We start from the raw sequence: 144,179 nt of genomic DNA, 5'->3' as shown, positions 1-144,179 counted from the left end.
ATGGATTATAAAGGGTGCTTTGAGGTGCACGCTGAAGAGAGATAGGGCATGGAACTTATCTTTAGAGGAAGTGACACACCTGGAGTGTTATCTCCAAAAATGCATGATTCGGTCTTCAAACAAGGAGCTCAACACCTGAAATAAATTTCAGCCTCTAAAAAGAAATGTCGAGGCCCCTTGATGGAGTTAACATGGATTCTACAAATTTGCATTCACCTCCTCATTGTTACCTAATCGTTTAACATTCGATCCCTTGATTTTTTTTTTTCATATATACAGTGCATTTTTTTTATGTTGCAGGTTTGTTTCAGGCCAAAGCTTGATCAGGGAGGCAGATTTTTTTTTTTTTTTTTTTGAAGCCACAATGGAAGCTAGGATTGAAGATAGCCATAGATTGTTTTTCTTTTTCTTTTTTATTCTCTAAAATTGTAAAATTTTATAAAAAGGATTAATGATTTTCAATTTCAGGCAACAAATACTTCAAGAAAAACATGCTAAAAACAGGACTTTGACTGAGGTCCTAGGCTGGTTTTTCATCGATCTGAGCTGGGTGACTAGGATAGGATCCATGTCGGGACAATTCTGGAGATGCCCATGTGGTCGGTTTTTTCATTGGACGCTTGTAACCTGCTAAACCTTGAAACAGCTGCAGAATTCTCAACTGGCTACGGAATCAGGGCACTTTCCGCAGCTAAGTTGCAAAACCTTATTAAAACAGGATACAGTGTTTTGAGGACCACTACAAACCACAACCAGTCAATTTTGGACAATTTGAACCTATCAAAGCAGTTGAGTTTCATTTTTATTTTTTATTTTTTTGAATCAATTGAAATGATGAAGTTTATTTTGTCTCCTCTTTATTTATTTATTTATTTTTTATAACAATTATTTTTCTGATCCTCTAGATCACACAAAGTGCAAGAGGAGAGCATACTCAAGAATTATTAGTTTTTTTTTTTTTACATAACAATCCTTTTTCTGATCCTCCAGATCACACAAAGTGAAGGAGGAGAGCATACTCAAGAATTATTATTTTTTTTTAGATGTAAGAAATAAGGTTTCCTAATTACACTTCCCCGGCAACGGCGCCAAAATGTCTAGTCAATTTAGCGTCTTAAATTGCTCTACATAAATTATCAATCCGGGTACCGTAAACTGATGAAGTGTGGTGCACCATATGTGCTTAGTTAATATTTTTCTTACTTCGTCGTTTTATAGATTTTATTTTGTTTTGGGGTTTTGTTTTTGTTGGTTTCCTAAAGTGTCTAATGCAAATGGAAATCCTATTCTAAGGTCTTAAGAATACTTTTAAAGGACAAGTATGGATAGAGATTTCAAGACAAGGCCTAAGTCCTATGTCCCTAATGGTAACTTTCAAAACTTTAGCACTTCAAAAGATCTCAAAACATGTTATTGATGGAATTAGTACTTGAACAAAAGTGTAAATATGCAGCTATTTCAATTAAAATGGAATGCAACAACCAATCAATGAGCTAGTGACTATGAAATTCAGTATCCTTGCTGTTGTATGAAAAAAGAAAGTAAAAACTGAACTTAAAGCAACTCAAAGACTAAAAGCAAAGCAACTAAATCACACTACTTCAACCCCTGTTCTGATCCTTTACCCTTCAACTCAATCTGCCTATGGGGAATAATCATAAACAAGCTGAGTAATATGATATCTAAATTGCAGGAAATTAAATTGCATAAAAGGAAACTAAGATTTAACTAGTCACACTACTTCAACCCCTGTTCTGATCCTTTACCCTTCAACTCAATCTGCCTATGGGGAATAATCATAAACAAGCTGAGTAATATGATATCTAAACTGCAGGAAATTAAATTACATAAAAGGAAACTAAGATTTAACTAATCACACTACTTCAACCCCTGTTCGATCCTTTACCCTTCAACTCAATCTGCCTATGGGGAGCAATCATAAATAAGCTGAGTAATATGATATCTATGAAAGTAAATGAGCAAAACAAAGCTGAAAGAAAAAACAATGCTGGAATTAGAACTCAGAAAATAAATCAGCAGAAGGACAAGATGATTCTGTCATGTCATTAATCATTAAAAAGCTATGTGCATTACTAATCTACAATCAACCGGTTGAACACACTTGCATGAAATAAAATTGCATGAATGAAAAATCTAATCTATCAAACTTGAAAGCAATCAAATGACATAATGAAATCAAAGCAAAATGAAATCTACTCTACCTTACATTCTTATATACTCCATGACATCTACTTCACATTTCCTTCCATGTTGAGAACATCAAAGCTTTATTCAAATTCTTCAAAATTACAAAGTACAACAAGGTTTTCCAAAGCTTTCAAAAGCCATCAAGGAAGAACTACAAACTCCAAGCTAAGAACTCACAAGCTAAAAGACTAACAAGCTAACAAATGAAGGAGAGAGATCTCCTATTTATACAAAAAGATGAGAAGCCATCTCTTTAATGAGAGTCCATGAATCTCTCCCTCTACCTCTAGAGTCCTAATCAAAATAGGAACTGATAAGACACATGTCTTCTTAGAGTTACAATACAATTAGGAGATGTGACACATATCCTCATGATCCCATGATTCTTTCCACTCAAATTCGAATTTGGCCTTGGGGTGCCACATAAGGGTCTTCTAGAAGCCTCCTTTCAACCTACACATGTCAACAATCTCAACCCATTTGTTAGGTATAAGCATATGCACATTACTTTCTAATTTTTAACCACAAATTCATTTAAAAGGCTTAGAATTAATAAAGATTGGAAAAACATAAATGTGACCCAATGATAATGAAAGTGGGATGAATGTGGTGACATAGTAGTGAAATGGAGGTGATATAATGGACATAATAGTGAAAGTGTAATGGAAATGAATGAAATTTTCAAGACTCAACATACCCCCCAACTGAAACTATTGCATGTCCTCATGCAATATATATTACATTAGCTCTTTTAATCCTTGAGCTTTGGCTTAACTTTGCATGATATCATTTGATAACTTCATATTTCTGCAAAGTGTTTCACTTGAATTGCAACATGGTTGGTTCTTGTGTTACAACCATTTTTTTGTTGTTGCCTTCTATTTTGATCTTTGAACTTTGCATAATGATATTTTGATTATTGTTGCAAAGTAAATCTTTATTGGATTGCATGATGGTTGGTTCTTATGTGACAACCATGATTTTGTTTGTATCCAATTTATCTTTTAAGCACTTTTTTCAAAAGCCATTGTATGCTCATAATAGCAATGTAATAATAAATATATGTTGGAAGTATGTGGGCTCCTGAATATGATATGGACATGGCAAGATATGAATATGAATGTATTCCCCCCCAACTGATGGTATTGGCAATTTTATGAAATGAGGAAGAGAAATGTTTTTCCAACAATTATCATTCTAGCTTTTTATGGAATTCTATGGTCAAAAGTTAGAAAATGACGTACCTTCACTTACCCTTTGGAATGGATGACTTGTATGTGTGGTGGCTGAAAAATTCTGATCATATTTTTCTTCAAGTGGCTGAACAAGAGGAGTCATGGATAGAGAGATAAGATGACTTTTTATTGCTTCTACTAAAACTTGCTGAATCTGCTCCAAAATGCTGAAAATAATAGTCTTCATGTCTTCAAAACTCATTGGCACAATTCCTACTATGTGAAAAGATGTTCTGATGTCGAACATAGTAGGAAATTGTTGGCTTAGTGGCCATTAATGGATGCCACTAATCAACACGAAAACTCTCACCATTGATGACAATGAGAGTCAAGATGCCCAAACACATCTTGCTAGGTACGAATGAATTTTCTGATGTCGAGTCACCTAGAAGATCTAACGAACAAGGGACATTAATGTATTCCCATTGTTTTTCAGCATGAGGACTTGCCATTAAGGCATGCAAGCCTCAATGTGTTTTTACAAAGAACTTAGACTCAAAGGACTATGGACTCAATAATTTGCATTGAAGCAGGGCTTATTTGCGGAATGAAAATGACAGAAAATGGAAGATAAAAATGGAAGATGGCAATGGAGAGTAGAAATGGCAATGGGCAATAAGCATATGAATGAGCCTCTTGCTTTTATTTGTGGGTTATGAATGGACAAAAAGAGATGGAAAGTGTATGTGAATGTAAGTGGAAAGTATGGAGTGGAATGAGGTGAATGGTTTATTATGAAGTATGGATGTGATGGAGACAATAGTATCTGAAAGTTTTTTTTTTTCAAGTGTTTGGATCTGATTTTGCATCAGCATATTTCCTCTTTGTTGTTGATCATCCTCTTATGAAACAAATTGGTCTCTTAGAGAGACACCATTCTCTTGTAGTCATTTGTCCTTCCTCCTGGAACTTGCAAAAAGAACTAATACTTTTTCTGCAATGGAATGTAAGATTATCAAAGGAGAGACATGGCCAATCTCTCTAGTTATGATATTTACACACAAAACTAAGAATTTGTATTAGTGAAACAAGTTCTCAAAGGAAAAATCAAAAGAATTTATACCTGATTTGGAATTAGTGCCTCAAGTTAATGTTGCTTCTTTTTAGCAATTTATTTCATTATTTGCCATTTCAAACTTAAATGATGGATTTCTCATTGTGTAGATATTGTTGAGATCTTTCCAATGGTACTTAAATCATCAAAATCTGATTTTGTATGAAAAAGTTAGGTTGATTTGAACAATGAGGTTTTTCTGGCTGCGGAATTGGAGAACAGTTGCGGAAGTGGACTTTAGCTGCGGAATGTGCACAGTTTCTGTAGCTAAAAATCTTGAATAAAAAGTTAGCCATTCATCTTTCATCATCAATCCAAAATTAATCAATACCTTCAGAAAAGTGAGCAAATAACTTATTCATTTCATTGATTCAAAAATATTTATTTTTTTCTTAACATGCAGCGACTTAGTGTGGCGACTCAGTGTGGCGACTTAGTGATAACACTCAACTTGACTTCCCTTTGACCGGGGTCTTTTTCATCAAATTTGACCGAATGAATAGGACACCATCCATGTACTGACATTCCCCCAGCTACCCATGTGGCTTGTTTTGCTTGATGACACCTGCAACCTAGAGTTTAACAAAACAGCTACGGAAAGTGGCTGAAACAGTGAATCATCAATTTTGAATTATTTTTTTTCATTGTCTACATGTAGGAACTCTGTGAATGGTAGTGGAATATGGTGCAAAATAGTTTTAGTGATGGACTTATAGTTTGATAAACAACCTATAACCATGACCATAACCATTTGGCCTTTACATAAACTTAGGCTCTTTCGGTTCTGCCCTTAATAATCAACCCATCATTTCCTCTGTTTAAAATTCAATCTGGAATTCAACTACGTGTGAGGGTTTAACAGAGGTAAGACGGCTATGTTGCAAGGTTTATGGAAGAACAATGGGTAAAAATAGAAGATGGATACGGGTAACGGGAGTGTTCAGGAACTGTAAGCGGAAACAGAGGATGAACAGTCGAGATGGGTTCATAAAATGAAATGGAGACGTATGCGAACAAGGTGCAGCTTTAACACAATGGTAGGGTAGTGAAGTGGAGTCGAAATTTTTGAACCGAACAACTGCATGAGAGACATTACACGTTGATGAAATGGTTGCGCAAAGTACAGTGGAGAGGAGCCGTATGATTTTTGAACACGTCTTTGTTGTTGAAGCACAGTCACACGTTGCATAGGACTGTTAGTCATTAAAGACATGTAATTAAGCTTGAATACCAGCACATAGTTGATTCCCAATTACAATCCCTTTCCTCAGGCACGCCGAATTGAATCACACATCAAACTATCAGTTAATTAACTCAAATTCCATTTTTCTTCACGCGGTAGCAAAAAAAAGGGGTTCCAAAGAACTGAGGATTTCTCCTAGACCGCCACAAATTTCTTCAAACGGTTTTTGAGTTATCTAATTAACCCAACTGGCAAAAAAACCCATGTTTTATTTTTTCTAAATTCACCTCCATTTGGGAAAATAGCACGTTTGAAATTTGACATTTTTCAGTGTTTTGCGTTTTTCCTGAGTTGACATTTTTTTACTGTTCTGCATTATTACAAATTGTTGCATTCGGCCTTCTGGTTTGATTTGCTGCGTAATTGCCTTAGTTGTGCTTGTCACTAATGGTGGTCCACCTTCACGGAGCGGGAGTGAACAGTCCACAAGTTGATTATGCTGTCAGTCCAAAAAAAAAATGAATGCACAGAACAGTACACACATCTTGTTACGTATCTATAAATGGCATGGCATGGGCAAAAAGGACAAACAGGAGTGATTGGCTTAATTGATAGGATTACAGGGCCAGCGGAAGCAGACACGATAGTCTCCCATCTAACAAGCTACCCCTCCCTCGAAGAGTTTTTTTTTTCTATTTCTCTCTCAGATGGATTACTTTGGATGTTGATGTACCTCGCCTGCAGATTTGATTATGGATTAGAAAGGGTGCTTTGAGGTGCACGCTGAAGAGAGACAGGGCATGGAACTTAGCTTTAGAGGAAGTGACACACCTGGAGTGTTATCTCCAAAAATGCATGATTCGGTCTTCAAACAAGGAGCTCAACACCTGAAATAAATTTCAGCCTCTAAAAAGAAATGTCGAGGCCCCTTGATGGAGTTAACATGGATTCTACAAATTTGCATTCACCTCCTCATTGTTACCTAATCGTTTAACATTCGATCCCTTGGTTTTTTTTTCATATATACAGTGCATTTTTTTTATGTTGCAGGTTTGTTTCAGGCCAAAGCTTGATCAGGGAGGCAGATTTTTTTTTTTTTTTTTTTTGAAGCCACAATGGAAGCTAGGATTGAAGATAGTCATAGATTGTTTTTCTTTTTCTTTTTTCTTCTCTGAAATTGTAAAATTTTATAAAAGGATTAATGATTTTCAATTTCAGGCAATAAATACTTCAAGAAAAACATGTTAAAAACAGGACTTTGACTGAGGTCCTAGGCTGGTTTTTCATCAATCTGAGCTGGGTGACTAGGATAGGATCCATGTCGGGACAATTCTGGAGATGCCCATGTGGTCGGTTTTTTCATTGGACGCTTGTAACCTGCTAAACCTTGAAACAGCTGCGGAATTCTCAACTGGCTACAGAATCAGGGCACTTTCCACAGCTAAGTTGCAAAACCTTATTAAAACAGGATACAGTGTTTTGAGGACCACTACAAACCACAACCAGTCAATTTTGGACAATTTGAACCTATCAAAGCAGTTGAGTTTCATTTTTATTTTTTATTTTTTTGAATCAATTGAAATGATGAAGTTTATTTTGTCTCCTCTTTATTTATTTTTTTTTTTTTTATAACAATTATTTTTCTGATCCTCCAGATCACACAAAGTGCAAGAGGAGAGCATACTCAAGAATTATTAATTTTTTTTTTACATAACAATCCTTTTTCTGATCCTCCAGATCACACAAAGTGCAGGAGGAGAGCATACTCAAGAATTATTATTTTTTTTTAGATGTAAGAAATAAGGTTTCCTAATTACACTTCCCCGGCAACGGCGCCAAAATGTCTAGTCAATTTAGCGTCTTAAATTGCTCTACATAAATTATCAATCTAGGTACCGTAAACTGATGAAGTGTGGTGCACCATATGTGCTTAGTTAACCTTTTTCTTACTTCGTTGTTTTATAGATTTTATTTTGTTTTGAAGTTTTGTTTTTGTTGGTTTCCTAAAGTGTCTAATGCAAATGGAAATCCTATTCTAAGGTCTTAAGAATACTTTTAAAGGACAAGTATGGATAGAGATTTCAAGACAAGGCCTAAGTCCTATGTCCCTAATGGTAACTTCCAAAACTTTAGCACTTCAAAAGATCTCAAAACATGTTATTGATGGAATTAGTACTTGAACAAAAGTGTAAATATGCAGCTATTTCAATCAAAATGGAATGCAACAACCAATCAATGAGCTAGTGACTATGAAATTCAGTATCCTTGCTGCTGTATGAAAAAAGAAAGTAAAAACTGAACTTAAAGCAACTCAAAGACTTAAAGCAAAGCAACGAAATCACACTACTTCAACCCCTGTTCTGATCCTTTACCCTTCAACTCAATCTGCCTATGGGGAGTAATCATAAACAAGCTGAGTAATATGATATCTAAATTGCAGGAAATTAAATTGCATAAAAGGAAACTAAGATTTAACTAATCACACTACTTCAACCCCTGTTCTGATCCTTTACCCTTCAACTCAATCTGCCTATGGGGAGTAATCATAAACAAGCTGAGTAATATGATATCTAAATTGCAGGAAATTAAATTACATAAAAGGAAACTAAGATTTAACTAATCACACTACTTCAACCCCTGTTCTGATCCTTTACCCTTCAACTCAATCTGCCTTATGGGGAGTAATCATAAACAAGCTGAGTAATATGATATCTAAATTTGCATGAAAGTAAATGAGCAAAACAATGCTGAAAGAAATAACAATGTTGGAATTAGAACTCAGAAAATAAATCAGCAGAAGGACAAGATGATTCTGTCATGTCATTAGTCATTAAAAAGCTATGTGCATTACTAATCTACAATCAACCGGTTGAACACACTTGCATGAATTAAAATTGCATGAATGAAAAATCTAATCTATCAAACTTGAAAGCAATCAAATGACATAATGAAATCAAAGCAAAATTTACAAAATGAAATCTACTCTACCTTACATTCTTATATGCTCCATGACATCTACTTCACATCTTCTTCCATGTTGAGAACATCAAAGCTTTATTCAAATTCTTCAAAATTACAAAGTACAACAAGGTTCTCCAAAGCTTTCAAAAGCCATCAAGGAAGAACTACAAACTCCAAGCTAAGAACTCATAAGCTAAAAGACTAACAAGCTAACAAATGAAGGAGAGTGATCTCCTATTTATACAAAAATATGAGAAGCCATCTCATTAATGAGAGTCCATGAATCTCTCCCTCTACCTCTAGAGTCTTAATCAAAATAGGAACTGATAAGACACATGTCTTCTTAGAGTTACAATACAATTAGGGGATGTGACACATATCCTCATGATCCCATGATTCTTACCACTCAAATTCGAATTTGGCCTTAGGGTGCCACATAAGGGTCTTCTAGAAGCCACCTTTCAACCTACACATGTCAACAATCTCAACCCATTTGTTAGGTATAAGCATATGCACATTATTTTCTAATTTTTAACCAAAATTCATTTAAAAGGCTTAGAATTAATAAAGATTGGAAAAACATAAATGTGGCCCAATGATAATGAAAGTGGGATGAATGTGGTGACAGAGTAGTGAAATGGAGGTGAAATGGAGGTGATATAATGGACATAATAGTGAAAGTGTAATGGAAATGAATGACATTTTCAAGACTCAACACCTCCCTCATTTCTCCGATGCGATATCGCTATCGGCAATCAGCAGTAGCAACCCAACGCATGTTTAATGGCACATTCAAATCCTCTGATGCAATAAGGCATATCGCAATCGGCGATCGGCGAAGTTACAATAGCATAAGTAATAAGACCCGAATCCATCTCCGATTGCGATGCGTTAAATCAAGGCGCGTGTTTCGAAAACGTAATTAAAAGGCTTGCATGCGTTGTATCACCTTTCGGCGATCGAAAGATATTTTGGACAAATATTGAAGCCTTTCTATTCACATTACCAATCGCCGATTGCGATTTACTTCTGATTATCCGCCAAAGAATCTAAGCCATGCTTGAATGGATCATTCATCATATAAACGATATAATGGGTATTTAAAAACTCCTTTACCATGATTGACAGGTTAAACGGCTAATTAATGAAGCAGTTATGGTGAGATTTTCCTTTAGATTGTATCTGCGGCAGTTTCACTATAATCCTTTATTATCCGCTAATCAACATAATTCTTTCATATTGGTTCATACTAGCTATTCTCTATTTCACATTCGTTTCATTCCTTGTGCAGAACTCCACCGAAATAACGAATTTGAAAAAAATGGGAAAGAAATCCAAGAAATCCGTAGTAGCAGCGACTCCTACAGCAACAGTACAGCCAACCAATGATCCAGGACCAAGTAAAAAAGGTTTAATCTTAGACACTACGTGTCTCGGCCTTGGAAATACTAGTTGGCAAAGCATCTACAATTTAATTGAAGCAGAGGAGCTTGAGGAAGTATCGGAAGAAGCTACTGCAGACTCAACTAATAAATCGGAAGCTTCCCTTAAAGATTTAGCCGATTCATATTTACACAGGATAGCAGCACGTGAAAAAATTCTTCCATACACTGATGTAGTGAGATGGGTGGTAGAAGAAATTTCAATTTCAAATAGAACATTTTGCACAGTTGACGGAAGGATTTTTGGCTCATTTCAGCCTAATGACTTAAGGAAGATGTATCACTTTCCCAAACCTGAAAAGAAATACAACAAAGCCTTCCTTGAAAATTTCGCAGAGGAGAACGAGACTGAATCGACCCAAATTAAGCAGTGGAGACAGAATCCCGCAAAGCACAAACATAAATCATCAGGTAAGTACTTTGTGGAATCATTGTCATCTCCTTACTGTTAAGCTAGGGCAATGATGTGTAGAATGTGGGGAATGCATGACTCTGCAAAGTTCACTATTGAAATGGTTCATTTAATGGAAGCGGTGGTTAATAGTTATGTGATGGATTGGGCAAACATATTGTCTGATAAATTAGCCACTGCAATTCTTGAATTTAGATCAAATTCACGCAAAACCACCAAGACCATTCCCCCTTTTTATTACAGTGCTTATATTATGGATATTCTTTGCTTTAATTCTGAATACCCGGTACTCGGGTGGAGATGGACTTCCCAAGACCCTAAGCCAATCCACATTTATCATCAGATGTTATGGAAGGCTCACTATAAAGACCACTTGTACCAAATCTATAATGGTTTCATGTTGCCTATCTATTATGCTATTTTTGATAAGCCTACCCCAAGGATTTTCGAGGAAGCAGGGATTGACTTGTCTGTTGTAGGGAATTGGTTCGGGGAAGACAATTTTACATATATAAGGTTTTATGGTAGCCTTGCAAGACCCCATGTCCTTCCTCTGTATGTACCTGATAATTTGTTACCTCGATAATTGGCTTACCAGATAACAACAGCAGGAATATCCAAAACTCTTAAAAATTCTAAAAAGCAGGTGTGGCCTACATTTCCTTTGAAATGTGGTGTTTACACTCTACATGATTACAAACATGCAGAAAAGGAGGCAGGAAAAATAAACATGCTCAATCTTGCAACCATTCCTAACAGGCAATACGATCCAAGGAAAGTTGCCTATAATGTTCTTGAACAAGCCAAACTCACAAAGTTTGATCATGAAAAAGATGAATTTGATGACCTGTTTTCTTCAGCAGAATCATTATTTCAGGTAAAAACATTGGCCAAAATGAAATATAAAGATGAAGGGCTGGTAGAATTCAATAGGCTCAGAGAACAGAGGTTGCAAACTCTGCCTCTAGACTTATTAGCTACTACCCCAACAACCCAGTCAAGCGAGCCTGAACAGCAAATTGTTGACAAACCTCCTGCTATGGAGAAGATTCCCGAGAAAGGAAAAGAGCCAGAACAGGAGAAAGAACAGGAAAAAGAAAAGGAACAGGACAGTGAACATATCGATATAGATACTCAGATTGATCCCAAACTCCTTAAATAATGGCAACAATTTGATTCCATTATAAGCAATCCTGAAAGTTCACAAGGTTTCAGCACACTTCAAGTAACAGTTGGTCAGGAGAGCAACAACTACGGTTCCAATTGAAGGGACCAGTGGCCTACCCACCAACAAAGATGTAGAAATAATTCCTAAGGATCCATCCAATCAATTTGTTTTGCAGATAGAAGACATACCACCATTAGATGTCTTTTACAGTCCCAAACATAGGGTTGTAGTGAAAAGACAAAGGAAAAGGAGAAGACTTGATCAATCTTCCCTTTTACCAGCACAAACAGAGATGGCTAATGTGGTATGAAAAGAAGAATTTAATCCTTCCAATGACCTCACAAAACTTTCTCAGTATGCCAGAGCCTATTCGGCAGCTACTATGGATAAAGCATTGGAAATAAGCAATCTACTAAAGGAAAAAGACCAAACAATTGTTTCATTACAGTCACAGGTATTCGAAAGACACCAAAAAATAGAACAATTAGAACAACAACTATCAACACAGTAGCAAATAAACAACCAATTAAATGAGCAATTGCTCAAGGAGAAGCAGAGGATAGACCAAAACACAGTACAGAAACAAAAAGAATTATCCGAAGCATTGGCCAAGCTGAAGACAATGAATGAACAAATGAGTAAGACAAAAGATGAGAAAATCGCTCAACTGTCACACCAAGTAGAAAAGTTCAAGAGTCTTCCTCAACCAGCAGACTTCAGGTCCGAAGCTCTCCAGATCAATAAAGCATTGATTAAACAGCTAAAATTGCTATGTCATAATATTTCCCTGGTTGAGCCCCTCTATGAGATTACTTCATCAATAATTGACAAATCAGTCGATGCCAGGCAGGATTTGGAACAGGCCGATGAGACTTTAACCAACTTTCTTGCTTGGCAAGAAACCAGTGAAGGGCAAGCCGCAAATCTGCCTAAAATTCTAGAGTCACACAAAGAAATCATTTTCCTAGAATGGCAGTCACAATTGATGAAAGCAGAAAGAGAAACCTCAAGATGCAGATTATCAACCAGTAATTTAATTGAGTTAATCAATGATACTCTTTATCTGTCTAACTTGATTTCACAGTGCACTCCAGGTAAATTGCCATCAACCAAAGTATTGGAACAAACATGCAATCAATAATTGGAGAAGAGCGGAAGATTAATCGCCGGCATCAAAAGTTTAACCTGGGATACCTTTTGGTTTTTCCTAGTTAAACCTTACAGTCAAAGGGCAGCACTCAAATGTTTAACCAATGCAATCAGTTACATGATTCCTGAAATCCATGATGCCACATACTCAGCCCAACTGCATTCTCGTCCGAGTCACCCTCCAAAATTGCAACCAATGCTTGCTATCTGCCCGCTCAAGCCAAAGGAAGATCATCCGAAACAGTGAATCATGCTGCCGATTGCAAACAGGCCTATTTCGAGGAGATTCTCATGATTTAGTTATACCACCTAATAGCATTTTTATTTCATAATTAGTTAGCTTAGATAGTATTTATAGACCCTTTCATTGTCTTTAGAAAGGGTCCTCAGTTTTTGTATAAACTCAAATCAGTAAGTCACACTATTGTGCTTCTGATATATTTTTTATGAAGACTAGGCCAATATTCTGAATTTTAACAAAGAAAGCTTTGATGAGATATGCACTATTGCTTTGTTATGGAAATGTTTCTAAGTTAGAAGAAGGAATCTGAATGCGATTGATATCGGGAGTGATCCAAATAACATGTGGTACTATTATCTATGCTCTTGCTTCATTCTCTCATGTGAATCAGCATTTATTTAATCTGGCTATCATTGGATATATGTATGTGTTTTAACAGTAGTCCTTATACTTATCACTATTGAATGTCTAAGGAGTGTTATTCTTTCAATCATATTTATGTCAATGATATATGAAAAATAGTGTAATAATGTTTTCATGATTACTTTTTTCAACTACTTGAACGAAGTAATTATCATATGAATAAATGTCTTTGTTTACCAATAGAGTCATCTATATACCTATTTGTATATAAAGATCGTCAAATGTTGCACTAAAGCAGAAATTTCCCGGGATAGGATAGTTGTTTATAATTTTACTTTTTTAGATTAAATCATTCATCCATTATCATTATATATTAGAGAATCAACCACTTATCCATCCTATTTATCAATTATTGGGAAACTGGTCCCATTATTTCCAGTCGGAGCCACCACACCAAACGGAAAAGGAGCTGCCTTTAAGGTCCGGACCCGGTGGTTTTCCCCAATGTTGTTGCAGCGATTTTCGAGGCATCAACAGAACCCCGTCAAGAGTAGATTGGTGGCCAGAGGCAACTTCAGCTCCAGCACGTCTGATAGCTTTTGATAGGTCGGATTTTATCCCTCGAGAAGACATGGGAGCTGAACCGGGTATGGCAAGACCCAATCCGACAAAATGCATCGAGCACCCTCGAGTTAGAATACGAGGATGAAGATTGTAGTGATGAGATTTTGACCCCCGAGATGAAGATGGAGAAGAGTAGGGCGAGGATAATGAATGCAAAGAGGGAGCAGATGGTGCAATGACTAGTGAGGTGGGCAAAGTGCAATGTGCAACAGAGATGGACGGTACATGCAAGGAGGAACAGAGAGAAATACAAGAGGAGGGAGGAGAGAGAGATGTACCCGAAGCTATGGCAGCTTCTGTAGCTGCCCGAGATCTGGTGACCAGCGGCAAGAGATTCCTGCGAGCCTCATCCGCTACCTTTTGAGAAATGTTGGCCAAGTGAGTAGGTCCCGACGTAGGAGCACGCTGGATAGCCGGCAAGACAGTCCTGGAGGGTGCAGTGGATGATATAGGAGTATCCTCAGGTTTCTTGTTGAGGGGGCAGTCCTTGAATATGTGCCCCACCTTGTGGCATCGTCGACATCAAAATGGAACTCCTTCGTAATCCGAAATCTATATCCTAGTGTATTTCCCCCAATGCAAGGTAATCTTCTCCTCCAAACCCTCGCGGGTGTCTAAGTGTACCAGAATACGAGCAAGGGTTCTGTTCCTTGATTCCACGAATGTGCGATCATGGTCAAGATAAGTCCCCAGGGCATTCCCTATGCGAATGAATACCTCTTCACACCAGGACTATAGAGGGAGCCCTGGCAAGCATACCCATAATGGACCGGCCCCAATTTGTTCTCTCTCAGATCAAAGAGAGGACTCCATCTCTTTAATAGGACCGACGCCATCTCAATGTGCCAGTATCTGGAAAGCACCAAGTCTGTGTAGTTCCCTTTTGCAAAATGGAGAGCGAACCAACCCCTAGGTAATACTTGAACCTCAGGTAATTCTTTAAGAACGCCCCCCAGATTTCCTTGACCCATTGAGTGAGACGAGTGGCCGAATATGCCCTTCCACGAACATGTCCGACAAGTATAGTGCTGGCCATGATAGCTGCTTCCCCGATTGCAGAGGTCTCACCAAAACGGATCGAGATATCCTTTGAGATCGATTTCACGCACTTAGTTTTTCTCTTCCCCGAACGAGGTGCAGATGGGTGATCCGCCAATGGGTCTGGGGAGCCATCGAGAGGGATGGATTTAGTAGACCTAACCTTGACTGCCGGAGTCTTGAAACAACCTGAAGGTGAATGGAGAGGAACAGTAGGGTTTGGGGCCACCGAAGGATGAGGACCCGCAGACGTCGCGGCGAAGAAAGATGTAATGGGCGGATTCGGGTCGAATGTAGGCGACGGAGGCGAGATTGCAGACAGTATATGAAGGGTCCCCGGGGACAGAGGGGGAATGTCCAGAGTAGGGGAACCCAGGGAGGTATTCCCGGCGGAAAGAGGAGTTGAACAATGCTCCGGCAAGGCAATCACCGGTGATGTATTTGGCGGAAAAGGATCCAACGGGAGACTAGGGCCGGCTTCTAAAGATGAGAAAACAAGGCACCCAAAAAGGACACAATCAGGATGTGGGTCCTCGGTATAATCCACCTCCTCTGTTTCCATTGAATCTCTTAATATACCAACTGAAGAAGACATCCTAAAAATGACGGATGGGCCGGGAACGGGAAAGGTGGCTGCTAACTGTCGGCTACGGGTATGCAAAGCTGTAATGGTAACAGGCTACAGTAAAAAACCTAGGGTTAACCGATACCCTTACGGAATCCTACAGTACTCATCCCGAGTCCGTGATTTGGATTGATATACCAACAAGGTAAAAATATCGTGAATGTTTGAACCTCATACACTTTTTCATGCATCTCAATGTGAATCTAGAATCACAAGTGTTGTATTTACACTCATTTAAATATAAAAATAGAATTTGTTGCTTCTTGATCTCATTTGGGTCATACTTTGCCTCAAAATTCTAATATACTATTGGTTGTCTTGGCATTCCTATAATACTAGCACATGGATCATCTAACTATCCCACATGAACAAGCAGACCAACCATGCCAATATAATGATCCACCATGGGCATTCTGCATTTATCTTCTCATGTATTTGAAATACAACCAACACTCATTCAAAAGACCTACACTACTGCAAACAAACATGACACCAATGATAGAGATTTAATTTGGATTCACACTTTCCCATTCCATTGTGTAGAAAAGTGTGAGATTCCATTCCACCCCCATGCATTTAATATCTTGCAATAATGGTACTCCATAATAGAAAATCTTGTATAGAAAATCTATCAATGAAATGGTCTACAACCTCTAAACTACTACACTTGACAATTGATAGATGCATATGAGGGCATCACCTACACAAACCTGACTCAAAATCCATTTATGATGATGTAATTGTGGATCCCCTTGTATTACAGTAGATATCTTAAATGACTACATATTTGAAGAATATTTATCACAATGACTGAATTAGGTAAAGCATCTGAACTATCCATTTAACAATAGCAGTTCTAAGCTTTGTCAAAATACTAATTATAATAATAGCCTACAATGGCATCATTCTAGGAGGCCACGTCTTTGTAAGAAAATGTAGCAAATACTTGGTCTCCAATCTTACTCTGCCTCAAGATTCTAATATGTTAATAGCCTACATAGGCATCATTCTAGGAGGCCACGTCTTTGTAAGACAATGTAGCAAAGTCATTCTAGGAGGCCACGTCTTTGTAAGACAATGTAGCAAAGACTTGGTCTCCAATGTAGCACATGGATCATCTAACTATCCAGCATGCCCAAGCAGACCAACCATGCATGTATAATGATCCACCATGGGCATTCTGCATTTATCTTCTCTTGTATTTGAAATGCAGCCAACCCTCATTCAAAAGACCTACACGACTGCAAGCAAACATGACACCAGTGATAGTGATTTAATTTGGATTCACACTTTCCTGTTCCATTCTATAGAAAAGTGTGAGAGATTCCATTCCACCCCCATGCATTTAATATCATGCAATAATGGAACTCCATAATAGCAATATTTTGTATAGAAAATCTATCAAAGAAATAGTGTGCAACCTCTAAACTACCACACTTGACAATTGATAGATGCATATGAGCATGTCACCTACACAAACTTGACTCAAAATCCATTTATAATGATGTAATTGTGGATCCCCTTGTATTACAGTAGATATATTAAATGACTACAGATTCGAAGAATATTTATCACAATGACTGAATTAGGTAAAGCATCTAAACTATCCATTTAACAATAGTGGTTCTAAGCTTTGTCAAAATACTAATTATAATAATAGCCTACAATGGCATCATTCTAGGAGGCCACATCTTTGTAAGACAATGTAGCAAATACTTGGTCTCCAATCTTACTCCTAGATGTTGAATGCATGTCTACAAGTGCATTACCCAATACTCCAATCCATTGTGAACTACAAAGTCATGAATTATCTTTTCATGTTGAAGATCCTCTGAGCTGGGACATATAGGAAGAATGCTCACAAGGGTGCAAAGTCGAGTTTCACACCTGCAAGTTCCATATGATGAAAGGCATTCAAAGTTTCATGGTGATTCCCATTCTGAGAACATCTTGATGTTGAGTCTTCAAATGTCTTGAGGAAGGTTTCATATGATGAAAGGAATTCAAAGTTTCATGGTGATTTCCATTTTGAGAACATCTTGATGTTGAGTCTTCAAATGTCTTAAGGAAGCTCTGCCATGGGTTGAAAATAAAACTCTTTAATCACTTTTAAGCTAAAATTGAAAATTATGTAAATGAATATGCAACCAAAGAGTTACCGATAATTTGATAAAATCCACTTAATTAGGGCATCATATGGGTAAGGGTTTGTGGAAGGTTGCATGTCTATTGCTTTTGATTAATGCAGTGAAATATGTAAAGTGTTTCGCTCGTGGACCATGTGAATATCCTTGGTGAGTACAACCTTCACAGGGTTAATGTTTGGCCTGGTGATAAGAGCTCAAGTGGGAGTAACAGTTATGGGTCCATCATCCACAAGACTACAGAGGGGGTCTAGTGGAAGCAACTTTGTAGACAATCTCTATTCTTGGGATTTTCCCCTTACTAACAACTCTCCCAAATTTTCTTTGAATGTCACTGATTTTAGCTTATTCAACGTATTTTATGAAGAAGAATGGAAATATGATGATATCAGGCAGAGTGTTGAGGCTAAGAAGAAATGGGCACAAAAAACTTATGAGAGTTACAATTTGCAGACTAATCTCTCTCTCTTCAGCTTACTACAGAAGCATCATTAGTAAAGTACCTTCATTTCCTTAGTAGACACGTTCAAAGAATGCCTAATATCTCATGTATAGGTGCTACGAAAAAGTGAGTTGTGGATTTATCTCATCGTTTTTGGGGATGTTTTTAGGATCTTTCACTGTCTCATTGAGACTAGGAATGTATTTTACTATTTTATACTTTTTCCTTGTATATTTCTTATGTGTTGTGTTTTTCTGAAATATATCTTATGGGAGAAATATGCGCAAATAAAAGTTTTCAAGTAACTATATTCTTGGGATTTTCCCCTTACTAACAACTCTCCCAACTTTTCTTTGAATGTCACTGATTTTGACTTATTCAATGTATTTTATGAAGAAGAATGGAAATATGATGATACCAGGCAAAGTGTTGAGGCTGAGAAGAAATGGGCACAATAGACTGAAGAGAGTTACAATTTGCAGCTTAATCTCGCTCTTCAGCTTACTGCAGAAGCATCACTAGTAAAGGACCTTCATTTCCTTGGCAGACATGTTCAAAGAATGCCTAATATCTCATGTATAGGTTCTACGAAAAAGTGATTTGTGGATTTATCTCATCGTTTTTGGGTATGTTTTTAGGATCTTTCACTGTCTCATTGAGTCTCAGAATGTATTTTACTATTTTATAATTTTTCCTCATATATTTCTTATGTGTTGTGTTTTTCTGAAATATATTTCATGGGAGAAATCTGCGCAAATAAAAGTTTTCAAGTGATAAACATGATTTTTGGTTATGTAGCCTTCATGGTCTGAGTGGAAATTCAATTGTTGTCTTGTGCATGTTTCACTCGGGCTCTAAGTTCTTTGTATATTGGTTTAATTATTTCTTCAAGCAACTCTTAGTTCAAATAACTTGTCAATAGTTACAAATAATAGACAAGAAACACATTTTCTTGGGGCTTACCGATTTTTTTTATGAACATGCAAAACAATTTCCATAGCTTCAAACCCATGCAAGCCATCAATATTTTCTATCTATGTTGTAAAAAATAAGTCATCACATATTGTTTTTTTCACTTCATTTAATCATTTTGTACTTCCACTTATGATGCAATCTATGCTTTCCTTGAAAATATATTTTGTTTTTGTTCTAAGTTTTTTATAATGAAATATGATATTTTTGCCATGGAGTAGTGGTTAGAGTAAAGTAACGCAACACCATAAAAATGGCCCTGCCCTCATCATGAGGAGGGAGGAGGAAGGGAGTGAAATCACCACTTGGTTTACGAAGGCAATTGGGACCAAAGTGGGGAATGGAGTAAAGACAAAGGGAAGCTAATAGGTTAATTATTAATCTTGGGTTAGTGTTCGTCTAGGGTGGGGTTGCAACAGAGATTTTATTTGTATACCAACAAGGTAAAAATATTGTGATTGTTTGAGCCTCATAGACTTTTCCATGTATCTGAATGTGAATGTAGAATCACAAGTGTTGTCTCTACACTTATTTATATGAAAGTATACAAGTGCATTACCCAATACTCCAATCCATTGCGAACTACAAAATCATGAATTCTCTCGTTGTATTGAAGATCCTCTGAGCTAGGACATACATGAATAATGCTCACAAGGGTGCAAAGTCCAGTTTCACACCTGCAAGTTTCATCTGATAAAAGGCATTCAAAGTTTCATGGTGATTCCCATTCTGAGAATACCATGATGTTGAGTCTTCAAATGTCTTAAGGAAGCCCTATCATGGGTTGAAAATACAACTCTTTAATCACTTTTCATCTAAAATTGAAAATTATGTAAATGAATATGCAACCAAAGAGTTATTGATAATTTGATATAATCCACTTAATTAGGGCATCAGATGGGTAAGGGTTTGTAGAAGGTTGTGTGTCTATTGCTTTTAATTAATGATTTGCAAAAGAGTGACTCTTGTTAATCTGTCATTTTTAGCCCTTCCAAAATAATCAATTGAGGTCTTGTTGAGGCCTCAAAAATTGCTGCAACAACATTGGGAGATAACCACCCAGTCCGGACCTTAAAGCATCTCCTTTTCCGTTTGAATTAGTGGCTCCAACTGTTTTAACTAAGTCCAATTACCTTTTCCCTATCGCTATTGGTTTATGATGTATCTTTGACTACCAATAGACAGGAATATCATATCACTTCTTCTTGTTGATCAGGCAAGAGAATGACCCTTAAGCTAATTTGGGTTCAACCAAGCCACAACTAAAGTTTTGCCTCTTTGAAAAGAGGACTTAAAAGAATGTAGAAATTAATCTAAATGCAAGCTTATTCTATAATGCAAGCAAAAGAAACTAACTTAATCCTATCTTAACTAGGCAGATATAGATCTATCCCAACCAAGAGCAAGATATTTAAAGTATTAGGATTTAAACATGTCTTGCTTATAATGAATATCAAGTTAAAGAAGTAGTTCAATTAACTGATATTATGGATACCAAAACACACCCTATTGGGACCTCTTAACTGAAATAATCAATCAACAACATTCAGGAAGAAATTCACAAAAATAATATTGATTGTCAAATCAATAAATCCAATAATTAAACAATAATGTGCAGAAATAGTTCATAGCACATCACTACTTAATAAATCAGTTTTATAAGACTTATTTCTGAGTAAATAGTTACTTAGAAATCAAAATTTAATCCATAAGAACAGAGATATATATAATAACAACATTCAGACAAATTACCCATATTAACAAAAGTGCACAAACATGAATAAAATGACACATTCCTGTTACTATAAAAATGATTGATATTTGAAACAGTAGTATTAGAAATACCAATTTATTGCATCCATTTCTCTGACCTTGGTCTCCAACAGTCCTTTACATTGCTTGAACTTCTGCTTTCAAAGTTAAAGCCACAATAGTGCAAACTCTGCCCCTCATACATAATTCAAGATATAAAGGAAAAATCCTCAATAATCCCCAAATCTGAGATTTTCTCTCCTCCCTCTTACAACTCTAAATTCCTATTATAGAAGTGCTTTTAGAAGTCTAAAATTGCGGAGGAGAGCAGCCTCGTATTACATTCTGTAATCTATTATTTATAATATTTCCAAAAGTATTTTGAGATGAGAGTTTGTTGAAGAAAAAAATCTGCCCAATCCAATTTTATTTGCTCAAAGATTCCAATATTTAATTGCTGGAGCATTCTCATTGATTGAGATTCTTTTCTCCATATCTCTTCTACTGTTTTCCTGTAAAACGAAATCAAAAAATGAATTAAGATGCAACAATAAAATCAAAATATGATTAAAACAAATCCAATCAAATGCAATTAATTAAATAATTGAAAATAAAATATAAGTTTTCTATTGATGCATGGGATGATTTAATTGGCCAATGATATTATTGACGAATGGATCTACATTGAGAAAAAGCTTGGACAAATGAAAATGCAGAAAATAAAACTCAGAAAATTGATTTTGTTTTATAAATTCATAACTTGATCTTCTCCCTGATTTTTGATTCAATAAATGACCAAATCTGTTAGTGAAACCTCCTCAAAAATGTTCTCCTTGATTTTATCTTTCCAATGAGCCGTCCTGGGCCTCATTTGGCCAAGTAAAACTCAATCTATGAGCTCCCAAAATTGATGAGTCAAATCTGGCATAAATTTGGAAATTCTGTTGCTGGGCTAAAAATCAAAATTTTAATTAAAAATCTAATCTTAAATTAATCTCTAATTAATTCTATTTTAATTGTTAATTATAAACTAAACTAATTATTATAATTAACTATTTATAACTAATTAATATTAATCTAAATAATATTTAAATTTTAATTTAATTTAATTAATGATATTATATATTAATTAATTAAAATTAAATATTAAATATTTAAAACTTATTTTAATATTAAAATACAACTACTACTCCACCTATTACCAATTCACTCATTCGTATGAGTGAGTTTGGAAACTCAAAAAACAAATGAATTATTAAACTTTAGTTAATGCCCCGTTGCCTTTAATGATCGGAGATCGGGAGGTCTCGAGGGTTTTAAAAATTTGTTGCGATTGAAAAACTTCTATCCGATCTTCCGTTCTGATCATGTTATAATTTTTTATTTTATTTATATATTTTTTAATTTTTATATTGTTTTATTTCAATGAGGTTTATTTTATTAACTATAACTATTTTAATAAAAATGAAAATTAAACTACATCGATTTCAAAATTCTGGGTTTTCGAGATTAGTAATCAATTTGGAAATTGGAGTAAATTACTAAAATTTTGATGCTTCATGATTTGGCTGAAAAATGAAAAAAATGTTAGTGATAACTAATTAGAGGTTAATATTTAAGATAAATGCATTATTGAACTAATTTATTTACAAAATGCAATATTGTACATTTTATGCATTTTTAACCCAGGCTAGATAAATGATGAGACTCCAAAGGAATACCATATTCAAACCAGTTGACCAAATAAGGCGAAACAAATGTCAATGAGAAGATTATAAAAAATTGATTCTAACAAAGCAATCAAAACAAAAATCCTAAGAAAATGAAAAATTAACAAAAGCATAGGATAATCAACTAAATAAAAATCCCAAAAAGTGTTTAGCCAAAATTTTTATAGAAAGGGTCCCCATTATTTGAAGTTAACAAACGAATAATGGAGGGGGGGTGAGGGTTGTGTTTTTACCACAACAATGGCGACACACGGGAGAAGAACCATTTATCTTTATTTAATATAGATGAGGTTTCCCCAAAATTTAAGTAAAAATAACTAAACAATAGAGAATTGTGTTTGAAATGTTTGACTAGGTTCATTAATCTGAATAAAAGCAAGAATTATCTAACTGTAATTTTTCTCAAAATTTCTCATAAATTAAAATATTTCAAAAGTCTATATCAGTCCTTAATTAGTTGTAGAGATAAAGCAGGGGTCACTTTACAGCTTAGCTTTTAAAATATACTCATTTGTCACAGGTAGAGCCACTGCTGCCAGCAAACATCTATAGTCCCGACAGGGTTACCTTTTAATCATCAATGATTCAGAATCCCATTTTTTTAAGAATTATTGACTTAAAGATAAATATATATATATATATTTCCCTAAAAACCATTGTCATGGTTTGGTAGCTAGATAGATGACAATGTCATTCACTGGTTATAATTGGACTGAACAAGCTGGCTCGTGATGAGACCCCTTGTCTTATAATTGTTTGCAATCATAAGCCATTACCCTGGTTTGTTTAGCAGTGTTGGTAATGTCAGCCTATTTTTCCCCTATGATAATGGTAAGCAAGCTCATGATGAGACCTCTTATCTTTTAAATTTAAATATATTTTTGAATTACATTCTAGAAAAATAAAACTTTTTGGGACAGGGAGAATCATTGATTCATTAAGAGTTAAGAATGATAATTTTAGAGTTAAAGGTGCTTTGTATAAAGCGCCTTTACTTGGTTATAAATAGTTTTTCTTGACTGATAATAGAACTTTGAAAAATCTTAATAAAGTATTGAAATCTCAAAATGATTACAATTTTGATGAAAAAGAAATTTCTCCATATTTTATGATACTTTGCCAACTTTTTTTTTTTATAATCTCTTTCTTAAGTATGTTTATCTTTATAATAAAAAAATAAAAAAAAATAAAACAAATTTTATTAAGAAATTTAAGAAAAAGCTAATAGGTGATTATTAACAATTTTTCCCTACGTATGCCGACTATTGTTAGGTAACAAAAAAACCTTCTATATAAATCATGACAAAGTCATCAAAATTAAAACTGAAAATCAAAGGAAAAGAATTCTTATGCTAAAATGAGAAAGAAATCAGCAAACAAAAATAAAAATGAAGAAATTCTAAAAGTGGAAAGGAAAATCCAAGTTTCGAAATATAAACTCAAACAAGAATGTTTATACCAATGTCTCAACGATATGAAGAAAAAAGAAAATAATCGTGTAATCATTCCTTCTTATGTCGAGATTTAGAAAAATCATATCTTGCATAGTTGTAAGTGTTTTAGGCATTTTGGATAGCAGTGACGATAAAATTCAGCTACAATGAAAACTTCATGTCTGATATCAATCTTCGTGTTTCAAAGCATCATCTTAATCATTTTCTAATAAAAGGAATGCTTAAAGAAACAAACTAAAGGTTCAGAAACTTCCTAGTGTAGCTGCTTCGATGAAGATTATTGTTGCTTATTGAAATAAAGCGAGGAGAAGAGTATAAGACTTCGAAAATATGATCCGGCAGAGGATTGAAACTTCAAATGGAAAACTGCAAAATAGATTTTTTATATCAGCGTACTTTAAAAACAAAACTAAAGTAATGAAATGGAAATTAATGAAAGTGGGTACACGGATCTTACCATTGGATAATTGCATTTGATCTTACCTGAAAGGTATCAGCTTTTCCAATACTAACTGACTTCTTCTTTTAATTAACATTAAAACATGAAGAAGGCAAACTAACCAAAATCCTATAACCCAAAATCATTATTTATTTTATTTAAACTAAAGCAGGCAGTAAAATGTAAAATGGAATGCTTAGTATTCAAAGAAAAACAAATGCATCAGAAATGAGAATGAAAATTTACAATAATGACTATTTCTCAAAATATTATAAGTTTCATATAAACTCCATGATTTTATAAATTGTCCAGAATCAAGACCAAATCCAAGATAATAAAATTTAAATATGAAGATAGAGAGGTCTTGAATTCCATATTTAATTATGGAATTGTATATTAAAACTTAAATATATGAGAAATCGAAATGATTTAAATATGTTGTAAATTAATCATTAACTGCTTTCTTACCATAGTGGTTACCCAAGATCACTTTTTAAAATAACACATTGTCGTATCGGATGATTCGCATCACATGTTTCTTCACCATGCTTCAAATTTAATTTGCAAGACTTCACCTTTGTTGCTATTCCATATATCCATTAAATGCTAATGGCTTAGAGGCATGCGTTGGAAGCTATCGCATCGGAGGTTGCAATAGTAAATTGTTGATGAAAACATGCGATGAGAACATGTGCGATGAAATGAAGCGATCGCATCATTAAAGAAATATTATATTAGGGATCGGGGAATATTTACATTGTGCTTCCCACATCTCACATCGCAGATTCAGAGATGTGATGTGAGCATAAATAAAAATGCAATGAAGTAATTGCGATATCGGCGATTGCTAATCGGTGATGCTAATCAGCGATTGGCGAACTTTTGGTACCCGATGTAACACAATATGATTCTTGCGATGCCGATATGCGATGAATGACGTGGCTAATCAGCAATCGCGATCGGAAATCTTAAGCACGTGATGTAATAATTCTTGATACGTTAATATGCGATGAAGAGTGGACCCGATAACTTTATGATGAAAATTTAATAACATATCGGATCCGAAACATCGACCCTTTAAAATTATGCCCCTACCATTATTGCGATTGAGCGGACGCGATATTTTTTATGAATTTGATTTGAATTTCATATCGAGTCCGGAATTATGTGGTTGTCGCAATATTGGTAAAGTTGGTTATCGGAGATCGGCGATGGAAGTATACTTCGACTGCAAACCTCCGATATGCGAAATGCGATATGGCATATGAGTAAGATAATACATCAGACATATTTTATGAACAATTTGTTATCAAAAATGCTAAAAGCTACTTCTGATGAAATATTTCGCTACAAATGGTTGTGAAGTGGATGATGTGTTATCGAAATGGAATGATTGACGAAGATGAGCGGGATAGTAGTATTGCGAATAAGTATTCACCGTAATATCAGTAATAGGAAAATGAAATTGAAATGATGAATGAAAGCAAAATTAAAAAATGCTCAAATTCTAATGAATCGCAAATAAAATTTCCCTGAACCTATTGCAAATTTGAAATGGGTTTGCTGCTTACTTCAAGTTTTGAAAACAAATGAAAACCTGCAAAATAAAACAGAACAAAAATCAAAAACAAACTAAGGAAAAGATAAACTAATAATAGATGAGAACGAGCTTGTAAATGCATACCTGAAAGGAAATTGTCTGTAGATTTTACCTCATGAATCTTCAAATTCTTCTTTCGATTTATCAAAATTTTCCCTTCGTTCAAAATCATCTCATTATATATTCTAAATCGGAGTGAGCAATCAGCCTAAATAAAATCTGCTTATTCATGTTCAGGAAATATAAAATTTACCATAAATAAATATGAAAATAATCTTCCCTTTTGAATTGAAACAACAATTTATTACCTCTGCTTATTCCGAATAAGTTGAAAAGAATTTGTATTGTTATAGTGACTGTTCAATAATGCATTTAGTAAATGAATATGATGTGTATTGCAGCATCAGATAATAAACTAAAGATCCGAATGGAATAAAGCCACTAATTGTGGAAAAATGTCAACACATATTTAAATGTGTGACAGGTGCATACTCAATTAAATTATGTCAATACATTATTCGAAATAGGTAGAGATGTATTCATGGGTAGAGGTATTGCTACAATAAATTGTGATTTAAAAATGGGGAGCAAGAATTAAAATGTTTCTGATGAGGAGAAAATGTTTCACTGAACATGCATGAGAAGAGCTGATTGCTTTGCTTTATTTATATGTGCAGAACTGTAGAAAATAACTTAACTATATTAATTCTACTCTTATTCTAACCATATACATGAAAATGACTAAGTATAGTCATATTCCCAGTGTATCCATTTTCTCATTTTAATTGTTGTATATATATACAGTTCAAATGTTAGTAATAAAAATACAAATCTAATTGAACTAAGAAAATTAAATCTGTAAGTAGAATACACAGTTATTGTTAGCAACTTAATTAAAATCTCATTCTCTTGAAATTTTCTTTCCAATTGAACACCAATTGGATCATAGAAATTTGGGTGGATTTCTATTAAGGATTGGGAAATGTTCAAAAGAGGAGATGAAAATCAAGATTGTGGATATGAACTTTTACATTCAAAGGCCTGAAAAAAAATTGTTAATGTTATGTACAAATGTTAAACTATTAACAATGTTCCTTTAAAGAAAAATTTCCAAACAGTTTTCAAATAAGCTAATGAAAAATGGATGGAAATTTTTCAAATAAAATGGAAAATTATTGATTGAATTGGATTGTTGGCCAGATTGTAAAAATACATTCTCTTTTTAACATTGTCTTCGAGAAGATAAAAGTTTTTGATGAAACATTAGCATTGATTGAAGTTGAAATATTAATAGTTTTTGATGCTCATGATTATAATATGAAACTTCAATTTTCCAACAATGCAATTCATCAATTAAATGTTTGATAGTAAAGTGCTCAATATGTGAGCATAAAGTATCAAAAATCTGAAAAATAAAATTAGAAATAAAATCTAATTTTAAACAAAAGAAGTGAAGAAACAAAAATAAAATGAAATCACTATTATTACAACTAATGTTACAGCACAATTGGGATCATTTTGAAATAATTTCCTTTTTACAAGGATTGGCTAGAATTACGAAATTTGAGTAATTGCTAATTCCAACTTGTGAATTAGAAAACGAATTATGATTATGAGTAGGAATGAGAGTTTGATAATGATATGAATCATAAATTGGAATGTTTTTTTGAATAGTGAAATCATGAAGATAATTTGTTTCTCTAGAATGAGGATTGGTTGGAATAATTTTTAAATTGAAATCTTCCTCATTTTCAGATGTTATTTGAATCTTCTCATGAAGATTCTCTAGAGAAAAATAGAAATAAACATCCTCAATGTCAGAGTAATTATCATAAATGACTTCACAAGATTCTCTAGAATTCCCTTCAATCTCATCCAATATATCAAAACAAGGAGGAACAATAATTTCATGTTCATTAATGGCAAAAGAATAATCAATAATTATTTCTCTATCTTGATAAAAATTAATTGGTATTTCATTTAAATCACCTCTTTAATTTCTGAAATATCATTAATACCAAGAGGGGAAAATTACCATCATTAAAAATATCATGATAAAGTGAAAAATGTAAATCTGAAACAATGCAATTAAAAATGTCTCTGTTTGAGAACTCTTGTGCATTATAGTCATTGTAAATTTCAGATTACAAATCATTCCTTTGCGTAATCATGCTTTTTTGAATAAAATTGTTTTGCTGCTTTGATTTCGGCATTTGCTTGTCATAAAAAAAATTAGAAATTTGTACAGCAGTTTGTGTTTTATTATTTACTTTGATTGATGCTAATACTTGTTGAGTTGTGTTCTAATTTTCTGAATTTACCTCAAAGTAGCTTTCAGATTTCAAGGCGGCTCTTTCTTCGAAATTGTTGTTGTTGTCTTCTTACATTTGATAAGAAATATTTTCTGAGCTTTGTGAAACCACTTCATCACAATTTATTTGCACATCCAAAGTGGAATTCTCATTTATGTTGGAAGGGGATGGAACAAAGATTGAACTAATTTCAGAAGGATTGGGAATGGGAGGAAGAGAACAAATATATTCAAACCAATCTAGTGATTCTTCTTCTGTAAGTTTATCTTCGATTTTAAATCTTAAACAATTCAAACGAAATCGAATATTAAAATCAATAACAGACTCATTTTCAAATCTTCATAGATATTCAATTTCATCACATACCTGTTCATAATCATAGTCGTCAAATTTACAAATGAAAATTGTAACAAATTGATCCAAGCTGTGAATTGAGGCAACTAGAAGAGTTCTACACTAGTTTCTCGCTTTTACCGCAAATGTGAGAGTAAAAATTCTGCATAAAATGCCTTCATCAATTCCTTGAAAATCATAATTTGAAACATTTTGAATAAATTGAAGGACATGATTAAAAGAAGAAGAATTTCTCTTACCATTAAACTTTACCTGAGACAAGAGTCTTACCATTTCGGGTAGAGTATTGGAAGATACACGTCCATGGATACAACTCCAAATTGGAAGTTTAAGAAGAGCCATCGTGATTAAAATAAAATGTTAAAATTGAAAAGACTCCAATTAGACAACAAGTTTCAGACCCTCCTTATAGCGCCAAAAATGTTGAGGCCTCGAAAATCACTGCAACAACATTGGGGGATAACCACCCGGTCCGGACCTTAAAGCAGCTCTTTTTCCGTTTGAATTAGTGGCTCCAACTGATTTAACTAGGTCTAGTTACCTTTTTCCTATCTCTATTGGTTTATGATGTATCTTTGACTACGAATAGACAGGGATATGATCACTTTTTCTTGCTGATCAGGCAAGAGAATGACCCTTAAGTTGATTTGGGTTCAACCAAGTCACAACTAAAGTTTTGCATCTTTGAAAAGAGGACTTAAAAGAATGTAGAAATTAATCTAAATGCAAACTTATTCTATAATGCAAGCAAAAGAAACTAACTTAATCCTATCTTAATTAGGCAGATATAGATCTATCCCAACCAAGAGCAAGATATTTAAAGTATTAGGATTTAAACATGTCTTGCTTATAATTAATATCAAGTTAATAAAGTAGTTCAATTAACTGATATTATGGATACCAAAACACACCCTATTGAGACTTCTTAACTAAAATAATCAATCAACAACACTCAGGAAGAAATTCACAAAATGATATTGATTGTCAAATCAATAAATCCAATAATTAAACAATAATGTGTAGAAATAGTTCATAGCACATCACTACTTAATAAATCAGTTTTATAAGACAGATTTCTGAGTAAATAGTTACTCAGAAATCAAAATTTAATCCATAAGAACAGAGATATATAATAACAACATTGAGACAAATTACCCATATTGACAAAAGTGCACAAACATTAATAAAATGACATATTCTTGTTACTATAAAAATGAAATTGATATTTGAAACATTACTATTAGAAATATCAATTTATTGCATCCATTTCTCTGACCCTGATCTCCAACAGTCCTTTACATTACTTGAACTTCTGCTTTCAAAGCTAAAGCCACAATAGTGCAAACTCTGCCCCTCATACATAATTCAAAATACAAAGGAAAAATCTCAAATAATCCCCAGATCTAAGTTTTTCTCTCCTCCCTCGTACAACTCTAAATTCCTATTACATAAGTGCTTTTAGAAGTCTAAAATTGCAGAGAAGAGCAGCCCCATATTACATTCTGCAATCTATTATTTATAATATTTTCAAAAGTATTTTGAGAGGAGAGTTTGTTGAAGGAAAAATCTGCCCAATCCAATTTTATTTGCTCAAAAATTTTAATCTTTAATTGCTAAAACATTCTCATTGATTGAGATCATTTTCTCCATATCTTTTATGTTGTTTTCCTGTAAAAAGAAATCAAAAAAAGAATTAAGATGCAACAATAAAATTAAAATATGATTAAAACAAATGAAATTAATTAAATAATTGAAAATAAAATATAAGTTTTCTATTGATGCTTGAGATGATTTAATTGGCCAAGGATATTATTGACGAATGGATCTGCATTGAGAAGAGGCTTGGACAAATGAAAATGCAGAAAATAAAACTCAGAAAATTGATTTTGTTTTAGAAATTCGTAGCTTGATCTTTTGCCTGATTTTTGACCCAATAAATGACCAAATCTATTAGTGAAACCTCCTCAAAAATGTTCTCCTTGATTTTATCTTTCCAATAAGCCGCCCTAGGCCTCCTTTGACCAAGTAAAATTCAATCTATGAGCTTCCAAAGTTGATGAGTCAAATATGGCATAACTATGGAAATTCTGTTGCTGGGCTAAAAATCAAAATTTTAATTAAAAATCTAATCTTAAATTAGTCTCTAATTAATTCTAAATTAATTGTTAATCATAAACTAAACTAATTATTATAATTAACTATTTATAAGTAATTAATATTAATCTAAATAATATTTTAATTTTAATTTAATTAAATTAATTATATTATATATTAATTAATTAAAATTAAATATTAAATATTTAAAACTTATTTTAATATTAAAATATAACTATTACTCCACCTATTACCATTTCACTCATTCATATGAGTGAGTTTGGAAACTCAAAAAACAAATGAATTATTAAACTTTAGTTAATGCCCCGTTGCCCTTTAATGATTGAGAGATTTGAGATCGGGAGGTCGCGAGGGTTTTAAAAATTGTTGCAATTGAAAAACTCTGATCTGATCGTGTTATAATTTTTTATTTTATTTATATATATTTTAATTTTTATATTGTTTTATTTCAATGAGGTTCATTTTATAAATTATAGCCATTTTAATAAAAATAAAAATTAAATTATAGCTATTTCGAAATTCTGGGTTTTCGAGATTAGTGATCAATTTAGAAATTGGAGTAAATTACTAAAATCTCGATGCTTCATGATTTGGCTAAAAAATAAGAAAAAAAAATGTTAGTAATAACTAACTAGAGGTTAATATTTAAGATAAATGCATTATTGAACTAATTTATTTACAAAATGCAATATTGTACATTTTTAACCTAGGCTAGATAAATGATGAGATTTCAAAGGAATACCATATTCAAACCAGTTGACCAAATAAGGCGAAACAAATGTCAATGGGAAGCTTATAAAAAATCGATTCTAACAAAGCAATCAAAACAAGAATCCAAAGAAAATGAAAAATTAACAAAAGCATAGGATAATCAACTAAATAAAAATCCCAAGAAAAATGGGAAGTGGAGAATCTATGTGGACTACAGAGAACTGAACAAAGCCACCAAGAAAGACCACTTCCCTTTGCCTTTCATAGATCAAGTGTTGGATGGACTGGCAGGAAAGAAGTTTTTCTCTTTCCTAGATGGGTTCAACGGGTACAATCAAATCCAAATCAGCCCGGAGGACCAAGATAAGACCACCTTCACTTGTCCCCATTATTTGAAGTGAACAAACCAACAATGGGGGGGGGGTTGTGTTTTTACCACAACAGGGCTCCAGGCATCTTGATGAAGATCCTACAAGATTTGATGAGTTAAACAATGTAATGACGACATCAAACACTTTTCTTTTGAAATCACAAATTAATGAAATGAACAAGCAACCTACATAGAAAAATATTTTGAATATAAGGTCAACATGATTTATTCACAAACTCATAACAAGCTTGAACAAGAGTATATTTTATATATGTTGAGAGTGCCTTGCTTTAATATCTTTCATCCAGTCACCTAAAATCATTAATTTTCTTTTCAGCAACAAAAGAAACTTCGTAAAGTGTTTGGCACAAATATGAATACCTTATTGCCTTGTGACCACAAATATGTATACTTTATCTACTTCCGTGAACATAATGAAGCACAAAACTTGTATTGGGGAAATAACCAAATTTCTTCATCTCCTTAACCAACCTTTCTAGCATTGCATAGATTTTTGTTGCATGCAAATGTGATTTGTCTCCTGCACAGAATTCATGGAATCTATTTTTCACCTCTATCCAACTGTTTCTTGCCCAATTTTTTAGTCCCCTGACTTCGAGTTGTAATCTTTGTTACCCCATCTCATCTGCCAACATCTGCATATAAATTTGATAGTAGTACATAATATCCTACATTTTCAGGTTCTAAATCAAAAAGTTGATTTGTGGCCCATTCTCCTATCTCTACATTATAGTGAATTATGCATGCACCAAGCAAAGCCCTAAATACACCAGTCTTTAGCTTTAATGGAATTGTTTCAATCAGATTGAATGCCTCATTAAGTTGCCCAACATGCCCAAGCAGATCAATAATGCATGCATAATGACCCACCATGGGTGCTACGCAATAATGCCTTCTCATTCGATTAAAATGCAACTAGTCCTCATCCACCAGGCCTGCATGGCTACATGCACAAATGACGTCAATGAAGGTAACGTGATCTGGCTTCATGCCTGCTCATTCAATTTCATAGAAAAGTGTGAGAGCTTCCATTCCATCCCCATGCATTCCATATCTTGCAATCGTATTTTTGTGTATTAATGGATTTTTAGGAATCACATTCATGAGTACTGATTGATCATTTCAACTACATATGGAAGTAACCAAGGTAGGTTTTCTCTCTATGTTTTCTCCATATTTCAATGTTGCATCAAATTAATGTTGAAAAACTCATCAAGGCAAATGACTTGTAAGAGGCGGGAATGTAAGAGTTTGATTTGCATTAGGAAAAGGCACAACAAACACTTAGTCATAGGAAATTTTCAAATTGAGAGTTTTCCTTTTATTTATTGACACATAATTTTTCATCTACCTATAAATTGAACTTTGATATCTTGCAGGTCAAAGACTGACCAGCGAGTACCTAGCAAGTCTTACTCTGCTAGGGACTTTAAAAAAAATTGAGAATTTAGTTCAAAAAAGTTATGCTTCATATTGTTATAAAACATTCAATTAACATTTTTCTTATTTATTCATCAGAATATCTGATGTAGTTGTTGGATTTTCTATGTTATTGTTTCCTATGCTATTTTCTATGATATTGTTTCCTATGCTACCGTCTTACGGTGTTCCTTTGCAACATATGGTGCAAATTCTAGTTAAGATTATTTTCAATCTCAAAATAATTTAAATATTCCTTTGTGCCAACATACAGGAAAATAAATGAACATAAGTGACTTTTCGCTCTGGTTCAATTCCTTTTGTCAAATTTCATTTTTACTGAGCCTCCTTTTACTTTCACCTGTAGCCTCATTTCACACATGTACGTCTCGTTTTTACCTTAGTCTTGTTTACCTCGGTCTCATTCTTAATTAGCCTCCCATCTGTACAAATCTCATCTATCTCAGTCGCATTTTACTTAGCCTCTCATTCATAAAATTTCTTTTCATAAACATATGAAATCTCCTTCCCGCCACATTCTATAAAAGCAGGGGGGGTCCGAAATGAAAGAGGGAATGACAGCTGTAAAAAGCTGAAAATGTGAAACTGCTTTTCGAAGCCCCCCCCATTGGTTAAATGTCGGAGGGGCTAGGCGGGTCTGAAATATATCAAAAACCATCGATTTATTTTGCACATATCTCGAGGCATGAAAGATTAGGGTGATTTAATATTTAAGTGCGGGGTGGGGACACAATTTACTTTGACTTTATGGATTTGACTTGTGACTTGATGTATATAATACGATAAATAAATGAGGTTTCTATATTTTAGATATTGGGTTTTGTTATTTTTAATCTAAGTTTTAATATTTTAAATAAATAATTTTATAAATATATAAATATATATATTTTAGAAAATTGAATTTTATTTAAAATAAAAACCTTCTAAAAATAACTCGGAGATATTTACAAAAACCTCACAAACTTCATGGTTTAGCATACCAAACTAAGCATGTCGGGGCATAAATTTGGGCAAAATTTATCATGTGCTAACATGGGCGAGTGCCCATCTCCTCTTGGTGAATTTATCCAGAATTCACAAGAGAGCTCAACAGTGACATTTCATATCAGTTTGGAGGTTCGACACAACATTGGAGCAGATTCTTGAGACTAGTTTTCCATCTCAATTGTTTTTATTGTATTAGCATGTAAACCCCAGTTTCTATCATAGCAAAAGTTGAGATTATTTTTTTCATCGTGTTATGGAATTGTATGCATTCTTTTGTTATATTTTACATGGCAATCTTATATTAACTAATGGTGATTTTATGGAGAAAATTTAGTTGAGTTAGATTTATGCAGAATTAGCCAAAATATCTCGTTTGGGATATTACAGAAATTTGATCTCATAGATGTCAGATCAAAGTGTTGGGTTTGATTACAAGGATTAAAAAAAATGAAAGAAAACATTGTCATTGACATTGTCCAGGAATGTCATCGCGCTCTGTCATTAAATTATTTTGAACATTAATCCTTAATCAAACCTCCTCAAAATATAAATTTATCATTGAATCTTAGTGTGGTGGATTTGAGCTCATCACAAAAAGTTCAAACACATTGGTAGACCTATACAGATCGTGTTCAATTAAAACACTACAAGCCATCTTCAAGTTAAGATTGGAAGGTCAGCTCCATAAAAGATTACAAGTTAGCTCTCAATAATTATATTCCTGTATGTGTATAAATACGAGCAGGGACTCACCATTTCAGCTGGATCAAGACAGCAAAGACAAAATTCAGGTTCAAGGAAGGGAGAAAACATGTTCATATCTCATGAATCTAGAAGACAATTGAAGGAACACTTCTGAAGAATATTTTTGTTTTTTATTAAGGCTTTTTGGAAGGTTGTCTGATCATATTTTGCAATATCTTTGGAATTTGTCTATTGTTGATAAATTGGCCTCTTAATAACACATATTTCAACGCTCTTGTAAAGTAAAAACTTGGCCGTTCTATAGAAACAGACCTTGGCCCTATGGAGTAGACCTTGTCCCTTTTAAGGAGCAGATATTAGCCCTATTGAAGAGACTCAAACCTATGGAACTCAGGCTTTTGGGAAGTGCAGAACTCGACCCCCTATAACAAACTTTCATCTTGTAACAAGGAGTAACCCCCCCTTCTTGTGGAGTATTATAGAGCCTTGAATTTGGATCAGACCTCAGACTTGTATTAAATTTATTTTCAGCCGTCTACGACATTGATCAGGTGCTCAAGTTTATGATCAAAAATCAAAGTGTCAGAATCTTGTTAAACCCATCTTCAGATCGAAAATTTCATCATTCTAAATCCAACGGTGTGAACAACACTTAAATCTGAGCTCGTATGCAAAAGTTAGAGCAAGTCTAAGTTCAAGTTTGACTTGTCTACATGGCAGGATTGGATGACATGGCAAAGCTCTTGAGCGAATGAGGAGGTGCCAAGTGGCAGGCTGCCATTGGCCCCCGCATATCGCAAATCACAGTCGCAGGCATAAAGGTGTTTGAAATCGACCCTGGCACAGATAGGTTATGATGCAATCTAATCGCAATCACATATCGTAGGTGGATAAGAATCGGCCCATGGCGAAGCCCAGTTGCGATGCAATTTATCGCATATCGCAAATGCAGAAAAGGGTTGTGTTTGTGATGGTTCTGGAAGTAATCGTCGAATTGCAATTTACGATTGACTACCTGGACGCGATATTTTATATGTTATAGTTTAATGTCATGTCAGGTCTGCGATATCGCTATCGCAACATTGTCGTCGTGTTAACAAGACCTTCAGCTCGCCAAACTCTGCCGATTGCGAAATGCAATAGTTCCTGGATACGATGCCACTATAGGTTGTGATTTAATATCCCGTCAAGTCCGCGATATCGCAATCGAAAATCACCCATTTCTATTCACAAACCATAAGAGCCTGCAACACTTGCTGATTGCAATTTGCGATATGGCAGACAAGTTATGGCCCGTGGCGCGATGAAATATTCATTCAATTAGCATATTTTGAAGTGAATTTGTGGGATTATGTCGGTATTGGGGCAATTTTTGGAACAAATAGTGGGAGAACTAGGAGAAGTCATAACTTCTTCAGTTCTTATCCAAATTGGATGCAAAAAGAGGCTAGATATCCATTTTTTGAGTATTGTGAACTCATTGAGACAGGTTACAAAGGTATTTGAGCATTGTAAACACACCTTTGTTGTAATTTTGAGCATAATAGAGAGGCCCAAGCATTGGAAGTTGGACCAAGGAGACGTAGCCCAAGAGGGGTGAACTCCTCATCAAATCTCTGTGTTGTGTATTTTATTTTGATGCTCTTTGTTGTTATTTTGCTGTTGTTCAACATTTGTTCTATATTAAATTGTTTATAATATTTACATAAGAAACTCTCATGGGAATCAGTTAATTAAGCAAACATGATGAATCCTTAAGCAATTGATAAGAAAATGATAAGCATCTTTGGTTTTATTCTGAATGGGGAATTATCACAACGTTACTAATCTGCTCCATTTCAGATCAATTTGGTATCAGAGCACTGGTTTTTTCTTACTAGATTTGCTTTGTGAAAGAAGGATTTAATTGTTTGCAATTTTATGTCATGCTTACAAGGTTAAAACTCAAAAGAGTTGAAGGAAAGTTGGTTGGAAGCCCTGGAGTTGGGTCAAGTGGAAGAAGAGAAAGGTTACCAAAATCTTCAACACCAGTTCAGCCTCAAGTTACAATTGAATCTTCAGAGACTATGTCTCATGAAAGAGAACCTACCATGGCAGAAGATGAGAAGACTTCAAAAAGGATTTCTTTGATATGACAAAGATGGTGAAGGTCCTCTATGAAGAGAGGAATAGCAGGTTGCAAGGAGAAAGTTCCAAACATACCCAAAGGAGAAGGATCTTCATGTGGAGGTAAAGGGAATGGAGACAAGCCTCCACCCTCTCCACCATCTTCTTCATCTTTTTCTTCACAACCATCTTCACACTCTTCCACTAATACAACCCTTACTCATACTCATCATCATACTTCAAAAGGATCTAGAAAATCACCTTTTCTAAAGCTTGATGTTAAAGTCGAGTTTGTACAATGGTGAAGTTAATTCAGAAAAGATGGATAATTGGATTCGTCAATTGGAAGTGTATTGTATAATTCAGAAAGTTCAAGAGGATGATATCAAAATTCAGTTGGCTTCATTGACAATGGAGGGTGCAACACTCATTTGGTGGGAATCAAAGACCCAAGCGGAGATTAAAAAACACGGTAAGATCTCTATTACTTGTTCTAATTTCATTGCTACTACAAAAAGACAATTCTACCCTTTAGCTCATATGAAAAAATCTATCATGAATTGGCAAAATTTCAGACAGTTAAAAGGTCAAAATGTGCAAGAGTATATTCAGGAGTTTAGGAGAAGAGCTCTTATGCTAGGAGTAGACTTGCAGTCACAATATACTTTGTTGAAATACATAGGAGGTTTGCATAGCTATCTTTGACACACCATTCTTATGTTTAATCCCACAAATATTGATGAGGTTTGTGTTCAAGCTACACACCTCGAAGCAAGAGGGAAAAATGTACAAGAAGGTAAGAAGAAGCCATTCCAGAGTGGTGAAAAATGAAAGAAATTTAAAGGAAAGTAGAAGAAAAATTCTTTTGTTAAGAAAGAAGGGGAGAAACCCGTGTGCAAGAATTGTTCCAAAGAGGGCCATGATGAAGCGCATTGCTAGGAGCTTCATCCTAAATTAAAATCACAGAAATTTAACAATAAAGGGAAACAGAAGACAAACGTTATTGTACAACAAGACTTGGGTTCCGACTCAAGTGATGAAACATAAATTACAGCCACAATCACTAAGGGAAATTCGTGGAAAAAACAAGCAAAGTGGAAGTCGTGGCAAGCACCAACGCAACAAATAACTCCAGCAATGCTTCCAATGAAGAAAACAAAATTGAGTTGTTCCATATTAAAGTTATTTCCAAACACACCAAGATTGATATGATGTTTGACAGTAGATCTTAGGCAAATTTAATTTCTACAGACTTGGTCAAGAAGTTGAATCTGGAAACTATGCCTCATTATAAAACGTATCCGTTGGGTTGGATAACCAAGGATGCAAATCTTCAGGTCACAAGGAAATGTGTTTTTCAAGTTTTCTATTACTGCCAATTTTGTTGATGAAGTAGAATTAGATGTAGTGCCACTGGATATTTCTGGAATTGCGTTGGGAAGTCTGTATCTGTATGACAGGAAATTTGTTTTCCATAGATTTGAGAACAAATATCATTTTTTCAAAGACGGAGTGGAGTATATTGTGAGAGCCCATCGTAGAAAGCTTAATCTGTCTTTAGAAAGCGCAGGGAAAATGAAGAGACTAGTCAATTCCAGTAAGAGTCTCGTGCTCCTTATGATCAAGCAAAAGAATGACATGGAGCATGAATCCTTTGCAGACTGTGACGTGAAGCTGAAAGTTGAAATGGTTGATGTGGTCAATCAATATGGATATATGTTTCAAGAACCAAAAGGATTGCCACCAAAAAAGGGAATTCAGCACGAAATTCAGCTACAGCAAGATTGTCCACTCCCAAATATCTGTATGTATCGAATGTCAATTATGTAAAGCTTAGAAATTAAGAAACAAGTCCATGAATTGTTAGATAAAGGTGTAATTCGTCCCTCTACTTCGCCATGTGGTTCACCAATTGTTTTGGTACCTAAGAAAGATGGAACCTAGTGCATGCGTGTAGATTATCAAGCTTTGAATAAAATTACCATAAAGAATCAATACCCACTGCCCAGAATAGATGATTTGCTAGATCAGTTAAAGAATGAAAAATATTTCACTAGATTAGACTTGAGAAGTGGATATCATCAAATTAGAATAGGTGAGGAGAATATTTGGAAGACTGCTTTTAAAACCAAGTAGGATTGTTTGAGTGGTTGGTTATGCCTTTCAGTCTTTGCAACGCTCCAACTACATAAATGAGAGTTATGAATGATGTTTTAAGATCCTTTCTTGATGAGTTTGTAATTGTCTATTTAGATGATATTTTGATATTCAACAAATCACGAGAAGAGCATGTCAAGCATGTGAGGAAAGTGTTGGATGTATTGAGAAAAAAACATTTATTTCTGAAGATGTCTAAATGTGAATTCGGGAAAACTTCCCTAGTGTATTTGGGCCACATAGTTGGAGGAGGTGAGCTGAATATTGACCCCTCTAAAGTGTCGGTCATTGTGAATTGGCCAATGCCCAAATCAGTCATAGAAGTAAGAAGTTTTCTGGGAAAAATGGAGTACTAGAGGAAGTTCATTTCCAATTTTTCTTCCATAGTAGCATGAAGGTTGTCTTCCAGTGGGGAGGCAAACAAAAAAAAACATTCAATGCTTTAAAACAAAAGATCAATTCAGTGCCAGTTTTAGCATTGCCAGATTTGAAACAACCATTTGAAATGCAAACAGATGCAAGTGACTACACCATGGGTGCAGTTCTTTTACAACATGGTAAGCCCATTTCATTTCATTTTGAGATTTTTAATGGTGTTGTTGTTAACTATACTACATATGATAAAGAGCTTTACACATTGGTGCAAAGTGTGAAGAAATGGAAGCATTACCTAATGGGAAAAGAAACCATTATTCACACTGATCATCAACCTTTGCAATATCTACAATCTCAAACAAAATTGCAGCAATCAAGGCACTTTCGTTGGATGGGATTCTTACAGCAATTCCACTTGGTAATCAGGTACAAGAAAGGTATTTATAACAGATTTGTTGATATGCTTTCTAGACCGATTGTTAATGTAGTCATTTTACTCAAGAATCATTATGTTTTGCCTTAAAGTTATGTTGAATAATACGCACATGATGTTGACTTTCAAGAGGTATATTCAAACTTGAGTCAAGGCCACCAAGTTGAGGAATTAGACTACCATGTACATGATAATTTTTTGTATCATTTGGAAAAACTTTGTGTTCCACGGGGAGAGAGAGTAAATGTCACAAGGGAAGCGCATACTTCTCTTATTGTTGGACATTTCGGTGTAAGTAAAACAGTGGCAAATCTTCAGAGGTATTATTGCCCTTGTATGCTTGAAAGTGTGTCACGTTTTATGAGAGGTTGTTCATTGTGTGCAACCAGTAAGCATAGTAATAGGAAACTAGGATTATACACACCACTTCCAGTGCCTTCACGTCCATGGGAGAGTGTTTCTATGGATTTTGTAGGAGGCCTTCTTTTATCAAGAAAAGGTCATGATTATTTGTACGTAGTTGGGGATAGGTTCAACAATATGTGCATGTTAATGCCTTGTAAAAAACAAATTACAGCTAAACAAACAACTCAAATTTTCTTTCAAAATGTATGGGTTCATTTTGGATTACCTACCTCTATTGTAAGTGATCGTGATTCTCAATTTGTTGGGAATTTTTGGTCAAGTTTATGGAACTTGATGGACACCAAGTTGAAGAAAAGTACAACCTTCCATCCACAAACAAATGGTCAAACTAAAGTGGTTAACAAGACATTTATTCATTTGCTAAGAGGATATTGCAACAAACATTCTAAGTTGTGGGATGAACAGTTGCATTATATTCAACATGCTTACAACCGAGAAAAACACTCTTCTACTCTAACTTCTCCTTTTGAGTCATGTCTTGGTTATTTGCCTAAATTGCCTTTGGAATTCTTCTTTGAGAAAGATGTAGTTGTAGATGGACATAGCAACATAGATAAAGCAAATAAATTCATTGAGCAAATTTAGTTGATTCACCAAACAGTTCAAGAACAACTAGAAAAGAGTCAAGTAAAGTATAAGGCAAGGCATGATAAGCATCGCATGGATCATCAGTTTCAAGTAGGTGATGAAATTTGGCTTTACATTAGCAAGGAAAGGCTTCAAGATGAAGGTAAAAAGTTGAAACCAATCCATTATGGTCCATTTAAAATTCTGGAAAAGATTGGTAATGATGCTTTCAAGCTTGATTGCCTTCATATATGAAATTTTATTATGTTGTTAATGTTAAAAATTTGAGATTGTATGAGCCTCCTTTGATTGAAGATCAAGGAGAAAGTGTACAGATTCCATCAATTGAATGTTTTTCTCCAGAATTTCTTGATGATCTTCAGCAAGTAACCATATTTAACAGAACAACGAGGTCATCAAAGAGGGGAAATGTTGATTATCTTCAAGTGGGTCTCAAGGGTACAAATCCATCAAAGGCCAAATGGATCAAAGAGGGGAAGGTGACAGAACAATACCCTTATCTGTTCAATAATTGAATATAATATTTTGGGGTCCAAAAGGCTTCCAGTGGGGAGGAGTGATTAGGTGCTCAAGTTTATGCTCAAACATCAAAGTGTCAGAATCTTGTTAAACCCAACTTCAGATCGAAGAGCTCGTCATTCCGAATCCAATGGTGCAAATGACACTCAAATCTGAGCTCATATGCAGAAGTTAGAGAAATTCAAAGTTTAAGTTTGACTTGTCTACATGGTAGGATTGGATGACATGGCAAAGCCCTTCAGCGAATGAGGAGGTGCCAAGTGGTAGGCTGCCATTGGTCCCTACATATCACAAATCGCAGTCGAGGTAGAAAGGTGTTTGAAATTAGCCCTGGCACAGACAGGTTGCGATGTAATCTAATCACAATCGCATATCGCAGGTGGATAAGAATCGGCCCCTGATGAAGCCCAGTTGCGATGAGATTTATGGCATATTGCAAATGCAGAAAAGGGTTGTGTTTGCGATGGTTCCAGTGGTAATCGCCGAATTGCGATTTGTGATGGACTGCACAGACGCAATATTTTATATGTTGCAGTTTAATGTGCAGTCGGGTCCATGATATCACTATCACATCATCATCGCCATGTTAACAAGACCTTTAGCTCGCCAAAATCCACCGATTTCGAAATGTGATATTTCTCAGATCCAATGCCACTATAGGTTGTGATTTAATATCTCGGCAGGTCCACGATATCGCAATCGCAAATCACCCATTTCTATTCACAGGCCATAAGAGCCCACAACACTTGTCGATTGGGATTTGTGATAAGGCCGACAAGTTATGGCCTACGACATGGTGAAATATTCGCCTAGTTAGAGGATTTTGGAGCTAATTTGTGGGATTAGGTCGGTATTGGAGCAATTTGTGGAACAAATAGTGGGAGAACTAGGAGAAGTCATAACTTCTTCAATTCTTATCCAAATTGGATGCAAAAGGAGGCTAGATAGCCATTTTTTTAGTATTTTGACTCATTGAGACATGTTTTAGAGGCATTTGAGCATTGTAAACATACTTTTGTTGTAATTTTCAGCATAATAGAGAGGCCCAAGCATTGGAAGCTGGACCAAGGAGACGTATCCCAGGAGGGGTGAACTCGTCATCAAATCTTTCTGTTGTGTATTGTATTTTGATGTTCTTTGTTGTTATTTTGTTGTTGTTCAACATATGTTCTATGTTAAATTGTTTATAGCATTTACATAAGAAACTCTCATGGGAATCAGTGAATTAAGAAAACATGGTGAATCCTTAAACACTTGATAAGCAAATGATAAGCATCTTGGGTTTTATTTTGAATGGAGAATTAGCACAACATTACTAATCTACTCCATTGCATATCAAACATAGAACTCAGCCTTGAGATGACATAGAATTCAGCTCTAAGGTGAGAGAGAACTCAGCCCCCTGTAGGTAATTCGAGCCTGTGAAAAAGACAATATTCAACCCTATGGTGAGACAGAGTTTGGAACCTCCTAAAGACAAAACTTGAGCTTATTCTTGGAGAATAACTTGGACTTACAGTGACATTATTTTCAACCTCTTATTGACTCAAATTTTCATTTTATGGGTCATTATTCTTGAGCTTGATATGATCAAATTTGAAGGAGATATTAAGAGCAGTCTTTAGAGTAGCCTTGAAGATATTTTTAAGCCATCTTTGGAACAGACATTGAAGACTCTTTGACTCAGTACTTGAAGTGACTTTGGAGTGGCCTTTGAAGGAATATTGAAGCAACCTCTCGAAGCCATCTTGAAGCACTTATTGCAACAGTACTTTGGAGAACTGTTTAATCAGTGGATTTGAAGTGTTTTGTAAAGATTGGAGCCTAAGAGGATTCGTGTCCTCATATAGACTAGGTTGGTTCCTATATTGGATTGAGGTTTGGTATCCTCATATAGACCAAGTTGGAGCCTGGATTTTCTTGAAAGTACTAGTGTCCTTATACAAGGTTGGTGCCTTGTAGAATTAAAATATTTGAAAAGGGTTGGAACCTGAATTTGTAAAATATGATTGGAGTTCTCACTATTGTTTTCAATAATAAAAATATTTTTTGTTCTCGCATAACTTGTGCTTCTAATTAATAAAAATCTTAACTAACGAATAAACAACTTAAAGAAATATTCTTTCACCCTCCCTCTCAGTATTTCCAACAATAACTTGCTTGCAATATTGCTTCTCTCATACCACTTTGTTTTCCTTATAGTTTGTCTTTTGAGGTCAATCTACTAGATTTCTTGTCGTCCTCTATGAGTTAACCATCCTTTTTGTTGCAGAGTTGTGCCTTCCTCTAATTCTTCAAGAGTGTGTAGTTTAATGTCTTCAACAGTGGGGAGAACTTGATGGTCCTCTTCTCCATCTAACTTGGAGGAATCAAGTAGCCCTAGATACTCTACATTCACCACTAAACTAATCTACATGTATGGAAGTCTAAATATAAAGGCATTCTCATTCACCTATCAACAATTTCTAAAAGTGCATATCAAATCAACTTGAGTTTCTTTGTTGCTCCTTGCAAAAGTACAACCACACCTTATCTCCAATATGAAACTTTTGATCTTCTTTGTATTATTCATGTGTATATTTATATTATTGTTGGTTTCTATCAACTTACTCTTGTACCTTCAAATGTAATTGCATGATCTTATCCATAATTGTGCTTACCTTCTTCTCATCTCATTGTATCTCTATTTCTTTCTTCTTTTGTTCATGCACAATGTCAAATGGCGAGGGAGGTATATAGTTGAAGCAAGTCTCATAAGGTGAATTTTGTTTTTGTGGAACAATGAAATACTTGATTTATGCATGCCATATGTGCACCAACTGCTTATCCTAGGTCCCTAGATGCTTGTTATTGTACCATCTCAATAACTATACCAATGTTTGGTTAACAACTTTAGTTTTATTCGTCGGTGCGGGGATGAAATGTAGTGGAATTCTTAACTTGGTGTCGATTCTCTTCCAAAGTGTTGTCAAAATACCAAAGAACATGATATCTTGATCAAATATTAGTCGAGACCTCTTAATGTTGAAGAAGGGGTGTTTATTGTAACAGTTGTATTTGTAAATATGGCTTATGAGGTGTTGTAGCGGTTGTAACATCCTCCAATTTTTTGGCCTGCATATAATTTCGAAGCCTCCCTTGGATTTTTACTTGATGTTTGCAAGCATTTGGGCTCATCTCGTGAGCTTATGTTTAGCCTTTGCACCCTCCTTGCTTAACCGTTTGATGGACATCATTTTTCATGTTGGTCACAATGTCAAGCTTGCAGCCATGTTTTGGTCACACACAAGATCTCGCTTCGTGTGCATAAGTTGTATTCGCTATGTGAACATCCATCACAGTCATGCATGAAGTTGTATGCACTATCGTGCAAGCGTTGTCACTTTCATTCAACGATCTATCACAAGCATCGCGCTGGTCACTCGCACCATCAGTCAGTCATGTTGATTATGTGTTGTCTTGATGGTTTGAGGTGTCTTGTCGTCAAGTCATGTTGAGTGTGTGTTTGCAAGGTCGTGTATGCAAAAATTTACTTGCTCAAACACTTAGTCATTTTGTTGAAGTTCTGAAGACCAGATCACCCTCTAACATTCGGACCTCCACCCCATAATTGACTCGACCGGCTATCACCCAGAACAGCGCAAAATTGTCCAACAAGCGATTTCAATCTGTGTTTTATGTAAGCTAATAAACCAACCCTCTTGTTGGTCAACCAGAGAGTTTGACTGGGCAGTGACCCCAGGACTCACTCCCCTAAAAAATTGTACAAAAGATGCAGACCTTTCCTGCTCTACTGACTAAGGAAATTGCGCAGACAGGCAGGACAAACACCCAGTGTTCGTCCCTGTCTCCCTCAAAAAATTGCATAGTTTTCCCAGTCAGTCGATTGGCTGCTCACCTAGAAAACTGTGTAGATTTCATGATCAATCCCCTCAGCTTCCAAAAATCTCACCAAGCTCAGAAACTGTGCAGAGGTGTTCAATAGGTCAGCCTCCCAGCAATTGCATAGTTTTTGTCACCAACAACCCCGTCGCCAACTCCCTCCAGTATTTGCACAGTTTTTGTTGCCAAGCCTCATGCAGCCCACTGCTTCCTCCCTCCAGGAATTGTGCAGTTTTTGCTACCAAGCCCCTCTGCTGCCCGCACTACTTCCCTCCAAAAATTGCACAGATCTGCCCTTCAACCGAGCAAGATCCGCGGACAGTCACTGTTGATCCGGACAATCCATCTCAGTCTCCCAGTGATTTCTCCGCAATTTTCACCAGCAGTGCCCGAAGCTCGCATCCCAGCTTGAAACTTACCTTACGCAGTTTCATAGCCTTGTCATCTCTCCTAGTCACCTACATCTGAAAGCGAATAATAATGCATCATGGTAGACTAGGAGGTTTATGGATTTGATGTCGTCTTGTCATGAACGATTGCAGATACAGGTATATGGATAATACATGACGCGACAACGGATGGGATGAAAAAGGAGAGTACATGCAAGGAGATGTGTTCGCAAATAGACAAACGTGCGATGCATGCGAGGAGAATTTTTCGCGAACCAACGAACATGCGACGAGAATTTTTCGCGAACAGACGAACATGTCAAGCATGCCAAAGTACAAGCAAAGGAGCAATGTGCAAATGCAACATCAAACGAACACCAAGACCATCGAAGACTACACACACCTTGCTATAAGGAGGTGAAGCTGTGATAAACCAAGAGCACATCCATCACTTGGTAGCACTACAGCTCGACATGGACACCACCACCAACATGGACATACCAGCACTGTCATGTCGAGTCGTGTCATGAATCATGTCAGCCACGTCACTACTGTGTAAATCAATGTAATGTAATGTGGAAGTCCTAGAGACCCACATGTCATACGAAGATTCATGTAAAGCTGAAGAGTCAAATAAGTCAAACAATCATGAGGGAAGTCGAACAATCACAAGGGCCAGTTTTTCCCTTGGCTATGAATACCCCCTCATTTGTACATGCAAAGGACTTTTCACCTTGGCTCCTCCCCACATAACCTTGAGAGTTTGTAGTCTTTTCTTTGAGGAGCGAATGATGCCTCCAACGCCCCTTACACGGGGTTAGTGATGTATGGTGTACCGATGTGTCTTGGAATTTTCGCTTAATTCAGAAGCCTAATAATAGGCCAACACGTTTTCACACATGCATTGTAACTGTTGTAAGAACTAATCTTGAACACTTGTAATGCATGTTGCTTTAACCCGTGTTAAATAAAATTAAACTCTTTTGGTTGCTCTAATGCATATATTGATGAAATGTGTTGTATAAATTGTTAACATTGTCCTTCCCGCATGGGTTGCATAATTGGACATCCGACAGAACCTTTAAACGTGTTATAACGACCATCGCACTCGCGCGAGCTACTCCGTTGGGTGTTGTACGTGTTATCTTCCCATGTGTGTTGTGACTGCCGCATCTGTGTGGACTACTCCTTCGAAAGTTGTGCATGTCTTGTTGTGTTGTGTGTCTCTGACTGAGTTGGGACTTTTTCGCCATCGACTAGAGACTTACTTCCATCCTCACTCTCTATGGTGAAAGAACCTTGACACAAGTAACACTATCGTTCACCTAGGCACGCGAACCTCGAAGACAAAGCAGACCACTCTCTCGTGCTGACAAGCAAGAGCTAAGGAAAACATTTAAGTAATGGTAACTGGGCTACCAAATGGCACTCCTACACCAAATGATGTGAGGTCTAGTTGGGACTTCATACCGAGGAGATCCCCTGAATGTTGGCGGGTCCAACACCATCAACATTTTTGGTGCTAGAAGGAGGGTTTCCAGTTGTTTATGGTTGAATGTCCTCTCACACCCACTCATCAATCATCTTGTCAAGGCAGTAAGTCGCACTCCCTCTGACCTAGGCACGACTCTGAAGTTGGTTACTCCTCACCTCCTATACATGAACATGAAATTTTGTATCAGCACCTTTGCTCCGTTTGTCTCATCACCAGTTCATGAAAGCAGTCAGACTGATCCTAGGAATACAACATCTTCCATATGCATCAAGAAAGCTAAAGACCACTCCCACAGGGGTTGTTGTATCATTGGTGGAAGAAGCAGTTCTTGCCACACTTGAAGGTTTGGCAGAAGATATTGAAAATGAAGAGGAACCTCCGGTCTTCCAGTAGTGAGAACGAGACACCCTCGTGATCTTCGGCTCAGACTTTGGTACAAGAAGTGGAGGGGAAGGCAATGGAGGAGGCAGAGGCGGAGACGAACCAACAAACTCAAATTTTTATATTTGTGGAAAAACCTTTGAACTATTTTTGAAACCAACGTTTTGGACTAACTTAGTGAGTCCATCATCAGGGCAATGTGATTTGTATTTTGAGAAGAGAGAGCGTGAAATCATGGAGCTATTAATAGTTAATTGATTTGATGTCTTCTTTCTAGCTCTGGAAATTCGCAGCTTCTCAAAATTTAGAGCATTGTTCATTATGTCCCCTCCATGGTGGGACTTAATGGTGTTAAAGAGAGAGTCCATACAGGTTGGTAGAATTTTTATATTTGTGGAAAAACCTGTGAACAGTTTTCGAAACCAACGTTTCAGACTAACTTAGTGAGTCCATCATCAGGGCAATGTGATTTGTATTTTGAGAAGATCAGCTTCTCAAAATTTAGAGCATTGTTCATTATGTCCCTTCCATGGTGGGACTTAATGGTGTTAAAGAGAGAGTCCATACAGGTTGGTAGAATTTTTATATTTGTGGAAAAACCTATGAACAATTTTTGAAACCAACGTTTCGGACTAACTTAGTGAGTCCATCATCAGGGCAATGTGATTTGTATTTTGAGAAGATCAGCTTCTCAAAATTTAGAGCATTGTTCTTAGCAACAGACTCAAAGCCGAAACCATCAGATTCTGAAGAAGAGGAGGAGGACGAAGAGCAAGAAGACATGGTTGACCAAAATATGGAATGGATGACTCAAGGACCATTGGCTCTCCCAAGTGCTTTGCACAAGATGCCGAAGCGGTCGGAGAGAATGATCACAAAGTTTGACCCTGACAGCACAGTGAAGGCAGAAGATCACTTGGACAACTTCTACCTACAACTGCAGACCCTTGAGGTACGTTACAATGACATTGCATGTAGATTGTTCCCATGTACCTTGGATGGTCGCGCAGCAGCATGGTATCACAGCCTTCCTGTCAACTCCATACATAACTGGGGTGTGTTCAAACGTATGTTTCTAGAAAATTTTGCTGATGACAAAACCCCAGCCATGTTACTCAAAGAATTGGGAAGCCTGAAGATGGAGGGGAAAGAAAAGGTAAAATATTTCAATCAGAGGTTTCTGTGCATATTGAATAAGTTTGCAACGGACACGAAACCTCATGACTCCATCACTGTCGATTGCTACACGTCCGCATTGCCGACCAACATTGTGCAGTTTGTCAAACGAGCTATAAAACCAACACTATTGGAAAACTATGAAGATGCAATCGATGTTGGAAAGGACCTACGTACAATTGGGGTCATCAAGGATGGTGAACCAACAAAGACTCCAGAGATGCGAGCAAGAAGCCCCAGTCCACGACGAGCAAGGGTAAGGACAGGGAAACAAGTGATATCAAAACCCTTACTCGTTTTGTCAAAAACTTGACATCAGAAGTGTCTGAGCTCAAACAACGAGCAATTGACACATCTCCAAGCACCCAGCCGCCCAGATAGAGACAAGGAAGCATGTCATCAAGCAGTAATTTCTTCTCGACCAAAACTACACAGAGTTGAGTGTTCCAGATCAAACACTGCGCGAACGATGAATTTTGTTTGTTTCATGAAGATGATCACTCGGAAGGGTCTTGTTCAGACTGGAAGCGAGTTGGAGGCTCAGCATACAACCGCACACTTGAAGTAGTGAGCAATTTATAGGGACAGTCAGGAGACATAGACGATGACGAAGATATTGCACCTCATGAGGCATCAAGCACTCAGCAGGTGGTGAACATGTATCAGTGCTCTGACACAGCATAGAAGACAAACACCGGGAAGTAACCCCAAAAGCACAATGATCTTTACAATCTCATAAGTAAGGGGGTTCCCCCTATACTTTGGGAAATAAAACAAAAGCTCGAACTACTAAGGAAGGTTGATCCACCAGCTATCCAAAAGCATAAAACACAAAGCAAGCTCGGGAAGACAATGACGGGCAAGAGTACGTCCATGAGCAGCAAACTTCAAAATACTTTGTTGGACAACACGAACACCAGTCTTGTTGAAAAGGCAACAAGATGATGGAGCTTAGTGGAAAGGAGTCGCCTTCACTAAGTTGGTCCGCAGGCTATTTTTGGCGCAAAGTATATTTTTAGAATATGTCTATTTTTAGACATATGGATCATGGTCTATGAGTTGCAGTATGTTGTTTATGGATGATTAGTCATGTTGGGAAAAATAGATGGACTTCTATTTTTTGGTTCACAACGGAGTGATCAGAGTCTATTTTTAGACTGCCAGGCTAAAAATAGAAACAGTCAAATATTATTAGCCCTTAGTAATATTTGGACTCTAAACATTATCTTATTCTCTTAGAGCACTTCAGTTCGAGCTACGAATGTGGCACATGCAGCTGACAGAAGGAATCACGTGGTTTCTTATGTGTTAGTTGAGCTATTGCATGGAGGACTTCAGTTAGAACTCATGCATGTGAGTTCTGTGGAGTTGGATGTGGAGTTGATGTTCAGTTTGACTTAGTTGAACTAGTTGTATTTAGTCTAACTAAAGAATACACTAGTGATCAGTTGTGTGAATTAAATATTAATTAATTCACTAATTATTAACTCATAAAGCAACTAAAGAATACATCAGTTAACTCAGTGCATGGACAGTTCAACGGAGACAGGTTTTAGAGTTAAGTGAAAGGGTGAGTTGTGACTATCAGTTGTGCATGAGATTTTGCACATGCATGGATTGAGTTATGCCAATGAGGACTGCGCAGTGTGGGCCAATACCAAGGCAATTATAGCTTGTGCTCACGTGATTTTGGATCAGCCAAGGTAAATAGGAGTTTGGATCAGCCATTCATCATTCATTCTCTTGCAGGATTGTGCAGTGGAGGCAGGCAAAGCAACGGAGGAGATTTGAACCTGTGACTTGTTCGGATCTGAGCTAGTTTTGTGTGTAACAGGTGGAGATAGTATTGAGTACTTGTGAGGAGTATTGTACTATGTATTGTTACATGTTCTCAATCATTATAATATACAGATAGTGTGGGGTTTTCAGTTGTTTGCTTTCCCCGGGTTACATACTGTGTTAATATGCGCATACGATTGATGTTTCATTATTTTTAATGCTGCTAAATTGATGATCAACATAGAGGAGGTTATGTATTATGCATGTATTCCGCAATAGTGTATAATCGGGATAATCTCTGTGAATATGTGTCATATTATTCAATATTTATACATGGTATCAGAGCTGTTGATCATCATATCTATTATTGAGAAAGTGTTTACATCTTATTTCTTCAGGCAGAGTCTGTAATCGGGCTAGGTAGCCTCTGGATTCATCCTTCCTTTGGAAGGTGAGATATCCGGTAAAAGCCCATACAGTCAATCTCTGTACGAGAAATACTTTGTTCTCACGAATTCTAGATCAGAGGCGGTTGAGTTTGGAGCTGGTGGAATTCAAATTTGCAGCAATGTTTTCTTAGTATCAACGTGGAAATGTCTTTCAACGGATTACGATTGGCGTATTCTCTTGAAGGCAGCTCGAACTATATTGCATGGAAGGACAAGATGGAGGCAATGTTGGATGATAACGGGCTGAAGGATTTCATAGAGTCTGATGTCCCAAAGCCTATTAATGCTACTCAAGTTGATGCTTGGCAAAAGAAGACAGCAAAGTGTCGAAGGATTCCGTTGGAGGGCGTGAAGGATCACATTGTGTCTAGCCTACATGGAAAGGCTTCTCCATACTTGATGTGGAAAGCATTAACAGATCTATTCCAAAGCAAGAGCAATCAAAGCAAGCTGACGCTCAAGGATAAACTCACAAAAATCAAATGTGAGAAGGGAGACAGTATGCCCAAGTATCTCACGAAGTTCACTCAGTGCAGAGATGAGATGGGAAGCGTGGGGGTGACTGTCGATGATGAGGACTTGGTGAGCTTGCCTCTCCTTGGTCTTCCGAAGAGTTGGCATTCCTATCAGGACTCTGTCAATGGTCAGGAGAAATTGACGGTATAGGAGAGACTTTGATCAGGTCTTTTGTAAGAGGAGATTAGATGGTGCACCAGAGACAGTTCTTCATCCATGCATGATGAGGAGAACTGTGCCTTAGCAAGTAAGGTGAAGAAGGGGAAGGAGAAGGGTTCTCTTTCCGAATCCAGTTCTTCCAATGATGGGAAGAAGGTTGACAAGTCGAAGGTGAGATGCTTTCGTTGTCATGAGTTGGGCCATTATGCTACTAATTGTCCAAAGAATAAATCCAAGAAGGGATCCGGGGAAGGATCTGAAGGTGAGGCGTTTGCTTCACAATTTGAGTTGGATTTCACACTCTTCGCATGCATGGTTTCGTCCATGGTGGGAAGTGGTTGGTTTCTTGACAGTGGAGCTTCTTTCCACATGACCGGTGACAAGAGTTTGTTCAGTACTTTGGAGGAGAATGATCTCCAGATACTCATAGTGATGGGTAATGATGAGAAGTATAGTGTCTCAGGTGTAGGCACGGTTATTTTTCAGAGGGAACATGGAGCTCGCCTTACCTTGACCGATGTCAAGTATGTACCAGGACTGAAGAGAAACTTGGTGTCAATCGCGATGCTAGAAGACAGAGGCTATGATGTAGTCTTCAGTAAGGGAAAGGTTTTCCTTGGACACATCATCACTAGACAGGTGAAGCATATTGGTTCACGGGTCAAGAACCTGTATGCTCTTGAGGTTCAAGATGCATGCAAAGCCTTAAGCAGCGAGGCAACTGATGGAGACTTGGTGGTTGAGAGGGAGTGTATATTACCTCTCAACATGCAGAGCCAGAAGAAGTCTCAGACGATTGTGGAGGAGCCACGATTGGTGCAGCAACTTCAGGAGGTTGTGGAGCAGCCACAACAAGGGAAGCCGAGAGGAGATCGAGTAGAGACATCTACTCATGAAGAGACCTCCAGTAGGGGGAAACTTCGAGCCAGGTGGGCTGAGGGATTGCATGTAGCCATACCTCCAGGTAGGAGGTGGGGTGATGTGGATTGATCGTCCCAAGGAGGAGGCGCAGGATCCTTGAGGTACCCAACCTCTTGGATGAGACCTTGCTACGGGAGCCCCGATGTGGAGTAGCAAGAACTGACTGATTGGGTAGAGACAGATGCGGATGGAGCGGAGAGAGAGCAACAGTGTAGGGAATCCCAGGACAGCGCATAGCTAGTAGATTGTAGCAATGCGAGAGGCACAAGTGTTTTGCACAGTGCTAGGTGGCATAGAGAGGTGTGCAACGGTGCGAGATGCATGGAGATGTTGCAGTAGCGCAGATGTCAGAGAGGGAGCACTTGTCAGCAGCAGGTAGAGCTTCAGCATCAGAGTATGTTCCTAGCCCAACAGAGTGGTCAGTTGGGAGTGTTTTTGTTCCAAGTGTTGTTGGAGCAAGTGGATCGGGCAAATGTGTTGCATGCAGAACATTCCAGAGTTGTAGGATAGGGGTTTCAGATAATCCATATCTTGTTGAGAGGGAGTGTTGAAAAGGCAACAAGATGATGGAGCTTAGTGGAAAGGAGTCGCCTTCACTAAGTTGGTCCGCAAGCCATTTTTGGCGCAAAGTCTATTTTTAGACTATGTCTATTTTTAGACATATGGATCATGGTCTATGAGTTGCAATATGTTGTTTATGGATGATTGGTCATGTTGGGAAAAATAGATGGACTTCTATTTTTTGGTTCACAGCGAAGTGATCAGAGTCTATTTTTAGACTACCAGGCTAAAAATAGAAATAGTCAAATATTATTAGCCCTTAGTAATATTTGGACTCTAAACATTATCTTATTCTCTTGGAGCACTTTAGTTCGAGCTACGGATGTGGCACATGCAGCTGACAGAAGGAATCACGTGGTTTCTTATGTGTTAGTTGAGCTATTGCATGGAGGACTTCAGTTAGAACTCATGCATGTGAGTTCTGTGGAGTTGGATGTGGAGTTGATGTTCAGTTTGACTTAGTTGAACTAGTTGTATTTAGTATAACTAAAGAATACACTAGTGATCAGTTGTGTGAATTAAATATTAATTAATTCACTAATTATTAACTCATAAAGCAACTAAAGAATACATCAGTTAACTCAGTGCATGGACAGTTCAATAGAGACAGGTGTTAGAGGTAAGTGAAAGGGTGAGTTGTGACTATCAGTTGTGCATGAGAATTTGCACATGCATGGATTGAGTTATGCCAATGAGGACTTCGCAGTGTGGGCCAATACCAAGGCAATTATAGCTTGTGCTCATGTGATTTTGGATCAGCCAAGGTAAATAGGAGTTTGGATCAGCCATTCATCATTCATTCTCTTGCAGGATTGTGCAGTGGAGGCAGGCAAAGCAGCGGAGGAGATTTGAACCTGTGACTTGTTCAGATCTGAGCTAGTTTTGTGTGTAATAGGTGGAGATAGTACTGAGTACTTGTGAGGAGTATTGTACTATGTATTGTTACATGTTCTCAATCATTATAATATATAGATAGTGTGGGGTTTTCAGTTGTATGCTTTCCCCGGGTTACATATTGTGTTAATGTGCGCATGCGATTGATGTTTCATTGTTTTTAATGCTGTTAAATTGATTATCAACATAGAGGAGGTTATGTATTATGCATGTATTCTGCAATAGTGTATAATCGGGATAATCTCTGTGAATATGTGTCATATTATTCAAAATTTCTACAAGTCTTACCCCGGACATCTCGGTAAGTCTACCCCCTCTGGATTACAACATAGTGCAAGACATGAAGAAAACTCGCACAAACATCAGTTTGTTCGAGTTGGATAAGATCCAGATTTAGCGGGACATATTGCTGTGTGCACTAAGGCAGACATCAATGGACAACGCAACCTCTACCAGCAAGGGAGCAAGCACACCTCCCGGATCACTATCAACTATGCTAAACACACTTCGTATGGAAGAAGCAAACTCTGTATGCCCTCCATTCCTGCTTTCATTTGAAATTTCTAACTGTAATGTTCACAACTGTTTGGTTGATTCTAACGCGATAGCCAAAGTCATGCCACTCTCCATTGCAAAAAAGATCAATGCACAATGGAGCAAGACATCTGCGTAGATCATCCAACTCGATCGGACGTCCGTACCATCCATTTGTGAACTTCGGGATGTGATCATCCGACTATCTCATGATGATTGAGTTCACCAGTGCATCAACATTGTTTTTGTGGACATACCAGAAGCATATGGCTTATTACTCAGTAGAGACTGGTCCAACAAGATGAACAGATACTTCGCTACAGAATGGTCGCACATGTGGCTTCCATATAAGGGAAAAACAATAAAATATGGGTGTTATCCAAGAGATATATGAGGCACAATGTCACTCCCATCAATGGCGAGAATGAACCATTGGCCTTCGCATAACTCATGTTTGACAACTGCCTCATGGAAACAACATTGGGTTGTTATCTCGCACGACCATCTCCAACCCCACCAGATACCTAGTTGGTTCCCCTTCCTTGCCTAATTGATGGAAATGAAACTTGTACAATGCATTGTAACACTAGTAGCAATAGCATTAGCGGTAGTGCAAGCGCGTTGAACAATCTATGTACAGACGAGTTGTGGACCATGTATTTTGATAGATCAAAGACACAAGATGGCTCAGGAACCAGGAATGTCTTGATTGACGCCAAAAATAGGAAACTTTTTATTTCGAGCCGCTTGGAGTTCGAGTGCAAAAACAACATTGTTGAATACGAAGCACTCGTGTTGGGCTTGAAAAAAGCCATTAGCCTCAACGTGGCCGCGCTCAAAGTGGTAGGTGATTCGGAAATAGTGGTATGGCAGGTATGTAACACCATTCACTGTTTATCATCTCATCTCAAAAGATTCCAGTAAGAGGTATGGCGACTGATCTCTAACTTCCAAGCATTTAATATCATTGTTGTACCAAGAACGCGTAATGCAGTTGCCAATGCTTTGGAAAACGCAGCGTCTAGAATGCCACCGTTTAGGGATATATTTACTATTGAAATTTTGTGTAGACCATCTATCCCAGATACCATAACTAATTTACGCGTGTTTGATGATGATCAACAGATACTGCATTTCATGGCCAAAGTTGATACCTTCAAGGATGCATCTATAGACGAAGATGAGCACGAGCGATCTTTGCAAGCTGGGGCATATATCAAGAAAGGCCACCTCATCCCCAAAGGCGTGGTATCGTTGGAAAAACTCTATGACTTGCAAGAACACTTTCAGGGGTCAAGGAACAGCAAAACCCACAGCTCTACCATGATGCACGAACTGATTAACTTGGGAACAGAACAAGATCTGAAGTTCGTCAATCTCGGTACATGTTGCACGCAGCAGGAGTGGAGAGCCTTTGTTCGCTTGTTCAAACGGTACCAGGACGTGTTCGAGTGGACATATGATGATCTAAAAACTTACGACACACGAATAATCCAACATATCATTCCAATTAAAGAAGGGGTCAAGCCATATCAGCAGAAGCTGATGAAAGTACATCTATCGCTTAAACCCCTCATAAAGAAAGAGTTCGCCAAGCTGTTGGATGCATGGATCATATACAGAGTTCATCATTCTACATGGGTTTCAAACCTTGTTCCTGTACGTAAGAAGTCTGGGGAAATCCGCTTATGTGTTTATTTCTGGAACTTGAACCATGCCTCGGACAAAGACAACTACCCCATGCCGTCTATGGAGCACATTTTGCAAACAGTATCTGGGGCACAAATGTTTTCCTTACTTGACGGGTTTTCAAGATATAATCAGGTTCTGGTAGTGGAACCTGATAGACTCAAAACTACCTTTTGTACCAAGTGGGGTACGTTCGCATACAGACAAATGCCATTTAGGCTTGTGAATGCAGGAGCAACCTTTCAACGTGCCATGGACATCACCTTCTGCGGACTCATCGGACAGAGCGTAGTGGTGTACCTCGATTATGCGAGTGTGTTTTCAAGAAAACGAGAAGACCACATACGCCACCTGAAGAAAATTTTTGAGCGATGTCGGAAATACGGGATTTCCTTGAATCCAAAAAAGAGCACATTTGCAGTGTCTAAGGGGAACCTCCTTGGGCACATCGTTGCTAAAAGTGGGATCAAGGTTGATCCGGAATGAGTCCGGACTATTACACAGATCTATCACCTAGCCAACAAGAAAACAATGCAGTCCTTCTTGGGAAAGATAAACTTCCTCCAGAATTCATCTCGGACTATACGCAGATAGTAAAACCAATGCAAGACATGATCAAGAATGATGTATTCTATAGCTGGGGAAAGAGGTAAAAGTATGCATTCACCCGTATAAAGCAGGCTATTGCAGAAGCACCTGCACTCTACAACCCAAATTTCAACAAAGACTTCCTGCTATACGCCTTCACCTACGACAACTCACTCGCTGTAGTACTCACTTGGAAGGATGAACTAAACGATGAGCGTCCCATCTCCTTCATGAGAAAAAGCATGCAGGGACCCGAATTCAACTACCCCGTCATTGAACAACAAGCATATGCAGTATACAAGGCAGTCAAACACTTCAGGCCCTACTTGCTGAAGAACCATTGCATAGTCTATGTGCCTCACCCAACAATCCGCTCACTACTCGTACAACAAGAGATGGATGAACGACATGTGAACTAGATGAAAAGATTGCAAGAGTATGATCTTGACATCAAGTCAGTTCACACTGTCAAGGGTCATGGTCTCCGCAAACTTGGAGCTGAGGCAATACACGGACAGGAGAAACAAACAAAGCTCACCGTCTGGGAGCAAGAAATTGAAATGTACGATGTAGTGCTAGCACCACCAAATGTAAACAAAAACTCTTGGTATGAAGATGTGTGCCATTACCTTGAGCACGACACCATACCCTCTCACTTTTCCATAAGATAGAAGAGGGCATTGCGCCTCAAATATTTAGCCTAATAGTTGGTGCACGGTGTGCTTTACAGAAAACACAGTAACAAAATCTTGCTCAGGTGCCTGGAGGCACATGAATCAGAGAAGGTTTTGCAAGCTCTGCATGACAGACTAGTCGGAGGTCACTTCGTGGGAAATACCACTACACACAAATTTATGTGAGTTGGTTTCTACTGGCCCACATTATTCAAGGATGCACAAGCTTACGCCCACAAGTTCTCGGTTTGTCACCGATGCACCGACAAAAACCGAAGGTCAGCAGCCCCACTGCACCCTGTTGCAATGACCGAACCATTCCAACAATGGGGCTTGGACATCATCGAGGAAGTTTTCCCACATTCGTCGAAAAAACATCACTACATTCTAACAACAACTGATTACTTCACGCGTTGGACAAAAGAAGTTCCGCTCAAGCAAGTAAACGACCAGGAAGTCATTAGCTTCCTCCAGCAGAACATCATCTCATGCTTTGGCATTCCAGTATCACTTGTATTTGACAATGCAACTTAATTTTCATCTTTAAAGATTTATGATTTTTCATTACAAAATAGTATTGTGCTGAAACATTCATCTAACTACTACCCGCAGGGAAACAGTCTCGAAGAATCAACAAACAAAAACCTTATCCATATAATAAAAAATATCGTTTACTCTGAGCAACGTAACTGTCACTCTGCCTTGATGAATGCTTTATGGGCTGACCGCATAACACCCAAAACCTCTCTGAATACCTCACCATACTTCCTAGTCTGTGGTAAAGAAGCCATCCTACCATCTCAAGAATACCAAGGCAAGCCCTATCTGTTAGTTCCACGTAGGATGGATACACTTCACAAACTGCAGGAAGAAAGGATGAAAGAAAAAGAAAATTTTATACTCCACTAGAACCGTATCAAGAGATGGTTCGACAAGAATTCTGCAGGGAAAGCTAACTTCAATGATGGTGACTTAGCCTTGAAATGGGATAAACCCCATGAAGAGAGAGGCAAGCATACGAAGTTCCAATCCCTGTGGATTGGTCCATACACAGTCCACGAGAAGCTTGGCCCTTACACTTATCGTCTGCAATAACTTGATATGAGGATTGACAATATTCCTATCAATTACCAAGATCTCAAACATTATTTTCAATAGGCCGAGCCGCACACTGCGCCATGTACATAAGTTTGTATGTTGCTTATTTTGTTTATTTCTTTGCTTACTATTTCTGTTTCATATTGTTTTGTTTGTTTAGCATCTTTCTATTTTTGGTCTTTTGTAAATAAGTGTTTCCCTTTAATGAGTTATGGCTTTTGAACATGTGGCTGATATCTAAAGAGTCTTGTGACACTGCATCACTTGGCCTGTCCTGCGTCCGTCTTCTCTGTGCTTGGTTATAACCTTCAGTCGATGAATTCTTAATGGAAAATACGAGTCATCTGCAAGGGAATCTTGGGTCTAACCATGAACCTGTGTCCTCACTAGGAAACCCCATGCCTATACTCATCCTTCTCCTTTATGTGATCAAGCTCATCCAACTAGTAGTAAGAGAGAAGGGGAAAATCTAAACGAGCAAACCTATGTCAGAGGTCTTACATGCTTCTCTGAAGGAACAACCTCTTATGCTCTCAATAAGTCAGCATCCCTCTTCTGCCCCAAAAATAAATAAGTGCATATGCACAGTCCTCTTAAAAAAGAAAGGCAAAAGAAGAGAAAGGCTTCCTGTGTAGATAGGTGAAGCATGCAACTCCACCGGGGTATTGACCAAGCTCGTTGGCAGTGGAGCAATGTGTGTGTTCCTGCGTGACTCCTGGGGGGCTCCAGTATTGTAGCAATAATGCTACAACTCCTGGAGCTTCGTTCTCTAATTTTATCAACCCGGTAGTTCGTAACAAACTTGGAAGCGACGGTGCTGTATGCACAAGTACTAGCTCTTGTCGCAGCTGTCACTTGGTCAGCTGGCACAAGTCCGCTAGGGCTCAAGCCAACTTCTATGGGTTCTCAGAAGAAGCTTTTTAACCGATGAACGAAAGCTATCTCAAAGGAAATTAACCTACTGTAGGAAGGAATTGAAAGCCAACAAGAAATGAAAACCCTAGCAAACCCTAATTCTACCAGCTAGTCCTACTGATGCAAAGGTGGGAATGCAAAATACTGAAAGAGGTGCCATTACTTCTAGGAAGGTGAGATGCATGTGTCTAGACTACTTTGATCTAAAGAAAGCATATTTTTGTATTTTTGTTCAAGTTGTTGGAATTATTATGTGTGTGCTTCTAACTGGATCTTGACAGTGCAGGGATAGATCAAGGAGGGAAATGCTTGGAAAAGGTCAGGAAGGCTCAGAGAGGGTCTAAGGGATCCCTAGCATCCTTTCAGAGAAGTTCATAAAGTTCAGATGCTTGGCAACCGTGTTTACAAGCTTCTACAGGAAGTCTGCAGGGGTTCTATAGGATGTTCAGAATTTCTACAGGAAGTTCACTAATTCCTACAGAATGTTCTGCAATAGGATTTTTGGGTGATGGATGAGTGGAAGAGGCTATATGGATGGACAGGGAGGTAGGAGGGGAGCTTGTGATGGCTTATGGACAGAGAGATGAGATGAAGAGGGGGTGTGCAAAGCTGGTTGGCCTAGAGGAGGTTAGAGGAAATGGAAGGCCGAAAAGGTAGAGTCACGTGGGTGGTAGAAGAGTTAGGAGGTAAGTGGTCTAACTAAGGGATGAGTGGATGGCCTAGGCACGGCCTAGAAGGATAGGGGACTGAGGGAGTAGTACTGCACAGTGTAAATGAAACAAATCATCCGTATCTTGCACAAAACCGAGATTTCATCAACCTATTCTAACTGTTTTTATACAACCATAGAACAGCAACGTGATTTTGTAAGGAAACTCTTGCATGGCATTGAAGCAACGATTCATTCCACAAGATCTAAACACATGGATGTTGCTACAACCGAGAACATTGCATCAAAGCTTGCATGAACATGTAAAACAATGTTTTTGGTGGGTGGCACGGTCTGCAATTCCAGTCTCTAAACAGAGGTGGAAGTGAGCGTGCAGTCAACCCTTTTTGGGACTCTGATTAACTCTAATCTAAACTACTAAAAGCAACTTTGTTCATAAAACCAACCTACTTAACCACACCAAGAAATTCAACTCAGCAAACTGTGTTTCCAAATGCATGTAAAGGAAAAGAAATACAATGCTGAAAGAAAAGTAACAATACAAAGAAAGGAGGCCTATTGCTCTCAGGTTGGGCCCAACCCCGAGAGCTATGGCTCCTCTAAGAACTCAGAACTGAACTCAAATCTGCCTTCTTTTAATTAAAAGATAATAGTCATAAGTCAAATAACATGCCAAAAATGGCTTACAAAGAGAAAAACAGAGCTATCAGCTCGTAGTCCAGAATATGCAACAAAGTTTCAAAAGTCCCCATCGAAGGCTACAGCCTCATCATTTATACATTACAAGGGCCAAGCTGGCCTCCTAAATTAGTGGGGTTTGGATGTCCAAACTAAGAGTAATCTGTTGTTTCCTCACAATCTGTTTGGCTGCCTTCTAGCTCGGTGGTGGTGGCTGTTGGAGCTCGGAGTTGGGGTGGAGATCATGAGGAAGGCCATTCAATGCTGTGGACAACCTTCCTACAAAACCTCAATCCCATCTTGGCTGTCTCCTAGCCCTCATCTGCGTGGTTTTGCTCCATTAAATGTCAAAAAACCTGAAATAAACATGTGTTAGCCACCTAGGAATAGTGACTGCCCTCCTTCGTACAAATGACATGAATATACTAAAAAAATGATGCATAAGTTATGAAAAATGAAGGGTTGAGCAAGGGTAAGTAGGCCAAATGAGCCCAAAATGTTACCAAATTTGGGGCTCATCAACTCCGCCGGGGTATTATCCAGGCCTGCTGGCAGCGAAGCAACACCATAGATGAAAACTTATAATATGAAATTTTCAACTCGCGAGCCAAACTACCCTTCCCGATTTCAAAACACTGTGATCAAGCTGAAACTTTTGTTGTGTTTGACTAAGTTGGCAAAAGGTGAACCATGTCTATCCATGGGGTAAGTGGGGTAGCCAAAGTAACCCGCACATTGATTCAATACTCCCTGAAGGACCAAGGCCCTGTGCTGTAAACGAACCAAAACAAAGAATCTGGAATTCAACTAGTGTGTCGCCAAGCGTTGTAACAGCTGCAACAACCTGGAAAATTTTGCCCTGCATCCAAATTCGGAGCCTCGCTTAGATTTTTTATGTTTTCAAGCATCTGGGCTCACCCCATGAGCTCGGGTTGAGTCTTTTCACCCTCCTTGCTTGACCGTTTGACGGACAACTTTTTGCATGTTGGTCACAATGTCATGCTTGCAGCCATGTTCTGGTCACACACAAGGTCTTGCTTCGTGTGTACAAGTTGTATTCGCTATGTGAACATCTTTCACACTCACACATGAAGTTGTATGCACTGTCGTGTAAGCATCGTCGCGATCATTCAACGATCTATCACAAGCATTGCGCTTGTCGCTCACATCGTCGGTCAGTCATGTTGAGTATGTGTTGTCTTGATGGTTTGAGGCATCTTGTCATCAAGTCATGTTGAGTGTGTGTTTGCAAGGTCGTGTATGCACAAATTCACTCGCTCACACACTTAGTCATTTTGTTGAAGTTCTAATGACCGAATCACCCTCTAATAGCTGGATCTCCACCCCATAATCGACTCGACTGACTGTCACCCAGAACAACACAGAAGTGTCAACAAGCCATTTCAATCTGCGCTACCCGCAAGCTAATCAACCAAACCTCCTGTTGGTCAACCAGAGATTTTGATCGGGTAGTGACCCCGGGACTCACTCCCCTAAAAAATTATGCAAAAGCTGCATACCTTGCTCGCTTTGCTGACTAAGGAAATTGCACAGACAGGCCGGACAGACATCCAGTGTCTGTCCCCGTCTCCCTAAAAAAATTGTGCAGTTTTCCCAGCCAACCACCCAATCAACCGACCGGCTGCTCACTTACAAAAATGTGCATATTACATGAGCAAGCCCCTCAACTGCGCAACATCTTGCTTAACTCAGAAACTGCACAGAGGTGTTCAATAGACCATCCTCTCAGCAATTGTGCAGTTTTTGTCACCAATGACCCCGCAGCCGCTCCCTCCAGGAATTGCGTAGTTTTTGCTGCCAAGCATCCCGCTGTCAGCTCCCTTCAGGAATTGTGCAGTTTTTTCTACCAAGCCTCCTGCAGCCCACTACTTCCTCCCTTCAGGAATTGCACAGTTTTTGTTGCCAAGCCCCTTTGCTTCCCACATGGCTTCCCTCCAGAAATTGTGCATATCTACCCTCCAGTTGAGCCAGATCCCGCGGACAGTTACTGCTGATCCAGATAGTCCATCAGTCTCCCAGTTATTTCTACGCAATTTTCACCAGTAGTGCCTAGAGCTCACATCCCAGCTTGAAACTTTCCTTGCGCGTTTCATAGCCTTGTCCTCTCTCCCGGTCACCTGCATCCGAAAGCGAATAATAATGCATCATGGTAGACTAGGAGCTTTATGGATTTGATGGCGTGTCATCATGTGTGATTGCAGATACAGTTATATGGATAAGACATGACACAACGACGGATGGGATGAACAAGGAGAGCACATGTAAGGAGATGTGTATCGATGTGTCTTGGAACTTTCGCTTAATTCATAAACCTGATAACATGCCAACACGTTTTCACACATGTATTGTAACTGTTGTAAGAACTAATATTGAACACTTATAATGCATGTTTCTTTGACCTGTGTTAAAACAATTGAACTCTTTCATTCACTGTAATGCATATATTGATGAAAATGTGTTGTATAAGTTGTTAACAATGTCCTTCCCGCATGGGTTTCATCACCGGACATCATACAAAACCTTTCACATAAACTTGTTATAACGACCACCGCACTCATGTGGGATGCTCTGTTGGGTGTTGTACATGCTACCTTCCCATGTGTGTTGTGACTGCCGCATCCGTGTGGACTGCTCCTCCAGAAGTTGTGCATGTCATGTTGTGTTGTGTGTCTCTGATAGAGTTGGAACTTTTTCCCCATCGACTAGAGACTCACTTCCATCCTCTCTCTCTGCGATAAAAGAACCTTGACACAAGTAACACTGTCATTCATCAGGCACGCGAACCTCAAAGACAAAGCATACCACTCTCTCATGCTGACTAGAAGAGCTAAGGTAAACATTTAAGATAATGGAAATCGGGCCATCATACTAGATTAGAATCCTACACCAAACGATGTGAGGTCTAGTTGGGACTTCATACCGGGGATATCCCCTAAATGTTGGCGGGTCCAACACCATCAACATAAGGATAAAAACCAATTTTAGAATATATGATACAATAGGAATAAGAAATGAGGAAGTTTTACCAGAACCAGTATATGCTTACCATCTTCTTCCCCTTAGCCACAAAATCACAGCTTAAACACTGGGAATATTTATTTAATGTTTCTAAAAAGATGAGGAAATAAATTTTCTCTTGCCATCTTCCAAGGTACATTATTATGGTCCATAGGAACTCAATTCACCCCAGGGTTTTTTATGGTACACAACCCTGTAGCCCATAACAACTTAATTGTCTCATCAATGCACCTTTTTCCTTTCACAAAGGTAACATTAAAATTTTTCAAAACCATTCATGAAATAACATCATCCAAAACAAATATTTTCTTCATAATTTGATTTCCAAGTGCTTTTGCTTCCAATTGATTATCTTGTTTGTGAAGTTCTTTGATTAACACAGAGTATGTTTGAACACTAGATTCACAACCTCTCTCCTCCATCTTGTGGATCAGTTTAAGACATGCATCTTTGCATTCTTTGAGAAATCCATAAATGGGTATGGTTTAAGTAATTTCATCTAGACTATAAAAAAACAAAACAAAAGACTAGAAATAACAATGTGTTTGCCTTCTGTTTGATCCCATATATAGGCAAATGTTTTACCTCATAATTCACTATGGAAACAAGTTTGACACCTCCAAACTCATGCAATACATCTCCAAACATATGTAAATATGTTTCCACTATTGGTGGAGCTACTTTTGGAAAATCCTTCTAGGAAAACCAAGGGATGCTTCCTAGCATTTATGCATGGGCTCCCTTATAAACCCATTAATGTAGCATTATGAGTTGAACCCAAGGGATTAATTTGGTTAGATGTTGATACAAAACTAGCCAAATGCCCAATAAGTACAATTGGTTGAGATAACCCCTTGAACTTTCAGTGAAGCTACTTGTAAGCAATAGTGCTACAATTTGTAGTAGAATGGAGGAAATGGGATGGGCTTGTTACCTTCAGGATGTAAAATATTTTACATGCTATGCCAAGCTATTAAGGTGAATAAATCTATTTTGTTATTCAATGAGATGAAGCAAAATAGTTGTGTTCATATGGGCAACAATTGTGCTTCAAATGCATTGGCATTATGGCTAACGTATTGTCCTAGATGGAAACCTGCATGTCAAATATGTCGTTGATGTCAACCTAGTTATAATATCATAATTATGGAATTAACGCAGATGACAAGAATATTGGTACATGTATTGCAGAAATGAGGAAGTGTATTGGCAACTTTGTTACAGGTTTCACTTAATAAAAGATGAAAATGTGAAGTTTGAAAAGTATACATGATCCTTGTAAAGAAAATTTGTGTACATAAATGGATTTAATAAACAAAGTTCGTGTATGTGATCCTACCCATGGAAATTATAAAACTAGGAGCTCTTCCCATGGTAATCGCCCATAGTATTGTGATGAAAATGTTTATTTAATCTCGTCAACAATTACTAACAAGATTACCAAAGGATTTTCTTGTGGTGTTGGAAAAACAAAAATCCATATAAGGAGAAGGAGATCGAAGAGTTTTAAGGGTGCATTTAATGAATTATTCATGTGTGATATGATCTGGAAAAGGTGTGCACTAGGGAGAAAGAAGATGGCTAAGATCTGAGAGATATGAAAACTGATGGATATGCTTGGTTGATTTTCAAATGTTTAAGTTGTTAATCAATGCAGGATCAATGTTTACAATTGAGCTATGATTTGAATGTGTTTTCTTAGATCTACGATTTTTTACAGTATGTGTTATAAGACATGTGTTTGACATGGGTTTTGTTTGCAGAGATAACTTAATTTAGTAGTTTAAGATCTATACGCAGGATGTACTCTTGAATGTCACATACATACGTGGCTATGTTTAATAATAGTCACATATACATATTGAGTTGATAAGTTTTAATATTGTTGCTTGATCTGAGTTGTAGATATTTATTTTGGTGTTGATTGATCAATATGATGATTATAGATGTAATCGACCTTGAACAGAATGACTTGGTTTAAAAGTCTTGGTGATTTGAAATATGTCTGCAATTCCTATGCATAAGAAACACATAGATACATAGGTTTACTTGATGATAGTTTAGTATATATTTTGAGTTGAATTTTATTTTTTTCTATGTCACAAAGACCACAATCTAAACCACACTTTATAGGCTGGTAAGTGCTGAAAAATCCATTTGAAATCTTGGATCCTAGTGATTGGCACATCGTGTATAGGTTAAACAGGGGACATATGTAACAATGCTTCCTAAATCCACAATTAGAGCAAATGATGGCTTTCCAATCCATAGCCTTGTAGTATAGTAGCCATTAGCAAGCAAATCATCATAAATCTTTATGCGAGCATGGGAGGCTTAGGTTTTCCACTCACCAAGCACCTAATTAACAGATGCAACATAGTTCATAGGGAGAGGACTTTACAGAGGTCGTGCCATAGTGTTAAGAGAGGATGAACTTGCAGAAGATGAGAAGGCCCCTAATAAAATCACCTGAGGGTTGTGATCTGGCGACATCAGTGGAAACCTTGCATCTTGCTCATGGGAAATTGATTTGTGTTCAGTAGATAATGTATGTGTTGTTTATTGTGATGGATATCCCTTTCCTGCAACACCTATACTAGAGAAGGGCCATGATAAGTTATGTGCTTAGTCAATCAAGTCCTCTACTGCATCTTCTAACTCAGAGCCCAAGACTCCACGTCGCAGTTCAGTTATGAAGAATACCAAAGACCAAGTTGCCAATGAGTAAAAAGAAGAATAATTCAAGAAAAATAAGAGCTAGCATAAACAAATCGCAAATTGATATTGAATACCTGAAAGATCCCTCGGTCCCCGGGGATGCGAATCACAAATTGGATGGATTGGAACTACTGAGTAAGTTTTTTAAGCATATGACCAAGAAATGGTCTAATGAGGATGAAATGAACTTGGCCAATGTGGTCTTGGTATCATTTGAAGGAGGCCAAGTTAATATGTCCACGTTCTACGACCGAGCTAAAAAAACCCTTTAATATGAATCCCACGACAAGCTCTATGAAAAGATGAGGCGCATGAGGTCCAGGTTTTGGACCATCGAGTCCCAACTTTGAAACACAAAAATCACAAAGAAATTATTTCCTTACTTGAGGCAAACTTGTATAAGGTATGGAAGCAAATTTGGGGTCACCATGAAAGAATAGATGAAGTTGCCCAAGACATTGAAATGGAACAAAGTATAGAATTGTGAAGCTAACATCGTGCTAGGCAAACCCATAATGGATAGAGAACTAAGGACCCCTTCTCATGCCATGCAACATCAAAATGACAAAGTTATTGATTATCCATAGACACATATTAGAGCTTTGGTTGACAAGGTCACAAATAATGTACAGGCTACGTTCGATGATACTGAGGCTAAGATGGAGGGTTTGATTGATAGCTTGTTTAAGCGTGTTTTTGTTGTTTCCCAAGTTCAATCCCTCATAAGAAAAATAAGAATTGGGAGTTGCTTGTGCTCGAGCTTATCTAGGAGAATGAAAAAGTTGGAGAATATGCGTTCTATCAGGGAGTTTATAGGGTCAAAAGAGGCAAAAGCCAAGGCATTGCAACATAAATGGCGCTAACATCTGATTGAGGAGCTCATAACCTTCTCTAGATGCTTGGAGTTGCTTCAACAAGAATGTAAGTTGTGCATAAAAGACCTAGGAACTGCAATTGGAAATCATAATTCTTAAAATATCAAATTTCTTGGCTTTCTACGAAGCTTTCCAATAGAGTCCAAGACACAAACAAAAGACTATGTGAAAATCTAAGAACTTTCATTGGAGACCCTTCAAATCATGATTGTTAGGGAATCACAACCCACTCTAATAACATTGATCCATATTTGGGGGACCAAGATATAGGAGACTTGAACACCGGGAGAGGAAAGAAGCCACACAATATTCAAAATATGCATTGTATACATAAGGAAGATAACCATTTATTAAATGAAAGAAACTTTTGGGAACTGTATTATGGTGAACGAATTTGTCCTTTTACAAAGTGAGGGCCATTATTTATAGCCTTCGCTAGTTATAATACCATGGGTAAATACTATGAGTGGATGCCAATTTCCATTTGCATTAGTAGAAGGGGGTGTGGGTGCTCCCAACAAGTTGTAGCTTGCATGTTAGGTCCCTATAATACTAGTGTATCCCCCTTATTGTTATTTTTGTGCCCATGTAGCCCCCATATTTTTATTGTTGTACCCCATATAAGCCCACTATTTTTATTTTTGTGCCCTTACATTATTATTGTTATGTAGGCTCTGATTATATTGTGACTCCTTAAACTCCTATATATACAAAGGAGGTCTTTTCATTTGTATTATCGAAGAATTATTAATTTATGTAATGTAAAGGAGATTTCCCCTTCAAAGAGGATATTTTTCAAGTTGTTGATATATATTTTCTGTGAGCTGGTTGCATAGCATTTGGGATCAGAACTTTGGATTCTAGGGTTTCCCTGCTTCAAACAGGCCATCGTGGCATTTTTGTTCTAACTTTATTTTTCTACGAAGCTTCCGAAGCTGAAATTGCAACCACGTGGAGCCAAAATCTTGGTGAACTTCGTGTATGAATTTCATATCTTCTCTCGCTATATTTTAGGTTATATGTTATGAGGAAGTTAGGGTTTTTGCAAGCTCTAGAATTCCATCTCAAACAGGAGACCTAGGCAAAATCATCATAACTTTCTCTCTGAGAATCAGATTTGAATTTAGTAAAAAGTGATAGAAAGAGGACAGACTATGGTTTTTGGGGTATCATTTTCAGGGTCGAAGGTCGAAACAATGACACGTGGTACTCCGTACAAGTTCGCTCTACTGAACCAGTCTATAATTAAGTCATCGTGGGAGATTGGGCATAACTCTTTTTTAAAGAATTCAATATTGGTCTAACTTGTTGGGTTGGAAATAAGACTCAGAGGGATACCAAAGGACTGAATTTCATACCTTGGAGATATGAAATTACAGAGTTACAACCATTTTAATATCAAACTCCTAAAAAACAAGAAAAATATGTGTTTTTTTTTTTTTTTTTTTATTTTGCATAATTTTTGTTTGAAAAAATAGTTTGAAGTGATTCAAAGGGAATAGTGAAGCATAGATATCAATATTTTATTCTAAAATTCCTCCCAAACAAGAGAATTCTACACCCATTAAGCCCTTAGAAAACTCTATTATGACACATGAAGAAGAAGAATCGCAACATGATATATCAAAGTTACAGGACCAAGTGCAACAAATTTCGCTCTCTCAAGGAGAAACGAAAGATGACATGGATGGCTTAAAAGGGGACATGGATGGTATAAAAGGAAACATGGATTGCTTAAAATGGGACATGGATGGTATAAAAGGCAACATGAATGTTTTTAAAATAGACATGGATGTGATGAATGTCAAGTTGGAAGCGTTGACAAAGTTGTTACAAGAAAGGCTTCCCAGTGGTGACAAGGCAATCCATGAAAATCATGAGGAGGACAAAAGGAATATGAATTACGATTTGAGAGATTCCAATGTGGGGTTTAAGAACCACCACATTCCAAAGATAGATATGAGGAAGTTTGATGGCAAGGATCTGGTAACATGGATACTACAGATGGATCAATATTTTGATCTACAAGATGTGCAACCCTCACAAAAGGTACCTTTTGCATCTTTATATGTAGAACCCAATCAATTTGTATGGTATAGCTGGCTTTGTTCTCGTAAACCACTTGTAACCTGGTCAATTTTTCCCTAGGAAATGATAACACATTATGAAGATACAAAGAGAAACACCTTCTTAAGCCAATTGATAAATCTCAAACAAAAGGGTTCAATGGCGAAGCACATTGAAGACTTCCAAAAATTGAATAGTAGGGTAACCGATATTCCAAAAGAGCATAGGATTGATGTCTTCATAGGGAATTTAAAAGTTAAAATCCAACACGAGGTTCGCCTTCGGGAACCTAATTCATTGGAGAAGGCATTCAGGGTGGCAAGAAAAGTTGAAAGCAAAATTATGGAAACAAGTATACCACTCACAACTATAAAGATGGAAGTGTTGCTGCTCCTAGTCTTCCACAACATACAAGGTTGAACCACAAAAATTGGAGGAAAAAAGAGCAAAGTTATGCTCTTAACCTGCAAGACAATACCAGAATACCAAATATGCGAAGAAATATACCCAGAACATAGAACAATGAGAAATAACAACAAGTATTTTATTATTCAGAAAGCAATGTTCACTTGCCTCTTCGAGGGGGCAACCTCCAATAGAGCTGAGCTCAATACAAAATAAGACACGATGCTCCTCGAGGGGAGTCTCTATCCTTTATATAGGATTCATACATGTAATACCATGGGGCAATACCATGGTTCTTATTAATACCATCTATCTAATACCATGGCCCATTTGAAACTAACTGTGGTCCCTTCATTAAATGCGGGTTAACCACTTACAATTATTAATATGGGCTTTATTGACTCTTTACTTAACTATAACTATGACTCGATCCTATTACATAAATAAGGGGGTTAGGGTGGGACCCTAACATGCCCTCCCCCATAAGAATAGCCTTGTCCTCAAGGCTGAAGCTACGGAAATTGCTGAAGAATAGTGGATGGTTCCCAGGTTGCATCTTTCAGAGAGGTGCCTTTCCACTTGACGAGGACTTCCTTGATCATGCGGCCACGTAGGTGTCGTTCTCGTGTGTCCAGAACCTGTTCAGGTTGGAGCCAGATTGACCCTTCTTCATCCAGTTCAGGTAGACTGTTTTGAATTCTGCAATTGTTCCCAATCACTTTCTTGAGGCATCAGACATGGAAAACTAGATGGATTTTTACAGTGAGTGGCAAAGCTAGCTTGTAGGAAACTTCTCCAATGCGTTGAAGTACTTGATACAGTCCGTAGAATTTTGGAGATAGTTTCTGACAACCCTTGTCTTTGAGTGATGTTTGCTTATATGGTTGCAACCTCAAAAATACCTGATCCCCTTCTTGAAATTGAGGTTCTGAACGATGTTGATCTACCTGTTGCTTCATGCGGTTTTGAGCTTGATGAAGATTCTCTCTAAGATGGGCCAGCATGGTTGTGCGGTTCTGTAGGAGTTGATCCACTGCTTGTACCTTCGAGCATCCCTTGATATAAGAAGTAGGGGAAGGAGGGAGTTGACCATAAACTACTTCATATGGAGTCATTTTGGTGGTGGCATGATAGTTGGTGTTATACCACCATTTAGCTAGAGGTAACCATTGTACCCAGAGATGTTGCTTTTCTGAAGTGAAACACATAAGGTAGGTTTCCAGACATTTGTTGACTACTTCAGTTTGACCATCAGTTTGTGGATGATAGGAAGTACTGAGTTGTAGTTGGGTACCTTGTAGCCGGAAGAGTTCTTGCCAAAAGTTACTGGTGAAGACCAGGTCACGATCAGACACAATGGAAGTGGGCATGCCATGCAATTTGAAGATCTGATCCATGAAAGATTGAGCGACCAAAGTCGATGTAAAAGGGTGGGGTAGGGCGCAAAAATGAGCATACTTAGAAATTATGTCCACAACCACCATGATGACTGACTTGTTTCCTGACTTTGTAAGACCCATAATGAAATCCATAGAAACCTCCATCCATATTGAGGCCGGTATGGGCAATGGCTGTAATGTGCCTGGGGATTTGACTGTTTCTCCTTTGTGGGGCTGACAGACGTCACATTCAGCTAGAAAAGTAAGAATGTCCTTTTTCATGCCTGTCCAAAAAAATGATCTTTGAGTGCGAGCATACGTCTTCTGAAAGCCTGAATGTCCTGCAGTGGGAGATGAGTGAAACTCCACCAAAATGCGACTTTTGAGGGTGGATGTTGGTGATATTACGACTCTATCCTTGTAGCGAAGAATCTCATCCTGCCACGAGTAGCCCATTGTGGAATTTGGATCCGCTTGTAATTGATTAATGAGTTGGGAGAGCCAGGGATGTGAAAACCATTCCTTGCGAGCCTCTTCAATCCATTCTGGAATGGGAAGGGAAACTGCGAGCAGGGTACTTTCCTCCTCAAATTAGCGGGATAATGCATCTAAAACAACATTTTCGTGCCCTTTCTTGTAAATTATCTCATAATCATATCCCAGCATTTTGGCGAGCCATTTATTTTGTTGTGGTGAGGATAGGCATTGCTCCAAAAAATATTTAAGGCTTTGATGATCTGTGCGGATTTGGAAACGTCGACCCAATAAGTATCTTCACCAGGTATCTACTGCATGTAAGATGGCCATCACCTCCTTCTCATAGGTAGATTGTCCCAGATTCTTCCCACTTAGTTCTTGGCTTGTGAAGGCCAAGGGTCGACCTTCCTGCATTAAGACCGCCCCAATACCCGTACCCAAAGAATCACATTTAATCACAAAAGATTTGGTGAAGTCATGTAGTGCTAAGACTGGAGTGGAACACATAGCATGTTTGACAGCTGTAAAGGTCTGTTGTGCTTCATCATTCCAGAGGAATGAATTTTTCTTGAGGATTTGAGTGAGGGGCCTAGCAATGCGACCATAATTGTGGACAAATTTGCGATAGTAGCCTGTGAGACCCAAAAATCCTCTCAAGCTCTTCAAGGTCTTAGGTTGAGGCCAATCCTGGATTGCCTAGATCTTTTTGGGGTCCACCCTGACACCTTCACGCCCCACAATGTGGCCCAAATACTCAACTTCTTCCATGCCAAAATAACACTTTGACATCTTGACAACTAATTTATGGTTGCGGAGTAGTAGCAAGAGCAGATCTACATGCTGAAGATGTGCAGCCCAGGTGCGACTGTAGATGAGGATGTCATCAAAGAAAACAAGGACAAATTTTTTGAGATATGGTTTGAGCAGGTGGTTCATAAGGCTCTGAAAAGTGGATGGGGCATTACAAAGACTGAATGGCATGACTAGGAACTCATAATGGCCTTCATGAGTTCGGAAAGCAATCTTTGGAATGTCTACTTCTTTCATGCGAATTTGGTGGTAGCCTGAGCGAAGATCAAGCTTAGTAAATACTTGAGCCCCATTTAGTTCATCTAGCAAATCATCGACAATCGAGATGAGAAATTTATCTTTGATTGTCAACTTATTAAGGGCCTTTAAGTCTGGACACATACGCCATTCCCCATCTTTCTTGAGCACCATGACCACCGGCGATGAATAAGGACTAATGTTGGGACGAATGACACCTGCTTCCAATAGTTCCTTGATTATTTTTTCTATTTCATTATTTTGGGTGAACGGATATCTATATGGGCGCACATTTGGTGGTTGGGCCCCTAGGACCAAAGTAATGCTATGATCATGTTCCCCTCTCGAGGGTGGAAGCTCATGAGGCTTGTCAAAGACTGGCAGATGGTTGTTTAAGATCTGTTGCATCTCAGGATGAATATGAAGAGAATTGGGTTCGAAGGCCTGGATGGCATTAAATTGAGCTAAAACTCCATGGTGGCCCTTTTTTTAACAATTTTTCCATTCGATGTGAGCTAATGATAGAGGGAGCTCCCGCCTGGAGTCCGTGGAGGGTATGTGTGTGGTTGTTTGCTTAAAGCTCATATATAACTCCTGGAAATCCATTGTGATTGGGCCAAGTGTGCGAAGCCATTCAGCACCGAGGACAATGTTGCACCCTCCCATGTGTATGGCAAACATGTGGGTCTTTAACCAATAATCCCCCATTTGAAGTTTGACATTTTCACAGCGGCCTTCACATTTCATTGTTCCCCCATCAGCAATTTGGACCTGGAAGTTAGAAACTGCTCAGACAAAACAATGCACTACTTCCGCGACTCTTTGATGGATAAAATTATGTGTACTTCCACTATCAATCAAGACTACTACTGGGCGATGCTTAATAAAACCTCTGATTTTGAGAGTTTGAGGTGAAGAAATCCCTGCCAAAGCACGCATCGAGATAACTAGTTCTTCAGGTACATTGTCTTGTTGGTTGTCCTCTTCTTCCTCCTTTGGTTCTTCAAGTGGTGGGGCTTCCTCTGATGAACTGTGATCAATAACATCAATTTGAAAGAATTTGGGCTCCATGCATTTATGCCCTAGGGAGTATTTCTCATCATAGTAGTAACATAATCCTTACTTTCTTCTTTCCGCCATTTATGCTGGTGACACCTTTTGAACCTTGAGTGTTTGGGTAGTGCTTTGAGCTTGTGGGGGGCGACCCTTGGCAATGAAATTTGGGCGATTGGACTGGGCCGCTAATGCACGTTCGACTTCACGAGCTATCCTGCAAGCATGCAACCATGAGCTAGGGTGGTGTAGTCAGACGTGGGCTTGTATGGCTTCTTTGAGACCACTAACAAAACATTCCATGTAGAACTCATCGTGTAGTCCTCCAATGCGGAAAGCTAAGGCTTCAAAGGCTGCAATATATTCATTCACTATTCCCATCTATCGGAGCTTAGTGAGACGACCCAAAAAGTCAGATTCATGGTCAAAGCGATCCATAAGAGATTTTTTGAATGTCTCCCAAGTCAAGGGCCTTCCATAGCAACGTTGATGCCATTGCCACCATTGCCATCTTTCATTGTCCAAGTACATGATACCCACACTAAGTTGAGTCGCATTATCCAGGATGTAATTCAGAGTGAAATATTGCTCCATTTGTGCTATCCATGCGACTAGGTGAGAGCCATCAAATTTATACATGTCCAGCTTGGGTGGTTGCGGATGGGATTGTTGGTGGGTGCCAAAGAGGTGAAGAGACTGGCTAGACTCACCCTCATTGTTTTCATTGCCAATATATGCCTCCACGCGTTCCTCCATCTTGCCCTTTGAGAGTGTTTCATTTATGTTCTTCAGCGACAACAGTACCTCGTTCAATGTTGATTCAAGTTTGTCGATCCTCTCATTGGCCATAGCTTGAGCTCTAGTTTGTACCATGCACCGATCCGATGCACTTGAAATTTGGGACCGCCCAATTTTTTTTGCACTAACAATTGAATGGTACCACCTTGCTCAGCTCGTCGTCCTAATTTTTACTCTGAACGAAGTTTTACTCCTTGCTTAGGAATACTACAGTAGCCGAATCCCAGAAATGTCAATGCTGCCAAAAGTCCTGCGAAAATCACACCCAGGTATAGGAACCCACACACTACTCAGATCTGGATGGCGGATCTGATGGATCTGAGAGATCTGAATGGTTGTTATTATAGATCTGAATGGCGAAACTGATTGTTGCTACTGCGACAAAACCCCACTTGCAAGATCTGATCTGGCAAAGATTATGCGTGATCCAGAGATAGAGAAGGGAACTATGGTCTCCAGGAGTGTCAGGTGCTACAGATTACAATATACATAAGGGTTTGACAGTAGTACTCGGCCCAATTTTTTAGGGTACTAACCAAGGAGGATCAAGCGTACACTTAGCCGTACAACCCGACTACCCTATTGTACGCGCGAGTAATCTCTCTAAGTGCTGTTCTCGGTGTACTATAGCAGCAAGACGGTCAACAGTTTATCTATGGCAAGGTTTCAAGGGAGCTAGGGGGCTTCCGATATACACAGAGGGTACTTGGAAGACAGTCCGTGTGTGGTTTTGTCTAATGTGCTACTACTTGAAGGGGTACCCACAGGGGTTACAAGGGAGTCCAAAAAGCATGACCAATTCTTGTATTTCCTGCGTGCATGCCTCCCCAAATCTGCAGGTTTATGCGCTTAACGACAGATCCCGTGGTTTAAAGACACCGGAACACATCTCTAGCCAAAAAAATTTTTGCTGAAAATTGGAGATCCCACCGGCCCTGGAAAGCGCTCTGATACCACTTGTTATGCTCTTAACCTGCAAGACGATACCAGAATACCAAATATGCGAAGAAATATATCCAGAACATAGAACAATGAGAAATAACAACAAGTATTTTATTATTCAGAAAGCAATGTTCACTTGCCTCTTCGAGGGGGCAACCTCCAATAGAGCTGAGCTCAATACAAAATAAGACACGATGCTCCTCGAGGGGAGTCTCTATCCTTTATATAGGATTCATACATGCAATACCATGGGGCAATACCATGGTTCTTATTAATACCATCTATCTAATACCATGGCCCATTTGCAACTAACTGTGGTCCCTTCATTAAATGTGGGTTAACCACTTACAATTATTAATATGGGCTTTATTGACTCTTTACTTAACTATAACTATGACTCGATCCTATTACATAAATAAGGGGGTTAGGATGGGACCCTAACAAGCAAGAGAGATTTGTTATGTTGTGATAACAAATACACCAAAGGTCGTAAGTGTTTTGAGAAGAAATTATTCTACATCGATTGTAAAGAGGAGGAAGAAAATGAACAAGAAACATCAAAAAATTTGACACTAGGAATGAACCATAGAGAAAGAAGAAATGAATTTGACCATATCTTGTAATGCATTTGCAGGAATTACCATTCCTCAAACTCTCAAGATAAAAGGATATATCAAGAAGAAAAAGGTAGTAGTGTTGATTGATTCAGGTAGTACCCATAATTTTATTCATTGTAAGATAGCTAAGGAATTGAATTGCTTCTTATATCCAGCAAGTGATGGTTACAAATGGAGGAACTATAAATTGCTCAGGAAAGTGCCATAATATCAAGCTAACCATGGGGGAATATGTATTGAATAGTCCAATGCTTTCCATTCCAATGGGTGGTGTTGATGTTGTACTATGAGTCAAATGGTTACAATCTTTGGGGACAACAGCTTTAGAATTTTAAGAACTTTTCTTGAATTTTTTTTGGGAAGGAAAGGAAGTTGAATTAAGGGGTAACACAGGGAAACTAGGAAATATAATCAACTCTAATGGCACGACAAAACTTCTGAAGAAAGAAAAACAGGGTGTAATTGCACAATTATGCTCACTAGGGGTCCAAACATCAAGCCTTACAGATATCCTTATGCCCAAAAGAGTGAAATTGAATGTATGGTTGCAGAAATGTTAGACGCTCGCATAATTCAACCCAGTCAAAGTTTTTTATCTGCTCCAATAGTATTGGTGCAGAAGAAGGATGGATCATGACATATGTGTCCAAATTATAGGGATCTCAACAAGCTCACCATTAAATATAAATTTCCCATTCGTGTCATTGATGAATCGTTGGATGAATTACATGGAGCAATTTACTTCACCAAGTTGGATCTTCATTTAGGATATCATCAAATTAGAATTAAGACTGAAGACATTCCAAAAAGAACATTCAAAACTCATGAGGGTCATTATGAATTTTTGGTCATGCTTTTTGGCCTTACTAATGCATCTTCCACATTTCAAGGTTTGATGAATTCCATTTTCAAACCCTTCCTTAGAAAATTTGTGTTAGTATTTTTTGATGATACACTAATCTACAATAAGTCTTGGAAGGATCATGTTCAACATGTTGACAGGGTGCTCAAACTATTGGAGGAGAAACAATTATATGCAAAAACCTCCAAATGTTTCTTTGGAGTACAGGAGGTGGAATATTTGGGTCATATTGTATCTCATGAGGGTGTTAAGGTAGACCCTAACAAAATTAAATCCATTAAGGAATGGAAAATCCCCACAACCATAAAGCATCTTCGAGGATTTCTCGGGTTGACAGGGTATTATCGCAAGTTTGTTAAGAATTATGGGAGAATAGCAACACCTCTAACATCATTACTAAAGAAAGATGCATTTTCTTGGACTCCAAAAGCAACAAAGGCCTTTGAACATCTTAAAGAGGCAATGTGCCAAGTGTCAGCCTTAGCTACGACAAACTTCACAAATTTTTTATTGTGGAATATGATGTTTTTAGGAAATGAATTGGTGTTGTTTTAATGCAAGAAGGAAGACCCATTGCTTTTTGAAAGTCATCCAATCTAAGGAAAGTATTTACACAAACCTATTTATGAGAAAGAAATGTTGGCAATACTACATGCACTAAAGCAATGTCGACCTTACCTAATGGGAAGACACTTCAAGGTAAAAACATATCATGATAGTCTTAAATAATTTTTGGAACAAATATTATCTTCAGAAGAGAAGAAAAAATGGGTGACAAAGATGTTGGGTTATGACTTTGAAATCATCTACAAAAAAGGGAAGCAAAATGTTGTTGAAGATGCACTCTCAAAAAAGGATGAGGATGTGGAAGCACTGCTTTGTGCCATTTCTATTAACCAACATGAGTGGATAACCGAAGCAAGGGATGAATGGAAGAATGATGAAGAGGTGTGGTCACTCATTTAAAAGTTCTAGTAAGATCCCAGTACATTTGATACATTTAGCAGGAAAAATGATTCATTATGGTATAAAGATTGCTTATATCTTTGTAATAATTCCCAACTAAAACAAAATATTTTGGAATTGCACACCTCTCCCTTAGGAGGGCACTTGGGATTTTTAAAAACTTACCATAGGGTCAAGAAGGAATTTTTTTGGGATGGCCTCATATCTGATATTCAAAAGTTTGTGGCATAATGTTTGGTTTTCCAACAAAATAAAATTGAGACAATTAAGACCCCGGGTCTGTTACATCCTTTAACCATTCCAAGTCAACGTTGGGAGGAGTTCCCAATGGATTTTATCACAGGTTTACCCAAGTATGAAGGAAAGAGTTCCATCATGGTGGTAGTTGATAGAATTACCAAGCATGCACACTTTTGTGCATTATCTCATCCTTTTAAAGCCAGTACAGTTGATATTGCATTTATGGAAACAATTCAAAAGCTTCATGGAAATCCAAAGATTATAGTAAGTGACAAAGATCCCATTTTCACTGGAAATTTTTGGATGGAATTATTTTCTTGTCTTGGTACTCAATTAGCTCATAGCTCATCTTATCATCCTCAATCTGATGGGTAAACTGAGATAATGAACAAATGTTTGGAAGGATATCTTCGTTGCTTTGTATCTGATAAACAAACATAATGGGTCAAGTGATTACCTCTAGCTGAATGGTGATATAACACTTCCTTCCATACTACAACAAACATGACCACATTTATGGAACTTTATGGATATCATCCACCATCCATCACATCATCTTTAAGAGAAAATCTAAGGTTCAAGTAGTGGAAGATCACATCGAGCATCAACAACAAGTTCTCCAAATCTTAAAGGATAACCTCACTCTGGCACATAATTGAATGAAACAACAAGCATATCATTTAATATTCCTAATTAGCCATGGCTAATTGGAATATTCGATTTTTCTCAATTTTGCCTTCTATAGTTATTTATAAATAAAAAGGTGAGGAAAAGGGGGACATAACTCACCTCTAGAATAAAGTCACTTCCTAGTAGCACAACATTGTGACTTAAAGGGGAGCCAAGGGGGCCAAAGGACCACACAGAGATGGGGCCCATGCAGACACTTGGAGGGACTGCGCAGATGGAAAGGAACACGTGGCAGGAAAGGGACTGCGTTGGAGGAGGTGGGACTTGGGATTGAGAGAGGACAACGCTATAAAGGGGAGGCGAGCCTCCTCATTTTGTCATTCGATTATGTGCATTTGAGCTAGTCACTTCGACTTAGAGCACGCTGGCTGTTTAGCTGGTCTGCAGCATTGTTTAGTGCATTGAGTGTCTCCGTTCGGAGATCGCACCCTTAGCCCTGGGGGACTTCAAGTGCCTACTCGGGCAAGGTAGTTTTCAGTAGTCTTTTGCAGGAGGATTGATCTTTGGAGTGAGGAGGAATTGAGCATTTTGGATAACTGTGCAGTCTTGAGAGAGGGATGAAGTTCTTTTGGTGGGAGTTCCGGATTGAGGGTTTTGCATAGGATTTTAGCTGGGAGATTGAGCAAGGGATCAACTCTTGCATATTGGAGGATTTTGGCAGAGTTTCGAGCTGAGTTTTGGTGGATTCTATTTAATGGCAACGCAGAGCCTTGAGGAACAACGTAGATCCCCAAGGGGGTGATTTGCGGGGGTCAACTATTTCATAAAAGCTTTCTAGGTTTTTCTGGGTTTCTTGAGTAGAGTCTAATTCCAGAGTTTCAGCATTTTCTGAGGAGGGGAACAACCCCAAATCCTCATTTGAATTCCAGCAGTAGCAATAGCACAACAGTTCTCCTGCAGCTTGGACGCAGTTCAGAGAGAGGCCATTCCTTTGCTATTCTGACTATATTTCTTCACTTTGTGCAAGTCGAGGTGCCATCCTTCTGATCACCTCCTGTACTCATTCCATTACTCAGTATAATAAAATAGCTTAGCATTTCTCTCTGCGTTTCTTGAGTATCTGCTTATATTTCATGCTCACATTATTATATGTTGTACCACTGTTATTTTTATCACTTTGAGTTTCCTGGTCACTATATCATTTGGACGTATTTGGTTGGAGTTTGCTTGGGTTTGAGGGATATCTCGAAAACGGGATATTACAGTGGTATTAGAGCATAGATCTAACTTAGCCTATGGAGCTAGCAATCTATGACACCAGGGGAAAGACCTACATCTGTTATAGAGGTAGGAGATACAGAGACACTAGGTTGGAGAACACCTACGGAGAGGAAGACTCTGTTCGGGTGGTGGACACAAAATAGGAGGAGCCTGTGGTGAACGCAGAATAGGAGGAGCCTGTGGTGGACACAAAGCAGGAGGATCCGATGGCAGATGATGACGGGAAGAAATTTGCGGACATGCTCCTTAAATCCGTGCAAGATCTGTTGAGGCAAATCGAGGTGACAGGGTAGAGATTCACAATAGTGGAGGCTAGGCAGGGTGAGAGTCGACGGGTTTTCCAGGTTGGAGAGGGATCGGATGCATCTCACCATTTGCCAGAGCAGGGTGCCACTCAGCGTGATACTACTCAGCAGGTGGCCTCACATGCCCCTATACGCTCTACCATGCCCACTTTCCTAGGAGCAGATACGGGGGCCGGAGCACAGTAGGAGGCAGAGCCCGGTCATATGGGCGATTATTTTGCGGAGTACCAGGCTTATGGGCAGGAGTTCAGGGATGCTCTCTCATTCAGAGACTTTGTTCAGCTCCAGTGGGATAGTAGACCCCGCGACCATCACAGAGGATACCGGCATTATCATGATGGAGACACTCACCGCACAGCTAGTAGATTTCACTTGCCTACGTCTGATGGTTCATCAAACAGTTCGGTAAAGTTTTGGGTGGAGAAGTTGGACATCTATTTCTAGCTTAACCAGATGTCGAAGGCAGAAGCCATCAAGGTGGCAACATTACATTTGGATGACGAGGCCCAGGATTGGTGGTTCCATGGGATGGTTACACTCGGACATTCTACAGTGTCGACATATGCCGAGTTTACCAGGAGATTGATGGAGAGGTTTGATTGGAGGGATCCGGAACAACACTTCTTTGAGCTGACAAGGCTCAAGCAGACAGGGAGCCCAGAGAACTACATTGCAGACTTCTTGAGGATTTCAGTGATGGTGCCAGATCTATCTACGACACAGAGGATCTACATGTATGTTGAGGGGTTAGCAGAGCCACTTTGGGGTCTAGTCAGGTCCACTAGACCAGCCACACTCCAGGATGCTATTAGCAGGACCCGGGACTTACAGGATGCCTTACCTAGGACCTGGACACCTTACCCCCAGAGACAGGCTTTCCAGCCTAAGGGGAAGGATGTGAAGATTCCGCCTCCAAAGGGGAATCCAGGATGAGCACAGATTGATGATGATGCTAGGAGGGAGTTGAAGAAGAAGCGGTTGTGCTTCACCTGTCAGGAGTCGTGGGCACCGGGACATAGATGTGCTGCTGGCAAAGCACATTTTATTGAGGTCTTCTCCGAGAGCAGCAGGGAAGAGGATGAGGAGGATGATGTGGAGGCAGGAGGTAGTCATGCCACGTAGGATTGTTTGCCACCTCCACCACCACCAGCGGGTGGTGCAGATTTTGCACCTATTGCAGGGGCCCTTGCAGCATTGCGAGGAGTTCCCAAGTATTTGACGCTGCGTGTACCGGGGACAGTACGTGGACAGCGAGTATCAGTTTTGGTTGATAGTGGGGCAACCCACAACTTCATCGATGCATAGATGGTTGAGTGGAGAGGTATACAGACATAGAGCTTCGATGGGTTTTCAATTTTGGTCCCGGGAGATCAGACCATGGTGTGTGCTCGTTGCGTTCTAGAGTTATTAGTGATAATGGGCACCTACACACTGACTGACCACTTTTTTGTGGTCGATATTCCTGACACCAACATGATATTGGGTGTTCAGTGGCTTATCGCTCTAATGAAGGTCACGATAGATTGGAATACCCTAGAGATGGAGTGGGATTATGAGAAGACAGGGAAGTATGAGAAGATACGGGGACAACACACATATCCGCTTGAGACTGTTTCGGCTCATCGGATGGAGGCAGTGTTCCGGAAGGGAGACGTAGAGTGGGCAGTGGAGCTGCGTACATCAGAGGCAGGGACTATAGGGCAGACAATGCACCCAGAGATACAGTCCATCCTCGACCGGTATGCCATAGTATATGGGGACATTCCGCCAGGACACCCACCGGACCAGGGGTTTGAGCACACCATTGAGCTTGAGTAGGGCATACAGGCAGTGATTACTACCCCCTATAGGCATCCCAAGGCCTATCGGAATGAGATTGAGCGGGCCATTCAGGAGTTGCTGACTCTTGGGCACATTCAGCCGAGCACGAGTCCTTTTGCTTCTTCCGTAGTGTTGGTGAAGAAGAAGGATGGCACATTGAGGATGTGCATTGACTACAGGGCCCTGGACAAGAAGACCCTGAAGAACAGGTACCCCGTACCCAGGATTGATGAGTTGATGGATGAGTTGAGAGGAGCTTGGTTCTCCTCAAAGATTGATTTGAGATCTGGGTACCATCAAATTCGCGTGAGGGAACAGGACATTCCCAAGACCGCCTTCAGGTGTCACTATGGGCACTTTGAGTTTTTGGTGATGCCCTTCGGGCTAACCAATGCCCCAGCTACATTCCATTCTTGCATGAATCACATCTTCCGCAGTCACTTGAGGAAGTTTGCGTTGGTATTCTTTGATGATATACTCATTTATAGCAGGACTTGGGAGGAGCATCTCCAACACATTGAGACAGTGTTGCGCATCTTGGAGGAGCAACAGTTCTATGCCAAGCTCTCCATAGGGGTGGATAGGGTGAGAGTCCACGAGGAGAAGATGAGGGCCATCAGAGACTGGCCAGAGCCAAGGAACGTGACAGAACTTCGGGGATTCATTGGTATTTGTACTTACTACCGGAAGTTCGTCAAGAGTTTCTCACAATTTGCTACACCCCTGACAAATTTGACGAGGAAGGGGGCATTCAGTTGATCGGATATAGCGCAACGAGCCTTTGATAGGCTCAAGGAGGTGATGAGCAGCTGCCCAGTGTTTGTATTGCCAGATTTTTCGCAACCATTTGTTTTGGAGTGTGATGCGTCAGGAGAGGGGATCAACGCAATATTGATGCAGGGAGGTCACCCTATAGCCTATGAGAGCCGGAAGCTCCTTCCACACGAGAGGTTGTATTCTATATACGACAAGGAGATGTTGGCCATCATGCATGCATTGGCCAAGTTCCGACAGTATTTAGTGGGTAACAGGTTCAGGGTGAGGACTGATCACAACAGCCTCAGGTTCTTTTTGGAGCAGAAGCAGCTACAAGAGAGGCAGCAGAAGTGGATCAGTAAGATCCAAGCATATGACTTTGACATTCAGTATGTCAAGGGTAAGAACAATGTGGTAGCAGATGCCCTTTCACGTAGACCAGCCACGTTGTCTCTTATGAGCTTGGACATAGACTGGAGGGCTTGACTCTTAGTAGAGTACTCCAAGGACAGATTTGCATGTGAGGTTCTGGATGGGCAGGTGGCGGATGACAGGTACAGGGTGGTCGATGAGATCATCTACTACAGGGACCGGATCTTATTGACTGAGAGATCTCAGCTCAAGAAGAAGATACTTCAGGCGTCACATGATTCACCATTGGCAGGCCATCAAGGGTTTACCAAAACCTACAAGGCCATTAGAGAGAGGTTCTCAAGGAAGGGCCTCAAGGAAGACGTACTCCAGCATATCTGGGAGTGCGACGTTTGCCAGAGGAACAAGGGGGAGATGAGCCATCCCGCAGGATTATTGAAGCCTCTTCCCATTTCGGAGGGGAAATCGGAGAGTATTTCGATGGACTTCATCACAAGGTTTCCCATGGTGTAGGGCAAGGATTGTATCTTTGTCGTCGTTGATCGATTGACAAAGTACACACATTTTTTTGTGATATCCACACACTACACAATAGCACAGGTGGCCGAGCTGTTCTTTAGAGAGGTCTTTAGGCTACATGGTCTTCCTAAGACCATCATCAGTGACAGGGACAACCGTTTCATGGGCGGGTTTTGGCAGGAGCTTTTCCGATTAGTGGGGACAGAATTAACACTGAGTACCAGTTATCACCCACAGACGGACGGGCAGACAGAGATAGTTAACAAGTGGCTGGAGGGCTACTTGCGTAACTATGTCAGTGGGTAGTAGCGAGCATGGCTGAAGTGGCTGCATCTGGGGGAGTGCTGCTACAACACTACACATCACATGTCCATCAGTATGTCACCATTCTATGCTTTGTATGGATATCATCTTTTATCTTTTGCTGACATGATGTTTGGTGCTAGCAAGGCTCCGAGAGCCAAGATTTGGATCCAAGAGAGTCAGCATATTCTCCAAGCTCTCAAGGATAATATGGCTACAACGTAGAACCAACAGAAGTTGTATGCTGACAGGGGTCGGGTGGAGAGACAGTTTGAGGTAGGGGACTTGGTCTACCTACGATTACAACCATACCAATAGTCGTCACTGAAGCAGAAGGGAGCTGAAAAGCTCAAGCCCCACTTTTATGGGCCATACAGGGTGATACGCAGGATTGGACAGGCTGCGTATGAGTTGGAGCTACCCCAAGGCAGCAAGATTCATAACGTCTTTCATGTATCATGCGTGAAGAAGGCATTGGGATAGCATGTGACAGTGACAGATGAGCTACCGCCCACGGATGATGAGGGGCATTTGGTGTTGCAGCCAGAGGCTATTATTGATACCAGGGAGAGGCAGCTACCGAGCATGACGGTCTGGGAATTCTTGGTGGGGTGGAAGAATTTACCGGATGAGGATGTCACTTGGGAGAGTGAGAAAATTTTGCAGCATCCATCACTTCAGTTGCTTGAGGACAAGCAACATTTTTTCGGGGGAGACTGTAATATTCCTGATTAGCCATGGCTAATTGGAATATTCGATTTTGCTCAATTTTGCCTTCTATATTTATTTATAAATAAAAAGGTGAGGAAAAGGGGGACATAACTCACCTCTAGAATAAAGTCACTTCCTAGTAGCACAACATTGTGACTTAAAGGGGAGCCAAGGGGGCCAAAGGACCACGCAAAGATGGGGCCCACGCAGACACTTGGAGGGACTGCGCAGATGGAAAGGAACACGTGGCAGGAAAGGGACTGCGTTGGAGGAGGTGGGCCTTGGGATTGAGAGAGGCCAACGCTATAAAGGAGAGGGGAGCCTCCTCATTTTGTCATTTGATTATGTGCATTTGAGCTAGTCACTTCGACTTAGAGCACACTGGCTGTTTAGCTGGTCTGCAGCACTGTTTAGTGCATCGAGTGTCTCCGTTCGGAGATCTCACCCTTAGCCCCGGGGGACTTCGAGTGCCTGCTCGGGCAAGGTAGTTTTCAGTAGTCTTTTGTAGGAGGATTGATCTTTGGAGTGAGGAGGAACTGAGCATTTTGGATAACTGCGCAGTCTTGAGAGAGGGACGCAGTTCTTTTGGTGGGAGTTCCGGATTGAGGATTTTGCAGAGGATTTGAGCTAGGAGATTGAGCAAGGGATCATCTCTTGCATATTGGAGGATTTTGGCAGAGTTTCGGGTTGAGTTTTGGTGGATTCTATTCAATGGCAGCGCAGAGCCTTGAGGAACAACGTAGATCCCTAAGGGGGTGATTTTCGGGGGTGGGCTATTTCAAAAAAGCTTTCTGGGTTTTTCTGGGTTTCTTGAGTAGAGTCTGATTCCATAGTTTCAACATTTTCTGAGGAGGGGAACAACCCCAAATCCTCATTTGAATTCTAGTAGTAGCAGTGGCATGGCAGTTCTCCAGCAGCTTGGACACAGTTCAGAGAGAGGCCATTCCTTTGCTATTCTGACTGTATTTCTTCACTTGCCTTGTGCAAGTCGAGGTGCCATCCTTCTAATAACCTCCTGTACTCATTCCATTACTCAGTATAATAAAATGGCTTAGCATTTCTCTCTGCATTTCTTGAGTATCTGCTTATATTTCATGTTCACATTATTATATGTTGTACCACTGGTATTTTTATCACTTTGAGTTTCCTGGTCACTATATCATTTGGATGTATTTGGCTGGAGTTTGCTTGGGTTTGAGGGATATCTCGGAAACGAGATATTACATATCAACATTGCAGTGAAAGAAGTTTTGATGTAGGTGACTGGGTATTTTTATGGCTACAACCATACAAACAAGTGTCTCTTAAGCAAGCTAAGAAGGATGATAAATTATCACCCAAGTACTACGGTCCTTACAAGGTGTTGAAAAAGATTGGTACTATGGCACATAAATTGGAGCTGCTTGCATCTTCCTAAGTACACCCAATTTTCCATGTTTCATGCTTAAAGAAGGTTATCAGTGACAATCTTCCAGTTCAAACAGTGTTGCCAAAACTTGACGAAGAAGGAAAAATCATATTTGAGCCTGAAGCAGTCACGGAAACAAGAACCCGACAACCACATAATCAATCAATTTCAGAGTATCTCATTAAGTGGAAGAACATACTTGCCAGAGATTCCACATGGGAGGATGAGAATTTTATACAGAAGCATCCAGAACTACTCAAGCGTTGAGGACGACACTTTTTTGAAGGAGAGGGGCATGTTAGGTCCCTATAATACTAGTGTATCCCCTTATTGTTATTGTTGTGCCCATGTAGCCCACATATTGTTATTGTTGTGCCCCATAGAAGCCCACTATTGTTATTATTGTGCCCTTACATTATTATTGTTATGTAGGCTTTAATTATATTGTGACCTCTTAGACTCCTATATATACAAAGGAGGTCTTGTCAATTATATCATCGAAGAATTGTTCATTTATGTAATGTAAAGGAGGTTTCCCCCTCAAAGAGGATATTTTTTAAGTTATTGAGCTATCTTTTATGTGAGCTAGATGCATAACACTGCAGAAGAAAATTGAGGTTGAAGCCTCCTGTAGGTAGAAGCCTATAAAATTTATGTAAAAGAGGGAGTGCGTGCTTGCCTTTACATTACAACAAAAATTCATGGTTTTCTCCCTTTATGGGTTTCCACTTATATCTGGTGTCTACATGTGCTGAATGTATTGCTTGTGTATATCCTTTTTTTAATTCATTGCTATTTGTTGAACACCTATATAACTCTGCTAACTATAAAAGAAAGGGTTAAAAGGATGTTAAAATAATTTGAAATTGGTTATTTAAAAGACACAAGTATTGATTCACCCCACCTCTCAGTTATTACATAGTTTTCAATCGATCTTGGCTTTGTCCATGAGAAGGCATAAACATCTACATGAATTAGATCACTAGGACGATGATAAGGAAGCAACCATGGTTGTATACCCTTCGTAATTGGAAATGCCTCAAGGAAATGCAACCATTGTCTCCATGTCATCTGCTCCTAACAACTTCTCAGGATGGATTGGTGTTCGCAAGAAAAAGAGAAGAAAAGACCTTTGGAAAACCCAATGATCATTTATGCCTCAAAGACCCTAATATCAATATTTGTATCTTTAATCTATGGTTACCATGTCTTTTTTTGTTTGGAAATTGGTCAGGTTTCTCAAGTGACTGACCATTCTAAATTACTCAAGTTTTCTTGTAATCTCTTATTCCAAAGGTAACATAATTTTTGCTCCACTAAAAACATAAAAAATAAATAAAAAACATACAATCATAACTTCTTTAAAGTCTCAAGTATAATTTAAGCATATAATTAAAACACTACAAAAACGATGAAAATACTATATATTGTTGGTAATATTTGAGAAAATGTTATTTGGAAAAATATTTGAACAAAAAGCAACATTAATTTAGCTCATAAAGAAGAATCATAATTAACATCATTTCACAAAGAAGAAGACCATAACCGCAAGGTCAAAACCTTAACTAAATAAATAAAATCATAATTTCGAATCCTATGTTTATGAACATGAGGTTACATAAGCAAAACCCATACAAAAACAATAATGATAAATTCAAATACCTGTGTAAATACAAAGATTAAAACTATAACCAAATTTTTATCATTCATTGAGGACAAGGAAGAATGGAATTACCCTTGTTTTAAAATTCTTCTCACAAATACATAATTTTAAGGAGGAAGATAACTTAATCTTATGGTTTACCATCAATATTCTCATTAAAAGAAAGAACCATACAAGTATAAATTATACTTAGAAGGAAGATAGCTTAATCTTATGGTCTATCATCAATATTCTCATTAAAAGAAAGAACCATACAAGTATAAATTATACTTAACATCTAAAATAAAATATTTAGGCAACACATATAAAATAGAGTAGCCCATCAATCATGCCACAGCCACACTCAAGGCACATATCCAATTGAAGTGAAATCAAATCAGATGTAAAATTCAATAAAAACAGTCAACTTCAATATTTGAGATGCACCATTTTAAAACAAACTCAATGTGTCACTTTCTAGCCTTCAAAGGCAAAACACTCAAAACAAATCAAACTCCTAGCTTGCTTATAAATAGAGAAATAATCCAACACAATCATAATTATTTCAAGATTAAATCTTTCCAACAAGAGTATCATTCCCCTTATGTGATTGCTTTTTCACAAATTAAAATGATCAAATTACCAAAATTGAGGCAGTTTGAGTAAAAAAATATATCATTAATATAACTAATCAAACTATACAAAATGAGAATCCTTGCAACTTAAAAAGGAAAATGGCTTTGAGTTTGAGTCATGACATTTTTATTATTATTATCCAATTTTAAGGTCACGACCAAGCCAGACACCAAATTGGTGTATGAGACCCCCTTGTTTGTGGGACAAGGGACCCACCTCCGTGTAGTGATTTGATTGCTAAGTCTATGAAGGCATGCATATTCTACCCCCCTCTGGTTTTGAACCTGCGACCTCTTAGGAGAAAATACAGCTCTTAACCATTAGGCCCACTCAAGCTGTATACAATACAACAATAATCAAACTTAAAACTCATAATTGATTTACTCACATTCTACATCAAAACAAAGTAAATAAACAAATTTTAGAGGAGTTGTAAATAAATTTATCAATCTATGTCAAGCAACAAAGTACATAATTTGATAAACATGAGCAACACTATCAATTTACAACAAGAATTCAACCTAGGATCACCTAACACTGCAGCAAATCTTTGCCATGCACCAATTGTCCTTTACTATCCAAATTGTTCAGTTTTCCAAATGAACCAATATGAGGGAAAGGAATTCAAGGTTACACTCTTTGGAACAACAGTGCTCTTAATGATTGAGGGAATTAGTTAATAAATAATTAACAATAAAATGCAACATATGCTAAACTTAACTAGTGTATCAACATTGTATTTAATAGCTAGAATCAACATGCAAGCAATTTCCTTAACTCTTGTGCTTCCATGTATTCAATGTGACTTAGTAGCACCCAAAACATATAATGTGTTTATTTATCAAACTTTTGCTACCAAACACACACATACATATACACATATATGTTTTTCACTCTAATGTAAACCCACACCTTCACACTATCTAACCAAAATTTATAATATTTGCTAAGTATACAATGTAAATATGATTGATCATGCATTCATCAAATATTGAACAAAGCATGATCACAAATAAATATTACACTTGACTTGCCTCCTCTTTAAGGGATGAAGAGTTAAAGCTATAACTCTCTCTCTCTATATATATTTTAAATACCCACATTTGATTTGCCTCCTCTTTAAGGGATGAAGAGTTAAAGCTATGGCTATATATATATATATATATATTTTAAATACTAACAATTTATTTTCATTATCATAAGCATTAAACTCAAAGAAAATGCCTTATCACATTACTTAGTAACCTAAATAGAACTAATAATATGTCTAAATTAATATATTAAAATAAAAGAAATGAATATCATGTCTAAACTAATATATGGAAAGGATACTAAACTTCAAAATTATTACTCAAAATCTTTCTCAATGCTTATAAGTCATTATCAACAATTTAACAATATTAAGCATTAAACAAAGTCTTACGGTAGAAATCACATGAGAGAATTTTTTGGCCGACCCGTTTCGAACCAACAACCACACTTGTTGGTTCGAAACGTGTTCTACCGTAAGACTTTGTTTAATTCATTATAGATCACATAAGCTTGAATACAGAAATATTAAGCATTTCAAATAAAATTATTATAAAATAAAGTTCTAATTACACACTATTCATTAAACAAGTTAAATCTCAATTAGAAAATTGATTTACAATCAATTAAAAAAGTAATGATAATCCATTTTATCTATCAAAATCAAATAAAACCTTTAAATTATTAAAAAAAATTCATATTTAAAAAAACAAAGAATACATATTAATTAAAAATTTGATCAAAATTATTTTAATGGATTACTATTATATTTTTCAAACTACAATATGAATTAAAATGTCAAAACAAAAATTTTATTCATGAACGACCTACCCATTTAACCTTGTTATAATAAAGAAAAGTAAAAGCAAATTAAAGTATTCCATTAGTCATTATAGTGTGAAAAACTTCTTTAATTCAAAGGCACCTGGGGAAAATGTGGCCTACCCTTTTTTTCTTAAAAGGTTAAAAAGAGGAGAAAGAAAAAGAAACATTCCAAATATTATTAGTCCAACTTCCCTCATAAAAATAAAAAAATTAACTGTCCCTCCAAAATAAATTGGAGTGCATAGACCATAAGGAGCTGAGGTTTCGTTGCGAAGTGGAATATTAATAGAAAGCAAATCCATTTTCTAAGGTTAGTGTTAACCTAAAAACAATTGTAAAGTTGGAATTGGTTGAATTGAGGAATCCGGCCCTCGCTGATCAGCGGCCACAACCATTACCCTCCCTTGCCTGGTAAGCAAACAAACTAATCTTTTCATTTTAAATTTCTTTTTACTGTTCCTCTTTGCTGTTGGAGAAACAAAAGAGGGAAATCCTCTATCCATGATTTGCCTTCGCTTTCATTTTTCAAATTCAAATCTAAACATTTTTAGCCGCCCCGGAAGAGGCTTGAAAATCAGCATGAAAACGGTATTTCGAATTTCATCAGAAGCACTTTCATGGCGTCTTCCTTCCTAGATATCATAAAAAGATTTGGGTTTTATGTCGCGGCCGAAGATTCTGTATATACGGAGGAGTGTGGAATGCTCCTCGGTCTATTTGGTTGCGGGGTCGAGCTCAGGGATTTCCGCAAACGAATTTGAAATCGAGGCGACGGAATTGAGAGGCGCCAACGAGGCAGATGTGAGGGCGTAAGATGGATGGAAACTTAGCAAAACATAACATATGTACTGGATTATTCCATGCACCCGGCACAAATCCTGTTAAACGATTCGATTTAAGCATGCAAATATTTAAGGGTGTTTGAAAAACGCGAGGATGTTCGACACGGAACTCCGTAATTCCTTAAAAAAATCCTACCGAGTCCCAAAAGATTTGCGGTGTGCGAAAGCTGGGGGGAAATAAATATAAGTTGTACATTTTAACGGGGGCAGCGCTTCTCTGCGGATATTAGGGTTTTTAGGTGAGGGCGTAAGATGGATGGAAACTTAGCACAACATAACATATGCACTGGATTATTACATGCACCCTGCACAAATCCTGTTAAACGATTCATTTTAAGCATGCAACTATTTAAGGGTGTTCGAAAAACGCGAGGATGTTCGACACGGAACTCCGCAATTCCTTAAAAAGGCCCTACCAAGTCCCAAAAGAAAATGTGCTGTGTGCGAAAGCGGGGGGAAAATAAAGATAACTATACAGTTTAATTGGGACATCGCTTCTTTGCTCATATTAGGGTTTTTAGGTTTTGGGTTGTCCCGTGCCCATGGTCTGCATGATCCACAAATATTTATAGCTTTATGAGAAATTATTTGGCATAAATCACATGATATTTTATTGGTGGTCGACAGTCAAGTTGAAAAATCAGATCTCTAAATTGGATGTTAGTGTTAAATAGTCAGAGCTTTTTGGATTTTTAGTTGAACATGGTTTCCCTACTCTATAATACTGGTAGCCATTGCCGTTCCCTCCGTGTTGTTTTTTTGTATTGTTTGACAAGATGTTTTTTTATAACTCGGTTTCCGTACATTCTATATTAATTACGGCTGTTCCCTTTCCTTGCATGTGTTTAGGGTTGTTTTCTTTTCCGGGATTTTGGCAAGATCCTTCCTGTTATCACTATGCTGCACGTGTGCCCTCCCTATTCTGGGAGTATCAAATGCTTCCTGTTATTACAAATGTGCCCTCCCCATTCGCGCAGTCTCACAATGGAATCTAGTTGGCTTGTCTTCCTTGGGTCTAAGAAACGGAAACAGGTTAACAGCCCATTACCCTGAGGCATTTGGTAGGAGCAAAAGTAAGCCTCTTTACGAACCACCGCCGGTTATTTCAGATGACCAGGTTTTGTTCGCACATGATGATGTAGCTACACGTTGGCGTCTTGAAACTGTGTCAATGGAGGCTTGGCTCTGAGTATTGTAGGTCTTTCCTTTCTTTGGTAAAAGTGATACAAAACTGTAACAGATTCAACCAATTCCCCATATAGAGTTTAAAACCGTTCCACAATAATACATCTATGAAATTCGGTCTGTCATCATAAATTGACCTGCGCGGTCTTCAAGGCCATACTAAAATTTTGCCCTCTAAAAATTTGGACTGTTTTGCTTTCTATCGGTGATATTATCTGAAGTGTTATGATTTACATTGCTAAATACTGATATTTTGCCTTCCTAATCGTATACTGGTTTATGCAACTGCTCCACTTGTAATTTTGGGATAGTTGCTGCTAGTATTTTCCTATATACTGGTCAAGTTTTGGGCGGTAGCTATCACGTGACTGCAATTTTCTTGTATTTGAAGGTGGTACCACTGCTGCAACTATTCAAATAACTGAAATCAGCAGGCATGGAATATGATAATTGAAGCTCAAATGACAAGAATAGGAGCCAAATAACAAAAGTAGTGGGGACACCTGCACATGGAGGAAGAATTTTCAAAACAAGTTAGTTGATTATATTTGTGAAGAAAAGTCACTATGAGTAATCCCTTTGTTCTCAACCCCTTGCTTACCCCTAAAAGGAAAAAAATCTCTTCACTTCACCGATATTTTCCAATGGTGGAACATTATCCAAATTTGAAAAAATCAAGATTTTTTATGGCAATATTATTGCTGGCCTTGAAAACTCACCATATATTGTGATGTTGGTGATATTTTAACATATTTGCAGTATTGCATAAAAGTGCTCTTTCACAAATATTGAAATATGACTTCATACAGATCCAACTTAAAGCCACAGTCACCAATAAAAGTGATTAGGTCCTTATTGCATAAAAGCGATCTTTCAAAAATATTTAATTCTAATACTATACAACTCCAAAATTTAAAACTTTGTCATAAAATTGTAGTGTCTATTGTATAGTCAAAGATGATGTGGTCCCCAGACTAAAATGAGGGTTTTTATGAGGTTGTAAGAATGCAAAATTTTATGCTGAAACTTGAATTCCAACTGCGTAAACTCTTTTAGTTCCATTTGTGATTCGAAACTGTATTCCTATCAGCCTTGAAGCTTTATGAAGGTTATTAGTGGTTGTGAATGCTCCTAATTTAAAGAGAGACTACAATTTTGATTGCAAAAAACTGGTGTCCATAGTTGCTTACTAATAGCAGTGATTATTCATAATCGGTAAGAAGAAATCTCAAGTTCAGTTGAATTGGTTTTTGATAAGATTTTCTAGACTATTCTAGAAATTGAAATTTGTATTGATGTCCATTGTCCACTAAAATCAAAATAGGCAAGGGAACTAGTGTCCATAACTAGCAGTAATAGCCAGATAAAAGAAAGGGGTGAAAAATACACCTTTAAAATAAAACTAAATTATAATGTAATGAAAAACAAGTACAAGAGCAGCAGGGGATGAAATAACACATACGTAGTATGTACAATTAGGTTAGTACAACTAGGTTATCGTCAAAAGGAAACCCTCCAAAGTCAAGGAGACCCACTAGTGAAAGATAGCCTGGACAAAGGTGCATCTGCCACAAGGGGAGAGGGAATGAAGCCAACTTATGTATCGTATATTCTACAAGTAATTCTATAAAATATGTTAACATCATGGGACCTCTGTAGATGCATTAGACATCTACTGGATGCTGTGCGGCTGTGCCACCTTCAACATGTTATAAACTAAGTCATAGGACATGTCCCCCAGGGCCACGTGTCACGTATTTCACGTGTTGGACACGAAATACGACCTAAAACATTTCCAACACGGTTTTGATCGTGTCCTCTAACTGAGACACGTATGTTTGATGTGGCGAAAACATGCCCTAGCGTTTTTTCCTTTTAGGACACGTCCCACAAAAAATCTTGGATTGGGCATAGAGGAGGAGGATGGAGTAGAGTCAGATGGCAGTGGCAGTGATGGTGATTATGACATGGAGGAGGACATGGACTATTGATAGAGTGATGAGTCATGGACTCGTGGCTAGTGAGTCATGACCAATACCACTTACGACAATGAAGAGCTATGATATTCCTACTTATTTTGTATCTAGTCCAGTGGGACTCGTGGCTAGTGAGTCATGACCAATACCACTTACGACAATGAAGAGCTATGATATTCCTACTTATTTTGTATCTACTCTTTTGTATTTTCCAGTGGCATTCCCTTAGTATCTATGTAATACATTTTGATTTTGATGACTTAATGGAAAATCTGCATTTTATGGTTTTAATATCTAAGTTCTTCTAAATTTCTAGTTAGTAGTTTCTTATGTGCTTGTAGCCTTGTACAATTGTTAATAAGTTATAACATGAAGATTCAAGAATGAACATTGAACTGTGAACAATGAACCATTGAACATCATTGATGTAGTAAATTAATAAACTAATACTATATTTCACTGTTTCAGTAACTTAATATGGATCAAGAACTATATTTCAGTATATATATATATATATATAAAACGTGTCCCTCATGTCCTGTTCTCCGGGCCATTGTGTCTCGCGTTGAATATTCATATTTACGTGTCCTCTGTGTCTCGTGTCATGTGACTTAGGTTATAAACTATTATTTAGGAAGTGCAACTTTGTTATGATTCAATTATGTTTGTGTACATTGTCACTGCATCAGCTCATTATTTTACCTAAGTTTAGATTACTGAAGGATTATGACTCTTTCCCATTGTCCGTTGGTGCCTGTGTTCTTAACGCTTCTTGCCAAGTATTCCATTGACTATTTTGATGAGCTAGTTGATAGACATTCATTCAATATTATCTGTTTTGCTTGACTAAAGTTTTCTGAAGCTTAGATCATGCATTTTCAAGTTTCTCCTTCTTGACATACTCATTAGATGGTATACTTTCTATTGTTTTATTCATCTCTTCAATCTTTTAACTTTGTATTCAAGTTGGCATGCTAGATTAGACTACCTGTTGTTTGTTTCCCAGTCATGCTGCTTACCAGTTATGCCGCTCTACATAATGTATTTGACAGCCCACTAACTGCTTCTGGGCCATTTGTGGGCATGAAAGTTGTTTCTTGTATTTTTGTTTTTCCTTTGTGAATTTTCTCCTTTTGGCCTCAATTTTCTGTACTTAATTGTCCTCCTTGTTTTTGAAAGTAGTATTCAGTACACTCCTTTTTGGATTTTCCATTGGAACTTTCGATAAGCTGTTTTAAATGAAAGTTATTTGTTGTATTTATTCGTTCTATTTTGAGTTAATAAAGTAAATTGTGTTGTTTGGCTCTAGAAATGCTAGTCTTTACATTTTATTTCAACCAAGGAAAGCCAAAAGGCGTTCAATCACACTGTTATAGATTTGAACGCGGAAATCTCAAAAGCAAACAATAGTGAACAGGTGAACATTTACATGGATCATTTTTCCATGGATTTCGAAAGACTCCTTAATTCTCAAACAAAAGACATTTAACTTTCTGATTGAAATTTTCTTTCTGCTGAGATCTCATGATTAAAAGTTCAGTGTTTGATGGGGGGTATTGCAAGAACTATCTTACCTATTAAAGTCAAGAACTATCTTATCTCATCTCTTCATCTTGAATCCATAAGTTTTGAATCAAAGTAATGGCTACTTACATTCCAAGTAGAGAACTCCATAATCAGCGATACTATCAACAAGCCCATGCTTTTCTCATCACCGATACTTATTTAATTAGTGCTTAGCCACCTTGTTTGCTGTAATTAATCCTTCAAATTCACTGAATTAAAAGCACGGCCAAATAAATTTGTTAAGTTTAGTGTGTAAATTTGATTCAAATTCAATTAAATTTGTTTACATCTGGATTTATAATATTATATATTTATTTCAAATTATCACATTGTTTTGCGCTGTCAAATTATTTTTTGAACGTCACAGTTGTTCAACACGCATATGAATCTGAACCAGATGACTTATAATCAGAGTATAGAAACAGGTGAAGACACCCAAAAATTTACCCTGTTGAAAGTTGTATCTTCTGATGTGTTTTGCGACCGACTAGTTATGCAGGTCAATGGGCTAGGTCTTGTAAGCCATAGAGTTGCTTCTAAAATGGAAGTGTCCAGACTGCTGCAGTTTGTCTTTTGCCAGGTGGCAACTGACTAGTAATAGCTTATACATTATTATTACCTTTTGGTAGATTTAGATGTTCATCTGTAAGGAATCCACACTTAGTTGGAGAATTTATGATTTGAAGTTATTTTTCTGTAACTGTCCAGTATAAACAATGCAATCAAGGAGTAATGCATAAAAGATTATTCCACACACTCCAAAATGACATAAATGCAGTTAGTGGAATCAAAATTCAATCAATATAGTCTGGGTATCTACTTCACTAACTCTTTTTGACTTTTATAGACTAACATCTATGTGGAAAATCAAGAGGACATTTTGCTTACTGACATTGTGTGTATTTGATTACAATTTCGGAGGATAATAATTTTTGTTTGTCTTGTATTAATGCTATAAAAAAATACGTTTGAGGGGGTACATCAACCAAGTGGAAAGTATGCTATGTTTCTAGCCAGATAATAACTAATAAACATGGCTGGAATCTGTTACTATAACCGAATTCTACTTATTGAAATAGCCAGAAAACTCAGGTTTCACTCAAATCATCTAGCTGGTTTATTATTATAGGTTTTCCAAATGTGCAAGAAACATATTCAGCTCAAAATGCAAACAATTACATGTTAATAAATATCGGAAATCTGATACTGAAATTTGACTTTTTGAATAAGATGGAGAATATTTGAAAATAAATGACACTGATATATATGTGGAAATGATCAAAACAAAACCTTTATGGACATTAATTAACTTTTAGACAGTACGTAACATGAAAGATAGCTTTCTTGAGGAGTGGGTGCTAATTCCGGCCTAAGTCTCTTGAACTGCAGTGTGAATGCTACTTTTTGCCAATGATGTAGTCTCTCACAAACTACCAGCAAGACAGCATTTCTAAAATATCCTCTACAATAAGTCTTAAAGTTTTATCAAAAGCTTTCGTTTCCATATATGCCCATTTTTCTTTTGCATGTGGTATTAATGTTTTGTGATAAACCGTTGAAGTTTTATCGAAAGCTTTTGTTGCCATTTTTGCTCATTTTTCTTTTGCATGTAGTATTAACGTTTTGTGATAAATAATTTTTAAACTACCTCTTGTCCTTACATGAAAAGTGTGCCCTTCTCAAATCTGGCAGTAGGCAGTAGTACAGTCAATGTCGCTGGTCTATAGCAATCAAATCAGAATCTTTTGGCTAAGTTGCCATGTGTGGGGGTATCTATTCTGCCAAAATCACTCAGGACTTGCACTTAGCCCCAACTGCAATCTCAAGCACAAGCATGAGCATGACCACAAATGCTAGTGCAAGTGGCCCTAAAGGGTCATCACGGTACCCTGGTTGCGGGAAAAACATCCCCTTCCCCCCCTTTTAACCAACCAGATCAGCCCTGTTGACATGATAAAATTGTTTTTTAATATTTTTAAATCTTACCCCTATATTCCTAAGTTCTCTTATTTGAAGGTTGCCATACAGCCTAAATTCCTCTTAAATCTAATGTTACACTACCTCACCCCAAATTTTGCTCTCCATTTTTTTCATTGACGGGCATGAATGCTGACATCTCTTATCAGTTGGAAACGGTAACACAGTCTCTAAATATTGCGATAGTACCCCTTGAATTGTCTTGTATGAAAACAACTGGTGATTGGATGCGAAAGTAAATATGGGCCTTCCCACTCAACAACTTCTATGGGTCAATTCTTCCTCATACTTGAAATCTCAACATTTTGTACTAATACCTTACTCGAGCATGATACATAATATCACGCACCTAGGTTATTGCTGGTAGCTCACAAGTATAGGCAACTTGTCCCACTCTTGCTAGTGCCCAAGTCGCATGATACACGGACATGTAGATACAGTTCTCCAACATTGGATACATAGATCCCTGAAAATGTGACACCGAGAGACGCTCAAACATGACATGGTGGGTCAGGTGTGTATGTATGTATGTATGTGTGTGTGTGTGCAACAATGCAAGCAAACATATAGGTATACATTTATGTTCTCTCTCTCGCGCGCGCACACACACACATGCATGTATGTACATATATGTGTATGTATGTATGTAATTTCATTTGGCTAATCTTGTTAGAATGTTGTGGGCATTGGGCACTAGACTCGGTGCACACACCCCAGATTTGGTAACAATCTCAAATTAACTTTAACCCAAATAATTAACTGAAGCACATTGATGTGCCTAAGCAAAAATAATTTTTGCACAATGGAACTTATAAAACCAACAATTAGATCATGCACATGATAACATATTACACAAGTTGTGCCCAATCAACAATTTTTCATTAAATTCTTCTCAAAACTTACTCGGGCTCCCTTACTGGGATAATAGCCCTTGAGGAAATTATAGCCCTCGAGGAAATTACATATACAACAGTTACCGTGGATCTGATCTAGTGGATCAAACCCTCTATCTATCCTCGATTTGGCTTATCTAGATCTCCTTTGTTGCTCCATGCTCTTTCCTTGGACTTGGCACAACTAAGTATCTCACTTACAACAAGCTTGCAATATTGCTCATGTAGATCTCCTTTGCTTCTCCATGCTCTTTCCTTGGACTCAACACAACTAACTATCTCACTCACAACAAACCTACAATATTGCTCATGCATATCTACTTTGATGCTCTATTCTCTTTCCTTAGACTTGGCACAAATGAGTATCTCACTTCTCCTCCTCTTGAGGCTAGTGCTATTGTATGGTGTGTCTTCTCTTAAGACCCATCTTGACCTCCTCTTGGTAAAGCTCCAAGGAACATCTTGCTCCTCCAGATCTATGGCCTGTGTCCCTACTACCAGTGCTATTGTTTCATACTCAACCTTAGGAGCATCTTGCTCTTTATCCTCTACTGCTGTTGGCTCGCTTGGCCCTCTTGGCCTATTCGACCCTCTCGACCCTTTTAGCCCTTTTGGCCAAGCCAAAGATTTGAGGCCTACTCGGTGTGAAAATTCGACCTTTCCACAGATCTGAGGCCTACTTGTCGGTTCCATAGATTGAGACCTGCTCAACCCTTCCATAGTTCTGAGGCTTACCATAGGCCCTCTCGGCCTTCCATAGATTTGATGCCTACAACAGCCCCTCTTAGCCCTCCAAAAATCTGAGGCCTACCACAGGCCCTGCTTGGCCCTCTTAGCCTCGCTCATCTCGCTCGGTCCTTCTAGCCTTGTCGACCTATTAGGCTTTGCTCACCCTCTTGGCCTTGTTGGCCCTCTCGGTCCTCTCAGCCCTCTTGGCCTTGTCGGCTCTGTCAGCCCTCTGAAGTATCTGCTTGATCCTGTTGGCTGCTAGTACTGTCCTTCGTACCATACTCTGTTCACTGAACCTTGTTGACACTCAGCTTGTTGCGGTAGATCCTTTGCCCAACGACTCATGCCAGCCATTACATCCTGTAACTACTCGATCATGCCCATTGTGGCACCTTGCATGTGGCACGATCCTTCACACCACTTTATGGCATTGCTTCTACAACCCAATCTTGATGGCTGTCTCACGTAACCCTGTCAACAGTCTTGCTCATGGTCTCAACTTGGCCTCTTTGCAGTCTGTGTGCTACTACACCCACGTGTTCGGTTGCTTTCTCCTGCAGCGTGTGTAGCTTTGCCGATTTTCGCTGTATTTGCACCACAACCTCCTGTCACAGCCAAAGAAATATGCATTGAGTGGAACCTGTAACTTTGCTCCACTAGAATAATTTGGCCTAAGAATTTTGACACACTGGAAATCGACCTTTGAAGAAATTTGGCTTGGAGAATTTCGACCCACTTATTCACCAAGAACTTAACCCTTTCTCTTCCCCTTGCACAAACTTTGCCATTAGAGGAAATTTGTCCCTAGCAAATATCCAACAATTCAACCTCCTGGAAATGCTCTGAAATCCCCCTGCACTCTTCCTTCTTTGCTATTATAATTTGGCTGAGCCTTGCTGACACTCACAACCTAGTTGTTCGTAATGCCCACACGCTAGCAAACCTATTGGCGTTACATGTGTCCAATGATTGCTTCTCGATGGTCTCTTTTGCCCTTGATCTCTTCACAGGCCGTGTCAGCCCTTCATAGGCTCTCTCGGCTCTCTTGCCAAGCCACCACAGGCCCTCAGGCCCTCTCGACCCTCAAGGGGTCTAAGGCCTACTCGGTCTTCTTCTCCACAGGATGCTCTCTTGTTGACCACCTTCCACAGGCTCTCTTGACCCTCAAGGGGTTTGAGGCCTACTTGAGCTTTTCCTGCTCTCTTACAAACCACTTTTCATAGGCCCTCTTGGCCGTCTTGCCAAGCCACAAGAATGAATCACTCACCCTTGTACTTATACTTTTCCAAAAGGTTCAATACCATGGCTCATCAAAATACCATGGGGCTATGGGTGCAAAGCCCCATCACGTAGCCCACTTGCCCCACACGTGATAATAATCCCGATGCTACCCAAAATATCTCAGATCCATGGTATTAAAGCTTGGTCTCTATGAAGGGCAGTTGGATCAAAGATTTGCACATGTCATAGCTTCAAGAGGGAGCTATAGGACTTGTTGCAAGTAGCAAGTGTTTTGAAGAACCATGCCAAGAGAGTTGGCTAAGTTGGGTCGAGAAGGCAGGATTGAGATGGTCAGAGCGCTTAGGTACCCCTTGGAGATCCAAGTGAGAAACTTGGAGTGAAGGTCAAGCAAAGACCTTGAGGGCCAAGAAGGCTTGCAGTCTGGAGTTAGAGGGAGTCTGGCTTCAAGAGTAAGCAAGCTTAGGAAGCAGTCAATATTTAGAGGGAGTCATCAAGCTTAGAGGGAGTCAACAACTCAAAGGAAGATAACCTTTGGGTTTAGGAAGTCATGGTACAAGATGGCCAAAAGGATGCTTAGGAGCGAGAGGCTTCTAGGAGCAGGGTCCCTATCATACAATGTGAATTGCTTTTGTGTCATATGAAGTAGTTGTTGTAGTGGATCAAGGGTGGAAATGTGTTCTAGGTTTGAAGGCATAGCCACTTCCGAGTTGTGTTGTGAGAATACATCCCTCACTAAGAGGGAGTGTTGAAGCGCTGATAAGAATTGCGTTTTCTGGGGCTGAAATTTTGTGTGCATGATCTGGTTGCTAATTTTATGAGTTCTATTGTGCAAAATTTTCTGGTTAGGCATATTTGTGTGTTTCAATTAATTCGTTAATTTGAGACTATTACCAGATTTGGTGTGTGCATGTGCAGTGAGATTTAGTGCCTAAAAATCTAAGAAATCCCTCATTTCATGGGCTTTCCACACAATTTACAAACCAATCTTTGTCTGTTTGTTCCATATTCAAGTTCAATGTATTGCTAAAATGGGTCCAAAAGCTTTAGAATATTGGCAAGGCATTACTCAACTTCCAATTTCAACCTAGGTCAAAAGAAAATGAATAAATGGACATCAAACACTGTTACAAGAAAAAACATGCCGGTAGGAAAAAAGGGCCTATGAATTGTTCTATGAGCTATGAAAAATTATAGTAAGCTATGTTCCATGAAGTTTTTAGGATGGGAAGCACAAGAGCATGGAAACACATGAGGGACGTGTGGGAGCACCCCTAACTTCTAGGGAAATTCATGTGGGATGGGGGGATGTTGGGGGTCCCCATCTCTAAAACTATAAAATTAAAAATAATGATAACATTCCAACAATAACAATTCGTTCCTTGCAAATTCATCATTTTCTAGTGGAAATGCTACAATCCTGCGAATCCTAAAAACTTGAAAACTGTTAACTCTGTTGAATCTTGAATGGGATACAAAATTCTACTTTCTCCATATGAAGTCAGATTAGGTTGGAACCACTCTCAAACATCTTAAAACAATTAATGGTAATGTTAAAAATTTAAGTAAAGTATAGAAAAATGAAGATAAGGGAGAATGCCAACTTTTACCAATAATTACAAAGGTGATAAACTCCTCAAAACTCTATCCCCTATCTTTGTTCTATCTTAAAAAATTGTTGGACAAAAAGTTAGGTTGTGGGTGGGGCTAGGGTTCCAAGTGCCTCCCTTTTTTGTTTGTGGGGGAGGTGGGTAGATGCCCCCTTTTTCTAGGTGGCTGCCCAAATGTCCCCTTTTAGGGAAATGCATCCCCCCACGCTGGGAAACGTTTCCCAAAAAGGGGGGTGTGCGAAAATGTTCCACCACTCTTGGGGAAATGGCCACAGTGCACACTCTAGGGGAGGTATTCTTGTGGAATATTGATGATAGGAGGTGTTACCCACCACATGTGGGTGATATCCATCAGAATTTCCCCCCCCCCTATGTAAGGGTTGTAAATTCGGAAAATTAGGAAATTACTTCTAACATTGCAGACAGTGAAATTTAGGGAAACAATTGTTTGTTTTTTTTGAATTTGATGTCGATCCTAAGCTGTCCTCGTTCCAATTTCGCTCTTGTTACCAAATGGCCGAAACCTCCCAGCCAAATTGGGCACAATCCTTGGTATCCCGGCTCCAAAATACTTCGCACTCGAAATACTTTGACCCCCGTGCCCAAAATTTTCAAGAACAATTGCTCAAATCTCCAATTCTCAATTCCAATCTCTTAGCTCAGCAATTCAATCTTCAGTTTGGAATTTTCCTCTCCATTTTCCTCTCCCTGATCTCTTTATGTACATGGATAAATAAGTTTTCTTAGGCGGTCACCGTCTCATCCACTGCCCTCCCTAGATTTTTATTTGCTTAGTCATGTATTTACGTGTGACCTCCAAGTGTTTATTCGTATAAGTGAATATATATTTGAAATGCTGTTGTTATGTTAAAAATAGATAACTTTAACTTTACATTTTTAATTATATTATTTAAATACAATGAATAGTTATACTTAGGTATATTATCAAATGTTTGTTACATTAAATAATTATTTTTAACTTTTAACATTTTAATTATAATATTTAAATAAAAATGAATATTTATACATATTTACATTAACAAGATTGGAAGTGTAAATTTTATTTACACTTTATAATTACGAAAATCTTCATATATATATATATATATATTGAGAGTGTCGAATTTTAGGCAATATTTCCCTTCTTAATGATTTTAGGTACTTGATCCCTTTATCCTTTGTTTAAACATCTTTCGCAATTATTTAATAAGTATAATAGCGTAAGACATGCGATGTATGCATATTTAGCTATCATACACATATATCGTATGTTTATTAATACCTTTTTGCTTATAAAATCCAAAATGGGTCATTACACCGTAGATGGTCTTTTGTCGGCAGCCAACAACCCCTTGCAGCCACCAAATATCTTGGTGTGCCACTATGTCCGTCACCTGAGCTAGCCATATGCTCGTTTTCCCATTTGTTATGATCGTATTTTTGAAGGTGGGCCTTCTAACCCAAACGTATGGCTTTTCATTGTGTAATTGGGTGTTTTTGTTTACTTATCATGGACGCTTTTGGGCATGGATTAGTGGGGGGATTTAGCGGAAAGAGTGGGCTTGGTTTGTACTTTTGTCTCCTCTGTCCAATTTGATGGTTTGCCTTGTATCCTAGTTCCGTGGGATTTCCTTTATTGGCTACTAGCTTTACGAGTGGCACTACATGGGAAACCCTGCTTTTGGTTACGCGGTCACACTTCCCGACACCATATACATTACTCCCCTCCGTTCATTATAACCCCATTCACCATATTTCCCATCCGAGTTCACATTTGTCCATTGGGTCCATAAGGAGTTAGCCTCCCCCCTCCCCTTGTCTACAATTTGGGTCAGGCTTGGAACGATGCCTTGGAGGTTGATGCAGCTAAAAAGAAAGGAAAAAACATAATTTGGCGACTCTCAACAGGAATGTACCATAAAATGCAAAAGATGGTTGAGACATATAAATTTAGCACACGGGCAAAAGCCAAACAGGAGCTCTACCCCTATCATTATGGCCGTCACCCTGGTTCCCATGGCCCCTCATATTGGTCCCTTACATCATTAAGGAACCCATGATTGTCCCAACCCTTGGTGGGCAATGAACTGCCCCACCTTAAGGGGGTATTCATTGCTATATCATACACATCATGCTCTCATCCCTTGGAGCCCTGAGTAGTTATAAGAGAAAAATCAATAAAAGGAAAAAGGCATATGAAGAAGGGTGGAAAAACAAAGGTCGGGGTAACTCATGTACCATGATTGCTCCCTCCTACATTTATATACCCAAGAGTGGGCTTCCTTATTATAGCTACCCTTCTATTGTGGCATGTGGCTTGGAGCCTTTTCTTGATGCCCCACTCCATTCCATCATTATATCGTGTGCCACCTACTATTTGATGAATGTAACATGAACATGTCTTCTCCTTAGAGGCTGAAACCACCTAATAGGGTCCTTGGTTAATCTTCTTCTTGAACTTGGAGACATTTGTACGTTCTGAAGCCCATTATAGAAGGGCATGCCACTATGAAGTGTCCACTTGGTTCCATGATTTGTAAGCTCATTTACTCAATTACACTAATGTTTGGTCTAGAAGGTGAGGGGATGCGTTGGATCTTATACAAGATTGCAGGTGGGTATTAATCTTGGGTTTGGTCTCCTTATACGGGGTCCAAGCCCTTTAGAGGGTCATATTGGCATTTGTAGGGCTAGCACTGAGAGCCATGGTTGTGCACCATAGCAGAGAGTAGATTGCCACATCATGGGATCCTTCAATTCCACTCATTGCTTGATATTGTTCCATTTGTTTGACGATGATGATGCACCTGGACCACCTTGCCCAACCCTCTACACTCTTGCACCACACACTTGGCAGTTGATCTAGGGCCCAAATGAGGATGTGTCTCACCATGGAGACAAAGGGAGGGCTTGTATCATCCTTCGAACCCTTACAAATGGGATACAGGCTTGTTCGATCCACTTGGAGACTCGTGAGGATATTTTTGTGCCCCACAACCACTTGGGGACACCACAAGTCATTTGCTTGGATATCAAGGGACCACCCCCTTTATCACTATGTTTGGAGCTCATTCATCCATCTTGGCACACATTGGACTCCACTAGGCCTCTTCAATGGCCCTTCGACCTGTTGTATCTATCATCTTGCCCTCTTGAGAGGCTTATTCTTGTATTGTGGAGCTATCTTGGTGAGCTTGTCACTAAGCAATGTTATTTTGCACAGGACCGTCACTTGGATTTGGATCATTAACTCTTCTTGAGAATTTCGCTATAGCTCTTGGAGGACGAATTGGAGATTCTTCAATGCATTTCGCTGTTTGGGTTGATGCCATTCTCTTTTGGAGCTTCTCTCTTGCAAATGTTATGGATGGATATACTTTTTCTGCCATGTAAGTTTTTTTTATGCGAAATTTTCATTAAATGTTTAATGTATGAAATACTGCATCATGAAGCTGCTTGTGCTCTAAATTATGCGAAAATCACTTTGTAGAATTGATATATTGCATGTGTCATTGAGCAAGGAAAAACAAATGTTCCTAGGGGCTGTCTTTGAAACTTAACCCTAAAACTCATTCTTTTGACAAGTCGAAGTATATCCTTGTTGTAACCATTGTTTTACAACCCGGCCGAGTCAACTCCGAAACGGCCGTTTCGAACCGAGCCATTACCAAAATCTTTGACCCGGCCAGCAACCCGGCTCGGTTGACCGAGTCAACTATGACTCGGCCGAGTCATCCAATGACTCGGCTGAGTCATAGTTGACTCGGTCAACCCGGCCGGGTCATGTATTGACTCGGCCGAGTCAATGAAACTACAGCTGGGCAGCGTAAAACATGAAATTTATTCATTTTTTTGTGATTTTTGGTAAAGTTAAAGAACTACAAGTTCTTTTTGAGACAATATTTCAGGATTATGAGAGTTGAGACATAAGATCTTGATAAATTACACCTCAGATTTGAAAGAAGCTTAAAGTCTGTACATAAAATGTTTGTATTACCACCAATATTATATTGAGGGCAATAAGAACCACTGCAATTACATATTGAAATTCAGATCCTCATTATTCCTTAAGGTGATTTGATTACTCGTTTTCTAATTGCCTCCCTTTAAGAAATGAGTGGATACTATCAATGCCTGTGACTCTGTTCACTGCTTGGCTCAGCATGATGACAGTGAAGTGTATTTCTTGCCTATTTGACTCATATTTCAATAGTGAGCACTAGGAAAAGTCTGTTTGAAACTTTTATCTATATGTCACCTCAAGAGATTGGAATTCTTTTATCGTTCAATAAATTTTGGTAAATATCGAAGGAACCATTTCAATTACATGCTGCACTCAAATACTGCCTTGATGCATCTTTCCATGCACTCTGCAACAAATGATATTGATGCAATTTGGATTAGAATTCCAAGGTTCAGGGAGACACTGATAAAGAACTGAAGTTTATCTTTATAGTTCACACCCATTTATTGGAGACCAAGGCCTGATTACACTATCAAGATATTAATGAAGACTAAAAGTATCAGTCCTCTTCCTCTTAACTTCATCGACAATTCATATATACAATTATATTAATTTCCTAATGACTCATCCCCTTCCTGCTTGCTGCTTGCCCAGCACCAGAATAATTGTCCACCCCCATCAATATTTAAAATTATGTTTTTTTATAAAAAAAATAAATATTTAATGTATTTTTTACAACGACCGAGTCATTGAAATCGAGCCGGCCGAGTCATTACCGAGTCGGAGTCGATCCTCGGCCGAGTCCGAGTCCGAGTCCGAGTTGTAAAACATTGGTTGTAACTGGGTAGCTGCTTCATTAGGGCATGCAAAGTTGCAATTAGGCTCCTTTATAGAGTGAAGACCTTGAATTAATCTCATTATTGACTCCATTTTCCCAATAGGCTAAGCATTGGTCAAGACCTAGGTGATCACAAAACGAAAATCTTTCTCACCTCTTTTTCCTTTTCTTTTTCAATGCCCTAACCCGAGTGTCTCCTAGGGCATCACATAAAATCAATTGTAGCCATCCAAAATCCAAAATGGATGAAACTTGGTCTAGAATTGCATTGGTGTGTCCTTGAGAGGTCCTCCAAATTTGAAGGCATTCTCACTGTTGAATCTGAAGTTTTGCCAAGCCCTAGTTCAAGGACCATTCTCCCTAGTTCTCACTTTGTTAGTGGCTTCTTCAAGGATCATTGCATTGAAAGTTAAAGTCAAATCTTACCTCCTTGATCCTTTTCTTCTCCCTTACTTGGTCAAGCCCCTTTGTTCAAGGTTTCACACCTTGTTTGGGTTTGCTATGGTTTCTTGTGGTCCTGCACCTTGTCATTCCGATTTCAAGGATTACTAAGTTACTTAGAAAACCCTATTTCATTAGGATTCTTAGGTCTAGGGCATTCCATAATCAAGGAATACTCCTCAACCCTAGGTCTAGGTATCCTTTTAGCCCTTCTTGGAGAGCCATTTAGCCTGCTTCTGGAGCAAGTAAACCCTATCAATAGAGTCTATCCTTTGAATAGGCTATTGAAATCAGTGCCTTTGCATCACTGATACATTAATCTTAGTGGTTTTCCATTATACCGGGACTCCTCCCATTGGTGAAAGTTCGTAAAGAGCAGGGAGCTTTCGCTGAGGTGACAGTGGGCTATTGCTCCATTGTTGCCACTTGACCTAGTAGTTGCTCTATAGGAACCCCTCCTAAGACCCCTGCTAGTTTGAGTGGTAACAAGAGGCAAGCAAGATGCACTTTGAAAACCCCACATAAAAAAATGAGATTTGGGAATATGAAAACCATAGGTTAATAGGGATTGATCGTTGATCCAATTAATTTTTGTGATGGCAATGAGAACAATGGTTTGGCCCTCCAATTGGTTGTTGATGACAGTAAATGCCTTCCCTCTCATTCCCCAATAGTTGCAGACACAAATGAATAAAAAATGAAAATTGATAGTTTAAGAAGGGTCATAATCAACTTGGCGATATTTTCCATCGTGGTGGGAATATTTCCCGTTATTTTCAAAAATTGCATTGAGCCATTTTTTTCCAAATCTTGTGAACTTTTTTGGGCAAATTTTTTGTTTGAGGTGACGTTGCAAAAATTTGCATTGTCACCTATTTTTCAGTGATTTTTTCATTTACATTTAAAAAATATTAAAATTACAGAGATGACATATATACACAAAGATGTAGTTTTTGATGTTTGAAATGAAGACAAGTGATACATAAGGCTGGGAGGATGTTTCTTGTTTCATAGTTAGTATCTTATAAGGCTAGTATTGTTTATGCCTAAGTTTCTTCACCTCTTTCCATTTGAGAGATTCTACTTACTAGCATTGATCCATCCAACCTTGGATCTATTTAAGCGTTGAGAGGGGTCAAGGTGCAAATCTAATTGTTGTTTGATCCTCCACATGTAATAGATCCAAGGTAAGACAGATAAATACTATGCCAACTCTTTCTTTCCTTAGCATTACATACACACATGCCACACAAAAGTGTTGAAGATCTCTCTCTGCTTGGGTTTTAGAGTACTTCTCTTGGCATAATAAGCTTGGGATCTCAAGAACCAATTGCCTACTTCAAATTTTGTCCTCCTTTGATGTTGGTTTTGCTACAATTTGATCATGTCTTGGGGACAACTTGACATTCTCTTTTGTTGTTTCAACAATTATCAGCTGTCCTTGTTGTGTTTGCAATGTTCTGATTAGTCATTAGGGGAGGATCATCATTGTGAAGGGCCTTGATTGGTGACAGTCATGGATGTGCAATATGTTGTATTATTTTAATTATTACCAAACACAAACTTTTTGGCTATGAGGCTCCTTCAAAAAGTGCTAATTAATTTTTGGTATTGATATCTAAAAATGTTCTTTGTAATTCCATGTCACACACACACACATACACATATTGCATGGATTGTTTAACAACTTTTGAGACTTTAGAGGGGCATCTCTGGAAATAAAAATACTTACGTGGTCATCATGTCAACCATGAGAAAGTAGAGTTTGATTCTTTTGAATTTTGGGAGTTCAAAGACAATTATCAAATGGTGCATGTTAGAGTCTACCTGTGTTGCGTAATTAGTGTCACCTTAAGAAGAAGCATACCTACAGTAGAGACTTGTTCCTATTAGTTCTTGTCTATGTTGCATGAAACTTCAAGGAACTTGACAATTCGGGCCGTACCCGTACCCGAAACTCTGAAACTCGACCATCATGTAATCATCTATTAGAGTTAATATAGACTTGTTTTTCCTTCTAAATTGTCATATATGGGTCTTATTCCCTTTTTGCTTGCAAGATAATGTGGTATTCACTTGTTATATATATATATATATATATAGATACATATATGATGTTTCGGCCGACGTTTCCATTTTTGGGAGGTGATGTTTCTAAACGTACCCGTTTCGGAAACTTTGAAACAATTCGGTGTTTTGTGCAACTTAGGTTCTTGTGCATAACAATGTGGATATGGGTGTAGCAGCAACAACACGGAGTCACTTTAATGAGGACGAGTAGGCACAATTATGGATAGATGGTGCATGCATGCACCAACGATAGACCATCTCCAATTTAGCTTTTGTTGTTGTTACTTTGTTCCAAATTTAGCATTTGCTGTAATTAGAAAGTTGCTTTTATTTATTTTAGCTTTTCTAGATTTATGAAAAGGGCCAACCTTAGGGAGTTTTCCAGATTTAACTAAGGTGCATGGGTTGGAGGCTTTTCTAGAATTAGAACAGGGCACTTTATTCTAGGAAATTTGCTCATGCATAGGGCATACTTCTCTAGGCTAAATTTAGGGTTTAGAGTTTGCTTCTAAATTTAAAAGCACTATTTTGTAAAACCATTGCCTTCATTTATAAATGAAGGCAGAGTGGGTGAGTTAAGTGTTATTCATTCATTTTTGTTTTGAGCTAGTGATTAGCATGTTGTGCAATCTTTTTCTCTAAGTATATGTTTTGCAGTAAATATTTTGAGCTAGTGCATGATTGAAACCAGACAGATTCATTGGATTGTTGCAATGCATGTGCTTCGATACTTGAAGGGCATAGTTCATTATGGCATGTGGGAGATGGTGAGTTGACTTTGGTTGGATACGAGATGCAAGTGTTCTTCAGGGTTTCTTTGAACTTGGGGTCAGGGTACCTATGCTAGTTTAATGGGAAGCAGGCAGTAGTTGCAGTCAATTCAACAGGCAGGCAGTGGATGGTAGTTGAGACTTTCAGTAATATTCCTCTTTGAAATCTCTGTAGACTCTGGTAGATGTTCCTTAATGTCTAATTTGACATACTTTTTTACCACTATTTGGTCCTTCCACAACTCAAGTTGTAGTCCTGAAAGTTTTACCCACAGAGCTTGAGAGTTCATGGCTCTTTCTTGGGTTGGAGCTAGGTTCCCAATGTTTTAAGTCTAGATGAGTATTATTCCAAAACCAATAGGAAAGTTATCCATCCTTTTGCAAGGATGTGGAGAGAGGGACATCCCACCATAGATTTGTTCACTTCCACCCATTAGATAGCTTTCATAAATGAAATGACTATGGAACTTTCCCACCAAAGCGACACTTTGATATTGAATGATCTCCTCCAGCATGACACCTTTCCCCACAACCTACCTTGGCCTTTCTTCATTCTGCCTAATAACCCATGATGTCCTTTTATTTGACTTGGATTCCTCCTTTTCTACCTTAACTTCTCCATTAATTATCAATTGAGTTTGTGTAGTCTGATGGGTAATCCTTACAAGGGTTTTTGGCCAAGACCATTGGTGGCTGATTAACATGTGCAGGTTGTAATTTTTTTCCGGTTGAATCACAGCTGGTGTTTGAGGGTTTGAACTTTATGTTGCCTCAAGGTATTACTTTGTCCAATAATGTCGTGTGTGGGATGTAGATTTTTCAGCTGAAACACTCACCCTTTGCACATGGGAGGTGGATTCCTCCCTTGTCCCTTTGTAAAAGATATGGACTTTGATGGAGGGGGCTGAAAAATTTCCTTCCCTTTGGCCCCAGAGGGGGATCCTCAATTTATTTGCTCTTGGAATGAAATTGTGGTTTCCATTGAAACTTGCACCAATTTTTTTAAATCTGGAGTAACCTAGGGTTTGATGAAAAGAAACTTATACATGAGATAACTTGAAGAAGAGATACCAACTGTTGGAAAAATGATTTTTGGACCCAATCCTTCCACTGGATCCACTAGACAGTCCATGAGCTTTTTGCTTTCACTCCTCTGCAACCCTACCTTTTCAGCCTCTTCAAAACACCCATCCTCCTCTCATGAAGCAATTTCCAATCTAGAAAGTTACTTTACTTATTTTAGCCTTTCAGATTTAGTAAAAGGGCCAGACTTGGGAGTTTTCCAGATTTTAACTAAAGTGTATGGGTTGAAGGGTTTTCTAGAATTAGAGCAGGACACTATATTTTGAGAAATTTAAGCATGCAGGCAGGGTATGCTTCATTAGGCTAGATTTGGGGCTTAGGATGTTGCTTCTAAAGTTTAAACTTAAGAGCTTTATTTTGTAAAACCCTTGCTTTCTGCATCAGTGAAAGAAGGCAGATTGGGTGATTGTTATTCATTTAGTCTTGTATTGAACTAGAGATTAGTGAGTGGTGCACATTGAATAAATAAAGAGTGATGTGATTCGTTACTGCAATTTTGTAGCTTCTTGTTCATATATTCAAAGTTGTGTTTTCACTTCTGGTGTTCCTTTACCCACTGTTTTGATAGGTTAAACAATTTGCCACCTAGGGTTTGATTAGGAGTGCGGGTCTGGTTAGATGGTCTGAAAATTTAACAGTACATATGCTCCTTCATGTTCCTATTATTGATTAGAATATCATCAAAAAAAGCAATACATATGCCCCATTCCTACTATTGATTTGAATATCGTCAAAGAAAACAAATATAGATTTCCTTGTTGTGGCTTATAAATTTCATTTACAGTACCTTGGAATGCAGCCAAGGCATTGGTCAATGCAAAAGGCATCACCTGAAATTTCTTGTGGCCTTGATGAGTCTGAAAGTGAATTGGTCACCTGTCCTCACCTTTCTCTGGTGATATCTAGATCTCCAATCAATCTTTATTGACAGTATACTACTGTGGCACTGCTCCATGTAACAGCAAGTAGTATCTATGAACAGAATGGGATGTTTTTTTTATATGCTTTTCTTGTTCAATTCCTGCTAATCCACATATTGGAGGAACAATACTCTGTTATCAACATGACGGGAGATGCAAAAGGCCTTTTAAGTGACACCCTAAGACCCATATCCAATAACTCCTGGTCATTTTTTTTCCATCTCATCGTTAAATAATTTGGGATAGTTGTTGGGAGGAATAGTGACTGCCTTGTGTTGATTTTTCAAGTGCAATAGAGACAAGCACTAATTTCTGAAATACTGATAATTACTTCTAATGATGTAGGTAAAATTATTTTAGCACTTTCAATTTATCATTAAGCAATTACACTTTATATATTCAACCATCAATGCACGAAGACAATAGAGATCACAATGCACAAAGTGAAACACAAGATTTACCTCGGGAAAACCCACTTGGGGAAAACCAAATAACCTTTTCCTTAGTTCAACAAGAGATACACCTAATGCTGTTAGTCAACAATGATGGCCAAATTGACCAACAACGCTATGGTCAAACCTAGTCAAACAACCCTCCAACAAGTTTGGCCCTCTCTGATCTATCTAGGCTGAAATTCAACCTCCCAGAATATGCCCAAAAACTCGTCCTTGCTGTGTAGAATAGTTTGCCAAGGATTTCGGCCTTGTTGCCCAGAGGTTTGACTTGATGCCTAAAATATGCCCAGAAAGCCTTGTTGCACGACTCTTATAAGACCCGCGAGTACCTGCAGGTCATGACGTGTTGAACATTCTTCCTAATCTAGTCAACATAGTTGACGCAGGAGAATTTATGTCCCGGATGCTATCTCATCAACACTCCCTCTCACTAAGGGGGGCATTCTCAACAAGTCCAAGCTTGTCCCTGAAGTATACAAACTTTGCTCTAGACAGAGGCTTTGTAAGAAAATCAGCTATCTGCTCATCAATAGAGATGTACAGGAGCTTCACTGCTCCATTCTGTACCATGTTACGGATGAAGTGGTACTTGATCGCGATGTGCTTCGACCTATATGGAAAACTAGATTTTCTGCAAGCTTCACACAACTTTGATTTTATGCTCATCAGTAGAGATGTACTGGAGCTTCACTGCTCCATTCTGTACCATTTTACAGATGAAGTGGTACTTGATCTTGATGTGCTTCGACCTATCATGGAAAACTAGATTTTCTGCAAGCTTCACACAATTTTGATTGTCGCAATATATCACGATCGGTTCTAGCACTTGATCAGATAGTCTCATGAGTAGCTTCTGAAGCCAAACTGCTTCACAACTCTCTAAACTACCTGCAATATACTCTGTTTTGTCCACGAAATCACAATGGATCCCAAATTGAAGCATCATGTGGATGTACTCTTTCTGTCTTTTGCACTCCTTGTCTAGTCTGCATTTGTATATCCCTGTAGCTGTATATCATCGTTTGAGGCATATCTAGAACCATAATCAATTGTGCCATGCAAATACCTCAATACATGCTTTGTTGCAATCCAATGACCAAGTCTTAGTTCCACCTAGAACTGGCTCAGAGTGTTCACAACAAAGCAAATGTCCGGCATGGTATTTAACCAAATACATACATGGATGGATCTACCAAATTTGACTTAGAGTCTCTCAACTTTCTTAGTTTCGTTACCATGGGAGTTGCCATAAATTTACAGTCCATCATTCCATATTTTTGTAGGATCTTGATAATATACTTTCCTTAATCAAGGAAGATTTCACTAGGCTTTTGCCATACTTCTTGCCCCAAATAGTAGTGCATCAACCGAATATCCTTTATATCGAATTCAAAGGCCAACTCCCTCCTACACTGAATATTGAGACGCTCTACACTTGTCAGAAATAAGTCATCAATATACAATAGCAAAATCACAGATTCATTCTTCTCAACATTGATATATAGGTCTGGATCAACATCACTTTTGGAGAAACCGAGTCTTGTCAGGTAGTTGTCAATTTGAGAATACCAAGCTCTCGGTGCCTGCTTAAGTCCATACAAGGCTTTCTTCAATCTACAAATGTGAGACTCTTTCCAATGAACCTCAAAACCTGGAGGTTGTTCTATGTACTCTTCTTCCTCAATCACACCATTGAGGAAAGTAGTCTTTATATCCATCTGATGTAAATTCCAACCCATAGAAGAAGCAATAGAAATAACAGATCTAATGGAAGTGTACCTAGCAACAAGAGCAAAAATCTCATTGTAATCCTCGCCCTCTTTCTGGGAGAGTCTTCGAACGACAAATCTTGCCTTGGACTTGTCAATATTGCCATCCACTGCATGCTTAATCTTATTTACCCTTTTGGATGTCACCATTGACTTCCCTTAAGGTCCATGCGCAATTTCCCATAGATCATTCTTCATAATAGATTGGTATTCTTCCAGCATCACATCCTTCCAAACTTGCTGGCTAGCTGCTTCTTCATACGTGGAAGGTTGATAATCAACAAGATTAGTCATCAATGTTGCGTATCTAGAATACCTCTTTGGTCTCTTACTTTCCCTAAAGGTGCCATGTTGTGCTGTATTTCCTTCTGCTTCCTGCAAGGTAGATCTAAGCCAAGTTGGCTTCTTGCCCTTTTCGCTCTTCTTGATGACCTATGGTATGTTCTGAAGGATTGGATGGATGTGGATCCTCTTCCTTGGGAGCTTCACGTTCTTCATCATCATCAGAGTCCATGAGAACTTCTTTAGACTTCCAATAGGCAACATTCTCATCAAAGGTCGCATCCGTGCTGACTTCAACTTGTCGTTGACGTAGAACATAGATTCAATAGGCCTTTGATGACTCACTGTATCCAATGAATATTCCTTTCTTTCTTGAAGGTTTTAGCTCCTTTCTCTCTTTGGGTACATGAATGTAAACTAGACAACCAAAGATTCTCAAATGTCCAACCTTTGGTTTCTATTTGGTGAATGCTTCTTCATGAGTCTTGTCTTCAAAAATTTGATGGGGACTTCTATTTTGAATATAGACGACTGCCATAGATGCTTTAATACAAAAGAACATGGGCAAGTCTTGATTGTGCGTTATTGCCTTAACATATTCTTCAATGGTTTTGTTTTTTCTTTTAGCAACTCTATTTTGTTGTGGATTGTGAGGGACTATCAACTCCCTCTTAAAGGCAACCAGTTCCTTGGAAGTGTATTCTCCTCCATTATCCGATCTCAGAATCTTGATTTTCTTTTGTGACAAGTTTTCCACTTCAGCCTTAGATTCTTGAAACTTGCTGAAGACTTCATCCTTTGTCCTCATGAAGTAAATCCATGTCTTGCAAGAGAAGTCATCAATAAAGGTTACATAGTATAAAGAATCGCCAAAATATTTCACTAGCATATGACCACGTACATCGAAATGAACTAGGTCCAAGATTTCCTTGGATCTACTTTCACTGCTTGTAAAAGGTTTCTTGACATTCTTTCCAAGTGCACAACCTTTATATACTCCTCCATGCTTCATCTGCAATTCTGGAACACCTGAAACCATTTGATTTAAGGTTGGAAAAGCTCTATAGTGAAGGTGAACATATCTTCTATGCCAAAGTTCACATGGATTGATGTCATTAAGCACTAATGCTTGAGTGGGTTGTTTCAAGAGTCTATACAACCTTCCTTAGCGAACTTCAATTACTCTAGCAGAGTCAATACTAGAGCTTGTAGGCGATACAAGTAACTTACCATCAACAAATGCTACTCTATCTCCTTTATCTTCCAAACATGAAATAGAAACCAAATTTCAAACATGGTACATGTAGGATGTTGCTAAGATGAATGTTTTTCCCTGATTCCAACTCTTTGGATGTTTTCCAAATGCCTTTGACTGCATAACTGTTGTTATCTCCAAGCTCAACCTTTTGAGATAGTCTTATTTCCATTAGGTTTGTGAGATTGTCATGATCTCTTGTCATGTGTCTTGAGGCACCATTGTCTACTAGCCACAAATCAACTCTATCCGCAACAAAACCTGTAAGAGTATAGAAATAGAAGAAATCTTTGTCACTTGAATCTTCATTCTTGGGTTTCTTTAGATGTTCATGAGTGTCTGCTGTGGTAGATGTTGCTTTCCCTTTCTCATCCTATCACTTGATTCTTCAAGATATTGATTTTTAAAATGACCATATTTGTGACAACGATAGCATTGAATCTTCAATATATCTTTCTTTCCTTGAGGAGTAGGTCTTCTACCTTCAAGTCTTCTTTGGAATCCAAACTTATTTCTTCCTCCAACCTTCTTGGAACGTGCTGCAAATGCTTGAGAGTCACCTTCTTCAGATCTTTGAATCCTTCCTTTTGATATAAGTCTAGATTCTTCTTGAGTACATGAGATCCATAGTTCTTCAAAGCTTGGAATCTCCTTCCTACCACAGATACTAGATGCAAATGAATCCCATGAGTCAGACAAACCATTAACTGTTGTAGTCACGACTCACAAGTTCTTTATCGGAAATGATTTCATCAATTGCTTGAAGTTGATCTCTGGTTGAGATATCTTCATGAAATATGAGGCTATAGTATCGTTCCTTGCCATTTTAACATCACGAAGCTCATTCTTCAAACTTATTGCTTGACCAATGTTGTTGATGGTGTATAATCCAACTAGGGCGTCATACATCTTTTTTGAAGAGTCAAGATTTGCAACATATGGAATCAAATGATCTTTGATAGAATCCACAATGATGCTTCTAGTTGTGATGTCATCTTTCTCATATTTTATTTTTCCTTCATTATCTGAAGGTTCAGTGACCTTGCCCTTCACAATACCCAAGAGATCATTCTTTGCAAGAATGAGGTCAATCCTTGTCTTCCAAGCCTTGAAATTTGAAGCTCCTTCAAGCTTGTTTTTTGACTTCATAGAGGAACCCATGGATATAGACAAACAATTAGAAGTGATCTTCTAAGCCCTTTCTTCCTTAACCAAAGTTCTTCAAGTGTGATCTCAAATTCCTTTCCTTCAACAAAGCTCTGATACCGTATTGATGTTTCAAGTGCAATAGATACAAGCACTAATTTTTGAAAAACTGATAATTACTTCTAATAATGTAGATATTCTTTTAGCACTTTCAATTTATCATTAAGCAATTACACTTCAGAAATTCAACCATAAATGCACAAAGGACAATAGAGATAACAATGCACGAAGAGAACACAAGATTTACATTGGGAAAGCCTACTTGGGGAAAACCCAACAACCTTTTCCTTAGAGAAATTTTTCAGTTCAACAAGAGATACACCTAATTGTTGCTAGTCAACTATGTTGGTCAAACTGGTCAAATTGTCAAACTTGGTCAAACAATCCTCCAACAAGCTTGGCCCTCTCTGATCTACTTAGGTCGAAATTCGGCCTCCTAGAATATGCCCATAAACTTGGTCCCGCTTCCCAGAATTTCGGCCCTACTGCCCAGAAACTTGGTCCCGCTTCCCAGAATTTCGGCCCTACTGCCTAGAAGTTCGACCTGCCGCCCAAAATATGCCGAGAAAGTCACACGTGCGAAGTAGAGAGAGAGAGAGAGAGAGAGATGAATTTGTCCTTTTCCTTCTTTGTCCTTCTTCTTCGCTAGGATGCCTAGAATATATCTTATCTTGTATGAGGTCGAATGATGCCTTGTGGAGAAGGTCAAGTGCTCTATATATAGTGTTTTGCTTGTCCGAATGGGTGTCTCTTCATTGGGGCCGACTTGACAAGTTTGGAGCCAAAAATTCAAAATTCAAATTTCAAAATTCTCTTTTGATACAGACATTAAGAACATGTTTTTCATTAATCTTTTCAAGGGCTAATCAATAATAATGACATGAAGAACATGTCTTACATTTTCATTATATATTTCAAGGGAAAAATTATAAATAATGAAGACCGACCATAGCTACAAAATTTAACAGTTTGGACCCTTGTTTTAACTCAATGTATTATTTCCCCTTATTCAGAGGCAGGTCCTAAAATACTTTTACAACCTCATGAATCAATTGCTTCACTTCCTTCTGTCATGCAGGTTTGAAATGTGGGTCCTTCATGGAATTACACTGAAAAACTTCTGCTAAACCCTATGCTAACTGTTCTAGCTTAAAACCAAGGTTTTCTAATTCATTTCCTTCATTGTTGGCCACTACAGGAATTTCTCCATGGGAACAATAGCATAGTATTTTGACATTGTGACAATTTCTGCTTGTTGTAGTGTTGATTGTTACTTTCAAGTAACAGCCATCGTTTTATTGGCACCTTCCACAGAAGCAGCTCAAAATTTCGGGACTGCAGAAGCCACTATATTCATGTGGTAGTGTTAAAAACTATCATTAACTTGGGAATCAGCATGCAATCTGTTTTCTCAGGATGGAGAGGGAAATTATTATCACACATTCATAGTACTTGCTACCTGCCTGCAATTTCTAATTCAGTACAAAAGGAAGTCTCCTAAATTCCTAAAGTGCAAACAAATACTGCCGATTTAAAGTCTGAGCCCATGCTTTGTAAGAGAACTATTACACATTGGTTTTAGGCTGTGGTATATTTTCCAGAAGCTGCCTGGCTAATCATTCTCCTCTTTTTCCCCTACTTTTACACCAAAATCATTTTCCTCTACTTTTCCCCTATTTTGTTCTCATTCACATTTGCTAGAACCTTACCCATATGAGGACAAAGATCCTCCAACTGAACCTGTTTTTTGGCATGAATATTGCAGTTGTTGCTGCACCTTTTCCAATTCATATTCATCAGCTCCAAGCTCCACCATGTTTCTTAAAAGGTCAAAGACAGCGCCCTATAAAATTGTGAAAACATCATCCAATTTTGGTGAGATTTTTGCAGGTTACATCTAGAAATTCCTTGATGAAGGTGAAAGTATTTTGCCTGGTTCTTGAATGAACAGGACCTTCTCACTCATCTTTCACTTCACAGCTGCCTGCTATTCCTATAAATTTCACCTCCTTTTTCCCTGCTTCAACAAAGACCTCCATCTTTTCCTATTTTGCCGTTCTCTATGCCTTAAGCTTTCTCCTCAACCTCTGCCATTCCTCCATTATAGAATTTTATTATGTACATACTACAAATGATGGGTCTTATTATTGGTGGGCTAAATGAGAATAGCATAATCATAGACTATATTAAGGGAAGAAATAATTTATAAAGAGCTTTTTTTTAAACCTGATTTTAACTTGCCTTGAATGCTGCGAGTTTGGGACTGAAAAATAGCAACAGCCAGATATTGGTCCTGACTCATAGCAAAATCACTTGCTCAATTTGGAGACTAAATAAAAACAAGGAGTGGTGTTTCTGCAACTCTTAGAATAGGATCCATGCAAGGAGATAACGAATAATTGAATCACTCCTTGTGCAAGTATTCATGAAATAAATCCAGTAAACTCACCTACGGAAGTTGTCTGATCACTCAACCTAGATTTGAACAGAATGTCTTTAAGGAGAAGAACATCCTCTATCAATGAACAGTTTTTGGCCATCCAACCATATACTTTTTACTTTTAGTTGTGATCTGTTCAATGCTCGTTCAAAGTACATATACGGTATAATCAAATTAGACACCTATTTTAGTGTCATCATGGTGTTATGAGATCAACCATGAAACTTTCTGATCCTATGATTACAGTGAAATTTATTTTTTTCCTGTATGATGATTGATCCTGGGTTTGGTTTGAGACATTGGTTATTATGCAAAAAATATGCTGCTTGGTATTTGTACTTGATTGGAGTTTGGCTGGAGCCTGAATAACTTTAGATATTTTATAAAGGCACAAATTTTGCCCCTGGTTCATTTCTGTTATTCTAATCTTTAAATTTGTCTGTTTTTAAATTCTTTTTGAAATTATTTAGGTGCTGCTTTGAAGAATTCTTCAGGTCATGGAGAATTTGAGACCTAAAATAAAGGTGAAGGCTGTCATTAAAAGAAAAGCAGTAGAGAATGCTCAATTGGTGACAACTCCAGAACTGTTGACAGTTGGTCAGGTAGACCCAACTGTGAGTTCAGATCACGGAGATGACTTCTTCCCAGTTGTTACTGGAGGAAGCAAAAGGAAACGAGTGTACAAACCTGGACCAAGGAGAGAGGAACATAAGTCTCTATACACTCATGGCATGACCTCAGGTGTTCCAGCAATTCATGCAGAGGAAAAACATAGTTCAGGTTATGATACTAGCAACGGAGAGGAAAATGAGGAAGATGTTAGGATGGCCAATGGAACAAACTGCATTTTAGGTAGTCAAAGAGAACACTTGAAGCCAGAGGAAGTAAGCAGCACAGAACCAATTCATTACAGACAAGGAAGTTTAAGAGTCAAGTTGAAGCCATCAAAATTCAGGAGGATATCTCCAAATCTTCCCGAAAGTCAAGTTGAAACTAACAGTACTAAAAGCAACTTTATATCAAACTCTTCAGCTTTGCAAACTCAGAATGCCGATGTAGAACCTAGAGTGGAGTGCCAGAATTTAACCAGGTCAGAATGGTCTGGTTCAAAGTTCAGCATGTCAGAACTGAACACTATGAGATCTCTTGACAAGTCAGTTACTCCAAGGCAAACAAGGTTGGGTAGACCCTGTGAAATGTCAAGCAGTCCACATCAGAGAAAAGCTTTCAAATCTCTTTTGATATCAGAAAATCAGCAAACAAAGGCTATAGAAAAAGCTGAAGGACCACTGAAGAAAGACATAGGACAATTTTCTGCTGCTAGAAATGGAGAACATAACCAGTTTCAGTCTAATAAAAAAGAACTGGAGGCTGCTTTGATGGTCAGATTGATGGCTTATTTATTGGCTAAAATGAAAGAAATATATTTCTGTAGGAGACAAGAAGTAACTCACTTTTAGCTTCTAATGTTGTTGAGCAGGTTGTCAAGAAGATCATGAGAATGGATGCAGCAGAACCTTTCAATACGCCAGTGGATCCAGTGTCTCTCGGAATCCCGGTAAGTAATATCTTTTTATGATGAACTTTGAAAATTTAAGTGCTATGCATCTCCTATTTATAAAGCTTAAGTTCCTGCCAACAAGAAAACAGATTCACACACATGTATTGAGGGTTATTAATTATATTGTAGATATAATCATCAGGAATGTCATTAAAGACCTATAGGAATCTAAAGACTGAAACTATTTTAGCTCCTATATGCATTTATCTAATATAATAAATGTATTACAGTATCAGTTAAACTGGTTTTTTCAGTTGAACAGCCCTTTCCAGGCCTATCTTTCTTGAGTTTTCCTTTATTTTTAAGAACCGCAGCAAAGACCTATTGTTGTCCTACTGTCACATTAGGAAAGTACATAAAGATGGTAATGCCTTTCTGCTTCCTCTTTAATGGTTTATATTTTCTTGGAAGCTATGCTGTTCATTCCCCTTTGTTTTTCATATCTAAGGACGTGGTAGTTTTTCTTTTCATAGCTGCAATCATGCTGTTTCTCCTTTAATGACATTTTAGGTTGTCTCTTTTTTAAAGTCTAACAAAATATGCAGTCATTTTATTTTTGTTGGTACAGATTAGATTAGGTTGGATAATTTAATAAGCAAAGGAAAATAGTATAATTCTCTATTAGACACTGCTACTGCTAGCTTGTTTTGCTTTTTTGTTTTTGTTTTTTTAAGTAAATTTTATTAACTTTATCTACAGATTTACATCCGTACTCAGCCCATCACAAAATTACCAACCTCTCTGCCATTCCGGCAACCAGAGTTATAGGCCAGTATCAAAGTCACAAAATGTCTACATAGATGACTAGAAAGTAGAAACAATGACTAAACAAGAAACCAAGGTACTATAACCTAACGAAACATAACCAGGCCTTAAAACCAAATCAGGCATCAGACAATGATAGAGGATCCGAATCCTTCATACTCAAACCAGGTTGCATAGAGGGCTTAAAATCACATTGGATGTGCCTCTCAATGTGAGTCAAGCGCGCTTCCAATCTGTCCAGACTGTCCCGCTGCTTCCACTGATTACGTTGAATGTCATTGAGAAAGGAGATAATGTTGTTCTTGTCTTCATGTTTCTCCTTTAATACTCTCCCAAGTAAGGTCTTTAACTGCCAATGAAGCATGATCGTCTGAAAATATTGATTCCTTTGTCCCTAGTATGATCAGGGTTGAGAAGCCATTGGGACACCTCCTCCAATAGCTTTGAATCCGAATAAGCATGTTGCTCTTGTGCATCCTAAGCCTCCAATCTTTGAATCTTTGCTCGGGTGCTATAGGAGGTTGCCGAGCAATAATTGACTGCAGCCTCCAGTGCCTATGATTGGGTACGACATCAAATGGGTTGACACCTTCCACCTGCCCCACAACAACCTCACATATTTTTCTGAGGCATAATTCTCCCTCCAGACAGAATAACCACCCCCATACTCTTAGCAAGAGGCACCTCCAATATCAAAAGGACACCTTGTCAACCCTTCTCCCGCGGCAAATGTAGAAGCTAGAGCCACACCCAGAACTTCCCCCGCCACTGTAGATATCCCCAAGTTCCAACCTTAACAACTCAAACTGGTCTAAAAACACCCAATTCTGATAGACCCAGAACCCGCCACGAAACCCACTACCAACACCAAGAAAAGAATTCCATGTAGACTTTCGCAGAGAACCAAAAGATCCAGAATTACAAATCCTTTGTCCCAAAGGCCAACCCTTCCAACTCAGTAAATCAAAACAATAGCAGAACGCCAACCAGACCCTACAAAATTGGAAACACCAAATAGATGACCAACTAGATCAATAGGATTAGCAATACATGGCAGAGGAAAAAGGATTACCCATTTAAGGCCACCAAGACGCACCAATACAATGCTGCTACGAGATGTCGATCCAGACTTATTGTTAAAATTTGCAACTAGGGAAAAATTCCATGTGGGTCATCTTATTTATGGCAGCTGATATTTTTCTTGGATCCCTCTCATCGGGAGGTGTAGGATTGATCTAAAGATCATCCAATTCTGATAAGTATTCATGGAGTTATGAATTTAATTGTGTTATAAGACAATTCGTCAAGGTTGGCCAACAACCAAATAACCCACACATGTGCTCCACGATTTAGTATAAAAAGAGGTGACTTGATAGTCATTTCTACACACACCTCTCTCTTGATTTCTCTCCACTCGCTTTGGGTTTTAGTGGAAGAGAGATCTAGGAGGAGGATGCCCTAGCCGCAGTCTGCCCTAACCAAGAGGACACAATCAAGTTAGGAAGAAGAGAAGACCTATATGCTGGTCTCTACGCAGTCAAGAAGGAGCCCTAACCTATACGCTGGTCTCTACGCAGTCTAGAAGGAAGCCTATAGTCCTATACGCTGGTCTCTATGCCCTAGACAACGTGGAAGGGTTGTATGGACAACGTAGGCTTGGAACCGTGGTTAGGAGGCTGCCCTAGACAGCGTGAAAGGGTTGTATGGACAACGTAGTCTTAGCCGCAGTTTGAAGGGTCAAAGGGACAACGTGGGGAAGCTTAAGGAGCAGCGTGGAGGGCTGTGGTAGGAACAACAGCTGTAGGTGACAACGGATCTGTTAAGGGCAAGTTTAGGGCTGTTTCTAGGTACGGTTAAGAGCAGGAAAGGCAAGCAGCCAGGCCGAGGAGAATAGGAGCAATACGCTGCTGTTTTGGGCACCATTCTGTGGAGGCAGCAGCTACAGGATTGATGTTGTGCTTGGCTGCAGGCCTAAGCACACAGCTGTGACTGTGTTAGGGGTGTTAAGGGCTGATACACATCCTAAGGAGGCAACGTTGCCAGGGAAGAAGCTTGCCAAGGTGGGCCGTAGTCCTTAAGGGGCTGTTTGTGGACTGATAGATGGGTGTGTAAGGTCTGCCAGATGCCCTAACCAGTCACAATATAAGCAGCAGTAAAGAGCAGTGTTGAAGGGACAACAGTGCTAGTAAATGGGACAGCAAAGGAATGCTAACAATAGGACAACAGCTATGACATGGCAGCAAAGGCACAATTGGGACAACAGCTATGACATGGCAGCAAAGGCTACAATAGGGCAGCAGCTATGACATGGCAGCAAAGGCACAATAGGACAACAGCTATGACATGGCAACAAAGGCACAATTGGGACAGCATCTATGACATGGCAGCAAAGGCTACAATAGGACAACAATAAAAGCATGGTGGTGCAAACTTAATGGACAGTAGCAAGGTACAACAATGGCACATGGGACTGCTGTGGCAGCATGGTGCAACCATGGCACACGGGACAGTAGTGGTAGCATAAGGTGCAGCAGTATGATGAGTGCAGCATGGTCATGAGGTCCAACATTGTGATGATGGGTGCAGCATGGTGTAGCACAGTGATAGGTGAAGGAGTCACCTTGGAGAATCGGTTGAAGTAGCATGTCTTCAACTGAGTTAAGCTATCTCATGTATCATCTTCTTAGAGATGATCTATGCTCTTATTTAGATAAGTCAAAGTGTTGACTATTGTTGTAAAAGTACTATCTCTCTCTATCTGCTGAACTATTGAAGAACATATAAGAAGAATTGATCAAGGGTTTCTCCACATTGGGGTTTGTCCTTGGCTAGCGCCACATCTTGTGTCCTCTTGTCTTGGCTTGTCTTCTGTAATTTATGTTTATGTTCTATCTGCAGTTTACTTTAATGCTGATGTGATTGCAAATCTGAAAAAGATATTGAGCTAACTGTGAAAATCGAAATAAATTGCTCTAAGCATAGATCATACCTAAAATTAACACTTATAAATGAGCCAATACCACTTTTAATCCAGAATACCAGTAGGAGTAGGTGCTGTCAAGTTTAGGCTTGCATATTTGCTTTTGGCGCAGCCTTCGCCATAACTAACAGCTCTGAGACTCGTGGTCCTTAGCCTTCTCACCCTTTTCCCTTCCAATGCAAGAACAAAAACTCCAAATCCCCTGCCCAAAGTTCTGTCTGACCAGCACTATAAAGTATAAATCTCTTCTAACCAGCTCCTGCAAGGGACATATGATCCCACCCACACCAGGGATTTACTGCTCTCGGACATCATATGCCTAGTACTCATCTCATGCCAAATATATTGTGTATCCATGGTGCACCACACCTGAACACGACGAAGGATTCTCACACGCTTTATGCCTGCCCCCCCCGCGTTAATGGCATGCACAGTTGGTGGGGTGGCAGGCACCCTCCCCAAACTCGTCCGACACTTGGCCTCCCACACCCATTGGGGAACTTCATCTAGTTGAAAAATCAGATTGGGGAAACTATTTTCTTATTATTGTACATGAAAACATTTCATGTTATAGTACTACCGTACATATCATGCAGCCATTTTATTTGATCATCAGAGATTAGAAAAGCTCCTTTGGTGGGAAGATCTAACAAATGAGAAAAGCAGTGGAATTTCTATCAAACCTTGTTAGCTTATTGTTATCTATTTTAACTTCATATAGCTTGATAATCTAGTTGGAGAAAATACTAACTTATTGTAATACATGAGAACATTCCATGCGACCTTATATATTGTTCACAGTAACATCCCATGGTTGTGGATAGATAGTTGCAAGTATAGAGTTTCGGAACCCACCAGCTATAGTTGTTATTGTTTCATATCACATATTTCCCCATGCAACCATTATTTTCTAAATAGTGAAACACTGAATTGCCTAATGTTGAATTTTCATGATTTTCTAATCTGTTAATTATTTCCAATGTTTTCTTCATTAATTTTATCTTGTGTAACATTCATCATTAAGCAATTATACATAGAAAATCTCAACAGTAAAACACTAATGACAGTAGGATCATGAAGAGACAGCCAAACACAAGAGACAAATTTTTACCCTGGGAAAAACCCAGCAATATTTTCTTAGGAGAAATTATTTAATTCATCAAAACTACAATCTGAGTTTTATAAAACAACCTGGAAGTTCCTAGGGCTTAACCAACCCTTCTTCCATAAACAGCAGTCCAAAACAACCTTTGCTGGCCTCTTCCTAGGCCTGAAACATCTCGGTCCTGTTCATCAAGCATCTGAGGCCTATCGGCCTCCCTCCTCCCAGCTTGTGGCCCTCCTGCAAATTGGCCCTCCTGCGGCCTTCCTGAAACTCTGCCCTCCTTTAAATTCTGCCTCAATAAACTCATCCTTCAAATTCTGCCTTAGAATTCTCCCTTTTTCACACATGTGAACAGAAACAATAGTAGATGATGATGATCCCATTTGTGGTCTAAGTAAGGATGTTGAGTGGGTATATATAGTGGTCTTGTGGTGCCCCAAGGGGCACATCTCTTCGTGCTGGGCTGACTTAAACAATTGGAGCTGACCTGAACTTTTTGAAGGCAAAAATTTAAGTTATAAATTTAAATTTCAAATTTCTTCTTTTTCATTTTTCTTTAGGGTTGACTTGTAGTGAAGAATACCGACCACAGCTACCAAAATTCAACACCTAAGTACACAAGCATTGAGGAATATCCTGACTTTTGATCCTTTCAAGTGGAAGGTAAATTTGTCACTATAGACATCAAATTTGCCACCTTGTATCATGATACAACGATCATCCTTGGACCTTATCATGTGATGAGTTTAAAACAAAATATTACTGTGCAAATGAAGAAAATAAATTTAGTTTGTTGTTTGATCTCTATTCTTTTGGCATTCTCTTGACCCAACCCATACTGTGCTGTGCTATTTAGTGGCCGTTTGCCTATAAAAATTAGGTTGCGCTTTCATTTCTTTGATCTACTATAGATATTCTATACCAACCAGTAGAAGATTCTTATTATCTTGATTCTTTCTTCTATCAATAGCCATGGTCTGCTATTACCCTGTTGTTTAGTGTATCATAACTGGAAAGACTTTATTTTTTTAAATTTTTGCAACATCTGCTGGTTGTAATTACACTTTATTTTGTTAGCTTACATTCAAGTTTTGTGGTTATTTCTTCTTTTGGCAATAAGTAGTCCTAGTTAATCTTTTCTCATTATCAATTAGATTACAATTATCTTTTGATTGCTGTGATTGTGGGTTGGTTTTACTGAAGGAAGCATGGTTTTGTAATGTATAATCAGTATTATACTGAGATAACTTTTCAGTAGTCTGCATTTCTTGTTTTTATGGAATCTATCAGACAAGATTAAATTGAAAGGAATACCATGATGGCTGGATGAAATGAATTAGAAAGAAAGCAAATTTGAAAGTAAATTTCCTTGAGACATACCTATTTTTAGTTACATATTGTATGCTTTTGCTTTCTGCATAAGAAAATTATAACAATTTTGCAGGTTCTTATTGGCCTCAGGATTATTTTGATGTTATTGACAAACCGATGGACTTCGGCACCATTTGCCACACATTGGAGAAGGGAAAAAAATATAAGAATTCTCGAGATGTTTTTCAGGATGTTAAACTTATCTGGGAGAACTGTTTTAAATATAATCATAAAGGTGATCCTATTTTGGATCTTATGAAAAGGGTGAAGAAAAATTTTACGAAGTACTGGACTGCAGCTGATTTGTATTATGAATCACCAAAAAGGTCAAGTGGTGAGTTTCTCATTTTGTTCATACTTAATCCTTAAGTACAGATTGCTTATCTATGTAAGAGATTATGTTTCCATAAAAATTATATTCAACTTGAAAGTTGAAACAGCACTTAGCTTTTAAATTAAAGCACTCACTGTCACCCTGAACAGCACCATATATGCAATACTACCTTAAGACTATCATGCATAGCATTTTGGTAAGCAAAAGAACAAGAAACTCAGATGATAAAGAATTTCTTTGGCATCCCCATATGCATATTGAATGCATCTGGACTTGTCTTCCCTCTATTAGGGTATTAGTTTATTCTTCTTGAATTTCCTTGTGCACTTTTACTTAATGTTTTGGGTAACCTTCATCACTGGCAGATGAATAATCTTTTGAATTGTTCTTGGCTATGTGATAATATGGTCTTGTAGGTCTTGTGTGGGATCAGCTGTTCCTGTTACTCTTGCCAATTCTGTACATTCTGCGTTTTAGTCTAGCTAGCAGTTTGATGAGAACTTCTGACAATATGTCCATAGTCTCTGTGCAAATATTGGGTTTAAACCTTTATTTCAAATCTGTTAGAACTTTTCAGAATGAATTTCAAGTAATGTTTTTGGCGAACTTGACTCCCGTACTTCTGCTATTTGTATTATTTATTCCACCTAGTGAGTCTTTTGGGAATCTACTCTTTAGTTTTAATTTTTCAACCCACCAATAATATGTATTGCGTACCTCACCTTTTGCGAGTTTGGACTATAGTTCTCATCATTGAACTTTGAAGCAGTGTTTCTTTTCATCAATAGGGTTAAGTACAGTCCAGCTTCTGATTTTATATTTTCTCAGGCAATTGCCATAATTTCCTTGCTCTCCCCTTCCAGTTCTGGGTCTGGTTTTTCCTACATCCTTAATGCTAATGTCAGGTAACTTGTAGTGGATTCTTTGTATACAAAAGTTTGCAAATGAAATCCCTTAGAGATGGGTACTTTGTGATATTCCATACTCCGTAAGAGTCTTTGGAGTTGTCAGGTATCATGTGTTTCTTATTGTCTTTCTTCCATTTGGTGGAATGCTCACTTGATCTTTCAAGGTTGCAGTAGTTCCAGCTGGTAACTGATTTGACGCTCACCATGAAATCTCTTTATTTCACAAAGGAATTGATACAATATCAATTCTTAAGTCTCTCCTTGAGAACCTATTGAACTAGTTTACAATTGGCACAACATATTTATCTCAATTCTCAACTGAAATAAATAGCAATATATCCAATCTATTCTACTGCAAATTCTTCACATTCAACCACAGTCCATGCGTAGGAACAAAAACCATGAAACAAGGAATTTATCCTTTATCGAGCACACATATGAAAATTGAATACAAATCTTGTCTGAACAGCTTCACAGTGCATCTGCTTTATCTCTTATCCCTCAAAATGTTGAGTGACTTAATAAACTTTTAAGTTCCACATTGCATAATCTGTTCTTGCTTTGTAACATGTTGTAGATTTCATGATTCTGCATTTCCATTATGAGTGCCTGTGCCATAATGATGCTACAAGTGTCTTCTTATGTTGCCATAATTAACACTACAGGTGCCATAATTATAATAAAATTATTTTATCTATATACTTTCAAGATGTAAACAGAACTTTATTTCCTCCAATAGGCCTTACTGAATTGAGTGGGCCCCCAGCCTTTCGTCGGCATTCTCAAATTTCTTCAACTAGAGTGGAAAATCCCCAGCTGTATGTCACTCTCCTTTCTCTGTGAGTGGGTTGAGTTGCTATGCCTTAGTGAATAGAGTGGTCCCTCCCAGCCTTTGCTTTTTCATTCTCAACTTCTTTGAACTATGGAAATCCTCATTTGTTTGTCACTCTCCTCTCTCTTTGAGTGGGTTGAGTAGCGATCTTGACAAATCCAATGCCAAATTATTTAGTTTTTCATTATTAAGGGGTAAATCACTATAGTTCTCCTTTACTTCCCAACCCCTTATCTTGTTCAGACTTCTTTATTGATAGTCATAAAATCATATTGAACATCTGTTTTAAAATGAAAATACATCTTTAAAATCACATGCACATAGTTTTGGCCGAGGGAATTGGATGACTTTCACACTGTTCTCAGATCAAGAGTCATGAAAAACATATCATGTTTTAGCATGTTGAGTTTGACATCTTCATTTCTTGACATACTTTATTTTGGCGGTTGCTATCACTAACCAGACTGTAATCCTCCCCTACCAAGCTCCAAATGTTGTCACCAACCGGACTGTAATCCTACCCTACCAATCTCCAAATGTTGTTATCCATCAGATTGGAAGTCTTCGTAATTGCCAGTAACAAATCTGGCAATGGTGTTTCTTGTTGAGAGTGAATTCACTTCAGAAGCTATGAGTTTGAAAATGACAACATTCACAAGAACAGAAGAATTGTCACTGGAGCTTTGCCTCAAATTGGGTTAATAAGAATACCTTGTCTACCCTAAAGAAAACCATGAAACATGTTATCAACGTTATTGAAGGTTTCTAGATATTAGCACAATTTTGTATATGAAATGGTGGAGGTGTCTACCATAGAAGGATAGTTTGGATATGAGTTCCCTAGTTGTGGCACCATGCAATACCAATGTAATTACTGTTGGTGTGATCTTGAATTGCCTCATTAATAGGATTGTTAATCAGCAAGTCCTTAAGAAAAGGACCACCCATTGCTTGTGTAGGAAGAAGGGGTCCAATGTTACCACTCTTTGGCTTTTTGGTGTAAACTTCAAGTATATTTATCTTGAACTATGATAAAACATTTTTTAATCTTTCTTGTACAAGGGGAAACTGGTAGCTAGAACAAACTATCATCTTCACCCCCAGAGATCGCATTACACTGCTGCCACTATAACCCCTTGGCCTGATATAATAGCCTGCAAACAATATATTATGTATTTTCACTTTAAAAAAGATATGTATGGAAATTACAAATTCAGGGAAGGGGCAACCTATAGATTTTTTCCGGAGTTGGGGCAATTGATAGATTATTAATGTACTCTCAATAAATTTTAACAATATTTCTAATCTCCTTTTTAATAGACAACACATTTTTGAAATTAGTGAATGCAATACCAACTATAAGTAGTGAAAGTATTATTGAGGAGGAAATTAACTATTAACTATCTTGTGCAATAACCATGACTATGAAGTAACATTGGCCCTAGCGAATTATATTCTTAGTTGTGAGGCCATGCCAATGTTGCACGAAGCGGGGACGAAACAGGGACGCGGAAGCGTCATTTTCCAAAAATCTAGGAAGCGAAGCGTCTGCTATATGTATATATATTTATTTATTTTTTATTTTTTTGCATTTATATTCAAAACAAACATCCCAAATACCAAATTAGTTGTAGAAGACATGAAAACATGCATATTTTTGCATATCTCAAGATAGATATGGCATCCATGATCCCATTGTAGTTACTAGTATGTACATCAATGATTAATTATTCGAGCATCAACCATCTATACTCTAGCAATTACAAACATACATAAAATTTTTAAGCATATTATAAAACATAAAACATTTAAGCATATTATAAAACATAAAACATAGATCATATTATGATTTATCTAGAAAGTGAGCAACTATCAACATTTGTCATGTCCAAATTTCAAACAATAATGTTTACAAAATAGGTCACTTGGTCACCGCCAAGACAAAAAGGTTCAAATTCACAAGCCTACAAGTCTAATGATTAATCTATGACAAAAGTAGTAAATTGTGAATATATCTACTAATCTCACCTCCTTCCACCACGAAGAGAACGTGGCGGCGGGCCTCCATGTGGTGGCAATGAAGAAGATGGTGCTTGTGGAAGTTGTGGCATTGAAATTGATGAAGACGAACCCCCTGCTGTTGGTGTTGAACCATGGAACCTAGGAACCTAGGGACCAGATGGGGGTGGCATCTCAACTTGATCATCATCATCTTGGAATTGCTAATTGCATGCATCCAAATGGACCAGTGCTAAGCATATAGTTGCTCAATTATCTCCCTATGAAACGTGTTTCGAAAAAACCGAAACACGGATCTGGAAAATCGAAACGCGGATTGGAAAAAACCGAAACGCGGATCGGGCTGTAAGGTTCCGAAATGGCAAGAATCGTATTTTTCAGCCCGATTCACGTTTTGGTTTTTCCGAAATGCATTTCGGAAGGCGGATCACCCACAGATCTGTATGGATCGCGGATTAGGCTTTTGATCTGGGGGGGGGGGACGTTTCCTGCAACACTGGGCCATGCTAAGGCCAAGAACAAAAATAATAAATTTCACAGATTATTGGTTGGATATCTTTCACTACTTGTGAAAAAGTAGTTGTGAATCTGAATAAGCTAGTAATAAGACCATAGCCATCTGTCTTGTCTATACTCATCTCTCTTGATGTCCTGTTTTATGGATATGAGTAGTATGAGACTATGAGTCTATACAGTATTTGAGATCTTGCTAATAGTCCCCTCAAATTGTGGGGCATTTTTGCACCTCAACGGAGAGCACTAGATAAAAGAATACTGTGAGAGGTGTGCCTATATGCCCTGGTGTGCTCCCAATAGGTGCTTTATTCAAAGGAGAGACCATGTTTAATTGACCTGATCAATAGATCATATTTAATCTTTTCTAAACCATCTGAACTAACACCTACAATTTGAACTTCCTAAACTTCTCAGATGTTTCTGTTATACCAATCTTCCTCTATATTTTATCTGGCTAGATTTTGAAAGGTTTAAATATTAATATTGTAATTGTGGTCTTTAATATATTTATCACAATTTCTTTCTTTATTATTTATCGTTCATTATTTCATGCTACACTATATGGAGTAGCACTATTTAATATATATATATATCACAATTTCTTTCTTTATTATTTATCGTCCATTATTTCATGCTACACTATATGGAGTAGCACTATTTTTTTCCTTCTACAACATGACCAATCTAAATTATATTTTAGTTATTAATCATTTCTTGGAATATCACATGATCCATCTTTATGTTTTCTTTTCTACAGTGAGTGATCGGACAGAGATATTTTATGTTTCTTGCAAACTATTAAGCAAAGATGTTTCTTGCAGGAGTTGGTCATTATGTTTTAAAGGATTATTTCATAATTGTGATTATTTGATTCCTTCGATATTTTGCATTGGAGTTGATGTGATCTCCACCTTAATTACAATGCAGGTGTGCCATTCTCTGTCAGAGCTGATGGTCCATCAGATATTGACGATGGCAGAAATAAAGAATACGTGATGGAAAATCTGGCTGGTGGCAGCAGTGATGGAAATCATAATGATTCAAAACTGGAAATTTGAATAATCATGGGCAGCCTAGTGCTGGAAGACACTTGAAGTCAAAGGCTACAGAAAACGGTGAGAAATTTGAAACATATGAACTTTTAAGTTTTATTATTTGCAATGGTTACCCTTACTGTGGATGTGCTATTTCGTATCTCCTTCAGAAAAGTTATAATGCTTCGTTGTATTTTATTGATTTAGTATCCCTGTGTTTCCTGTTTCAGTAGAACTTGCAAGTGCTGGGAATAGGGAAAACAAACAGAATCCACACAACAATGACCTTGAAGCAATGGATGTGCAACACAGCGGTGAAGAATCAGAATCAAAGATAGTTTCTTGGCAGAATCCTCAGGTGGATAATATGGTCAAGAGGAAGGGAATAAAGTTTGTGATCAAAAGGTCCATGCCCGTTGTTGAACCTCCTGAAAATACCGTCTTAGAAATGAATGAAATGCCAGATTGCATATCAATAGGTAACCTTATCCTCTCTGATGATGCATATGCATTTATATCTAAATTTATACGGCGTTGCAAGTGATTTCTGTTTTTTTGAAACAAAATGATTTTATCATTTTACAGAACGGTTGTAAGTGGCCTCACACAAAAGGTCCTAGTAATAATTCCGGCTTTAAGGGCCATTGACAAGCCAAGGGGATATTTTCCACCTATCAGCATAAACTTATGGATTTGACTAGCAACCAAATAACTGAACACCATCATGGAATACTAGGGACTGATCATTAGCCGGAGCTCATATAAACCAAGTAGCCATATTGGGCTTTGCTGTGTGCAGAATCAACTTCGATATGAAATGTAGAAAATTTTCTGTACAGTATGGATACATTACAAGGCTGACCCGTGAACCCAAAAATACATCCCCAAAGCCTCCAAAAAATTTAGAAACAAATTCTAAAATAACTTAATAACTTGTAAATATAAACGAAGTTTCCAAATTTAAAGGAACATATTATTTTCTAAAATAAAACATGAACACACTTACCTTTTTTATAAGTTGTAAAGGTGAATATAAAATACACAGATTGCATGTTCCTGAGGATGAAATTCTTCCAATTCATGTGATTTTTCCTCTACTTTCTGAGGTCCTGAAATCTATCGAGAGGGCCTCTGTTTTTGGGTTACATGTAGATGTATCTGTGGGCTGTCCTTTTGTGCTGCATTTCACCTCGAAAATATTTTTTTTGAGGTTCTTCAATTTCTAACTTCCAAGTCTGGACTATGTACGAATGCTAATTTATTTTATAATTTGTCCCTTTGAAGGGTTTTTAATAGGTAATAGTAATTTTCTTGGTTCTAATTCTATGCTACAGTTAGCTGTACCTGTTACATTACTCACTTCCATATTGAAGTTGTATTGGGTTTATTATTATTATTATTTTTGTATCAAATAGTATTCATAATCGGATCTTGCTACTATGATATTAACTATAGTAACTGTGGACCAAAATGTAAATAAAACTAAGACCCTAAGGTTTTGCACCCAAATAACAGAAAACCATCATGGATTACAGGGACTGATCATTGACTGGAGATCTCATATGAACTTTATTATCTATGTACAAAATGTAAAGAAAACTAAGATCCAAAAGCCAGGAATTTTGCAGGTTTCAACTTTCAAACCAGAAAGAATAAAAGAATATGATTTTATTAGCATCCAGAAGACCAGTAGCCTATGGCATGAAGATTTCGTCATCATACTGCTGAGCTTCTAAAAAGTAAATGTCTATCTATAAGTAAAGGAGGATACAATCCAAACCACTGTTTTGAAAAACGGTCGGCTCGAAACCGACTCGGCCGAGTTGGTCCGAGTCATGCCCTCAACGGGTTGACTCTCGACTCGACTCTGCTGGATGAATCTCCACTACCCAATTTGATGTTGGATCAATGTCTTCTAACACAATGGGATCTGAATCAGGTCCTTTGTTCAACAATTGGTTGCGTCTGAGCGGGAGGTTGTATTGGACATAGACTAGATCATTTAACTGTTTTTGATCCAAACGGTTTCTCTTCTTCGTGTGAATCCTCTCAAAGACAGACCAATTGCGCTCACACCCAGTAGCACTGCAAGTTTGACTCAAAATACGAATTGCAAACTTCTGCAATTTAGGACAGTGGCTACCAAAAGCCTCCCACCATTGTGCTACAAAAAACATAGGAGTGTAATGACTTAGCTCAACAAAATAACAAATTATATCCTACTTTCAACTTATAAACGATTTAACAAAATAAGTATTAAGAATTTAAAATTGAAATTTTAGTTTACCTGGCTCATCTGCTTCCCTTGTAATCTTCGCTAGGTTCTTCCCAAAGGTACCTGTGGCTTTGCTGAAGGTTGTGACCTGTCGGTGTATATCCAGCTGATCACACTCCAATGGGATCATGTGTTCAATGCAGTCAATCAATCCATCTCTAACCTCCCCCTTTAAAGCTCCTGCCGCTAGAGCTTTATAATGATACAGTGGGTTCAAAAAATACCCAGCTTCATGTATAGGGCAATGGAATTGATTGTTCCATCTTTCATCAATGATTGCCCAAATGGGCCCATACTTAGCCACTTTATCCTTGTATGCCCTCTTTATTTTCTCCTTTGCTTGATCCATAGCCTCATAAATGAAGCCCATAGCCAATATTTCCCCATCCACCAACCACAACACCTTAACCAGTGGCTCAACAAGCTTCACAATCTCTGCTCCCTTTCTCCAAAATATTTCTTCATTAACTTTCTTTTTCAATTCTTTGCCTTCTTTTTTGTGAGACCACTGGCTTTGATTCCATTCTTCATTGGAAAATATCTTTTGCAAGTTTCTATGTTGTGAAAGCATAGATTGCAATGTCAAAAAATGAGTAGCAAATCTAGTGATGGCAGGCGTAATAATATCCCTGCCCCCTATGTGTCTCCTCATAAGGTTCAAAATCCATGAATGATTGTAGATAAATTTTGTTACGCTTTTGGCATGATCTACAGTGTTTTTGACCCAATCTAATTTGCCAATATCCTCAAGCATGAGGTCTATGCAATGTGCAACACATGGGGTCCAAAAGATGGTTTCGTGTTTTTCCTCTAACAGTTTACCAGCAAGAACATAATTAGAGGCATTATCTGTGATGACTTGAACAACATTAGCCACCCCCACCTCCTCAGCAACCTCATCTAATAGCTGAAACAACAATTGTCCATCTTTTACCTTATCAGATGCATCAACTGATTTTAGAAACATGGTTCCCTATGGGCAAAAGATAAGAAAGTTTATGATGGTACGGTTCCTTTGATCGTCCATCCATCTAACGTGATGGTACATCCTGTTCTTGCCCATGAGTCCTTGAAATCTTTCAAATACTCATTAAGGGAGGCAATTTCTTTCTGCAAACGATACCTCCTTATCTCATGCATAGTAGGGCCTTGGAAGCCTTTTCCAGCAACATGTATGGCATCAAACATAGGCTCATAATATGGTGAACGGGAAGCATTGAAGGGGATATCAACATCATACTACCATCTACATATGTAATCACAAGCAGTCTCCCTCAATTCTTTCTTCCAATGGTCATCTAAAGTGGGCTGCAAAGTTCTACTAGCTTGAGGACCATGTGCATCTGATGGAGAGGAGGGTGTGACAGTGAAATAACTTTTGATATTCATATCACCCTTTTTTTTCATTTTACCCTTACCCTTTTCTTGAATAGACTCCAAAGAGGGAGGAACATATTGGAAGGGGTTGGATGCATCAGTACAAGGGATAGAGGAAGAACCCTCAAAATCAAAATGGGGGTTGGTAGCCAGCGTTTTCTGTATACTCCTCTTCCTCCCAATTTCAACCTCTAACTCTTTTTGCCTAGCCTTTTCTTCTTTAAACTTCTCAAAGTTGGCTAACAATTCCTTCCTAATCTCCCCAATTTCATCTAATTCACATGGAGTAATTTGCCCTCTAATCCTCGCCAAGTGTTGTTTCAGCCTATTAATGCCCCCAGGACCTTCCTTAATTTTTCTATGGCAAAATTTTCAATGCATTTGACAATCAACCAATTTCAACATATGCCCAAGCAGCATCTTTCACTCTAGGTGCCATTTTTTCACTTGGAAATCAAAGGAAAAAATCTGAAAATGAAAACAAAAAAAGTAGCATTGCTTCAATGTTCATTTCACTCACAAACAACATTCTTTTCAATTTCCAAATTTGCACAAAAAAATAAATAAGCAAAAACAATTTTTTACAAGTGAAAAAAATACCTCTAGGCACAAATTGCCTCCTCAAGGTTGCTCCAACAAACCAACTCCTCAATGCTGCTCCAATGGTTGCTTAAGAATCTCCTCACTCCTACTACAATGCTTGCCCAAGACTCCTCACTGTTGCTCCAAAAACAAACTCCACAACTCCTCACAAACTCTCACTCCAATTCTTACTCAAATGCAATGAGATGGCTGTGAGGAAATGAGAGGGGTTGGGTGGGTTTTATAGGGTTTAGGAGAGGGGAATGGACCCCAAAGAACCTAAAGGCAAATTAGAAATGGGTTTGGTGTTCCCAAAAAACAATTTAAAAAAAAATAAAAACCACACTGTTCTGGCTTTTTCGGGCTGCTGCCATGGAGCCGGTTGAGTAGGCTCGGACTTGGTCGAGCTGACCGAGTCATTGGACAACCCGGTCGGCTCGGTAATAACCCGGCCGGCCGTTCCGGTTCGAAGGCTGAGTCGACCTGGTGGGGGCATGAATCAGACCATCTCAACCGAGTCGGTTTCGAGTCGGCCATTCTTCAAAACAGTGATATCACCCTCTAAGCAATTAACATAAGATACAAAAAATGTAGCATATCAAGTCAAGATTTTGTTTGAGTGATGCATACATTTTTAGTAGGGTCATGATAGAGGAGTTCAATAACCAATGTCATTAACATCAAGGTACATAGAGGGCTTGATGCTCTTGACTAAATAGGAGTCCTATATCCTAGTACATGACAAAATCCAATGGAAACAATGCAATTCCCCCAATCCTAAAATCTTGAAAAATTGATAAGTCTGCTGCATTTTGAGTGAGATCTAAAATTCTACTTTCTCCATATGAAATCCAATGAAGTCAGAATCACTCTCAAACATCTTGAGTCATTTCATGGTAATGTTAAAAATTTAAGTAAAAGGATGAAAATGAAAGAAAAAGAGAATGTCACTTTTACTTCTTAACATTATCATGAATTGCATATGAATACTAGGGACATAGGCTTGAATATTCCCTACTCAAAAACTCTTGTTTCTTGGAAAAAAATTGCGTTTGGAGCATCTTTATGACAATTTTTTTGTGAAAAAACTAGGGAGCGATTTTTCTGTTGTTGTTGCAGCAATGCGGTCCCGAAATTCGCTCGCTGCGTCCAAGAGCAAGTCGAAGAGGGGGGGGGGGTTGTTGAAGGAAATGTAACTAGGTTCGGTCTTCATAAATGTACTTTTGATATTTGTATTTATTCAAGAAAAGAAATATTATTTTTATAATATATGTCAATGAGTTTCTTGCTCATTGAAATAGGTCTAGCACATGTTAAAGTGCTATAGGTGAGTCAAATGGTCAAAAGAAAATGTTGAAGACCTTGAGGGCATGTTATATGATGTATGTTTATGTATTAGAGTCAAGAGAATACCTCCTAGCAAAGTCAATAAGTCTCCTCCAAGCAAAGACACCTCCAAAGAAGCCATTTGAAGCAAAGATAGCAAGTTGGCCTAAAAGGAGGGATAGTCCTCTATATATAGAGGCTGCCAACTCCACTATAACGTCAAGCTATGACCTCTTAAATCAACGAAGGTAGGAAGCTGAGTAAAGGGTAATAAGAAGACAAGAAAAGGGTCTCCAAGGTAGTGAAGAAAGGAGGAAGAAAACTGAAGTGTTAAAGGGCTAGTTACAACCACACGTGCGAGGAAAGGAGAGTTGTCTCTGCGGTTATGACAACAGTAACTTATAGTCAACCATATCTCATTGTTTAGGGTTAAAACTAGGCCTACAAGGCCTCTCACTCGAGCATGGAAGAAGGCTATACAAGCAAAGGGAGAAGGAGAAGTTTAACATAGTTCTTGTGAGGGTATTCCCTCACATGTGCGAAGAACTAGGGCTGCATTACTGCTGCTCTAAGTTTGCAATATTTGTGAAAGAGAAGAAGGCTCGATTGGGAGGCAACAAGGTCATCTCCTTAAGTTAGAAAGGCTCCATCACAAGCGAAGGAAGAAAATGTCAAGGGTCATTCTAGAGTATACAATCGAAGGTCTCTACAGTTGTTGAAAGAAGTGCTGAAGGAAGAAAGACAAAGTGCTGGAAGGAGGAGGACAAAGTCCTACAAGAAGAAGTAATCTTGAAAGGGCTTGACTTGTGCTTGGAGGATATTCTTGTCAAGGGTCTAGGGTTTGGCATTGATCAATAAGAAGCTTCAATAAGAGAAACTTACTAAAGGGTTTTCCTCTCAAGAGAAGAGAGGTTTTGGCCCTGACAGAGAGCCAACATCTTGTGTTCTTGTTCTTATGTTTTTGGTAGCAGTTTGATGAAGTACACACACATGCATTAATAAGAAGAAGAAGATTAAGCTAACAAGAAAAGTAAAAGGACTCCACAAATTGTTATCAAGTCAAGAAGAATCACACTACACCTAATTGCCCTTGATTCTTCAACAGGGGTGAGCTGCTCCCCCGCAACCCTGATCCAAACTAGATTTAGTAACCTTAGTCCTCTTCTCTTCAACAAGAGATTTAAGGGAAATTATGCTTCTCTTGCAACCTTCAACCTTGGTGATCCCAAGGAGGGAGACTCTCCCAACAAAACCTCCACTCTAGCTGAAATAATGGGGTCCTTTTTGAGCACTTGGGGGGTAGGTCAATTGGTTGGTGATCACCATGATATGAAGTGTTATGTAAACTATGAGATTCAAGGTTCAAATCCCCCCTGATTAGCTTGTGCCTGCTAGAGGGGTGCGTATGGTGGTAGCGGTAGGAAACGATCCCGTGTCAAGCAAGTACAAACTGGCCTAGTTGCCAATTCCTCTATTTAAAAAGAATGGGGTCTTTTTTGATCTTTTAGAAAACCCTGTTGAGCTCTTCCAGTGTCTGGTTGTTAAAATTGGTAACTAGGGCCAAACTCCATGTGGGTCATCTTATTTATGGTAGCTGATATTTTTCTTGGATTCCTCTCGTCAAGAGGTGTAGGATTGATCTAACGATCATCCGATTCCGACATGTATTTATGGAGATATGAATTTATTTGTATATACTTGACAATTTGTCAAGGTTGGCCAGCAAGATAAAGTGTGTGGCACACCCCCAGCTTAACCTCAACGATTCATATAAAAGGAAGATACCTTGTGGCATTATTTCACATCATCTCAACACTCATCTTCTCTCTCCTAATCTCATTGGGCCAGCGTAGGAGCAGTTTCTCTCACACGTGCAAGAGGAAGGATGAATTTTCTGTTTAGGGCAGCGTTGACTATTTCTAGGGCAGTGTTGACTTTTTGGGCAGTGTTGACTTTTTGGGCTGCGTTGACCAAGGTGCAGGGCTCTTAAATGATGCGTTGACCAAGCGTTGACCTGCGCATGTTGTTTGGGTGCTGTGTTGACCAGCGTTGACTGGTTAGGGCTGACCGCAGGCTGCTGATTATTGACTGCTGTTTTGACCGTTGACTGAGGGCTGTTTTGGGCTGCCGAAGTTTGCTGTTGAAGACCGAGTTCTTCAAGGTTGACTAGAGGTCAATCCAGGGCTGTTTGACTAGCTTTGACTTTGCTGGTTGCTGATTATTATTGTGATATAAAATATCGGACTTGTGATATTGTACTATCTCTCTCTCTCTGCTGAATTATTGAAGATTATAGAAGAATTGATCAAAGGGTTTCTCCACATTGGGGTTTGTCCCTGGCTGGCCGCCACATCTGGTGTCTCTTGTCTTGGCTTGTCTCCTGTCTATTTATTTATGTTCTTTCAGCATCTTACTTTATGTTAATGTGATTGCTAAATAGTGAAATTGACATTGGGTTAATAAGAAGAAATTGAAGTAAATTGCTCTAAGCATAGAACATACCATAACTTAACACTGGTCAATGTGCATGGAAGAGGGATCCTTGAGTTCAAAAGGATGGTAGATTTCTCTAAGAGGGTTATCCCTTTGCTGCTGTTAAAATGGGGTTGATCCCTTTGACTTAGAGGCCACCTGAACAATTTGTGAGGTTGACGGTTTACCTTGTTCCTGGTCTACTGCTTGAGGAGGAGCAGATAGGGGAAATGGGCAATCATCTGCCATGATCTCTACATTGATTTCATCTTTAGGGAACACACATGATCCTTTGCCTGACAGTTCCTGTTTCCCTGTTTCAATAGTAAACTTTCATCTAGGTCAATTTTAACACACAATGGCCACAGTCATTCTCTTCCATGCGAGGGATGCTGTATCTAGCTTTAGAAACCGATCCATCTTGTTCCCAATAGTATTCAGTATCTTGGGCTTCCAAAACCTTGAAGGGGGACTTGGAAGTTTAACCCTTGCTGGTATTTTGGATATCCTCTCCCTTCCTGGGTCAGTCCCTATGAATTAAATAGACAAACTTATCTTGTAGGTATTAATTTAGGTTGGATTAAATTTCAGACGATATCTGAAGTTTTCATAGTTTGGTAGAAAAGACAAATATAAACTTCTTATAATTCTTGCTTTTTTACCAATATATATTTGCTTCATTAGCCAAAAGGCAAATATTAACTTCTTATAACTTAGTACGACAAGTTGGATCCCACCTGCAAAACGGAGTCATCAATGCCTCCGGCTTTGTAGCTTGGACTTAAGATGTTGCGAGTTTAAAGTTCAGTAGGATGCCTGGGCATTTGGTTGACTGAACAACAAGCTTGTATGAAGGCAGGATGAGTGATTTGTCATTACCTAGCTAAATTTTATGTGTTCTCTGTTTAGTTCTCTCTTAGGTGGGCAAGATTTTTGGAGTTGAGATTGGAAGCCAAGGTGGATATGCTGGCTCTCTTTGCATATGTGTGGAGGGTTAGTCTGTATAATGCAGCTTAGCTCAAAGATGTATGATTCTGGATGTATTCTTCAGATTTCATTGTGTTCAGCAATGGAGTCTGAAGACTGAATTTTTGAATAAAAAATGATTACGTAGTGCTTGCTAATTTGCATTTTTTGTTTCAAGGATACTTGCTCATCCTAACAAAAAGTTCATCAGTAAATTCAATATGGATGATCTTTATTAGGTTAGAAGTGATCTGCAGGCATACAAATTTGTTGGCCATTCGTATTGAGTTTCAGCCTTCAGGCACCAGTTATAGGCTTCTGGAGTACATGTGCCCTTGCTTGAGTCCTCTACAGGATTTGATGAAGCTTGATATACATAATTTTTAGGAAGTGGAAAGAAGGTTCTCTCTTTCAAGGATCTCTTAGAGCACCCTTGGTGCTGTACTTCCTACTTAAGTTGGTTAAACCTTTTCACCGTACCACTTGCATTGTGCATGTCAAGTTTTATAAATAGCCACCATCTCTTTTTACTTTGAGTGAGTAGCCATAATTCTTGTAGTTTTATCAATATATATTTGCTTCATTAGCCAAAAGGCAAATATTAACTTCTGTGACAGATTGGATATGTTGGATCCTATCTGTAAAAGGGAGTCATCAATGCCTCCAGCTTTGAAGCTTGGACTTAAGATGTTGTGAGTTTAAAGTCCAGCGGGATGCCTGGACATTTGGTTGACTGAACAACAAGCTTGTATGAAGGCAGGATGAGCGATTTGTCATTACCTAGCTAAATTTTATCTCTGTTTAGTTATCTTAGGTGGTCAAGAATTTTGGAATTGAGATTGGAGCCAAGGTGGATATGCTGGCTCTCTTTGCCTTTGTATGGAGGGGTAGTCTGTATAATGCAGCTTAGCTCAAAGATGTATGATTCTGGATGTATTCTTCAGATTTCATTGTGTTCAGCAATGGAGTCTGAAGACTGATTTTTTGAACAAAAATAATTACGTAGTGCTTGCTCATGCATATTTTTTGTTTCAAGGATACTTGCTCATCCTAACAAAAAGTTCATCAGTAAATTCAATATGGATGATCTTTATTAGGTTAGAAGTGATCTGCAGGCATACAAATTTGTTCGCCATTCATATTGAGTTTCAGGCACCAGTTATAGGCTTCTGGAATCTGAAGTACAGGTACCCTTGCTTGAGTCCTCTATAGGATTTGAT

The 144,179-nt window shown here is 38.2% G+C and overlaps 1 protein-coding gene and 1 pseudogene across 4 annotated transcripts; both read left to right on the top strand.

The window, feature by feature from the left end:
• The first annotated feature begins 55,857 nt into the window (after positions 1-55,857).
• LOC149192113 (uncharacterized) lies at positions 55,858-67,583 on the top strand (annotated as a pseudogene).
• Positions 67,584-91,273: 23,690 nt separating this feature from the next.
• Positions 91,274-134,398, top strand: LOC149192112 (uncharacterized). 4 transcript variants are annotated; one of them, XM_089404481.1, is made up of 7 exons: positions 91,276-91,437; positions 93,445-93,586; positions 121,007-121,918; positions 122,017-122,094; positions 128,409-128,652; positions 133,855-134,042; positions 134,192-134,398. In XM_089404481.1, exons 3-6 carry the CDS (start codon positions 121,034-121,036, stop codon positions 133,983-133,985), a joined length of 1,338 nt encoding a protein of 445 aa, XP_089260607.1. In that variant the 5' UTR covers positions 91,276-91,437; positions 93,445-93,586; positions 121,007-121,033; the 3' UTR covers positions 133,986-134,042; positions 134,192-134,398. The 4 variants fall into 4 exon arrangements, with proteins under 4 accessions (XP_089260609.1, XP_089260607.1, XP_089260608.1 ...); XM_089404482.1 differs by lacking the exon at positions 93,445-93,586 and having other exon boundaries at positions 134,195-134,398; XM_089404480.1 differs by lacking the exon at positions 93,445-93,586 and having other exon boundaries at positions 91,277-91,437.
• Positions 134,399-144,179: the final 9,781 nt, after the last annotated feature.

The sequence above is a fragment of the Pinus tabuliformis genome, chromosome 2_2, assembly GCF_031772625.1.
Source record: "Pinus tabuliformis cultivar Carrire ecotype Pingquan chromosome 2_2, CPIR1, whole genome shotgun sequence".
In the NCBI taxonomy this organism is placed as follows: domain Eukaryota; kingdom Viridiplantae; phylum Streptophyta; class Pinopsida; order Pinales; family Pinaceae; genus Pinus; species Pinus tabuliformis.
The sequence above is the reverse complement of the archived record's forward strand: the minus strand, read 5'-3'. Positions and strand labels throughout refer to the sequence as shown.

Bases quoted from the DNA above. Each gene is read 5' to 3' on its own strand.
- LOC149192112 (XM_089404482.1), top strand. From the start codon at position 121,034: ATGGAGAATTTGAGACCTAAAATAAAGGTGAAGGCTGTCATTAAAAGA. The intron at 121,919-122,016 runs GTCAGATTGATG...GTTGTTGAGCAG, and splicing joins AACTGGAGGCTGCTTTGATG to GTTGTCAAGAAGATCATGAG. The intron at 128,653-133,854 runs GTGAGTTTCTCA...ATTACAATGCAG, and splicing joins ATCACCAAAAAGGTCAAGTG to GTGTGCCATTCTCTGTCAGA.